This window comes from Scyliorhinus torazame, chromosome 20, assembly GCF_047496885.1.
Source record: "Scyliorhinus torazame isolate Kashiwa2021f chromosome 20, sScyTor2.1, whole genome shotgun sequence".
Taxonomy (NCBI): Eukaryota; Metazoa; Chordata; class Chondrichthyes; order Carcharhiniformes; family Scyliorhinidae; genus Scyliorhinus; species Scyliorhinus torazame.
In genome coordinates this window covers 25,835,285-25,940,060 of record NC_092726.1, presented here as the reverse complement: position 1 = coordinate 25,940,060, position 104,776 = coordinate 25,835,285, and the positions used below count along the sequence as shown (strand labels likewise).

The 104,776-nt window shown below is 51.1% G+C and overlaps 3 protein-coding genes across 10 annotated transcripts in view; all 3 read right to left on the bottom strand.

Moving 5' to 3' along the window:
• Nucleotides 1–7,766: 7,766 nt before the first annotated feature.
• Nucleotides 7,767–19,232, bottom strand: LOC140397000 (5-hydroxytryptamine receptor 7-like). The gene is made up of 2 exons (XM_072486022.1): nt 18,693–19,232; nt 7,767–9,448 (listed from the first exon to the last, which is right to left on the bottom strand). The coding sequence occupies exons 1-2, from the start codon at nt 19,058–19,060 to the stop codon at nt 8,794–8,796; spliced, it is 1,023 nt and encodes a 340-aa protein (XP_072342123.1). The 5' UTR covers nt 19,061–19,232; the 3' UTR covers nt 7,767–8,793.
• A 7,035-nt stretch (nt 19,233–26,267) lies between these two features.
• Nucleotides 26,268–72,950, bottom strand: LOC140396998 (inositol polyphosphate-5-phosphatase A-like). Of its 2 annotated transcripts, none has more exons than XM_072486020.1 (16): nt 72,601–72,950; nt 67,948–67,989; nt 67,000–67,100; nt 58,003–58,090; nt 53,707–53,770; nt 50,923–51,026; nt 50,074–50,126; nt 47,564–47,680; nt 46,396–46,480; nt 45,415–45,510; nt 44,095–44,169; nt 43,929–44,002; nt 38,826–38,937; nt 33,779–33,832; nt 30,956–30,997; nt 26,268–28,556 (listed from the first exon to the last, which is right to left on the bottom strand). In XM_072486020.1, exons 1-15 carry the CDS (start codon nt 72,646–72,648, stop codon nt 30,965–30,967), a joined length of 1,146 nt encoding a protein of 381 aa, XP_072342121.1. In that variant the 5' UTR covers nt 72,649–72,950; the 3' UTR covers nt 26,268–28,556; nt 30,956–30,964. The 2 variants fall into 2 exon arrangements, with proteins under 2 accessions (XP_072342121.1, XP_072342122.1); XM_072486021.1 differs by lacking the exon at nt 26,268–28,556 and adding an exon at nt 28,563–30,115.
• A 10,838-nt stretch (nt 72,951–83,788) lies between these two features.
• Nucleotides 83,789–104,776, bottom strand: part of LOC140396997 (calsenilin-like) — a 64,592-nt gene continuing 43,604 nt past the window's right edge. For 3 of the 7 annotated variants that reach the window (XM_072486014.1, XM_072486013.1, XM_072486016.1), the window contains 7 exons: nt 97,294–97,418; nt 94,717–94,786; nt 92,934–93,004; nt 91,957–92,064; nt 88,854–88,958; nt 88,077–88,139; nt 83,789–84,043 (listed from right to left, as the gene is read on the bottom strand). In XM_072486014.1, coding sequence (XP_072342115.1) covers nt 83,930–84,043; nt 88,077–88,139; nt 88,854–88,958; nt 91,957–92,064; nt 92,934–93,004; nt 94,717–94,786; nt 97,294–97,418 — 656 coding nt within the window. In that variant the 3' untranslated portion in view covers nt 83,789–83,929. Of the gene's footprint in view, nt 84,620–88,076; nt 88,140–88,853; nt 88,959–91,956; nt 92,065–92,933; nt 93,005–94,716; nt 94,787–97,293; nt 97,419–104,776 lie in introns of all 7 variants that reach the window. The other 4 variants (XM_072486015.1, XM_072486018.1, XM_072486019.1 and 1 more) reach the window with 3 other exon arrangements.

Genomic DNA, 104,776 nt, shown 5'->3' with positions numbered 1-104,776 from the left:
AAAGAAGCGGAGGGAGAGACAGAGGCAAAGAGAGAGACAGACAGAGGAGAGACAGAGAGATGGAGAGTGAGACAGAGAAAGTAGAGAGTGTTACAAAGACAAAGAGAGTTACAGAGGAGAGAGAGAGACAGAGTTACAGTGACAGAGAGAGACAGACAGAGAGAGATAGAGAGAGACAAAGAGAGTTACAGAGAGAGAAAAAGTTAGAGAGATAGAGAGAGAGTTACAGAGGAGAGAGGCAGAGAGAGAGAGAGAAAGAGACAGAGACAGAGGCAGAGAGAGACAGAGAGCGTTACAGAGGGAGAGAGTTACAGAGAGGCAGAGAGAAGAGAGAGGTGCAGAGAGAGAGAAAGATTTGCAGTGTGAGAGAAAGAACGAGAGAAAGAGTTACAGAGAGAGAGATTTACAAAGAGAGGAGAGAGAGACAGACAGGGTTACAGAGAGAGGAGAGGGAGAGAGCGTGACAGAGAGGAGAGGGAGAGAGAAAGAAAGCAAGATGGAGAGAGAGAAGCAGAGAGAGATGGAGAGAGTTACAGAGAGAGGAAAGGGAGAGAGAGACAGAAATAGAGAGAGCCGGTGTCAGTATATTTCTTCAGAAATATTACAATGGTAATTGAATGAAAATGTCTGTGCTAGCTGAAAAACTGCACAGTCCTCACACCTCGAGGAGCAGTGATATTGGACTCTGTGTGTGTGTGTGTGTGAAAGAGGATTTAATTCTCCGCTTCGAGCAGTGTATGATTTAGTGGGAGGGCTCTGTTCACAGCGCCTGGGATGATTCCGTAACCAAGGCGACACCCATTTCAAATTCAAGACAGGGCAACGTGTTGAGGGAGGTTTGCGTTTTGGCACTCAGGTCAACACACGAATGCAAAATGTCAGAATCTCAGCTCTCCCTCAGTACTGACCCTCTGACAGTGCGGCACTCCCTCAGTGCTGACCCTCTGACAGTGCAGCACTCCCTCAGTGCTGACCCTCTGACAGTGCAGCACTCCCTCAGTACTGACCCTCTGACAGTGCAGCACTCCCTCAGTGCTGACCCTCTGACAGTGCAGCGCTCCCTCAGTACTGACCCTCTGACAGTGCAGCACTCCCTCAGTGCTGACCCTCTGACAGTGCAGCACTCCCTCAGTACTGACCCTCTGACAATGCAGCACTCACTCAGTACTGACCCTCTGACAGTGCAGCACTCCCTCAGTACTGATCCTCTGACAGTGCGGCACTCCCTCAGTACTGACCCTCTGACAGTGCAGCACTCCCTCAGTACTGACCCTCTGATAGTGCAGCACTCCCTCAGTACTGACTCTCTGACGGTGCAGCGCTCCCTCAGTACTGTCCCTCTGAGAGTGCAGCCCTCCCTCAGTACTGACCCTCTCACAGTGCAGCACTCCCTCAGTGCTGACCCTCTGACAGTGCAGCACTCCCTCAGTACTGACCCACTGACAGTGCAGCACTCCCTCAGTACTGATCCTCTGACAGTGCGGCACTCCCTCAGTACTGACCCTCTGATAGTGCAGCACTCCCTCAGTACTGACCCGCTGACAGTGCAGCACTCCCTCAGTACTGATCCTCTGACAGTGCAGCGCTCCCTCAGTACTGACCCTCTGACAGTGCAGCACTCCCTCAGTAGTGACCCTCTGACAGTGCAGCACTCCCTCAGTACTGACCCTCTGACAGTGTGGCACTCCCTCAGTACTGACCCTCTGACAGTGCAGCGCTCCCTCAGTACTGACCCTCTGACAGTGCAGCACTCCCTCAGTAGTGACCCTCTGACAGTGCAGCACTCCCTCAGTACTGACCCTCTGACAGTGCAGCACTCCCTCAGTACTGACCCTCTGACAGTGCGGCGCTCCCTCAGTACTGACGCTCTGACAGTGCAGCGCTCCCTCAGTACTGACCCTCTGACAGTGCAGCACTCCCTCAGTACTGACCCTCTGACAGTGCGGCGCTCCCTCAGTACTGACCCTCTGACAGTGCAGCACTCCCTCAGTACTGACCCTCTGACAGTGCAGCACACCCTCAGTACTGACCCTCTGACAGTGCAGCACTCCCTCAGACTGACCCTCTGACAGTGCGGCACTCCCTCAGTACTGACTCTCTCTGACAGTGCGGCACTCCCTCAGTACTGACCCTCTGACAGTGCAGCACTCCCTCAGTACTGACCCTCCGACAGACTGTACAATAAAACAGTTCCCGCCGAAGCCATCCGAACCACACCATGCAGGCCTCACCCCCACCCAGTTAATGGTTCTTCTCCTGCCAAGAGTTCGTTCGACCACGGGGGGCATCACAGATCTTGCTCGTCCTGCCTCGCTCCAGTGCTGGGTGTTATTGGGGCAGGGTGCGGAGTTCGAGAGCTGTTATTAATGGAGGCAGTTTTAAACCTCTTCAATGGCTTGACAATAGCTCCTGGCTACGAGGCGATTGTGGAAGACTGTCACAGCTTATCGACTGCAGAGGTGGAATTTGACACTCTCGGCCCTGAAGAGCTTTGAAAAAGCTGTTGCACTTTGCCGCAACCATTCTTTGAAGTCCGTTTTTCAAAGAGTGAACCTCAAACTGGGGAATCGAAGATGTAAATCTCTATTCAAAAGACCGCATGACCTGGGAGAGGCAAGTCGAGGGATGTGATAATACCACGTTTCAAAGAGTGAGATTGAGGAAGCTGTGGTTCTTGTGGTATTGGCAAGGGATTGACGAGGTTAAAATCGAGATGGAGAGAGTGCAGAGGTTCCTCTACAGCTCTGCAATTCTGTATTCTCTCTCTGTCTCTGTGTGCCTCTGTGTGTATCTGTCTCTATGTGTATCTGTGTGTATCTGTGTGTCTCTCTCTGTCTCTGTGTTCTCTCTGTCTCTGTGTGTCTCTCTCTCCCTCTGTGTGTCTCTCTGTCTCCATGTGTCTCTGTGTGTCTCACTCTCTGTGTGTCTATCTCTGTCTCTGTGTGTCTCTCTCTGTCGCTGTGTTCTTGTCTCTGGGTATATGTGTGTCTCTGTCTCTGTGTTCTCCCTGTCTCTGTCTCTGTGTGTCTGTGTTCTCTCTGTCTCTGTGTGTCTCTCTCTGTCTCTGTGTGTCTCTGTCTCTGTGTTCTCTCTGTCTCTGTGTGTCTCTCTCTGTCGCTGTGTGCTTGTCTCTGGGTATATGTGTGTCTCTGTCTCTGTGTTCTCCCTGTCTCTGTCTCTGTGTGTCTGTGTTCTCTCTGTCTCCGTGTGTCTCTCTCTGTCTCTGTGTGTCTCTCTGTCTCTGTGTTCTCTCTGTCTCTGTGTGTCTCTCTGTCTCCGTGTGTCTCTCTCTGTCTCTGTGTGTCTCTGTCTCTGTGTTCTCTCTGTCTCTGTGTGTCTCTCTCTGTCGCTGTGTGCTTGTCTCTGGGTATATGTGTGTCTCTGTCTCTGTGTTCTCCCTGTCTCTGTCTCTGTGTGTCTGTGTTCTCTCTGTCTCTGTGTGTCTCCCTCTGTCTCTGTGTGTCTCTCTGTCTCCGTGTGTCTCTGTGTGTCTCACTCTCTGTGTGTCTATCTCTGTCTCTGTGTGCCTCTGTGTGTCTCTGTCTGTGTGTGTGTCTGTGTGTCTCTATCTCTGTGTATCTCTGTGTCTCTCTCTGTCTTTGTGTGTCTCTCTCTGTCTCTGTGTGTTTGTCTCTGGGTATATGTGTGTCTCTGTCTCTGTGTTCTCCCTGTCTCTGTCTCTGTGTGTCTCTCTCTGTCTCTGTGTTCTCTCTGGCTCTGTGCGTCTAATTTGTGTAATCTCTCCTTGTAAGTCATTCCCTGAAGTCCAGGTATCATCCCTGCTGTGATGAATCGAGGAATTTGAGGTGTATTGTATTATAGGCATTTGGTGCAGTAAGCAAGTGCTTTTCAAACTTTTTTGCCCATACTTATTTTTACCTACCGGCCATATTTCGCGATCCACGCCGGCCGACGATCTTTGTGACCCACACTGGCCGACCTTTGCGACCCAGGCCACCCGATCTTCGCCATCCACCATTTTTCCTTCCCTTTAATGTGACAGGTGAGCCTGCTCGGTCCTCACGATCTCACTCGCTTTGTTCTTCACTGTTACATTTCTGCTTTGGACCAAAAATCGCGAGGTTTGTCCTCCAATGCGCCATGGATAGTCTTTAACTGCCTTTGAACTTTTGAGGGCTTTAATCTTTCACTTGCCAGTACTTCCCTGCTTACAACACACATGGGCTTTGCATCCTGATTTGCATTGGCACAATTAACAAAACCATACCTCAAGTAATCATCTTTATTACTGCTTTGTTACTGTTTTCGACTTCTTCTTCATGGGTTATTGACCAGAGGCCTTGGAGCTCACACCAGCACTGATGGCAATTACAAAATGGATGACTCTCTCTCATGCCTAGAACATGCGATGTGATGAGCGTGATCTGCTCTCTATCGCCGTTCCAGGCGGGAAGAGTCCATCGATTTGCACAAAAACCTCTGTGTTTGTGTTAAAATAAGACTCTGGAGGTGTTCTGCCCGCTGGGCTCCGGGCATGCGCACTGCGCATGCGTGGAACGGCCGGAATTCGCAGAGCCGGTCGCAGCCAGCATTTTTAAAAGCTGGTCGCGGCTGTTGGCAGTACTTCTCGCAATCGGGAACGCCGTGATGCATTGCCCCGTGTCCCTCCTGACACCTGCCCGTGACCCACCCGCGGGTCGCGGCCCTGACTTTGAAAATGACTGCAGCAAGGGTTAAAAGCCAGAGTTAGAGTGTGTTTAACTGCTGCAGTCACGTTTTAAGAGAAGCTTAGTTTGAGAGGCAAGTATATTTTAGAATTCAGTGGTGCAATTAAACCATCGTAAAAAGCTTCAGCTGATGGAATTTTGTTCTGATTCCACCCCCCCCCCCCGAAACTGATGCCTTCAAAGGAGTTCCACCTCAGGGAGAACCCCTCCACCATTCCCCGCAAGGAGAACTTAACCTTTTCTAAGTGCAGGGATTCTCCCAGAATGCTCACCCACCTTCGGCAGCTCTGCCCCAGCTCTGCAGCAAACGTCTTATAGAACTCGGCTAGACACTCATCTAGCCCCGGGGCCTTCCCCGTCTGCGTCGCACCAAGGCAGTCCATCACCTCCCTCAGCCCAATTGGGGCCCCCAACCCCTGCACCTTCTCCCCCTCCACCCTTGGGAATTCCAGCCCATCCAAGAGCCGCCTCCTGCCTTCCTCGCCAGGCCGACAGTTAAAAAGAGATTGACAGTCTTCAAAGCAGTGCAGACTTGTCAGAGGATAGGGGGGGCGGGAATCTGAAACAAGCTAAGAAGCAGCTTCTGAAGACATGCGGCCAGATTTTCTGCATGGGTCTGACAGGAGTCAGATCTTATCTTTAAAGCAGTGTCAAGAGATTACCCTTTCTCAAAGAACATCTCTGAAAAGCAAGTAGTCCACTGTGCCATTGGTAGTTGAGGTGGCTTGAGAGCTGAGATCGTGGGAACAAAGATAGCAGTTAAGGGTAGTGTATTCACTGTATTGATTAGCATTGTTTAAGGGGTAATTGTAAGTTATTTTCTGGTGTGATTTTAAAGATATTAATAATGTGTTAGTAATAAATCCATATTTCTTCATGACATCACTCCTGGAGTGAGGTAGCCTTTCCTCACAGTCTTGCAAATATAAATTAAGTATTTGGGTTTCGGACCAGTACCAGAGCCACTGTTGGGGGCTGGCCCAGGATCGTAATAAAATTGGGGGCTCGTCCTGGATCGTAAGAGTAAGGTACTGGCATGGATAAAGGATTGGCTGACTGGCAGAAGGCAGAAAGTGGGGAATAAAGGGGTCTTTTTCAGGATGGCAGCCGGTGACTAGTGGTGTGCCTCAGGGGTCAGTGCTAGGATCACAACTTTTCACAATTTACATGAATGATCTGGGGGAATGAACTGAGGGCTAGGTTTACAGATGATACAAAAATCCGTAGAGGAACAGGTAGTATTGAGGAAGCAAGGGGGCTGCAGAAGGATTTGGACAAGCTAGGAGAGTGGGCAAAGAAGTGGCAAATGAAATACAATGTGGAAAAGTGTGAGACTTTGGAAGGAAGAATTTAGGCATAGACTATTTTCTAAATGGAGAAATGCTTTGGAAATCACAAGCACAAAGGGACTTGGGAGTACTTGTTCGTGATTCTCTTCAGGTTAACGTGCAGGTTCAGTCGGCAGTTAGGAAGGCAAATGCAATGTTAGCGTTCATGTCGAGAGGGCTAGAATACAAGACCAGGGATGTACTTCTGAGGCTGTATAAGGCTCTGGTCAGACCCCATTTGGAGTACGGTGAGCAGTTTTGAGCCCCGTATTTAAGGAAGGGTGTGCTGGCCTTGGAAAGGGTCCAGAGGAGGTTCACAAGAATGATCCCTGGAATGAAGAGCTTGTCGTATGAGGAACGGTCGAGAACTCTGGGTCTGTGCTCGTTGAAGTTTAGAAGGATGTCGGGGGATCTTTTTGAAACTTACAGGATACTGCGAGGCCTGGATAGAGTGGACGTGGAGAGGATATTTCCGCTTGTAGGAAAAACTAGAATAAGAGGGTACAATCTCAGACTGAAGGGACGATCCTTTAAAACAGAGATGAGGAGGAATTGCTTCAGCCAGAGGGTGGTGAATCTGTGGAACTCTTTGCCGCAGAAGGCTGTGGAGGCCAAATCACTGAGTGTCTTTAAGACAGAGTAGATAGGTTCTTGATTAATAAGGGGATCAGGGGTTATGGGGAGAAGGCAGGAGAATGGGGATGAGAAAATATCAGCCATGATCGAATGGCGGAGCAGACTTGATGGGGCGAGTGGCCTAATTCTGCTCCTATGACGTATGGTCTTATGATAGTGTAAACCTACGTTGCACTCTTTCCAAGGCTGAAATATCCTTCCTAAGGTGTGGACAAGCAGATCTGCTAACAGTACTCCAAGTGGGGTCTAACCCAGGATTTAGTATAGCGACAGGATGTCACGGAAGGAGCGTATGTTACCCAGTATTCTCCAACCACCTTGACAGATGGTGAAATTTGAATTCAATAAAGATCTGGAACTAAAATTCCAATGGTGCAGATGAAACCATTGTTAATTGTCGCAAAAAAAACCGCTCAGGTTCACTAATATCCTTTAGGGAAGGAAATCTGTTGTCCTTACCGGGTCTGGCCCACATTAGGCCCTTAAATGCCCTCTGAAATGGTCAAGCAAGCGTCTCACTTCAAGGGCAATTAGGGATGGGCCTAGCCAGCGATTCTCGCACATCCTGAATCAATTTTGTGAAGAAAGTATATTTACTCTAAATTTACTCTCTCAAACACACACACGTGTGCGGTATACACAACCATACAAAAGCCCTCCCCTCAGGGGAACACAGCCAGTTATCAGCCCAACACGGACTAGTTTGCCCACCCCGGGCCCCTACCTGGCCCGGTTGGCACTCAGCCATCTTTTTTTCTATATTTTCTGCACCTTTTTCGACTTCAGGCCTTATTTGGTACCGATTTGATACGGTAGCACAGTGGCTAGCACTGTTGCTTCACAGCTCCAGGGACCCGGGTTCGATTCCCGGCTGGGGTCATTGTCTGTGCAGAGTCTGCACGTTCTCCCCGTGTCTGCGTGGGTTTCCTCCGGGTGCTCCGGTTTCCTCCCACAAGTCCCAAACATTCTGAATCCTACCCCTGTGTACCCGAACAGGCGCCGGAATGTGGCGACGAGGAGATTTTCACAGTAACGTCATTGCGGTGTTAATGTGAGCCTACTTGAGACAATAAAGATTATTTTTTTTTTTTTTAACAAACATTTTATTCAGGCATTTATGCTTTTGTGATAACAAAATACAAATGTAACATAATTCAGTACGAACCCCCCCCCCGCAACCAACAACCATACCCAGCCAACATAGCTTATACACACAATTCCGAAGTCCCTCAATCTTCTCTCGCTGATCCGCCTAAACTAAAAGATTATTATTATTAAGCGCACCTTGCAATATAAGCTTTTCATGTCGAGGCTGCATATCGTGTGTATGATCATTGAAACTACTGTCGGTGTTATAATTTTGGATTAAATGCTTTGGTTTCATCTCGTTCGGTAACTTTTGATATAAAACGTTAAAAGTCCAATAAAAACTTTTTATCAAAAACTATAAAATAAGACAGGAATTCGGAGTCAATGGTTCAACGGGGAAGGGCGACGGAAAATCTGTGGTCAGTCGATTTCAGAACATTGAGTGACTTCCCGTTCCCGTTTTGATCTGAGAGTGATGTAGCAGCTGTGGGAGTTGGTATGTCCCTTCACCCCCAGCAGCCAATCTTCCAAAGCTAAAAGCAACAAACAGCTTCTCAACGCGGCTTGTCCAAGCGTGGTAATGTCTCCCAGAGCCGTCACCCACCAGGTGACCCTTTTGCAAACAGGAGCCAGTAGTTCCCCCATCTTACTTTTTTTTGAAAAAAAAAAAACCTGCTTAGTTGCCTTTTCCCCGTCAACAGTTGGCGTTTCCAGGGGCAGTCACTGCCGGAATGCCGGTCTGGATCATTCAAGGGACTTTTTAACGAGTACAACTTCATCCAGAATGTTCCCTTGGTCCTTGAGGACGAATTATATTGTTGTGATTGAACTGTTTGTGAGGGACTTGCGGACGCAAAGCTTGAACGTTTGCTGCCCAGAAAACAGGAGTACAAATTGGAGAAGAATTCTATTGTTTTCCAGGGATTTCCCGAAGTGTGGAACCTCGCCACTGCTTGATAGAATGTTGTGTTGCGTCCATTATTATCCGCAGGTGACCGAATATTCCAGTATTGTTCACAATTCGCTGATCGCGCATTCAGGGACTCTTTCTTCTACACTCCCCCCCCCAAGAACCTCCTGTTCATCTTCCGACACCTTCCCCTCAGTAAATCCTTGTACGTTGACCTCAGGTCTTGGCTGAAGAAGGCGTAGATGAAAGGGTTCAGCAGGGAGTTGGCGTAACCCAGCCACAGAAGTGCCCGCTCCAACCCGAGGGGGAAGCAACTACAATCGATGCCGCAGATGAAGGGGCGCGCGGTGGACTGAACGAAAAACGGCAGCCAGCAGACAGTGAAGACCCCCACCAGGGTCCCCAGAGTGGCGGCGGCTTTCTCCTCCCCCTTGAGGGGCCCCGCCCTCCTCGCCGCCCCCCGGCACGGCAGCCGGGCCTCGGGCGCCCTCGACCCGCCCTCTTCTGAGGGAGAGGGCAGGCTGGCGGCGCTCCTCTGGGCTGCCCGGAAGATCTTGTAGTACATGACCAGCATGATGGCGGTGGGGAGGTAGAAGGCGGTGACGGTGGAGTAGACGGTGTAGCCGAAATCCTGGCTGATGAGGCAGACCCGGTTGCCGTTGACGTTGAGGGCCCAGCCGAACAGCGGAGGGAGGGTCACCGAGGCCGAGAAGATCCACACCCCCACGATCATCTTGGCCATCGTTCGGCCATTCTGCCTGGCTGGATAGGTCAGGGGCCTGGTAATCCTCAAATACCTGGGTGGGAAAACGACAAGAGTTACGATTAAATGCACTCGCCCTAGGGAAGGCTGAAGAAATATAAAACCATGCCTAGCATTCCCAATTCCGGGAAGCAGCCTTCTGAGGTGTGGCCATATTGCGCACAGAAAGATCCCACACCAGCGTGATAACGAGCAGTCTGCCTGCGTTTCTCCGTTTGTGTCCATTGAGGGCACCGGGGGGGGGGAAATGGAAAATGGCCGCCGGATCTTTGATGTCCATCCGAGAATGCAGGCGTGGCCTCACTCGTCCGAAGGACAGTACCGCACTCCCTCAGTATGGCACTGGGGGGAGTGTGACACTTATTTTTTTCCCAATTAAGGGGCAATTTAGCGTGGCCAATCCTGCACATCTTTGGGTTGTGGGGCAAAACCCACGCAAACACGGGGAGAATGTGCAAACTCCACACGGACAGTGACCCGGGACCGGGATCGAACCCGTCTCCTCGGCACCGTGAGGCAGCAGTGCTAACCACTGCGCCACCGTGCCGCCCTAGGGGGGAGTGGGAGGCTGATGTCCAGGCCCCTGATGGGACTTGAACCCACGATACTGTGATTCGCAGAGCGGGAGCGCCACCCAGTGGGCATCGATTGATCGAGCAGGTGTGGGTGTTGGGCTGTTGGTTTTCTGCAAAATCTTGCAGGAGGAACCTCTGTAGTTACCCTGGAGGGGACAGGAGGGGAGTGGGGAGAGTTTTAGAGGGAGGAGAGTGTGCAAAGAGTGAGAGAGAAAGAGAGAGAGAGAGAGAGAGTAGGGGCCAACAGGGTAGGGTGAGAGAGAAAGCGAGAGAGAGAAAGCGAGACACCGATTGTTAAGAGACGGAGCGAGTTGGAGAGAGAGAAGGGGAGGGAGAGATCGAGACAGCAAGGAGAGCGAGAGAGGATTGGGAGAGGGAAGGAAAGAGTATGGGGGGGGGGGGGGGTGGGGGGTTGAAGCATTCGCAATAATATTCAGCCAGAAGTGCTGAGTGGATGATCCATCTTGGATCATTCTAGAAGGGGGAGGGTGAACAGCCAGTGGTCGTGGTGCACATCTGTACAAACGACATAGGTTAAGAAAAAGAGTTGGGGTCCTAAAAGCAGAATGTAGGGAGTTGGGAAGAAAGTTGAGAAATCAGACTCTCAGGATTACTAGCAGTGCCACGGGCTAGTCAGAGGGGGAGAGGTGCAGATTCGATGGGCCGAATGGCCTCCTTCTGCACTGTAAATTCTATGATTCCTGGCACACTGGGACCAGTTCTGGAGAGATGGGACCTGTATAAACTGGACGGGTTACACCTGGGCAGGACTGGAACTGATGTCCCAGGGGTGGGGAGTATTTGCTAGAGTGGTTTGGGAGGGTTGAAACTAAAATGGCAGAGGGATGGTAACCTATTCGATGAGTGCAGCGAAGGTTATCATAGACTATCATAGAATTTACAGTGCAGAAGGAGGCCATTCGGCCCATCGAGTCTGCACCGGCTCTTGGAAAGAGCACCCTACCCAAGGTCAACACCTCCACCCTATCCCCATAACCCAGCAACCCCACCCAACACTAAGGGCAATTTTGGACACTACGGGGCAATTTAGCACGGCCAATCCACCTAACCTGCACATCTTTGGACTGTGGGAGGAAACTGGAGCACCCGGAGGAAACAAACGCAGACACGGGGAGGATGTGCAGACTCCGCACAGACAGTGACCCAAGCCGGAATCGAACCTGGGACCCTGGAGCGGTGAAGCAACTGTGCTAACCACTGTGCTACCATGCTGCGCTACCTGGTTTACCAGACTGATTCCAGGGATGGCGGGACTGTCATATGAGGAGAGATTGACTAGGTTGGGATTGTTCTCGCTGGAGTTCAGAAGAATGAGGGGGGAATCTCATAGAGACTTATAAAATTCTAACAGGAATAGACAGGGTAGAGGCAGGGAAGATGTTACCAATGATGGGTGTGTCCAGAACCAGGGGTCACAGCCTAAGGATTCAGGGACATTTCGGACAGAGATAAGGAGACATTTCTTCACACAAAGAGTGGTGAGCCTGTGGAATTCATTCCCACAGGAAGTAGTTGATGCTAAAACTTTGAATGTATTCAAGAGGCGGCTGGAAATAGCACTTGGGGAGAATGGGATCAAAGGCTATGGGGAGAAGCAGGATTAGGCTATTGAGTTGGATGATCAGCCATGATGGTGATGAATGGCGGAGCAGGCTCGAAGGGCCCAAAGGCCTCCTCCTGCGCCTATCTTCTATGTATCTATGAGGAGTTGGAGGAGGGTGTCATGATATTCAAGTGAACATCACAGCACATACACACATACAGAGTGATGGACAGATCAACGGACCAATTAGCACACACAACATGGCAGCCAATCACAGACAAGAGCATACACAGTACAAAACAAAGAACACAACACTTCCTGGGCAGACCAGCAGGAGACGGCTCAGGGCAAGGACCTCCAAGCCAGACACTCAGACAGACACCATGTGCTGAGTACCAGAGTTTGTTATATAAATAGTTAAAAGAAATAAAACTGCGTTGTACCAATCGCAACCGTGTTGGTTTGTCTGTGTCTCAGAGTACCCAACACTTCAGAGGGGGAATCAAAACAAAAGACAGAAAGGGGATTAAGGAAAGTGATAGGCAAAGAGATCAAGGGCCAGGTTCAAAGGAGCACAGTGAAAAATATTGGGAGCAAGACAAACAATGTGAAAAAGACAAACTTAAAGGCTCTGTGCCTTAATGCGTGGAGCATTCGCAATAAAACGGATGAACCAATCGCGCAAATAGATGTGAATGGGTGTGATATAGTCGGGATTACGGAGGCATGGCTGCAGGGTGACCAGGGATGGGAACTGAATATCCAAGGGTATTTAATATTTAGGAAGGACAGACAAAAAGGAAAAGGCAGTGGGGTTGCAGTGCTGGTTTAAGAGGAGGTTACCGCAATAGCGAGAAAGGATATTAGCTCCGACAATGTGGAATCTGTAGGGATAGAGTTGAGAAACATCAAGGGGCAAAAAAACAATACTGAGGGTTGTATATAGACCCCCAAACTGCAGTGGTGATATTGGGAATGGCATTAAACAGGAAATTAGAGATGCATGCGATTGATTGATTTGATTTATTGTCATATGTACCGAAGTGCATGAAAAGTAATTTTCTGCGGCCGGGGGAACGTACACTATACGTACATAGTAGACAAAAAAGAATAATCGACAGAGAACATTGACAAATGGTCCATCGACAAACAGTGATTGGTTACAGTGCGGAACAAGGGGCCAAACAAAGCAAATACAGGAGCAAGAGCAGCATAGGGCGCCGTGAATAGTGTTCTTACAGGGAACAGATCAGCCCGAGGGGGAGTCGTTGAGGAGTCTAGTAGCTGTGGGGAAGAAGCTGTTCCTATGTCTGGATGTGCGGGTCTTCAGACCTCTGTACCTTCTGCCTGATGGAAGGGTCTGGGAGAAGGCGATGCCTGGGTGGGAGGGGTCTCTGATAACGCTGTCAGCCTTCCTGAGGCAGCGGAAGGTGTAGACAGAATCAATGTGAGGGTGGCAAGCTTGTGTGATGCGTTGGGCTGAGTTCACCACACTCTACAGTTTCTTGTGACCTTGGACCGAGCAGTTGCCATACCAAGCTGTGATGCAGCCGGATAAGGTGCTCTCTATCGCTCTCTATCGATAAAGGAACATCTGTAATTATGGGTGGATTTAATCTGCGTATAGATTGGGCAAATCAAATTAGTCACAATACTGTACCAGATGTGATGGGAATGTCACTTTAAGAAATGGTTGTCTGCTCAAGTTACTGCAGTGATGTCAGAGTGTGGGTGGAGCTGAGCTCTGGCTCTGCTTTTTAGCTTCGCTTTGAGGAAAAGCTTGGGTGTGCATGTGTTTTTTGGTTTTGTTTTAGTGTTGGAGCTGAAGCCAGCCAAAGAAGGTGTAATTGTGATCTCTCTGCCATCTAAAGACTATCTCTCGATCATTTGGTGAATTCAGAGTGATAACTGCTCTCAGTAGAAAATTTAAATCTGATGTTCTTCTGTAAAAAGGATTTTTGTCTTATGGATGTTAAAAGGAAAGTTTAAGGATTACTTAGAGTGTTATACTCTTTGGGGGGGGGGGGTTGTATTCGAATTGATGATTGCTAAGATGTTCACTGTATGTTTTAAAAAGGTTAACTAAGTTCAGAGAATAAACATTGTTTTGCTTTAAAAATTACTTTTAAAATTCTGCTGCACCACACCTGTAGAGTGGACCGTGTGTTCCCCATACCACAATCTAGTAAAAGTCGTGGGTGAGGTGAACTCCATGATACACTTTGGGGTTCTCTAAACCCTGGCCCATAACACAGAGGAATTCCTGGAATGTATACGGGGAGGTTTTCTGGACCAATACGTTGGTTGAGGAACCAACAAGAGGACAGGCCATCCTAGACTGTGTACTGCGAGACCCCTTGGGGAAGAGCGATCTTAATATGACGGAATTTTTCACACAAGATGGAGAGTGACGTAGTTGATTCTGAGACTCTGGTCCTGAATCTTAATAAAGGAAACTATGATGATATGGTGCATGAGTTGGCTATGATAGATTGGGAAACATTACTTAAAGGGATGACAGTGGATAGGCAATGGCAAACATTCAAGGAGCACATGGGGGAACTACAGCAACTGTTCATTCCTGTCTGGTGCAAAAGAAAAACAGGAAAGGTGGCCAAACCGTGGCTTACAAGGGAAATTAGAGATAGTATTAGATGCAAGGAAGAAGCATACAAATTGGCCAAGAAAAACAACAGGCCTGAGGATTGGGAGCACTTTAGAATTTAGCGAAGGAGGACGAAGGACGGATCGGAGCAGGGATGTCTTACAGCAATTAGACAGGTCTTTGTGAGGCCACACCTGGAATGTTGCGTGCAGTTTTGGGGTCCTTATCTGAGGAAGGATGTTCTTGCTACGGAGGGAGTGCAGCGAAGGTTTACCAGACTGATTCCTGGGATGGCGGGACTGACGTATGAGGAGAGATTGAGTCGGTTAGGACTGTATTCACTGGAGTACAGAAGAATGAGGGTAAATCTGAAGAAAGCTATAAAATTCTGACAGGACGAGACAGGGTAGATGCAGGAAGGATGTTCCTGGTGACGAGGGTGTCCAGAACCAGGGGTCACAGTCTGAGGATAGGGGTAGACCATTTAGGGCAGAGCTATGGAGAAATGTCTTCACCCAGAGAGTGGCGAGCCTGTGGAATTCGTTACCACAGGAAATAGTTGAGGTCAAAACATCTGGGCCGGGATTCTCCGATCCCGCGGCCAGGTTCTGACGTTGGCGTCAAAAGCGGCGTGAGCGACTCCGGCGTCAACGAGCCTCCAGGCCCAGGCATTCACCCCTACCTAGTGGGCTAGTACGGCGCCGGAGTGGCGTCCGCTGCTCCGGTGCTCGAAAGCCGGCGCGTCACGGCCAGCGCTGGTCCGCGCTGGGTTGCCGTCTCCGCGCTGGCCCCCGGGCAATATGGCGGAGTTATACAGGGGCCCGGCGCGGAGGAACGTAGGTTCCCCCCCCCCCCCAGAATTAGCCCGCCTGCCGATCGGTAGGCCCCGAACTCGGGCCAGGCCACCGTGGAGGCCTCCAACCGGCGCGGCGGCGACCCCGCGAACGCGATTGGCGCCGGAGCTGCGTGGCGCGATTCTTGCGCTTCCCCCGGCGATCCTCCTACCCGGGATCAAACCATAGGGGGGAAGGCGGGAATCAGGGTATTGAGTTGGATGATCAGCCACGCTCATAATGAATGGCGGAGCAGGCTCGAAGGGCCGAATGGCCTATTCCTGCTTCTGTTTTCTATGTTTCTCCTCCGGAGGTCCCCTGTATCACAGATGTCAGTCTTCAGCCAATTCGATTCACTTCACGTGATATCAAGGAACGGCTGAAGACACTGGATACTGCAAAGGCTATGGGCTCTGACAATATCCCGGCAATAGTACTGAAGACTTGTGCTCCAGAACTAGTCACACTCCTAGGCATGCTGTTCCAGTACAGCTACAACACTGGCATCTACCCGGGCAATGTGGAAGATTGCCCAGGTGTGTCCTATACACAAGAAACCGGACAGATCCAACCCAGCCAATTACCGTCCCATCAGTCTACTCTCCATCATCAGCCACGTGATGGAAGGAGTCATCAACAGTGCTATCAATCGGCACTTACTCGGCAATAACCTGCTCACGGACGCTCAGTTTGGGTTCCGCCAGGGTCACTCAGCTCCTGACCTCATTACAGCCTTGGTTCAAACATGGACAAAAGAGCTGAACTCCAGAGGTGAGGTGAGAGTGACTGCCCTGGACATCAAGGCAGCATTTGACCGAATGTGGCATCAAGGAGCCCCAGCTAAACTGTCCTAGGCCCAACCCTCTTCAGCTACTTCATCAATGACCTCCCTTGCATCATAAGGTCAGAAGTGGGGGTGTTCGCTGATGACTGCACAATGTTCAGCACCATTCGCGACTCCTCAGATACTGAAGCAGTCCATGTCCCAATGCAGCAAGACCTGGACAATATCCAGGCTTGGGCTGACAAGTGGCAAGTTACTTTCACAACACACAAGTGCCAGGCAATGACCATCTCCTACAAGAGAGGTTCTAACCATCACCTCTTGACATTCATTGACATTACCATCGCTGAATCCCCCACAATCAACATCCTGGGGGTTACCATTGACCAGAAACTGAACTGGACCCAGCCATATAAATACTGTGGCTACCAGCGCAGGTCAGAGGCTGGGAATCCTGCGGAGAGTAACTCACCTCCTGACTCCCCAAAGCCTGTCCACCATCGACAAGGCACAAGTCAGGAGTGTGATGGAATACTCTCCACTTGCCTCGATGAGTGCAGCTCCAACAACACTCAAGAAGCTCGACCCCATCCAGGACAAAGCAGCCCCGCTTGATCGGCACCCCATCCACAAACATTCACTCCCTCCACCACCGACGCACAGTGGCAGCCGTGTGTACCATCTACAAGATGCACCGCAGCAACTCTCCAAGGCTCCTTCGGCAACATTCCAAACCCGCGACCTCTACCATCTAGAAGGACAAGAGCAGCAGATACCTGGGAACCCCACCACCTGTAGATTCCCCTCCAAGTCACTCACCACCCCAACTTGGAAATATATCGGACGTTCCTTCACTGTCGCTGGGGCAACATCCTGGAACTCCCTCTCTAACAGCACTGTGGGTGTACCTACAGCACAGGGACTGCAGAGGCTCAAGAAGGCGGCTCACCCACCACCTTCTCAAGGGGCAATTAGGGATGGACAATAAATGCCGGTCTAGCCAGCGAAAGCCACGTCCCAAGGATGACGAAATTAAAAGAAAGGTGCCCTTGTTTATGCTACAATTAGTTTGTTCACCCAACGCTGCGATAAATAATACAAACATCACCATTCAGCGCCGTTCTCAAGGTGGATCAAGTCTGGTAACACATTAACAAGCTAAAGCTGCTTTGAAATGCATGGCAGTATGTTTAGCAATTAAGCTATTTGGTTTCTGGGTGTTTCTTGTTGGTACAGAGCAACACTCCGTTTTAAAATCTGTCGCGCCCCAGTGGCCCTGGGCAGGGACGGAGACGTTTACTCGCTGCTGTCTCCCAAACCGCATCCAGCAGCCCGCAGGAGCAGGATAGATCGCAGGGGATTATTTCCAACCGGAACACCCCATCAGGGTTAGGGCTTAGGGTTAGGGTTGTCTAAATACTCATTGAGCAGTCCACCGGACACTCCCTGACAATGAGTCAGTGCGCAGAAGGTCTCTGACATCCTCGAACAAAACTATCGCGGAGATAATCTTTACAGGGTTGGCTCAGAGACAACAGCTCGTCCCGCGCCACTTGTCGAACTCGCGCTGCGCAGATTGCAAAGCATACGAAAGCTAAACGATCAGACGTCTCTCGTGCCTCTCTCGCCCACCTTGTTCCTGAGCGATTTTCCCCCCTTGGTAATCGTGACAGAGAAATACCTCGCCCTCAGATGCCGAGATATATCCCCTTCACGCTTCCTTGTAATAATCTTCATTAGTGTCACAAGTAGGCTTAAATTAACACTGCAATGAAGTTACTGTGAAAATCCCCTCGTCGCCACATTCCGGCGCCTGTTCGGGTACACAGAGGGAGAATTCAGAATGTCCGATTCACCTAACAGAGACTTATGGGATGAAACCAGAGCACCCGAAGGAAACCCACGCACACACGGGGAGAACGTCCGGACTCCGCACAGACAGTGACCCAAGCCAGGAATCGAAGTGGGACCCTGGCGTTGTGAGGCAACAGTGAAGCAACGGTGCTAACCACTGTGCTACCCGTGCCGCCTCCTTCGAGGGAGGGGCGGTGGAACCCCCAGCTTTGATGCCACTACAAGCTTGCGCTGAACAGCGCCCGCTGCCCCTCTCGAACCGTGGAGCAGCATGGTAGCACAGTGGTTAGCACCGTGGCTTCACAGCGCCAGGGTCCCAGGTTCGATTTCCGGCTTGGGTCACTGTCTGTGCGGAGTCTGCACGTCCTCCCCGTGTCTGCGGGTGCTCCGGTTTCCTCCCACAGTCCAAAGATGTGCAGGTTAGGTGGATTGGCCAGGCTAAATTGCCTTTAGTGTCCAAAAATGATAAGGCGGGGTTACGGGGATAGGGTGGAGGTATGGGCTTACGTAAGTTGCACTTTCCAGGGGCCGGTGCAGACTCGATGGGCCGAATGGCCTCCTTCTGCACCGTAAATTCTGTGAGACCTCACAATCAATTGGGCAAGATTTTCCACTGAGGGGAAGCGCATATTAAAAAAAACCCGTCTACTCGCTTGGCGCTGGTTCCACGGTTGGGCAGCACTTTCAGACAAACCCTGAGTGCGCCACACGAAGCAACCAGCGGAAGATAATCAGTGGCTCATTTACACTGGCTGCGCTTGGCGCTCATTCCTACCCGCTCTGTGCAAACAAAAGAAACATGCCCAAGCCTCACTCCTTTTTTGAGTTACCCAGAAGCCTGCAGGTCCCCATTAGCTAACCTGGCACCATTTCCTCACGCGGTACAAGTTGTCGCTCCCTCTGGAATTTTGAATTCTTGCATCTGTCCGAGTCAGTCAAAGCGTCTAGACAGCTCCCCTCTTCCTCCCTCCGCACTCAAATGACGAAATTTATCCTCGGAATATCGCGCAATAAGTACCGCTCCCCACTCAGCGGGGAGAGGGCAAGCTCGAAGCATCCTCACCTATCCACGCTGATCAGGCACAGAGTCATGATGGATGCACTGCAGCAAACGACATCCAGGGCGATGAAGATATCACAGAAGACACTGCCAAAGGGCCACTCCCCGCCCGTCAGATCGGTAGCGATCGCGAAAGGCAGGACAGCCAGGGCCACCGAGAGGTCTGCCCCTGCCAACGACGCCAGCAGGTAGTTGGGGGGCCGCCTCGCCCTCTGCACCACGCACACCGAGACGATGGCCAGCACATTGCCCACCACTGTCCCACCTGCGATCAGGGTCAACGTCAGGCCGATGATCAGCTTGTGAGGGGTGCCCAGAGTCAGGGCCTGCCTCACGCAGTTGGTGCCATTGTGGGGGCTGGCGCTGGTCATGACGGTGAGACCTCCTCGCCAATTTGGGGGCCGCGTGGCGGAGGCAGAGATGGCATACCAACTGGTAACGGTCCAACTCGTCTCCCAGTCGAGCGCCTGACCTCTCCCCTTCACGCCAAGCCCAGAAGGACGTCAGATTGCCAGCAGCGAACACTCTCTAGTCTTGTCAGGAGCTCGAGTCTCTCTCTCTCTCTCTCTCCGGTGACTCACCGTAGGTAACCGAAGGATCACTGTCACGTGATCAACACTTAACCCCATCACTTCCAGTCGTTATCCAAAGGTTTACACCTGCAAATACTCCCTGCCAAACAGTTGACCTTTTGATGTAACGTCACACATGCCACTTAAGGCCAATTTGTCTCTCTTGATCGGTCAATATTTGGCCTGTTCTTGCGAGGCATCGGAAATTCCAGGCTTCCAGAACATTCCAACCATCCCAGTTGGAAACGCGTCCATCTATGCATTCACATAGTGCTGTTTTCTTCGGAGTACAATCTACCCCAGGCACTCCAGGCGAGTATTACATAAACATAGAACATAGAAAATACAGCACAGAACAGGCCCTTCGGCCCACGATGTTGTGCCGAACCTTTGTCCTAGATTAATCATAGATTATCATTGAATTTACAGTGCAGAAGGAGGCCATTCGGCCCTTTGAGTCTGCACCGGCTCTTGGAAAGAGCACCCTACCCAAACTCAACACCTCCACCCAACACCAAGGGCAATTTGGACATTAAGGGCAATTTATCATTGGCCAATTCACCTAACCCGCACATCTTTGGACTGTGGGAGGAAACCGGAGCACCCGGAGGAAACCCACGCAGACACGGGGAGGACATGCAGACTCCGCACAGACAGTGACCCAAGCCGGAATCGAACCTGGGACCCTGGAGCTGTGAAGCAATTGTGCTATCCACAATGCTACCGTGCTGCCCTTGAGAACAAATAAATCTACACTATATCATTTTACCGTAATCCATGTACCTATCCAATAGCTGCTTGAAGGTCCCTAATGTTTCCGACTCAACTACTTCCACAGGCAGTGCATTCCATGCCCCCACTACTCTCTGGGTAAAGAACCTACCTCTGATATCTCTCCTATATCTTCCGCCTTTCACCTTAAATTTATGTCCCCTTGTAATGGTTTGTTCCACCCGGGGAAAAAGTCTCTGACTGTCTACTCTATCTATTCCCCTGATCATCTTATAAACCTCTATCAAGTCGCCCCTCATCCTTCTCCGTTCTAATGAGAAAAGGCCTAGCACTCTCAACCTTTCCTCGTAAGACCTACTCTCCATTCCAGGCAACATCCTGGTAAATCTTCTTTGCACCTTTTCCAAAGCTTCCACATCCTTCCTAAAATGAGGCGACCAAAACTGTACACAATACTCCAAATGTGGCCTTACCAAAGATTTGTACAGCTGCATCATCACCTCACGGCTCTTAAATTCAATCCCTCTGTTAATGAACGCGTGCACACCATAGGCCTTCTTCACAGCTCTATCCACTTGAGTGGCAACTTTCAAAGATGTATGAACATAGACCCAAGATCTCTCTGCTCCTCCACATTGCCAAGAACTCTACCGTTAACCCTGTATTCCGCATTCATATTTGTCCTTCCAAAATGGACAACCTCACACTTTTCAGGGTTAAACTCCATCTGCCACTTCTCAGCCCAGCTCTGCATCCTATCTATGTCTCTTTGCAGCCGACAACAGCCCTCCTTACTATCCACAACTCCACCAATCTTCGTATCGTCTGCAAATTTACTGACCCACCCTTCAACTCCCTCATCCAAGTCATTAATGAAAATCACAAACAGCAGAGGACCCAGAACTGATCCCTGCGGTACGCCACTGGTAACTGGGATCCAGGCTGAATATTTGCCATCCACCACCACTCTCTGACTTCTATCGGTTAGCCAGTTCGTTATCCAACTGGCCAAATTTCCCACTATCCCATGCCTCCTTACTTTCTGCATAAGCCTACCATGGGGAACTTTATCAAATGCCTTACTAAAATCCATGTACACTACATCCACTGCTTTACCTTCATCCACATGCTTGGTCACCTCCTCAAAGAATTCAATAAGATTTGTAAGGCAAGACCTACCCCTCACAAATCCGTGCTGACTATCCCTAATCAAGCAGTGTCTTTCCAGATGCTCAGAAATCCTATCCTCCAGTACCCTTTCCATTACTTTGCCTACCACCGAAGTAAGACTAACTGGCCTGTAATTCCCAGGGTTATCCCTAGTCCCTTTTTTGAACAGGGGCACGACATTCGCCACTCTCCAATCCCCTGGTACCACCCCTGTTGACAGTGAGGACGAAAAGATCATTGCCAACGGCTCTGCAATTTCATCTCTTGCTTCCCATAGAATCCTTGGATATATCCCGTCAGGCCCGGGGGACTTGTCTATCCTCAAGTTTTTCAAAATGCCCAACACATCTTCCTTCCTAACAAGTATTTCCTCGAGCTTACCAGTCTGTTTCACACTGTCCTCTCCAACAATATCGCCCCTCTCATTTGTAAATACAGAAGAAAAGTACTCGTTCAAGACCTCTCCTATCTCTTCAGACTCCATACACAATCTCCCGCTACTGTCCTTGATCGGACCTACCCTCGCTCTAGTCATTCTCATATTTCTCACATATGTGTAAAAGGCCTTGGGGTTTTCCCAGATCCTAGGCCTTTTACACATATGTGAGGAGTTTTGTTGAACAAACTGTCGGACCCAGTTTGTATATATATATATATAAAGGAATCAAACAACTTCAGATGATCAGCTCTACCCCACCTCGACCCCTTTGTTTTCATCCCCTTTTATTTTAACTGTCTTTTACCATCTCTTTCTTTCTTGTCTTTCTTTATATGTATATATTTCCCTCCTCTCTCATTCCCCCTTTCCTTACCCTTTCTCCCCTTTGCTTCCCGCTTCCCCTCCCCCACATCTACATCTGTCACAGTTTACCCTCTGATAGTTTCTCTGCTGTTTGGCCTTTCACATCTTTTGTTCTCTCTGGTGCCATTAGCACTCGTTCCCCAGTGGCCATTAGCACCCCCGTTTCCCAGGGTTTCTGTGGCTATGATTCATCTTTCATTCCCTCACCCCGCAGTATTAATATCTCCCACTTTCTGTGCCTTTTAGCTTTGACAAAGGGTCATCCGGACTCGAAACGTTCGCTCTTTTCTCTCCCTCCAGATGCTGCCAGACCTGCTGAGATTTTCCAGCATTTTCTCTTTGGTTTTCTCTCTCTCTCTCGTTACCTCTCTCTCTCTCCCTACCTCTCTCTATCTATCTCTCCCCTTCCCTCTCTCTCTCCCTACCTCTCTCTATCTCTCCCCCTCCCTCTCTCTCTCTCTCTCCCTCTCTCTCTCTACCTCTCTATCTATCTCTCCCCCTCCCTCTCTCTCCCTTTCCCTCTCTCTACCGCTCTCTATCTATCTCTCCCCCTCCCTCTCTCTCTCTTTCTCCCTCCCTCTGTCTCTCTCCCTCTCTCTCTCTCTACCTCTCTATCTATCTCTCCCCCCTCTCTCTGTTTCTCTCCCCCTCTCTCTCTCTATCTCTCCCCCTCCCGCTCTCTCTCCCCCTCTCTCCCCCTCCCTCTCTCTCTTCCCCTCTCTCTACCTCTCTATCTATCTCTCTCCCTCCCTATCTCTCTCTCGCTCTCTCTCTACCTCTCCATCTATCTCTCCCCTTCCCTCTCTCTCTCTCCCCCTCCCTCTCTCGCTCTCTCTACTCTCTCTATCTCTCCCCTCCCTCTCTCTCTCTCTCTCTACCTCTCTATCTATCTCTCTCCCTCCCTCTCTCTCTCTCTACATCTCTATCTATCTCTCCCCCTCCCTCCCTCCCTCTCTCTCTCTCTCTCCCCCCCTCCCTCTCTATCACTCTCTCTATCTATCTCTCCCCCTCCCTCTCTCGCTCTCTCTATCGCTCCCCCTCCCTCTCTCTCTCTCTCTCTCCCTCTCTCTACCTCTCTCTCTATCTCTCCCCCTCTCTCTCCCCCTCCCTCTCTCTCTCTCCCTCTCTATCCCTCTCTCTGTCTATCTCTCCCCCCCCTCTCTCCATCTCTCCCCCTCTCTCTCCCCCTCCCTCTCTCTCTCTCCCTCTCTCTATCTATCTCTCCCCCTCCCTCTCTCGCTCTCTCTATCTCTCCCCCTCCCTCTCCCTCTCTCTCTATCTAGCTCTCTCCCCCTCCCCCTCTCTCTCTCCCTCTCCCTCTCTCTCTCTATCTAGCTCTCTCCCTCTCTCTCCCCCTCCCTCTCTCTCTCTCCCTCTCTCTATCTATCTCTCCCCCTCCCTCTCTCGCTCTCTCTATCTCTCCCCCTCCCTCTCCCTCTCTCTCTATCTAGCTCTCTCCCCCTCCCCCTCTCTCTCTCCCTCTCCCTCTCTCTCTATCTAGCTCTCTCCCTCTCTCTCCCCCTCCCTCTCTCTCTCTCCCTCTCCCTCTCTCTCTCTGTCTGTGGGTGCAGTGATAGTTACGAGGCTTCCTCAATCAAACAGACAGTAAATTCCTCAGAGAGTCTGTTTAAGGTTGGGACTGCAGTCACTGCCAGCTATTTTATTTGATCAGGACTGAGCTGAGATAAAAAAGCGGATGCATTTATGACACATCTGTCCATCTTCTTTTGCACTCTCGCACCCATTGGTAGCAAGTTGTACTACCGTTCACCACCTCAGGGTGTCTCAGAGAGCGTGGCAGCGAGTGATGCTGTCCTTAAAGTCCGTCTGCCATTGTGTTGGCCACCGCTGAGCATATCCCACAGGTGGAGGGGGGGGTGAGTGACGGCGTTGTCTGTTTTTTACTGACCTGCAAAGGTTTGGGAAAGTCAACCTTTGTGGACAAGGCGTGCCTTGGAAGTATTGGGAATTGAGGAGGGTAGAGATAGACATCAAGGGGAGTGAAATGGGCGGGCAAGAGGCAGATGCTGTTTAACGCGGAGAAGTGTGAAGTGAGGCATTTGGGGAAAAAAACAATGTGGAGAGACAAGATAAAATACAGGGAATAATTCCGAAGGGGATTTAAGAGCAGAGAGACCTGGATGCATATGTTGCAAGGATCGTCTTGTCTATTCCTTTATTTCCTCTTTCTTTTAGTTTTGCCGTTTCATTTTTGATCCATGGTTGATTTATGGACATGTGTCTTTCTGGGAGCTTGTTCCTTTAATTCAAATAGAAGGAAGCCAGTGCTCTGTGCCTTTAATGCAAGCAGAGCAGAGAGATCAGCGATGACTCGGTTGGACTCATTTGGCTGGAGGCCCGATGCATTGGCCTAAAAGGCGGTGCTCTGCCCCGTAACAGGTGGTGATTCGATCCGTTCTCACTGAAATGGTTCAGAGACGTAAAGAACTTTCACTTTCTCTTCGGCAGTGGAGGGAGAAACCCCCTCTGTTTTCCCCCACTGTGTTTTCTCCAGGAATGACCAGCGAATTCTCACCAAAAGGTCACAGTGGGAACCAACTCTCTCTCTGCAGAACAGGCTGATGTGAAGCCAGGGGCCTCTCCTGGAAAAGCTGTGAGTAAGATATTGCTAACTGCCAGGAAGGTCATTACAGGCTGTAAACCAGAGACTTTAATCCACACTCATACTGTGAAGTAAGTGCACCAAAGAACTCATCATCTGAAGCAAGGACTCTTTCCTTTTGACCTTAATCCCTATTATTTTACCCCTTTCCAACCCTCGGTGTTTGTCTGTCCGGCGTGTGGGTAGAGGGTGGGGCAGTTAAAGGGGGAGTCAGGTATATTAGTAATCATAGTAATCCCTACAGTGCAGAAGAAGGTCATTCGGCCCAGCGAGTCTGTACCGACCCTTGGAAAGAGCACCCTACTTAAGCCCAAGTCCCCGCCCTATCCCCGTAACCCCACCTAACGTTTTGGACACTAAGGGACAATTTTAGCAGGGCCAACCCACCTAACCTGCTCATCTTTGGACTGTGGGAGGAAACCGGAGCACCCGGAGGAAACCCACGCAGACACGGAGAGAAGGTGCAGACTCAACACAGACAGTCACCCAAGGCGGGAATTGAACCCGGGTCCCTTGAGCTGTGAGGCAGCAGTGCTAGCCACTGTGCCTACAAGATTATGAGGGGCATGGATAGAGTGGATGGGCAGGCACTCTTTCCCAGGGTGGAGGGGTCACTCACCAGGGGGCATAGGTTTAAGGTCCGTGGGGCAAAGTTTAGAGGAGATGTGCGAGGCAGGTTTTTTACGCAGAGGGTGGTGAGTGCCTGGAACACGTTGCCTTGGGAGGCTGTGGAAACAGATACATTAACGGTGATCAAAAGGCATCTTGACAAACACATGGATAGGACGGGTATAGAGGGAGACGGCACAAGGAAGTGCTGAGGGTTTGGGCCAAGGGTGGGATCAGGACCGGTACAGGCTTGGAGGGCCGAAGGGCCTGGTCCTGTGCTGTATTGTTCTTTGTCCTCGACAGGGTAGAAAGGAAATACCTGTTTCCCTTAGATAAACTACCAGTGGACATAGATTTAAGGTGATTAAGTAGGATAAGAGGGGGCACGAAGGTGGTGAGGGTTTGGAATTCATGCCTAAGTTGATGGTTGAGGATGAAATTCTCAACTCATTTGAAAGATATCTGGATCCGTTTCGGAAGAGCTAGAACCTGCAAGGGTATGGACCAGGTCCTGGAAATTGGGATTAGAGAGGGGCCGTTTGAGCGCTTGGTTTACAATCTGCGTCAACTCCGCCCACTCGCAGTTTTTAAACCTAAAAGGATTTATTCGGTCACAGGTAGGTTCAAACGTTAACAGAGAAGAGCGAGTTATAGAGGTGTCGGGAGGGGATTCCAAAGCTTGGGGGGGTCCCCGGACAGCTGAAGGTATGGACCCTAATGGTGGAGCGATTAAAATGGAGGTAGGGGGGGGAGAGGGTTGTTCGAGAGGCCAGGCCGAAACTAGGCCCGACCCTCTCCCTGACCGTCAACGACATCTCAGCTCTGAAGAGGGAACAGAAATTGAGGGCAAAGTGAAACAGGGAAGAGTCAGCTTGAAGCTTGGTGGCCCGGAGTTGCCCGCTGCGGCCTACCCGAGAGGCTTCGAGCCAAGTTTGACTTGCGCTGCTTCTAATCCACGCTTCACGTCGGGAGAGCCCAGGAGGTGGCCAATGCTGATGTGACGGGATCCTCAAAGTACTGACCAACACCGACAACACACACACACGCAAAGACAAAAATCACTTTGGAAATCAAGAGCGTGGTTTTGAATTTACTTGAACTCTTTAAAAAGCCACACAGCAGAGTATGTACATGATCACAGGTAGTTGTAGAAAACATGCCAAAATGGTAGAAAAACTCATCGTATTGTACAAATCATCAAACGTTTAGAAGGAGCCCCTTCACGCGGTCTTCTGATCAACCTTCCAATCGGGCACTATATGGGGCAGCTAAATAGATCGGCCTGCCAACCGGGCCCTAATGGAGACTAACCGTCAGCGCGAAAGGGCAAAAATGCTCTAACAAGCCACTATGGTGGCTGATATTTTGTCACTAGCTTGTCCTGTGAAACCACCTAACTATACAATATTCTGATTAAGGGTCTTGGGGGCACCCTGACGCCCTATCAGTGGGCATCCGACAAAATTAAAACACCTCAAATCCTGGCCCATAGCACCAAGGTGTCGGAATTTGGGTTATTCCATTGTGTTAACAGGGAGGATAGGAATGGGAGGCCCATCCGGAATGTTCCACCATTCAAACAGTCTGTGGTTGATTTCTATCTTAAACTCCATCTTGGTTCCAATTCTCAATTGGGCCAGAGGAGAAAGTTCTAGATTTGCACGAGCCTTTTTGTGAGGAAGTAGGCCCAAATGCCCCGGCTCTGATCTTAAGGTTGGGAAGTGGCCTTGGAAGCCTCAGGATGAAGCCTAGTACCTGTTTTCCCCCCCCAATAATCACCCTACCCATAATGCATCACAAGGCCAAGGCACTATGGCAACCATGTCCCCTCCCCAGATACAAACGGAAGAATGGCGAAATTGCGGCTCTACAGAACTGGAGTACCGCTGAAAGGAATTAGGCCTTTTTTTGTCAAAGTTTTTCATCTCGCACGCACCAGGGCATCTCGCGAGAACACCAAATGAAATTGTCGCCACCCCCCCCCCCCCCCTTCCCCCCCACCCCAGCCACCCACGCCAACTTCATTCTGCAAGGCACCCTCTACCTCAGGATCCTGATCTTTGTGAGGGGCATTGTGGGCCATTTGCAGACTGGCTGGGTAGTGGGGGAGGGGGAGGTGGGCATCCGGCCGCGTACAGCACAGATGGCGGGAAGTGCGATAGTACAAGAGCGGGAATTCCGACGGAGGAAGGAATGGTCAAAGTCAACCGTTTCGGGGTGATGATTTTTTTGGGGGTCAGAGGTGAGGAGCGGCGACGCGTGTGAGAGTTTCGAAGCGAGGACAGAGGCGGCGGGAGCGGTGAGGAGAGAGGGAAGGTGGGGCAGGAGGAGGGGAGCATTCGGAAATCGGAGGTGCCAACGGTTGGCGAGGAAATGCCCGAAAACGCGGGAGAGGCCAACATGAAGGAAAGGGTGCGCGAGTTATGGGCAAGGGTGAGTGCTCCTGGAATCTTTACTGGAAACCTGGGCGGAGGGTGGCGTAGCGGGAATGTCACTGGCCTAGTTATCCAGAGGCCTAGAGAACGTGGGTTCAAATCCCATCAGGAGTTTAAATTCAATGAATAAATCTGGGATTAAAAGTCTAACGATGACCATCGATTGTCGTAAAAACCCATTCGCTTCACGAACGTCCTTTAGGGAAGGAAATCTGCCGTCCTTGCCCGGTCTGGCCTACACGTGCGGGAAAATTGAAATAGGTGCGGCATCATCCGAGACAGAAACAAAATGTTGGCTGGATTATCACTTGATTTCCATTGGCGCCCAGAGCTGAACTGACTTGTTATTGGCGGCAGGCCCTGTTTGGCCTTTGTGGGCGCTGTCGTGAGGGGTGGCTCCTTAGCAACACCTCGTCATGGCCAAGACGATAAGGAGTCAACGGCTGCAGGTGGGCCCAAGTGCGACCTCAGTCAGTCAACACAGATGCTGTCCAACAGGCTGGACTGCTCCGTCGCAGGCTGGAGTGCAGGTGAGTGCGTCACGCTTGGCGCCCTCTAAGCGGTAATCACTGACAGCGAACCGGAAGCTCGATAAATTTACAGGCCGCATTCCTTATACTGAGCTTCTCATTACTCTACACTGCCTGGAGAGCGAAGGGTTAAAAAGGGATTCATCGAGAGATGCTTGGTGGTGGGGGGAATCAGCCCTGGCTTCCTGAATTACGCTGTCCATTGACCTCACGGTACAGCTCAAGGGGCTCAGGGATGGGGCAGGTAAAGAATGTGTGAGGGCGATCCCGCAATAGTTGCCTCTCGAACGTCTTGAGGCTTGGGTTCCAGCTGGGCAAATGTTGATCGTTTCCGAGTCGCCGATTATTGCTTCTGTTGCTGAGGTGAGCAATGTCACATCGCCTCAGTTGTCACCTGGAGAGAGAAGATTCGACACCTGTAAGGGATCTGAGCACAAGTCAGGAGTGTGATGGAATACTCCCCACTTGCCTGGATGAGTGCGGCTCCCAACAACACTCAAGAAGCTCGACACCATCCAGGACAAAGCAGCCCCGCTTGATCGGCACCCCATCCACAAACGTTCACTCCCTCCCCCACCGACGCACAGTGGCAGCCGTGTGTACCGTCTACAAGATGCACTGCAGCAACTCACCAAGGCTCCTTCGGCAACATTCCAAACCCACAACCTCTACCATCTAGAAGGACAAGGGCAGCAGATACCTGGGAACCCCACCACCTGGAGGTTCCCCTCCAAGTCACTCACCACCCCGACTTGGAAATATATCGGCCGTTCCTTCGCTGTCGCTGGGGCAAAATCCTGGAACTCCCTCTCTAACAGCACTGTGGGTGTACCTACGCCACACGGGCTGCAGCAGCTCAAGAAGGCGGCTCACCCACCACCTTCTGGAGGGGCAATTCGGGATAGGCAACAAATACTGGGCCCGGCCAGCGAAGCCCACATCCCGTGAAGGAATAAAACAATTCTGACGGGTGTTTGCCAGGGTAGAGACACTGAGAGATTGTCTCCATTGGACGGGAAATCTGGAAGACGGGGGAGGGGGGTCATAGCCTCGGGATAAGGGGGCCGACCATTTAGGATTGGGGTGAGGAGAATTTTCGTCACTCAAAGGGCGGTGGAATTCTGTACCCCAGGGAGTGGGTGCGACATCGTTGAATGCATTCCAGGCTGGGATTGAAGGATTTGGGATCTCTCCGGGAATTACGGGATATTGGGACCGGGCATGTAAATGGAGTTGAAGCCAAAGATCGTACAGAATGTTGGCGCAGGATCGAGGGGCTGAATGGCCTTCTCCAATCTCTCATGCCCACAATCGGCCAACTAAAGTTAATTCGTCCCCCCCCAGGACAAGTCAGAACCTTTTTGAACTTACTCAACAGCAACACGCCAGTTGTCCGTGTATGCTGAGATTCCTTCCCAATAAATCTTCAAATATTTCACAGGCATGCTGAAGGGAACTTCCCATGATGCAGTGCAGAGGTGCCATGAGTCCATCCAATTCTCCATCCATTCATGGCGGGAATTGTCCCGAGCTCGGCAGGGAAGTCCCCAGGGATTGTGGCTGAAGTCCTTGAACAAGGTCCGAAAGGACTTAGAGCCAATTCTTTTTTTAAATCTGAATTTAGATCACCCAATTATTTTTTTTCCAATTAAGGGGCAATTTAGCGTGGCCAATCCACCTACCCTGCACTTCTTTTTGGGGTTGTGGGGGTGAGACCCACGCAGACACGAGGAGAATGTGCAAACTCCACACGGACAGTGACCCGGGGCCGGGATCGAACCTGGGACCTCGGCGCCGTGAGGCAGCAGTGCTAACCGCCACACCACCATTCCGTCCGACTTGGCGGCGATTGTACGTGAGGCTTTCCGCAGCTGGGAGTAGGATGGGGGTGAAATAATTCCGTCCGCAATCCTATGCTGCGCGCCGTCCTGTCCTCCGGAGCGAAGCATGTGCCTGAGGAAGGAGTGCAAAATAAGGTAAGCCAGAGAGATGATGGGATTGTTCGAGGAGGGAGAGATCGGATTGGGTCCGTGTGGAATGAGAGGCAATCTCAATGGAACATACTCATGTGGGCAGCACGGTAGCACAAGTGGCTAGCACGGCAGCTTCACAGCGCCAGGGTCCCAGGTTCGATTCCCCGCTGGGTCACTGCCTGTGCGGAGTCTGCACGTTCTCCCCGTGTCTGCGTGGGTTTACTCCGGGTGCTCCGGTTTCCTCCCACAGTCCAGGTTAGGTGGATTGGCCATGATAAATTGCCCTCAGTGACCAAAAAGGCTGGGAGGGGTTATTGGGTTACGGGAATAGGGTGGAGGTGAGGGCTTAAGTGGGTCGGTGCCGGGCTCGATGGGCCGAATGGCCTCCTTCTGCGCTGTATGTTCAGGGGCTTGACAGGGCAGTCAGACGCAGAGAAAACGTTTACCCAGGCTGGAAAATCGGGGGTGCACGGGGTGGGGGCGCTCACGGACTGTTGTCTCAGAGTAGGAGGGCGGCCATTTTGAATCCCGGCGAGGACACATTTCCTCAGTCAGAAAGTGGCCAATCTTTGGAATTTGCGGTCCCAGGGAGGCAACCCAAGTAATTGCCAAATTTCAACGTTAAAGCTTGCTGACATAAGGTTACGAGGGTGGTGGGGAATTCGGCAAGAAAAACGCAAGTGGGACGAGATACAACGGTGGTGGTTTGAGCAATTGGGCGAAGAAATAAAAAATATATCGAAGGCAGGGGGGCAGATGGATTGCCAGTCTGACGATTGGTCGACTGAGGAATACCCAGAATCTCGGCATAGGCACCTACCGTTATTGTTCAATCTGTGAGCTGGAAATACAGGAACACGGGCTGGAGAGAGGGAAGAGGCAGAGAGAGAGAGAGAGAGAAACAAGAGAGTTTAGAGTTCCTTACGGCAGTACAATGTAAACGAACAGTGTCGGCCATGGTCTAGTGGCTGGCCTCGTTCCCACATTTGCTGTTTGTGAGTTCGCACATGGCGCAAATAGGCAGCCATGTTTTTCAGAAGGAATGCGAGGAGATGCACTTCAATGAAAAAAACTAGCAATTAGTTTTCTGGCTAATTAACTCGGCCGCCAACCCAAAGAACACACGGACCAGGTAACGTTGTCCCTGAATGGGCGAGATGTCCGATGATTGTGGATGGGCATGTGTCTGATTCACCCTGTTCTGTACCCGTCCTGGGAGTGTTTGATGGGGACAGTGTAGAGGGAGCTTTACTCTGTATCTAACCCCGTGCTGTACCTGTCCTGGGAGTGTTTGATGGGGACAGTGTAGAGGGAGCTTTACTCTGTATCTAACCCCGTGCTGTACCTGTCCTGGGAGTGTTTGATGGGGACAGTGTAGAGGGAGCTTTACTCTGTATCTAACCCCGTGTTGTACCTGTCCTGGGAGTGTTTGATGGGGACAGTGTAGAGGGAGCTTTACTCTGTATCTAACCCCGTGCTGTACCTGTCCTGGGAATGTTTGATGGGGACAGTGTAGAGGGAGCTTTACTCTGTATCTAACCCCGTGCTGTACCTGTCCTGGGAGTGTTTGATGGGGACAGTGTAGAGGGAGCTTTACTCTGTGTCTAACCCCGTACTGTACCTGTCCTGGGATTGTTTGATGGGACAGTGTAGAGGGAGCTTTACTCTGTATCTAACCCCGTGCTGTACCTGTCCTGGGAGTGTTTGATGGGGACAGTGTAGAGGGAGCTTTACTCTGTATCTAACCCTGTGCTGTACCTGTCCTGGGAGTGTTTGATGGGGACAGTGTAGAGGGAGCTTTACTCTGTATCTAACCCCGTGCTGTACCTGTCCTGGGAGTGTTTGATGGGGACAGTGTAGAGGGAGCTTTACTCTGTATCTAACCCTGTGCTGTACCTGTCCTGGGAGTGTTTGATGGGGACAGTATAGAGGGAAGCTTTACTCTGTATCTAACCCCGTGCTGTACCTGTCCTGGGAGTGTTTGATGGGGACAGTATAGAGGGAGCTTTACTCTGTATCTAACACGGTGCTGTACCTGTCCTGGGAGTGTTTGATGGGGACAGTGTAGAGGGAGCTTTACTCTGTATCTAACCCCGTGCTGTACCTGTCCTGGGCGTGTTTGATGGGGACAGTGCAGAGGGAGCTTTACTCTGTGTCTAACCCCGTACTGTACCTGCCCTGGGATTGTTTGATGGGACAGTGTAGAGGGAGCTTTACTCTGTATCTAACCCCGTGCTGTACCTGTCCTGGGAGTGTTTGATGGGGACAGTGTAGAGGGAGCTTTACTCTGTATCTAACCCTGTGCTGTACCTGTCCTGGGAGTGTTTGATGGGGACAGTGTAGAGGGAGCTTTACTCTGTATCTAACCCCGTGCTGTACCTGTCCTGGGAGTGTTTGATGGGGACAGTGTAGAGGGAGCTTTACTCTGTATCTAACCCTGTGCTGTACCTGTCCTGGGAGTGTTTGATGGGGACAGTGTAGAGGGAGCTTTACTCTGTATCTAACCCCGTGCTGTACCTGTCCTGGGAGTGTTTGATGGAGACAGTGTCGAGGGAGCTTTACTCTGTATCTAACCCCGTGCTGTACCTGTCCTGGGAGTGTTTGATGGGGACAGTGTAGAGGGAGCTTTACTCTGTATCTAACCCCGTGCTGTACCTGTCCTGGGAGTGTTTGATGGGGACAGTGTAGAGGGAGCTTTACTCTGTATCTAACCCTGTGCTGTACCTGTCCTGGGAGTGTTTGATGGGGACAGTGTAGAGGGAGCTTTACTCTGTATCTAACTCCGTGCTGTACCTGTCCTGGGAGTGTTTGATGGGGACAGTGTAGAGGGAGCTTTACTCTGTATCTAACCCCGTGCTGTACCTGTCCTGGGAGTGTTTGATGGGGACAGTGTAGAGGGAGCTTTACTCTGTGTCTAACCCCGTGCTGTACCTGTCCTGGGAGTGTTTGATGGGGACAGTGTAGAGGGAGCTTTACTCTGTATCTAACCCCGTGCTGTACCTGTCCTGGGAGTGTTTGATGGGGACAGTGTGGAGGGAGATTTACTCTGTATCTAACTCTGTGCTGTACCTGTCCTGGGAGTGTTTAATGGAGACAGTGTAGAGGGAGCTTTACTCTGTATCTAACCCCGTGCTGTGCCTGTCCTGGGAGTGTTTGATGGGGACAGTGTAGAGGGAGCTTTACTCTGTATCTAACCCCGTGCTGTACCTGTCCTGGGAGTGTTTGATGGGGACAGTGTAGAGGGAGCTTTACTCTGTATCTCACCCCGTGCTGTACCTGTCCTGGGAGTGTTTGATGGGGACAGTGTAGAGGGAGCTTTACTCTGTATCTCACCCCGTGCTGTACCTGTCCTGGGAGTGTTTGATGGGGACAGTGTGGAGGGAGATTTACTCTGTATCTAACTCTGTGCTGTACCTGTCCTGGAGTGTTTGATGGAGACAGTGTAGAGGGAGCTTTATTCTGTATCTAACCCCATGCTGTACCTGTCCTGGGAGTGTTTAATGGAGACAGTGTAGAGGGAGCTTTACTCTGTATCTAACCCCGTGCTGTGCCTGTCCTGGGAGTGTTTGATGGGGACGGTGTAGAGGGAGCTTTACTTTCTATCTTTAGATTGATTGCAGTCGCTAATACCGATCGTTTTTACCTTATGGTCACCCATGCAGACAGAAAACCCCATCAGGTTGTAAGCATATTTCCCCTGAAATACAATAAATATTAATGATCACAATGCATGTTTACACTCCAGCGCCTACATGGCCAGGACCTCCAGGACTTTGAAGAGTCAGCTGATCTCACAATTGGCGCTCATTGGGCAATTGAAAAGCACCCACAAGGCCCAAATGAATCCACGCTGAGTGTTTCCAGCCACAAGCTCACAATCCTAAGAGCTACCGTACACATTTTCATTCTGTTAAACACAAGGCTGCAATGGAGGCCTTGCATTCCCAGCATTCATAGGGCCAGTGAAAGGCCTCTATCAAGCCCACAGCGCCTCAAAGCTGCCCCCACCAATGGACCTTTCCTGAAGTTTAACACTTCCTCTCAATGTGCAGTTTAATTTGAGGAATAGTGGGCGAAACATTCAATAATGTTGCAGGTTAAGAATATTAGGTCTGGGCTAAATTTAGTTTCAATTATCCCTCCTGCAGTTGGGAATCTGCAGAAGAAATCTTTCCTCTTTCAATTCTGACCTTCAAGTGATCCCATCCCATCTCCTGACCCTCCCCTCTCTCCTCCCCCAGGGCCTGAGACATATTGGCCCCCTCTCCACACCAAATACAGGCCTCCGTCTTTCCCACAGTTCCCTCTGGAAAATCCTCCAATCAGGTTTCTTTCCCCGACACGGCCCTCATCAAGGTCACAGTCGGCCCTCGTCAAGGTCACAGTCGGCCCTCATCGAGGTCACAGTCGGCCCTCATCAAGGTCACAGTTGGCCCTCATCAAGGTCACAATCGGCCCTCATCTAGGTCACAGTTGACCCTCATCAAGGTCACAGTTGACCCTCATCAAGGTCACAGTCGGCCCTCGTCAAGGTCACAGTCGGCCCTCATCAAGGTCATAATCGGCCCTAGTCAAGGTCACAGTCGGCCCTCATCAAGGTCACAGTCGGCCATCATCAAGGTCACAGTCGGCCCTCGTCAAGGTCACAGTCGGCCCTCATCAAGGTCACAGTCGGCCCTCGTCAAGGTCACAATCGACCCTCATCAAGGTCACAGTCGCCCCCCCCCCCCCCATGCGTGGCTGTCTCGTGTTCAAACCTTTGACACAGTCAACAACACCGCCCTCCCTCGCAGGTAGATAGAAGGCTAGAAAGAGAGCAAGATAGCGAGAGGTGGAGTGAGATAGTGAGAGGTGGGGAGAGATAGTGAGACATGGAGGGGAGGCAGTAGTGGGGGATGGTTTGGGAAGAGAGATAGCGAGAGATGGAGAGAGAGATAGTGAGAGATGGAGAGAGGGATAGTGAGAGATGGAGAGAGATAGCGAGATATATTGGGGTAGAGAGATTGCGGGAGACGGAGAGAGGGATAGTGAGAGATGGAGAGAGATAGCGAGATATAGAGGGGTAGAGAGATTGCGGGAGACGGAGAGAGGGATAGTGAGAGATGGAGAGAGAGATAGTGAGAGATGGAGAGGGAGAGATAGTTAGAGATGGCGGGGAGAGAGATAGCGAGAGATGGAGGGTGGAGAGAGATAGCGAGAGGTGGAGAGAGGAAGTGAGAGATGGAGAGGGAGGGAGATAGTGGGGAATGGATGGGAGAGAGATAGCGCGAGATGGAGAGAGAGATAGCAAGCGATGGAGAGAGAGATAGTGAGAGATGGAGAGAGGGATAGTGAGAGATGGAGAGAGATAGCGAGATATAGAGGGGTAGAGAGATTGCGGGAGACGGAGAGAGGGATAGTGAGAGATGGAGAGAGAGATAGTGAGAGATGGAGAGGGAGAGATAGCGAGAGATGGAGGGGAGAGAGATAGTGAGAGATGGAGGGTGGAGAGAGATAGCGAGAGGTGGAGAGAGGGAGTGAGAGATGGAGAGGGAGGGAGATGGTGGGGAATGGATGGGGAGAGAGATAGCGCGAGATGGAGAGAGAGATAGCAAGAGATGGAGAGAGAGATAGCGAAAGATGGAGAGAGGGATAGTGAGAGATAGAGGAAGAGATAGTGAGAGATGGAGAGCGAGATAGCGAGAGATGGAGACGGAGTGAGAGAGAGGGAGAGTGATAGCGAGAGATGGAGAGGGAGAGGTAGTGAGAGACGGAGGGGAGAGAAACAGCGAGAGATGAAGGGTGGAGTGAGATAGCGAGAGATGGAGGGCAGAGATAGAGAGAGGTAGAGAGAGGTAGTGAGAGATGGAGGGGGAGTGAGATTGCGAGAGATGGAGAGAGGGATAGTGAGAGATGGAGAGAGAGATAGTGAGAGATGGAGAGGGAGATATAGCGAGAGATGGAGGGGAGAGAGATAGTGAGAGATGGAGGGTGGAGAGAGATAGCGAGAGGTGGAGAGAGGGAGTGAGAGATGGAGAGGGAGGGAGATGGTGGGGAATGGATGGGGAGAGAGATAGCGCGAGATGGAGAGAGAGATAGCAAGAGATGGAGAGAGAGATAGCGAAAGATGGAGAGAGGGATAGTGAGAGATAGAGGAAGAGATAGTGAGAGATGGAGAGAGAGATAGCGAGAGAAGGAGACGGAGTGAGAGAGAGGGAGAGTGATAGCGAGAGATGGAGAGGGAGAGGTAGTGAGAGACGGAGGGGAGAGAAACAGCGAGAGATGAAGGGTGGAGTGAGATAGCGAGAGATGGAGGGCAGAGATAGAGAGAGGTAGAGAGAGGTAGTGAGAGATGGAGGGGGAGTGAGATTGTGAGAGATGGAGAGAGGGATAGTGAGAGATGGAGAGAGAGATAGTGAGAGATGGAGAGGGAGATATAGCGAGAGATGGAGGGGAGAGAGATAGTGAGAGATGGAGGGTGGAGAGAGATAGCGAGAGGTGGAGAGAGGGAGTGAGAGATGGAGAGGGAGGGAGATGGTGGGGAATGGATGGGGAGAGAGATAGCGTGAGATGGAGAGAGAGAGAGCAAGAGATGGAGAGAGAGATAGCGAAAGATGGAGAGAGGGATAGTGAGAGATAGAGGAAGAGATAGTGAGAGATGGAGAGAGAGATAGCGAGAGATGGAGACGGAGTGAGAGAGAGGGAGAGTGATAGCGAGAGATGGAGAGGGAGAGGTAGTGAGAGACGGAGGGGAGAGAAACAGCGAGAGATGAAGGGTGGAGTGAGATAGCGAGAGATGGAGGGCAGAGATAGAGAGAGGTAGAGAGAGGTAGTGAGAGATGGAGGGGGAGTGAGATTGCGAGAGATGGAGAGAGGGATAGTGAGAGATGGAAGGGGTGTGAGATTGCGAGAGATGGAGAGAGGGATAGTGAGAGATGGAGGGGGTGTGAGATTGCGAGAGATGGAGAGAGGGATAGTGAGAGATGGAGAGAGATAGCGAGACATGGAGGGGGAGATGGAGAGAGATAGCGAGAGATGGAGGGGGAGAGAGATGGAGGGAGAGATATATCGCGAGATGGAGAGAGAGAGATAGTGAGAGATGGAGAGAGAGACAGTGTGAGATAGTGGGGGAGTGAGACAGCGAGAGATGGAGAGAGAGATAGCGCGAGATCGAGAGGGAGCGATATCGCGCGAGATGGAGCGAAGGATAATCAGAGATGGAGGGAGAGAGATAGCAAGACAGAGAGTGATTGTGAGAGATGGACAGTGAGATGATGAGATATGGAGAGAGAGAGAGCGAGAGATGGAGGGGGGAATGAGAGAGCCAGAGGTGGAGAGAGAGAGAGATAGCGAGAGATGGCGATAGAGAGATGAGGGATAGATAGATAGATAAACAGACAGGCAGACAGATAAACAGATGGTAGATAGATAGATAGATAGGTAGATAAATATTCAAGACAATTGATCAGGTTGGGTTCATTAGATTCTCAATCATTTACACCCTATCTATGAGTTTTATAAAGTAGATAATTGGTCTTTGTATTGATTCTATATCTTATTTCTTCAACTTGAGCCTCCACCCATCTTTCCTCATCTACACCTACCTCTATTCCCCTTCTTCCTCATATATTTGTCTAGTTTCCCATTAAGCACATCTACACGATTCACTTCAACTACCCAGTGTGGTAACGACTACCACATTCACCCCACTCGTTGGGTGAAGAGGTTCCTTCTGAATTCCCGATCGGATTTCTCGGTGACTATCTCATATCAACGACCTGTAGTTACGCTCTCCCCCCACAAGGGGAAACATTCTCTCTGCATTCACGCCGTCAAAAAGCTTTCAGAATTTTACAGTGCTCGATTAGGTCACCCCATCAACCGCCCCTTTTCAAGAGAAAAGACTCTTGTGAGTCTCCATTCATTGGTGATCCTAATTTCGCTGCCTATTCCCCATACTCTGGCGTTGCGTCCCCAGGACCCCATTCTCCTCCATTTTGAAACAAAATAAAAGTCCACCTCTTTCCCGCACCGACGCCTTCTTCCCTCATGGTGTACTTAACGTCCACCTACCCACAAGACATCTCGTGACATTTTTTTTGTCGACTGTTCTAAGTTGCTGCAAGCAAGGGATGTTGTATTTGAACCACAGATCAGGAGTAGGCCACTTGGCCCCTCGAGCCTGCTCCGCCCTTCAACACCTTCCTGCCTGTCTCCCCATAACCCTTGACCCCCCCTTGTTGACCCTTCGTTCTGAAACTGCGACCTCCCCGGTCTAGATTTCCCCACCAGGGGGAAACATCCTCCCAGAATCCACCGCACCCTCCTCCCCCTCAACCCCTCACGATCTTATATATTTCTTTTTAAAAAATAAATTCAGAGTGCCCAATTCTTCTTTTTCCAATTAAGGGGCAATTTAGCGTGGCCAATCCACCTACCCTGCACATCTTTGGGTTGTGGGGGCGAAACCCACGCAGACACGGGGAGAATGTGCAAACCCCACACGGACAGTGACCCAGAGCCGGGATCGAACCCGGGACCGCGGCGCTGTGAGGCAGCCGTGCTAACCACTGCGCCACTGTGCAATAAGATGGTCACACGTTCTTCGAAACTCCAATGGATGCAGGCCCAAGCCTGCCCCAATCTTTCCTCTTAAGACAAGCCCCCTACAACCCAGGAATCAGCTGAGCAAATTTAGAGGAAATTGTTACCTTTACTACCACCTCATTGGCAGAGGGCGACATGAGAATACGGTCGCACCAAGCTGGGCAGCGAGTGTTTGCGTACAGTGTTCCCTCAGTGTTGACCTCGCTGTACGGGTAACTGGAAAGGAGGTACAAGATTCTCGCTATTAGACTAAGTGAGCTCCTCCGCGGGGAAGATTTAGATTGTCGCACAGCAGTACCAACAAGATAGACAGAAGGAGGGAGAAGGGGGGGGGGAGGAAAGGTGGCGGTATTGACTAAGGCGGGCATGGCAGCGATGGAGAAAGAGGGCGTCCCAGAGGGGCATTTAGCGGGAGCTGGAGAACAGAAAACGTGACGTTACATTGCTTGCTTGTCTGGTAGGAAGGGTGTGAGGGATAAAGTCAGAATTGAGGGAGCGAAGAAGGGAACAGAGACAGGAACTCAAAAGGAGTTCTCCCAGTGTCAAGAGCAAGTGGGTATAAAAATAGGAGGATGAGTACGCGGCTGGAAATGTGGAGCTGGAGGAAGGGCTTTAGATTCCTGGGATAATAGGATCGGCTCTGGGGGACATGTACGGGCCCCATATAGAGTTGTACCTGAACAGTGCTGGTGCCAATTTGCTGTGCGGTGATTTACTTTAGGGAAGAGCTTAACCTTGCGTGACAGGGGTGCAGGAACCAGGAGACAAACCGAGGACAGTGTCCCAACGTACACGGAATATTGGGAGGGGTAGACAGCCCTGGGTTTAGAGGAAGGGGGAAAGTAAAGCGATCCAAATTGGGGTTGGAGGATTCATGGAGTTTGCACATTCTCCCCTTGTCTGCGTGGGTTTCGCCCCCACAACCCAAAAGATGTGCAGGGTAGGTGGATTGGCCTCTAAATTGCCCCTTCATCGGAACAAATTAATTGGGTACTCTAAATTTATAAACAAAAGAAATTAGGGCTGGGGGGGGGGGGCACTGTGGGTGGGTGGTCTGTGGCAAGCTGGCCAAAGGGGAGGGGGTACTATTTTGCGGGCGGGGTCCGTGGGTGGCCGCAGCTGTGCGAATGCGCGGCCAAGGACCCAGCAATTCTCATGGTGTAGCGGCAACTAGAGCTGGGTGCTCTACGCTGCCGACATGATAGCCCACAGCCAAACGGGGAATCGATGGCCGTTTTGCGCCAGTTTGTCTGCCATGCTGGAGTGAGGACATAGCCCCAGAATCGGAAAATCCAGCCCAGGGTGTCTCGGAGGCGTCTCAAGGGCAGAATCTATTTAGCCAGAATAAAGGAACAAAGAAGATGGAAGTTACATTGCTTGCCTGTCGAATGGGAAGAATGCAGAGGAGTAAATCTTCAAGGCAATTAGAAATACGCGCATGAATTGTAGAGTAGTTACAACGGGGAGACTTTAATTGTCCAAATACAGACTGGGATAGGTGTCGCGTAGAGGGAAGAGGGTTTTCAGATAAATTTCCCTCACCAACTCTAATTGGTGCAGGTTAAGACTCAGGCAGTAGAGTCGTGGATGAGGCTGTGCATGGGGAAAACGGGAAACGCAACACCTATTTAAGGAAGTGCTGAGGGTTTTGGCAAAGGTTGGTATCATGACCGGTACAGGCTTGGAGGGCCTAAGGGCCTGTTCTTGTCCTGTATTGTTCTTTGTTCTATTGGGCACACTACTGCTCAGAAAGCTAGGAACAATAATTTTCAATTCCTCTCTGGCCACAGGAGAGGTGCCGGAGGACTGGAGGATAGCCAATGTGGGACCATTATTCAGGAAGGGGTAAACCAGGGAACTACAGACCAGCCAGTCTAACCTGAGTGGTGGGGAAACTACTGGAAGCAATTCTGAGAGACAATAAATTTGCTTTTGGAGTGGCAGGGATTAATCAAGAGCCGTCAACATGGTTTTGTTAAGGGGAGGTCATGTCTGACCAACTTGATTGAGTTTTCAAAGAGGCGACCAGGTGTGTAGATGTGGGAAATGCATTTGACATCGTCGACTTGGATTTCAGCAAGGCTTTTGATAAGGTTCCACATGGGAGGCTGATAGCGAAGGTTGGAGCCTGTGGGATTCAAGGCAATTTGGCAAATTCGATCCAGAATTATCCGACGAAGCAGAGTGAGATGGTCGAGGGGTGTTTTTCTGACTGGAAGCCTGTATCCAGTGCAGTCCCGCAGGGATCAGTGTTCGGGCCCTTGTGGTTTGTGGTTTATATACACGATTTAGACTTGAATGTAGGAGGGTTGATCAGGAAGTTCACGGATGATATGAATATTGGTGGGGTGGTAAATAGTGAAGAGGATAGCCTTACAGGAGGATATGTGAAAAATGAAATGAAATGAAAATCGCTTATTGTCACATGTAGGCTTCAAATGAAGTAACAGTGAAAAGCCGCTAGTCGCCACATTCCGGCGCCTGTTCGGGGAGGCTGGTACGGGAATTGAACCGTGCTGCTGGCCTGCCTTGGTCTGCTTTCAAAGCCAGCGATTTGACCCTGTGCTAAACGGGCTGGTCAGGTGGATAGCACAATTGCTTCACAGCTCCAGGGTCCCAGGTTCGATTCCGGCTTGGGTCACTGTCTGTGCGGAGTCTGCACATCCTCCCCGTGTGTGCGTGGGTTTCCTCCGGGTGCTCCGGTTTCCTCCCACAGTCCAAAGATGTGCAGGTTAGGTGGATTGGCCATGATAAATTGCCCTTAGTGTCCAAAATTGTCCTTCGTGTTGGGTGGGGTTACTGGGTTATGGGGATAGGGTGGAGGTGTGGACCTTGGGTAGGGTGCTCTTTCCAAGAGCCGGTGCAGACTCGATGGGCCGAATGGCCTCCTTATGCACTGTAAAGTCTATGATTCTATGATTCTATGGGCTGATTAGTGGTAAATGGAATTCAATCCGGATAAGTGTGGGCAGGACAAACAGGGCAAGGGAAAATATGACAATGGTCGGACCCTGGGAATCACCCAGGATTTCCAGAAGGCCTTTGACAAGGTGCCGCATAGGAGAATGTTAAATACGTTAAGAGCCCATGGTGTTAAGGGTAAGATCCTGGCATGGATAGAGGATTGGCTGACTGGCAGAGAGTCAGGATAAAGGGGTCTTTTTCAGGATGGCAACCGGTGACTAGTGGTGTGCCTCAGGGGTCGGTGCTGGGACCACAGCTATTCACAATATACATTAATGATCTGGAAGAAGGAACTGAAGGCATTGTTGCTAAGTTTGCAGATGATAAAAAGATCGGTAGAGGGACAGGTAGTATTGAGGAAGCAAGGGGGCTGCAGGAGGACTTGGACAGGCTAGCAGAGTGGGCAATGAAGTGGCAGATGGAATACAATGTGGAAAAGTGTGAGATTATGCACTTTGGAAGGAGGAATTTAGGCATAGACTATTTTCTAAATGGGGAAATGCTTCGGAAAGCAGAAGCACAAAGGGACTTGGGAGTCCTTGTTCACGATTCTCTTAAGGTTAACGTGCAGGTTAGGAAGGCAAATGCAATGTTAGCATTCATGTCGAGAGGGCTAGAATACGAGACCAGGGATGTACTTCTGAGGCTGTATAAGGCTCTGGTCAGACCCCATTTGGAATATTGTGAACAGTTTTGGGCCCCGTATCTAAGGAAGGATGTGCTGGTCTTGGAAAGGGTCCAGAGGAGGTTCACAAGAATAATCCCTGGAATGAAGAGCTTGTCGTATGAGGAAGGACTCTGGGTCTGTACTCGTTGGCGTTTAGAAGGATGAGGGGGGATCTTATTGAAACTTACAGGATACTGCGAGGCCTGGATAGAGTGGACGTAGAGAGGATGTTTCCACTTGTAGAAAAAAATAGAACCAGAGGACGCCATCTCAGACTAAAGGGGCGATCTTTGAAAACAGAGATGAGGAGGAATTTCCTCAGCCAGAGGGTGGTTAATCCGTAGAACTCTTTGCCGCAGAAGGCTGTGGAGGCCAATTCACTGAGTGCCTTTAAGACAGAGATAGATAGGTTCTTGATTAATAAGGGGATCAGGGGTTATGGGGAGAAGGCAGGAGAATGGGGATGAGAAAATATCGGCCATGATTGAATGGCGGAGCAGACTCGATAGGCCGAGTGGCCTAATTCTGCTCCTATGTATTATGGTCTTATAAGAGGGACCTTGGTGTGCACGCACAGTGGTCCCTTAAGCTGGCAGATCAGGTGGATACGGTGGTTAAGAAGGCACATGGTATACTGGCCTTTATTAGCCAAGGCATAGAGTTTAAGGGCAGGGAGGTTCTGCTGGAAGTGTATAAAACGTTGGTTGGGCCACAGCGAGAGTACTGTGCGCAGTGCTGGAATCCACATTACAGGAGTGAAGTGATAACCCTGGAAAGGGTGCAGAGGAGATTTACCAGGATGTTGCCTGGGCTGGAGAGTTTTAGTGATGAAGAGAGATTGGATAGACTGGGGTTGTTTTCCTTGGAGCAGAGGAGACTGAGGGGGACATGATTGAGATGTATAAAATTATGAGGGGCATTGAGAGAGCAGACAGAAAGAAGCTATTCCCCTCGGTGGAGGGATCAATGACCGGAGGGCAGAGATTTAAGGTCAGGAGCAGGGAGTTTAGTGGGGATTTGAGGAAAAATGTTTTGCCCCAGAGGGTGGTGGGAATCTGGAACTCGCTGCCTGATAGGGCGGTGGAGGCAGAGACCCTCACAACATTTAAGAAATATTTAGATGTGCACTTGCGATGCCAAGGTTGTGGGCCAAGTGCTGGAAAATGGGATTAGAAAAGTTAGGTAGTTGTTTTTGACCGCACAGATGCGCTGGGCCGAAAGGCCTTTTGTGTGTATATGTTACGATGACTCTTTAAAGGGATAAATGAATATTCAACAGATTAACATATTTAATTATCTCTGTGGCAGGGGCATCCCTCGGACACTTTGACCAATTGGGTGTGTGCAACTTTTATCCTTTTAGTACAGAGCTTGATTATTGTTGTGAAAAGACACGTGCGATCAAAACATTTCACCTTGGACTCATCAGAACGGATTTGCAAGAATACAAAATTTCCCTTTGAAATTTGACATTTTTGCATTGATCCTGATGCGGGCAAGAGGAACAGCTTCGACGACATTCCCTCTCTTTTGCTGCCACCCTCAAATTATATTCCCCGTTTTCGTCTTCGCCTACCTCGGAGGGAACTCAATGTCCAGTTCGCAGATTTCGTTGAAGAATGTAGTCAACTCCTGGTCGAATTCTAAAAGCTAATGAGAGAGAGAGGCGGAGGGTTAACGGGAGGTGGGGAAGGTCGGGCATGGGAAAGTCAGGAAAACAAATGGGATTTGGGTTTACGCACAGCTTTTCCGTTGTTGTGTCGGAAGACGCCCTGATCAAAATAGTCAAAGGTTTTTGACTCGATCCTCAACAGCACCTGAACATTGCAGAGAAAGGGACAATTGCTTTAAACTGGTTGACAGGAAGAAATCTGCCCAGTACCTTACCCATGTCAACAATGGAAACTTCCCAAGATGCTCCAGGGAGCATGACGAAATAAAATATGACACCGAGCCACGGAAGGTCAGGTTTGGTCAAGGCTTTGAGGAGCCCGTTGATTGCCTGGCCAGCGGAGACACGCCCTGGGAAAGTCGAGCGATGCCCAGGGCGTGTGGGAAGAGGGCGGGCACCGGGAAAAGGGAGGGCACAGGCTGGCACTGCCACTACGCCCCCTTGGTGGGGAGGACAGTCGCTTGGGGCCATCACAGGGAGCTGCAAAAAGAAAAATAGCGATGGGCAAATGGGCGTGGAGCGTGGAGGCAGCGCATTTGAGCACCAACCTCAGTTCTCGTCGCCAATTTAGCATCCACAAGAGTCCAAGATGAGAAGCGTAGAGAAACGTACATTTTACATTTTATTTCCACCTGGACGGTTTGTCCCTACTCCAGGCCCCACTGCAAACATGGTTGACTTTTAACTGCCCCTCTGAATTGGCCTCGCGAGCCACTCAGTTCAAGGGCAATTAGTGATGGGCAATAAATGTGGGCTTCAGCGGCCGCAGGGGAGTCCAAAACGAGAGGCATAGAGAAAGTTTTTGTATTTACAAAGTGATCAATAAACACCATTGTCTCTAAGTCCCAGCTGGGACTACCCATGCATGGCTCCTATCTGGGCCAGCTAATGGACCCCCACCCCTTAGCAGGGAGGCTCGCATTCCACGAGGCTCATGGGAAGGCTAAATGGTCCCTCCCCATAGGTATAGAGCAGTTGACAACATTCCATCCTCGTCGCCAATTTAGCGTCCACAAAAGAGTCCAAAACGAGAAGCGTAGAGAAATGTACGTATTTACAAAGCAAACTATACACACAGTACTCTCTCGGCCAAGATGTGTCCCAGAGGAGAGAGTGAGTGCTTCAAGCACACTGCAAATCTCCCCTCTGGAATAATGCATGCTAAGTTTGGGCCATACGTAGGGCGGCAGGGTGGCGCAGTGGTTAGCACCAAGGACCAGGGTTCGATCCTGGCCCCAGGTCACTGTCTGTCCCTTGTGGAGCTTGCACATTTTCCCCCGTGTCTGCGTGGGTCTCACTCCCCACAACCCAAAAAAGATGGGCAGGGTGGGTGGATTGGCCATGCTAAATTGCCCCTTAATTGGAAACATTAAAAAAGTCTTGACCATACCTTATGATCATTGCCTCTCTCCTGAAAGATAACTTTCTTGACATCTTCAGGTTCCCCATTTAGTATGGTTTCCACGGATGCCGTGCTACAGAGAGTCTAAGGAACAAAGACAAAGAGAGCGGATTATAACAAGAATACATTCTAAAACAAAATATGTCACATCAAGAGATATTAGGTGAGGTGGTAAAAAGTTTGGCTGAAGAGATAAGAGTTTTAGCGAATGTCTTAAAGCCAGGTTAAGAGGGTTCGGAGAGGTTTAGAGAGGGGATTCCAGCATTGCCGCCTCATGCCACCGAGGACCCAGGTTCGAATCCTGGCCCCGGGTCACTGTCTGTGTGGAGTTTGCACATTCTCCCAAAAATAATTGGGTACGCTAAAGTTTAGGGAAATCAGAGGAACGTAGAGATCTCAGAGGGTGGTGAGGGGCTGGAGGAGATACGGAGAGATGACACCATGGAGGGATTCGAAATCAAGGATGAGAATTTTGAAATTGCTCGATCGGGAGCCAGAATAGGTCAGCGAGCGCAGGGGGTGATAGAGGAAAGGGGTGGGGGGGGGGGGGGGGGGGGGGGGGGGGGCTCAGTGCGAGTTAAGACACCGTAGAGCAGAGTTTTGGTTGAGATTATTACAGAGCGGACAATGTGGGTGACCAGCTGGGAGCACGTCGGAATAATTGAACTCGAGGAGTGTAGACAAAGGTGACATAGTTGATGTGGTGTACATAGACTTTCAAAAGGTGTTGTCAGTGCAGACTTAGATCAAAGTTGAAGCCCATGGACATGAGGGATATGAATGTGAAGTTAGCTCGGTGACAGGAATGAGGGAGGAGTGCACAATTGATGCTTATTGGAATTTTTGGGAAGGGTTTAGTTCAACTGGAATTCTATGCAGTTGGAGTGAGCAGGAATTGCGTTTGTTGCACCGGCGCCCCCTGGGGTCTCCATTGTACAGAATATCGAGCACAGCAATTCAAGAAGTTACCTCAACCACTCTCTGTGTGTCCAGGCGCACATTGAAATCTCCAAAAATTAAGAAGGGCACCTTTTCATAGCGGGCGTCTGTAATCCTGAAAAAAGAATATGGAGTACGTAATCTTCTCTTCTTTTTCCCCATCTCCCTCCCCCTAATTCTCACGGGCTGACTTACTGTGTGACTATTTGGGACATCTTAAACAAACCTTGTAACTAGAAGACAGTGGTTTGCCTGGTTACATGAGTCACACGGGCTTTGTATCCAGGCAGACAAGCTAATCAGCTATCCTCTGGATCCCCAACTCCATTCTCTCTAGGAATTAAGTGGTCAGTTAAATGGACAAGGCGGCACGGTGGCACAGTGGTTAGCACTGCTACCCCACAGTGCCAGGGACCCTGGTTCGACTCCGGCCTTGGGTGACTGTCCGTGTGGATTTTGCGCTTTCTCCTCTTGTGGGTTCCTCCGGGTGCTCCGGTTTCCCACAGTCCAAAGATATGCAGGTTAGAGGGGGTTATGGGGTGGGGCAGGGGAATGGACCTAGGTGGGGTGCTCTTTCAGTAGGTTGGGGCAGACTCGATGGGCCGAATGGCCTCCTTCTCCACTGTAGGAATTCTATAGTTCTATGGGTTGAAGCATAACCATTTATCATAATAATCTTTTTATTGTCACAAGTAGGCTTACATTAACACTGCCATGAAGTTACTGTGAAAAGCCCCTAGTCGCCACATTCCAGCGCCTGTTCGGGTGCACAGAGGGAGAATTCAGAATTCACAGCTGGTACGGGAATTGAATCCGCGCTGCTGACCTTGTTCTGCATCACAAACCAGACACAAACGTTTGTTGCACCGGGCTAGACACGTTTGTGTCTAGCCCACTGAGCTAAACCAGCCTCCATTTATAAAATATAACATTCCTGTTAGACTTGGAGATTCAGTCTGCCCACTGTCAGCTAGTGTGATCTTGCCATTGTCCATAGGTGTGAATATCTTGCATCTTCTTCCCAGTTAAACAACCTGGACTCCCCCTTTAATCTTTAGCCACAAAGCCACCCAAGCTTGTTGTCGGGCAGAATTAAGAACTGGTCACATGACCCCTTTCATTCCTCCATTTTATCGCAAATTAAAGGTACACATCCTAGGCATAAGGACATGGTAAACTTTGTATTTGGAACACCTACCTGCTGAGGACATGTCCCAGTGCCTTGCGCCTATTTCCTGGGAATGTGGATGGACTCTTCCAGGCGATAAGGTTAGAGGCATCATGGAAAAGATGGATGTTCACCAGGTCAAAGATGCTGTCATGGGAAAAATAGGTCAGTCAGTTTTGGGAAGAGAGTACGTGGAAATGGAAAAATTGGGAGAATTGCTAACTAGAGAGTAGCTGCCTGGATACAAGGCCCGGGCAATTCATGTAACCAGGGTTTCGAGTAGGGAAGTGTCCCTCGCAAGCCACTGTTGTATCTGGTTACAGAAGTTTCCAGAAATATCCCTAAAAATCCACCCCCGGTCAGATCACCTGGCCTTTCTTTTAACAATTGTTCAAAATACATTCGACCATGAAAGCATCATGGGATCTTTTACAGTTGCTGACGATGGCAGATGGTGCTTAATGTCTCCATAGAATTGAATCCCTACAGAGCAGATGGAGGACATTCGGCCCATCGAGTCTGCACCGGCCCTCTGTAAGAGCACCCTTACCTAGGCCCACTACCCCACTCCAAACCCCGCCCATTGATCGTGGCCAATCCACCTAACCTGCACATCTTTGGACTGTGGGAGGAAACCGGAGCACCCGGAGGAAATCCGCGCAGACACGGGAAGAACGTGCACACAGACAGTCGCCCAAGGCCGGAATTGAACCCTGGTCCCTGCCACTGTGAGGCAGCAGTGCTAACCACTGTGCCACCCTCATGTATAGGTACCCCCTCGGGGGTTCCTTAGCTTTAGGAAGGATGTGAGGGTATGGGAGAGGTTGCGGAAAATATTTAGGGGAATAGTTCTAGTGATAAGGAACTTCAGTTACGGGGATAGATTGGCGAGGTTCGGAGTGCCTTCCTTGGCGAAGAGAAGATTGAGAGAAAATTGAGGGCAGCACGGTAGCATTGTGGATAGCACAATTGCTTCAAAGCTCCAGGGTCCCAGGTTCGATTCCGGCTTGGGTCACTGTCTGTGCGGAGTCTGCACATCCTCCCCGTGTGTGCGTGGGTTTCCTCCGGGTGCTCCGGTTTCCTCCCACAGTCCAAAGATGTGCAGGTTAGGTGGACTGGCCATGATAAATTGCCCTTAGTGTCCAAAATTGCCCTTAGTGTTGGGTGGGGTTACTGGGCTATGGGGATAGGGTGGAAGTGTTGACCTTGGGTAGGGTGCTCTTTCCAAGAGCCTGTGCAGACTTGATGGGCCGAATGGCCTCCTTCTGCACTGTAAATTCTATGGTAAATTTAATCAAGGTTACAGCACTGTATCGGGCATTGGTGAGGCCACACCTGGAGTAGTGTGCGCAGTTTTGGGGTCCTTATCTGAGGAAGGATGTTCTTGCTACGGAGGGAGTGCAGCGAAAGTTTACCAGACTGATTCCTGGGATGGCGGGACTGTCATATGAGGATAGACTAAGTCGGTTTGGATTATATTCATTGGAGTTTAGAAGAGTGAGAAACTTATAAAATTCTAACAGGATCGGACAGGGTAGATTCAGAAAGAATGTTCCCGATGGTGGGGGAGTCCAGAACTAGGGGCCAGAATTTGAGGATAAGGAGTCAACCTTTTAGGACTGAGGTGAGGAGAAATTTCTTCACCCAGAGAGCGGGGAATCGGTGGAATTCGCTACCACAGAAAGTAGTTGAAGCCGAAATAATAATAATCTTTATTAGTGTCACAAGTAGGCTTACATTAACACTGCAATGAAGTTACTGTGAAAAGCCCCTAGTCGCCACATTCCGGCGCCTGTTCGGGTACACGGAGGGAGAATTCAGAATGTCCGATTCACCTAACAAGCACGTCTTTCGGGACTTGTGGGAGGAAACTGGAGCACCCGGAGGAAACCCACGCAGACACGGGGGAGAACGTGCAGACTCCGCACAGACAGTGACCCAGCGGGGAATCGAACCTGGGACCCTGCCGCTGTGAAGCAGCAGTGCTAACCACTGTGCTACTGTGCCGCCCAAACGTTGTGTGATTTCAAGAAGAAATTCGATTTTGCTCTTGGGGCTAAAGGGATCGAGGGATATGGGAGGAAGGCGGGATCAGGGTATTGAACTTGATGGTCAGCCATGATCATAATGAATGGCGGAGCAGACTCGATGGGCCGAATGGCCTCCTCCTGTTTCTATTTTCTATGTAATGGCGACGTGAGGTAAAACATTTCAACGCAGCGAGTGGTGAGGATCTGGAATGCGCTGCCTGAGAGCGTGGAGGAGGCAAATTCAATTGAGGCCTTCGATAGGGAACTGGAAATTATCCCGAGAGAAATAATGCCGGGCAGGAGGACTGGCATAGCCAGGATGGACTGAGTGGCTTCCAGGAGGTGGAGACTAGCCGACAGCTGTCAGATTGAGGATTTCGCCAGGTTGGGATGGGCCTAGACCTCACGGTTTTCCCGAGCCCGGAGCTGTCTCTCCTCAGGGTAGGAGTTGGATGTGGTTTAACACACAAACAGAAAAACGATCAAAGTTAGAGAAGGAAGACATCATACCGGTTCTGGAGCCTCCACCGGGTTCGAATGTAGCCTTTCCGAGACCATTTAAACTAGGGAAGATAGAGGTGTTATCGGTAAAGGTGTGGCAACATTGTCAACCCACAATCAACATCCTGGGGGTTACCATTGACCAGACACTGAACTGGACCCAGCCATATAAATACTGTGGCTACCAGCGCAGGTCAGAGGCTGGGAATCCTGCGGAGAGTAACTCACCTCCTGACTCCCCAAAGCCTGTCCACCATCGACAAGGCACAAGTCAGGAGTGTGATGGAATACTCCCCACTTGCCTGGATGAGCGCGGCTCCAATAACACTCAAGAAGCTCGACACCACCCAGGACAAAGCAGCCCCGCTTGATCGGCACCCCATCCTCAAACACTCACTCCCTCCACCACCGACGCACAGTGGCAGCCGTGTGTACCATCTACAAGATGCACTGCAGCAACTCGCCAAGGCTCCTTAGGCAGCACCTTCCAAACCCACGACCTCTACCATCTAGAAGGACAAGGCCAGCAGATACCTGGGTACCCCACCACCCGGAGGTTCCCCTCCCAGTCACCCACCACCCCGACTTGGAAATATATCGGCCGTTCCTTCACTGTCGCTGGGGCAAAATCCTGGAGCTCCCTCCCTAACAGCACTGTGGGTGTACCTACACCACACCGGTTCAAGATGGCGGCTCATCACCACCTCCTCGAGGGGCAGTTAGGAATGGGCAATAAATGCTGGCAAAGGGCGATGCCCACATACAGTTTGAGGAGGGTTTCAGCCCTGAAGGGATTCTTGCTGCTTTGTTACCGAGATATCACGCAGATAGACGCCATCTTGGTTGCTCTGTCCTTACCTCAGGCCAGAAGTCCTGGCTGAATCTTTCTTTCTCGATCATACTGTTGTTATGCAGCGACGTAGTGTGCACCTCTTTTCCCTGAACCTCCTTGTAGCTTTGAACTAGATGGAAGGAGGCGAGAGAGAGAGAGAGTTCAGTTCCTTATTCTCTAGAAGGACAGACACGTCACGAGGCTTCATTCTCCAGCTCTCCAGCTCACTCTCAACCACACAGGCAATTCTCACGTCATCCGTAAACCTTTCAACCATTCTCCCGACATTGAAATCAAAATGATTGTCTCCAGAGGGGTCCCAGCGGCGAATGACATTTTCCATTTGTGTCCTTGGAGGAGCATGCTCCTGGTCAGAGGTCTCGCACCATGGTTCCCGTTCGGTTTCAAACCATCTCGCAGTTTTCTCATTGTTACAATTCTAAAGCCTGGGGAGACACTGTAAGTGTGTGTGCGAGAGAGAGAGTGTGTTAGAGAGTGTGTGTGTGTGTGAGAGAGTGTGTGTGAGAGAGAGTATGTTAGAGAGTGTGTGTGTGTGTGTGTGAGAGAGTGTGTGTGTGAGAGAGAGTGTGTTAGAGAGTGTGTTAGAGAGTGTGTGTGTGTGTGAGTGAGAGAGAGTGTGTGTGAGTGAGTGTGTGTGTGAGAGAGAGTGTGTTAGAGAGTGTGTGTGTGTGTGTGCGAGAGTGTGTGTGAGAGTGTGTGTGTGTGTGTGTGAGAGAGTGTGTGTGAGAGTGTGTGTGTGAGTGTGTGAGAGAGTGTGTGTGAGTGTGTGAGAGAGAGTGTGTGTGAGAGAGAGAGTGTGTTAGAGTGTGTGTTAGAGAGTGTGTGTGTGTGTGTGTGTGAGAGAGTGTGTGTGAGTGTGTGTGTGAGAGAGAGTGTGTGTGAGTGTGTGTGAGTGTGTGTGTGAGAGAGAGTGTGTTAGAGAGTGTGTGTGTGTGAGAGAGTGTGTGTGAGTGAGAGTATGTTAGAGAGTGTGTGTGTGTGTGAGAGAGTGTGTGTGTGAGAGAGAGAGTGTGTTAGAGAGTGTGTTAGAGAGTGTGTGTGTGTGTGAGAGAGAGAGTGTGTGTGAGTGTGTGTGTGAGAGAGAGTGTGTTAGAGAGTGTGTGTGTGTGTGTGTGAGAGAGTGTGTGTGAGAGTGTGTGTGTGAGTGTGTGAGAGAGTGCGTGTGTGAGTGTGTGAGTGTGTGTGTGAGAGAGTGTGTGTGTGAGCGAGTGTGTGAGAGAGTGTGTGTGAGTGAGAGAGTGTGTGAGAGAGAGGGGTGTGCGAGAGGGAGTGTGTGAGAGTGTGTGAGAGAGTGTTTGAGAGAGAGTGTGTGTGTAAGAGTGTGTGTGTGTGAGAGTGTGTGTGTGTGTGAGAGAGGGGGCATGCGAGAGAGAGTGTGAGTGTGTGTGAGTGTGTGAGAGAGTGTGTGTGAGAGAGTGTGTGTGTGTGAGTGTGTGAGAGAGTGTGTGTGTGTGAGAGAGTGTGTGTGTGTGTGTGTGTGAGTGTGTGAGAGAGTGTGTGTGAGTGTGTGAGAGAGTGTGTGTGAGTGTGTGTGTGTGAGTGTGCGAGAGAGTGTGTGTGAGTGTGTGAGTGAGTGTGTGTGTGTGAGTGTGTGTGTGTGAGTGTGAGAGAGTGTGTGTGAGAGGGTGTGTGTGAGTGTGAGAGGGTGTGTGTGAGTGTGTGTGTGTGAGAGAGTGTGTGAGTGTGTGAGAGAGTGTGTGTGTGAGTGTGTGTGTGAGAGAGTGTGTGTGAGTGAGAGAGTGTGTGAGAGGGGTGTGCGAGAGGGAGTGTGTGAGAGTGTGTGAGCGAGAGTGTGTGTGTAAGAGTGTGTGTGAGAGAGTGTGTGTGTGAGAGTGTGTGTGTGTGTGAGAGAGAGAGGGGGCATGCGAGAGAGTGTGTGAGAGTGAGAGACAGAAAGAGAGGGAGGGAGAGACAGAGGGAGCAAGACAGAGAGAGAGAGATGGGGAAAGACAGAGAGCAAGAAAGAGAGAGAGAGGTGGGGCTCCTGACAGGGAGAGGGAGCATGAGGGAGAAACCGAGGGGGGGGAAGAGAGAGAGAGACAGAGTGGGTGTGAGCTGGAGAGTGAGGGAGAGAAAGATGGAAGGGAAGAATGAAATGAAAAATCGCTTATTTGCACAAGTAGGCTTCAAATGAAGTTACTGTGAAAAGCCCCTAGTCGCCACCTCCTGTTCGGGGAGGCTGTTACGGGAATCGAACGGGGAGGCTGTTACGGGAATCGAACCGTGCTGCTGATTTAGCCCAGTGTGCTAAACAGCCCCAGTAGAGAGGAGGAGGAGTGACAGAGGCAGCAAGAGATTCTGAGAGAGAGAATGAGATAGCAATAGACCAGAGAAAGAGTCACAGAGAGAGAGAGAGCGAGAGAGAGGGAAAGTGAGAGTGGACAGAGAGCGAGAGAGACACACACAGAGAACGAGAGGGAGACAGAGTGACAGAGAGAGCCAGAGACACAGAGAGTGGGGCCGAGATAGAGGCAGAGACATAGAGAGAGAGGCAGACAGAGCCAGAGAGAGGGCCAGATGCCGAGAACTCCTGCCTCTGCTGTTATGCGTTTTCCGACAACAGATTTGAAGATACGTCCAAAATCCCCCAGCATTCAGTGGGGTGGGAAGATCCCGCCAGCAGGAAGGGAGGGGGGGGGGGCGGTGGGGAGGGGGGGGGGGGCGGTGGGGAGGGCGGTGGGGAGGGGGGGGGGGGAACCCCCCAATGTGGAAACCCCCCCACCAGGGCGTGACAGGAAGTAACAGAGAGACAGAAAGTTTGGAAGCCATAGTAAAACTGTAAAAATTACCTTTAAAGTCAAACTGGTAAATGTCTTGAATCGATTGATGCAGAAAGTACATACTGCCCAGGGCCTGAGGGAATGGACAGGAGCAGGTTTGAAACATGGTAAGCTCAGTGGTACATGCACATTCAACCGGCCCGCTGGCATTTTAAGGATGACGTCAAGTTTGGACAGATAATCTCTCTGAGAATAATCCGTCCCTGTTTCTTCTCTTGGCCCACAAGCAGTGCTGGAAAGCCCTTAAAGAGCCCTCTTTGCCTCTTCCTATGCCCCCCCTCCGCCCCATCTGGGGATTCAGCCCCAGATGTGCCTCCGTGGTACCACCCACTGCCCTGAGGCAGCAGGTCAAGGGTCACTTCACAGACTTGAGGCTCCCAGCGCAGTAATGAGGGAGCGCTGCACTTTGACGAGCCCATATTCGGGCTTTCAGACGCCCGCCATTTGGAGATGGAGGCAGGGAGCGGTGTCTGGAGTTTAACCTCTGGGCAATGCAGGATTGGCCTTCAATTTGGCTCCAATCTCAAATCTCCGGCACCACCTATTAATGGCTCAGCACCACCTCCATCCAGACGCTTTGCCGCATCCCAGATGTTCGAACAGAGAACGATACAGCACAGGAACAGGCCCTTCGGCCCTCCAAGCCTGCGCCGATCTCATGTCCTATCTAGACCGACCACCTGTACCCATCTACTCCCAGTCTGTTCATGTGCCTATCCAGATAAGTCTGAAAGGTCGCTAACGTATCTGCCTCAACCGCCTCACTTGGCAGCGCATTCCAGGCCTCCACCACCCTCTGTGTAAAAAACATCCCCCGCACATCTCCACTGAACCTATCCCCCCCCCTCACCTTGAACTTGTGCCCCCTTGTAATTGTCATTTCCGCCCTGGGAAAAAGCCTTCAACTGTTCACCCTACGTATATGCCTCATAACTTCTATCAGGTCGCTCCTCAGCCTCCGTCTCTCTCGGGAGAACAATCCCAGTTCATTCAATCTCTCCTCATAGCGAATACCCTCCATACCAGGCAACAAACCTTTTCTGTACCCTCTCCAAAGCCTCCATGTCCTTCTGGTAGTGCAGTGACCAGAATTGGACACCGTATTCCAAATGTGGCCTAACCAACGTTCTATATAACTGTAACATAATTTGCGAGCTTTTATACTCGATACCCCGTCCTATGAAGGCAAGCATGCCATACGCTTTCTTTACCACCATTTCCCTCTGTGCTGCCACTTTTAAAGATCTGTGGACCCGCATGCCCAGATCTCTCTGTGTCTCTATGCTCCTGATGGTTTGCCATTTATTTTATACCTCCCACCTGAATTGAATCTCCCAAAATGTTGAAACCCTTCCCTCTTTCCCTCTGGACTCCACTCATAGATTCATAGAATTTACAGTGCAGAAGGAGGCCATTCGGCCCATCGAGTCTGCACCAGCCCTTACAAAGAGCACCCTGCTCAAGCCCACGTATCTACCCTATCCCCGTAACCCAGCAACCCCCACTTAACATTTATTTTGGACACTAAGGGCAATTGATCATGGCCAATCCACCTAACCTGCACGTCGCTGGACTTGTGGGAGGAAACCGGGGCACCCGGAGGAAACCCACGCAGACATGGGGAGGACGTGCAGACTCCGCACAGACAGTGACCCAAGCCGGGAATCGAACCTGGGACCCTGGAGCTGTGAAGCAACTGTGCTAACCATTGTGCTACCGTGTTGCCCAGTGCTAACCACTATGCTACCGTGTTGCGCTCTCTTCCAGTGCCTCCTCCCCTCCCCGCTGTCCGACACACCGTAGCTCGTCCAAGTACCCATTCGCCCATCGTTGTGCTTGCTGACAGGCACTGCCTGCTTGCCCCATCGGAGGTTCAGTTTGCAATACTAATTCATGTCCTGAGATCGCTTGGTATTCTCACAGCCCTACCTCTCCCCAGTCCCTCCCTATCTCCGCAAACACCTCCACGTTGGAATAAGACAGCGACTCATTTTAAAAATAAATTTACAGTATCCAATTCATTTTTTTCCAATGAAGGGGCAATTTATCGCGGCCAATCCACCTACCCTGCACATCTTTGGGTTGTGGGGGCGAAACCCACGCAGACACGGGGAGAATGTGCAAACTCCACACGGACAGTGACCCAGAGCCGGGATCGAACCCGGGACCTCGGCGCCGTGAGGCAGCAATGCTAACCCACTGCGCCACCGTGCTGTCCTTAGCGACTCATTTATAACCCCTAGCCAGCACAGTTAACTTGGATGGTCCCCAACATGATCAGTCACGTCTTGGACGATTTGCCACTGACGTACCCGACAGCACGTATGTTAAAATAAACAACCTCTCCTCCCGTCCAAGTCCCGTGCGGCAAATCGCTCGCCACATGAATCAAACATTCAGAGCGTGCGCAAATTTAATAAAAATTGGTGGGCTAAACAAGCAATAATGGCTCCAAATTACATTCTTATGTGGGGGGCGGGGAGATTGGAATCGGTAAGTGAGGTAAACACCGGCTAACTTGTACCAATCCCCAAAGTAAATGGGGAATCATTCCAAAATGCACACGGGACTCGAAATTAACGGAATATTCTTTCGGGGTACCCAATTTTTAATCGCTCCGAGCTCACCGTCACATCTAGATCGGTCTGCTCGTTGTATTAATGGGTTACACATGAAAGGATCGATAATTTAAATCTCCAGCTCAATTCATTGTGTTGAGAGCCAGATCCCAGAGCCAGGGATATGGGGGCCCTATGGTTTCCTCGGCCCCTATCTATCCCCTGACCCAATGCCGGGGAAGCAGGTTATCTGGCGGGCCCTCTCGTTGTGGGATCTTTGCTGCGTGCTAATTGGCATCTGTGTCACACATCACCTCAGGGAGTCATACAGCAACACGCTCTTTTACGTGCAGTCCGGAGCGACGGACAATGATGAGGGAGGCTCCAACTTGCTTTCCACCTCATGGGTGACCAGGAATCTCTCCTGCCCTCTCCCATCTACGATCGGCGTGCGCGGCGAGGATTTGATCCTCCACCTGTTTGGCCGCCTTTTTAACTAACACACCTTCCCTGGTTGTCGAGGTGGGCCTTGGGCCTCTGCGAGTCAGAATCGCTGTCCCCAAGGCCTCCTCACCGCTGTACGTCCTCCAATGGGTTTTGCCATTTGCCGGGTGGCGTACCCCTACCCAGCATGCAATGCGACACAAAGAGGCCATGATGGTTTCTCCTCAATGTCAAACCGCGATGGCTCCCGCCCGGGTCAAACCAAAACAGAGAGGCTTTGGAAATGACCAGAGGCAAGTCTCTCTCCGGAGTCAACTGAGATCATTGTTTTCCCCCGAAATTTGACAATCCGTTTGTTTGGATGGATCATAATCCTGTCAGCCATATGTTTCCCCAGCTCGCAGCCCTTTCTCTCTCTCTCTCTCCCTCCTCGAGTGCCAGCTCACCTTGGGGGGAATGTTCGCCCTGGGAGTCACCATCCCCAAATTAGCTAACTCCCAAGTTGAATTAGCCAATCATCAGATGGGGAGGAACCGATAGTTCTGAGTCGCTTTCCCCACGACCAATTGGAGGCGACTCCCCAACCAATCAGAGGCCAGTCCTCCTGTTGCTCTGGTCCGAAATTCGGGAATCTCGCTTTTGTCTCTTTCAGGAAAAATCTGCAGCTTGATCAATCTAGCAATCAGCGTGCCCTCTCTCCAACTCTCTTACTCATTTGGGTTTGACTCGTCCCAAAGGTCCCCCTGTAGCGCACAATGACTTACGCGAGACGAGAAGCGATGAAGTCGATCTAGGCTTTATTAAGCGAGACTTGTCCCCAGCAGCTCAGCAACAGAATGAGGCTGCGGGGAGAAGCTCGGGCTCTTATACTCCGCCTTCAGGGCGGAGCCAGAAGTCGGCAGATCCAACCAGGACCCGGGACCTGTCAGCCAATAGCCTCTCGGCTTCACAGGTACCTCATTACCCCTAATACATACCACCACACCCCCACATTACAATGGTGGCTAAGCTCCAGAAGTAAATCCAAGGCGAATAGAGACTTTGAGGCTGATCGGTGTTTGGGAAAAGGCAGCCTTTCTTTCCTCAGCTGGCTTCGAAAGGAAGGAAGTTCAATCGGAAATTGGCGCCTCACAGGCTGACTCCATCGTTACCAGAGGTAGCCAGGAGAAAGCCTGATTGCAATATTTTAAATCACTCTCCAACGATTTAGTTGGGAGCCTGGCAGTTGTGGGAGATGGTTTTGTGTGGGGGAGTGGTGAGATCGCAGAAAGCCCACAGAGTCAGCCATCCCGGGCCTACTCACAGTGAAATGGTCATGAGCGCTGAAATCCTGGTCAATGTATACCCGAACTCGGTTGTACTCTTTCATTTCGTTACTGGAAAGAATGTCGCTGTGGAGGAGAAAGACATAAACAGATCAGGTTGCAATTCAAGGCAACTGCGGGCAGGAGCCAAGGCATCGGGCCTACGACTGAGGCCTTTCAGCAAAGGCCTCACACCAAATAGAGCTCCCAATCCAAACGGCCAGTGTGCAGCATCCACCCCACATGCGGGACTCCCACATTAGGGATCCGCTTGAACCGCACTGACAGACAAAACTGGTTGACTTCGGACTGCTTTTCGTTGCCATGGTGACGCTGGGCCTCCAAGAGCATGTTGGGAGCGCTGAGCGTGACTTGGAGCCACCGCTCACAGACTGATGGAAATATGGGACCCCACACGCATGATCCAGGTCCTCAGGGCAAGAAAAGTGGTTGACAGACAAAACCGTGCTCCAGGAAACAATGAGGAACATGGCAGAGAATTCGCAAACAGTGAAGTTCCACTAACCGCAACATGGACATTCTGATATTGCAGCGCTCCCCCAGTACTGACGCTCTGACAGTGCAGCATTCCCTCAGTACTGACCCTCTGACAGTGCAGCACTCCCTCAGTACTGACCCTCTGACAGTGTGGCACTCCCCCAGTACTGACGCTCTGACAGTGCAGCATTCCCTCAGTACTGACCCTCTGACAGTGCAGCACTCCCTCAGTACTGACCCTCTGACAGTGCAGCACGCCCTCAGTACTGACCCTCTGATAGTGCAGCACTCCCTCAGTACAGACCCTCTGACAGTGCAGCACTCCCTCAGTACTGACCCTCTGACAGTGCAGCGCTACCTCAGTACTGACCCTCTGACAGTGCAGCTCTCCCTCAGTACTGACCCTCTGACAGTGCAGCGCTCCCTCAGTACTGATCCTCTGACAGTGCAGCACTCCCGCAGTACTGACCCTCTGACAGTGCAGCACTCCCTCAGTACTGACCCTCTGACAGTGCAACACTCCCTCAGTACTAATCCTCTGACAGTGCAGCACTCCCTCAGTACTGACCCTCTGACAGTGCAGCACTCCCTCAGTACTGACCCTCTGACAGTGCAACACTCCCTCAGTACTAATCCTCTGACAGTGCAGCACTCCCTCAGTACTGACCCTCTGACAGTGCAGCACTCCCTCAGTACTGACCCTCTGACAGTGCGGCACTCCCTCAGTACTGACCCTCCGACAGTGCGGCACTCTCTCAGTACTGACCCTCTGACAGTGCAGCACTCCCTCAGTACTGACCCTCTGACAGTGCAGCACTCCCTCAGTACTGATCCTCTGACAGTGCAGCACTCCCTCAGTACTGACGCTCTGACAGTGCAGCACTCCCTCAGTACTAATCCTCTGACAGTGCAGCACTCCCTCAGTACTGACCCTCTGACAGTGCAGCACTCCCTCAGTACTGACCCTCTGACAGTGCAGCACTCCCTCAGTACTGACCCTCTGACAGTGCAGCACTCCCTCAGTACTGACCCTCTGACAGTGCAGCACTCCCTCAGTACTGACCCTCTGACAGTGCAGCGCTCCCTCAGTACTGACCCTCTGACAGTGCAGCTCTCCCTCAGTACTGACCCTCTGACAGTGCAGCACTCCCTCAGTACTGACCCTCTGACAGTGCAGCACTCCCTCAGTACTGACCCTCTGACAGTGCAGCACTCCCTCAGTACTGACCCTCTGACAGTGCAGCACTCCCTCAGTACTGACCATCTGACAGTGCAGCATTCCCTCAGTACTGACCCTCTGACAGTGCAGCACTCCCTCAGTACTGACCCTCTGACAGTGCAGCGCTCCCTCAGTACTGACCCTCTGACAGTGCAGCACTCCCTCAGTACTGACCCTCTGACAGTGCAGCGCTCCCTCAGTACTGACCCTCTGACAGTGCAGCACTCCCTCAGTACTGACCCTCTGACAGTGCAGCGCTCCCTCAGTACTGACCCTCTGACAGTGCAGCTCTCCCTCAGTACTGACCCTCTGACAGTGCAGCACTCCCTCAGTACTGACCCTCTGACAGTGCAGCATTCCCTCAGTACTGACCCTCTGACAGTGCAGCACTCCCTCAGTACTGACCCTCTGACAGTGCAGCACTCCCTCAGTACTGACCCTCTGACAGTGCAGCACTCCCTCAGTACTGACCCTCTGACAGTGCAGCACTCCCTCAGTACTGACCCTCTGATAGTGCAGCACTCCCTCAGTACTGACCCTCTGACAGTGCAGCACTCCCTCAGTACTGACCCTCTGACAGTGCAGCACTCCCTCAGTACTGACCCTCTGATAGTGCAGCACTCCCTCAGTACTGACCCTCTGACAGTGCAGCGCTCCCTCAGTACTGACCCTCTGACAGTGCAGCTCTCCCTCAGTACTGACCCTTTGACAGTGCAGCGCTCCCTCAGTACTGACCCTCTGACAGTGCAGCACTCCCTCAGTACTGACCCTCTGACAGTGCAGCACTCCCTCAGTACTGACCCTCTGACAGTGCAGCACTCCCTCAGTACTGACCCTCTGACAGTGCAGCACTCCCTCAGTACTGACCCTCTGACAGTGCAGCACTCCCTCAGTACTGACCCTCTGACAGTGCAGCACTCCCTCAGTACTGACCCTCTCACAGTGCAGCACTCCCTCAGTACTGACCCTCTCACAGTGCAGCACTCCCTCAGTACTGACCCTCTGACAGTGCAGCACTCCCTCAGTACTGACCCTCTCACAGTGCGGCACTCCCTCAGTACTGACCCTCCGACAGTGCGGCACTCCCTCAGTACTGACCCTCTGACAGTGCAGCACTCCCTCAGTACTGACACTCTGACAGTGCAGCACTCCCTCAGTACTGATCCTCTGACAGTGCAGTACTCCCTCAGTACTGATGCTCTGACAGTGCAGCACTCCCTCAGTACTAATCCTCTGACAGTGCAGCACTCCCTCAGTACTGACCCTCTGACAGTGCAGCACTCCCTCAGTACTGACCCTCTGACAGTGCAGCACTCCCTCAGTACTGACCCTCTGACAGTGCAGCACTCCCTCAGTACTGACCCTCTGACAGTGCAGCGCTCCCTCAGTACTGACCTTCTGACAGTGCAGCTCTCCCTCAGTACTGACCCTCTGACAGTGCAGCGCTCCCTCAGTACTAACCCTCTGACAGTGCAGCACTCCCTCAGTACTGACCCTCTGACAGTGCAGCACTCCCTCAGTACTGACCCTCTGACAGTGCAGCACTCCCTCAGTACTGACCCTCTGACAGTGCAGCACTCCCTCAGTACTGACCCTCTGACAGTGCAGCACTCCCTCAGTACTGACCCTCTGACAGTGCAGTGCTCCCTCAGTACTGACCCTCTGACAGTGCAGCTCTCCCTCAGTACTGACCCTCTGACAGTGCAGCGCTCCCTCAGTACTGACCCTCTGACAGTGCAGCACTCCCGCAGTACTGACCCTCTGACAGTGCAGCACTCCCTCAGTACTGACCCTCTGACAGTGCAACACTCCCTCAGTACTAATCCTCTGACAGTGCAGCACTCCCTCAGTACTGACCCTCTGACAGTGCAGCACTCCCTCAGTACTGACCCTCTCACAGTGCGGCACTCCCTCAGTACTGACCCTCCGACAGTGCGGCACTCCCTCAGTACTGACCCTCTGACAGTGCAGCACTCCCTCAGTACTGACCCTCTGACAGTGCAGCACTCCCTCAGTACTGATCCTCTGACAGTGCAGCACTCCCTCAGTACTGACGCTCTGACAGTGCAGCACTCCCTCAGTACGAATCCTCTGACAGTGCAGCACTCCCTCAGTACTGACCCTCTGACAGTGCAGCACTCCCTCAGTACTGACCCTCTGACAGTGCAGCACCCCCTCAGTACTGACCCTCTGACAGTGCAGCACTCCCTCAGTACTGACCCTCTGACAGTGCAGCACTCCCTCAGTACTGACCCTCTGATAGTGCAGCACTCCCTCAGTACTGACCCTCTGACAGTGCGGCACTCCCTCAGTACTGACCCTCTGACAGTGCAGCGCTCCCTCAGTACTGACCCTCTGACAGTGCAGCACTCCCTCAGTACTGACCCTCTGACAGTGCAGCACTCCCTCAGTACTGACCCTCTGATAGTGCAGCGCTCCCTCAGTACTGACCCTCTGGCAGTGCAGCACTCCCTCAGTACTGACCCTCTGACAGTGCAGTGCTCCCTCAGTACTGACCCTCTGACAGTGCAGCTCTCCCTCAGTACTGACCCTCTGACAGTGCAGCACTCCCTCAGTACTGACACTCTGACAGTGCAGCACTCCCTCAGTACTGACCCTCTGACAGTGCAGCTCTCCCTCAGTACTGACCCTCTGACAGTGCAGCACTCCCTCAGTACTGACCCTCTGACAGTGCAGCATTCCCTCAGTACTGACCCTCTGACAGTGCAGCACTCCCTCAGTACAGACCCTCTGACAGTGCAGCGCTCCCTCAGTACTGACCCTCTGACAGTGCAGCACTCCCTCAGTACTGACCCTCTGACAGTGCAGCATTCCCTCAGTACTGACCCTCTGACAGTGCAGCACTCCCTCAGTACTGACCCTCTGACAGTGCAGCACCCCCTCAGTACTGACCCTCTGACAGTGCAGCACTCCCTCAGTACTGACCCTCTGACAGTGCAGCACTCCCTCAGTACTGACCCTCTGATAGTGCAGCACTCCCTCAGTACTGACCCTCTGACAGTGCGGCACTCCCTCAGTACTGACCCTCTGACAGTGCAGCGCTCCCTCAGTACTGACCCTCTGACAGTGCAGCACTCCCTCAGTACTGACCCTCTGACAGTGCAGCACTCCCTCAGTACTGACCCTCTGACAGTGCAACACTCCCTCAGTACTAATCCTCTGACAGTGCAGCACTCCCTCAGTACTGACCCTCTGACAGTGCAGCACTCCCTCAGTACTGACCCTCTGACAGTGCAGCACTCCCTCAGTACTGACCCTCTGACAGTGCAGCACTCCCTCAGTACTGACCCTCTGACAGTGCAGTGCTCCCTCAGTACTGACCCTCTGACAGTGCAGCTCTCCCTCAGTACTGACCCTCTGACAGTGCAGCGCTCCCTCAGTACTGACCCTCTGACAGTGCAGCACTCCCGCAGTACTGACCCTCTGACAGTGCAGCACTCCCTCAGTACTGACCCTCTGACAGTGCAACACTCCCTCAGTACTAATCCTCTGACAGTGCAGCACTCCCTCAGTACTGACCCTCTGACAGTGCAGCACTCCCTCAGTACTGACCCTCTCACAGTGCGGCACTCCCTCAGTACTGACCCTCCGACAGTGCGGCACTCCCTCAGTACTGACCCTCTGACAGTGCAGCACTCCCTCAGTACTGACCCTCTGACAGTGCAGCACTCCCTCAGTACTGATCACTCTGACAGTGCAGCACTCCCTCAGTACTGACGCTCTGACAGTGCAGCACTCCCTCAGTACGAATCCTCTGACAGTGCAGCACTCCCTCAGTACTGACCCTCTGACAGTGCAGCACTCCCTCAGTACTGACCCTCTGACAGTGCAGCACTCCCTCAGTACTGACCCTCTGATAGTGCAGCGCTCCCTCAGTACTGACCCTCTGGCAGTGCAGCACTCCCTCAGTACTGACCCTCTGGCAGTGCAGCGCTCCCTCAGTACTGACCCTCTGACAGTGCAGCTCTCCCTCAGTACTGACCCTCTGACAGTGCAGCACTCCCTCAGTACTGACACTCTGACAGTGCAGCACTCCCTCAGTACTGACCCTCTGACAGTGCAGCTCTCCCTCAGTACTGACCCTCTGACAGTGCAGCACTCCCTCAGTACTGACCCTCTGACAGTGCAGCATTCCCTCAGTACTGACCCTCTGACAGTGCAGCACTCCCTCAGTACAGACCCTCTGACAGTGCAGCGCTCCCTCAGTACTGACCCTCTGACAGTGCAGCACTCCCTCAGTACTGACCCTCTGACAGTGCAGCATTCCCTCAGTACTGACCCTCTGACAGTGCAGCACTCCCTCAGTACTGACCCTCTGACAGTGCAGCACCCCCTCAGTACTGACCCTCTGACAGTGCAGCACTCCCTCAGTACTGACCCTCTGACAGTGCAGCACTCCCTCAGTACTGACCCTCTGATAGTGCAGCACTCCCCCAGTACTGACCCTCTGACAGTGCGGCACTCCCTCAGTACTGACCCTCTGACAGTGCAGCGCTCCCTCAGTACTGACCCTCTGACAGTGCAGCACTCCCTCAGTACTGACCCTCTGACAGTGCAGCACTCCCTCAGTACTGACCCTCTGACAGTGCAACACTCCCTCAGTACTAATCCTCTGACAGTGCAGCACTCCCTCAGTACTGACCCTCTGACAGTGCAGCACTCCCTCAGTACTGACCCTCTCACAGTGCGGCACTCCCTCAGTACTGACCCTCCGACAGTGCGGCACTCCCTCAGTACTGACCCTCTGACAGTGCAGCACTCCCTCAGTACTGACCCTCTGACAGTGCAGCACTCCCTCAGTACTGATCCTCTGACAGTGCAGCACTCCCTCAGTACTGACGCTCTGACAGTGCAGCACTCCCTCAGTACGAATCCTCTGACAGTGCAGCACTCCCTCAGTACTGACCCTCTGACAGTGCAGCACTCCCTCAGTACTGACCCTCTGACAGTGCAGCACTCCCTCAGTACTGACCCTCTGATAGTGCAGCGCTCCCTCAGTACTGACCCTCTGGCAGTGCAGCACTCCCTCAGTACTGACCCTCTGACAGTGCAGCGCTCCCTCAGTACTGACCCTCTGACATTGCAGCTCTCCCTCAGTACTGACCCTCTGACAGTGCAGCACTCCCTCAGTACTGACACTCTGACAGTGCAGCACTCCCTCAGTACTGACCCTCTGACAGTGCAGCTCTCCCTCAGTACTGACCCTCTGACAGTGCAGCACTCCCTCAGTACTGACCCTCTGACAGTGCAGCATTCCCTCAGTACTGACCCTCTGACAGTGCAGCACTCCCTCAGTACAGACCCTCTGACAGTGCAGCGCTCCCTCAGTACTGACCCTCTGACAGTGCAGCACTCCCTCAGTACTGACCCTCTGACAGTGCAGCATTCCCTCAGTACTGACCCTCTGACAGTGCAGCACTCCCTCAGTACTGACCCTCTGACAGTGCAGCACCCCTTCAGTACTGACCCTCTGACAGTGCAGCACTCCCTCAGTACTGACCCTCTGACAGTGCAGCACTCCCTCAGTACTGACCCTCTGATAGTGCAGCACTCCCTCAGTACTGACCCTCTGACAGTGCGGCACTCCCTCAGTACTGACCCTCTGACAGTGCAGCGCTCCCTCAGTACTGACCCTCTGACAGTGCAGCACTCCCTCAGTACTGACCCTCTGACAGTGCAGCACTCCCTCAGTACTAATCCTCTGACAGTGCAGCACTCCCTCAGTACTGACCCTCTGACAGTGCAGCACTCCCTCAGTACTGACCCTCTCACAGTGCGGCACTCCCTCAGTACTGACCCTCCGACAGTGCGGCACTCCCTCAGTACTGACCCTCTGACAGTGCAGCACTCCCTCAGTACTGACCCTCTGACAGTGCAGCACTCCCTCAGTACTGATCCTCTGACAGTGCAGCACTCCCTCAGTACTGATGCTCTGACAGTGCAGCACTCCCTCAGTACTAATCCTCTGACAGTGCGGCACTCCCTCAGTACTGACCCTCTGATAGTGCAGCACTCCCTCAGTACTGACCCTCTGACAGTGCAGCACTCACTCAGTACTGACCCTCTGACAGTGCAGCACTCCCTCAGTACTGATCCACTGACAGTGCGGCACTCCCTCAGTACTAACCCTCTGACAGTGCGGCACTCCCTCAGTACTGACCCTCTGACAGTGCAGCACTCCCTCAGTACTGACCCTCTGACAGTGCAGCATTCCCTCAGTACTGACCCTCTGACAGTGCAGCACTCCCTCAGTACTGACCCTCTGACAGTGCAGCTCTCCCTCAGTACTGACCCTCTGACAGTTCAGCAGTCCTGAAGTGTTGGGTACTCTGCTACACAGACGAACTAACACGGTTGCGAATGGTACAACGCAGTTTTATTTCAAACATCTATTTACACTGTTAAACTGTTTACTGAGGTTCGATCATGACCTTTGATTCTGTGGACCTATTCCTAATTCTATCTTCTAGTGGCACTCAGCATATGGTGGATGTCTGAGTGGCTCGTAATGTGCTCTGTGCCCTGAGCCATCTCCTGCTCGAGTGCCCAGAAAGTGTTGTGTTCCCTGTTTTGTACTGTGAATGCTCTTGCCTGTGATTGGCTGTTGTGTTGTGTGTGTTGATTGGTCCGTTGATCTGTCCATCAGTATGTATGTATGTATGTGCTATGATGTTTACCTGACTATCATGACAACTCCCTCAGTAATGACCCTCTGACAATGCAGTGCTCCCTCAATACTGACTGTGTGTGTGTATGTGTGCGTGTGTGTGCCTGTCACAGGCAATTCCTCTGCCCTGCTAACTGTTTTCTGACCTCAATATCTTTCTCAACAATTGTTAGCGATTAACACAGCTTCCTGCGCGAATTCAGCCGTTAGCAGGGGAGGAACCACCGAGATTGCAACAAGAACCACAAGAGAGAGAGAGAGAGAGAGAGAGTGAGAGAGAGAGAGAGGGGAGGGGTGGGGGAACCAGTGGGGGTGGGGGGGGATTCCGAACCGTCCGATTTCCCCACCCTCTGGCACGTGCCACAGCGTCACATGCACCGCGTGGGACGCAGTGAAGGAGCATGGGATTGAATAGCGCGACATGCGGCCTATTCTGCAGCACCAATGTCAGTTCACGTTTAACCCCCACTTTATTATTTCAACGTTACTCGCCCTGGCAACCGACATCCAGCAATTCCGCCCCCCCCCCCCCCACCCCTCCCCTGCCCCTTCCCTCACCCACCAGGGCAGAGTGAGATGGAATCTACTCACGCTACAAACTTGTTGACGTGTACCATGCCCGTCTCGTAGTCCTTCCCTCCGATCTCCTGGCAATGAAGGGCGATAAAGTGAGGCGTGTACTTTTTCACAACCTGCTGGCACACGAGAGTGAGTGAGAGAGAGAGGGAGAGAGAGAGAGGGAGAGAAAGAGAGGGGGAGAGAGAGCGAGAGAGAGACACATCCATACTCGTTCACTGCAGCTCCTGAAGGATTGGATTTGGATTAATTTATTGTCACGTGTACCGAGGTGCAGTGAAAAGCATTGTTCCGCGTACAGTCCAGGCAGGTGTAAACGCAGACACAGGCATCGGGTGAAGCATACGGAGTATAGTGCTACTCAGCAGAGGTGTGTGGAGAGATCAGTTCAGTCCATAAGAGGCTCATTTAGGAGTCTGCTAACAGCGAGGAAGAAGCTGTTTTTGAATCGTGTTCTCCGACTTTTGTATCTCCTGCCCGCTGGAAGAGTTTGGAAGAGTGAATAAGCCGGGTGGGAGGGGTCTTTGATTATGCTGCCCGCTTTCCCCAGGCAGTGGGAGGTGTAGACAGAGGCAATGGATGGGAGGCGGGTTCATGTGATGGACTGGGCGGTGTTCAGAACTCTCGAGAACAACTAGGCCTCTCCCTTCCCAATCAAGATGGAGGAGTTGATCAAAAATCGCCAATTTTGACCCATATCCCGTTTGTTTCCTCCTCTCCCCCACCCCCCCCCCCCCCCGCCCCCTACTCGATTGAACCTCTTAGCCTCTCTCACCTCCGCGAAGGCACTCTTTATAAAACCGACCCCTTTGACCAACTGGGAAAATTGTTCTCCTTGTGGGGCAGGCAAGTGTGGCGAACGCTCGAGTTAAGACCAGGGGTGTAGGCCCGATTTTGCAGATTTCGTCTTGTGAAGGGGAGGGGGGGGAGGGGGGACACGGAAACCCGGTTTCACTCACTCACCTGGTAAAATTCCTGAAGCCAGATTATTTGCAAACCTTCCAGCTGAGAAAACAAAATAGGGCAAAGAAATCAAACTTATTTCCTGAACGGCCAGTTAGATTCTGTCCAGTCGATGCCAATGAAAAAGCAGCAACTCCACATTTGCACAGTGAGAAATCCCTAGCTGCCAACGGAGGCCGGGGACAGGTAGTGTAGTAGTAGGCTTCCGGCCTAGTCAGCTACTACGACAGTTAGAGAATTTGAATAAAAAAATGTCAGAGGTGAGAAGCCGGTATTATTAAAAGCAATCATCAACAATTGAGGAAACATGCCGTTCTTATCCAATTCGAGCCTACTTCTCCCGCACCAGTCTTACAACTCTTGAATGCTGTCTGAAGTGGCATTGGCAAGCCACTTAGTTAAGAGCAGCTACGGATGGGTAATAAATGTCTAACCTTGCGTGCCTGAGATGCAAAATTTTAAAAATGTTTCGAGGGGCTTGAGCAGCCTCGAGTGCGGCACATCTTGGGTCCAATTCTGGGGGAAAAACACTTTAAGGATGACCCCAAAGCTCTACTGGAGCTTTGATAGAACTCTGAAGAGTAACTATCAGTGACCGGCACAAGAATAGGGGGTCCCGCGAGGAGGTTGGGCGTGGGCCTCCGCCAGTCTGCGGGTAGAGGTGAAAGGTGAAAGTTCACCTGAGGTGTTGGAGCACGGCAACGCTGGCGTCCAGCGGGCAGGAAGCAGCTGCTCTCTTGATATTGCGGCAGGGTTGGCGCAGTGCCAAGTGTGCCCGCCTAGGGGAAAACCCGTCGAGCGGACTCCCAGGAGGGTCAGCGCGAGAGGCATTGTTCATTTTGAACTCCGCCCGTCCAAGCCTTGCCGAGCCTGGTGTCCTCCCCCCCTTCCTCCGCCAAGCATCAAACCCCCCCCCCCCCCCCTCCCAGGCCCAGTGCCCCCGCCAAACCCATCAACCCCAGGGAGGGTTTCGTAAACGTTTTCTTCTCACCCAGGGCATTAAGCTCCATGACCGCCCCCCCCCCCCCCCCCGGGATACCGGCACTGAGTCAGGTGACCAAAGGCGCCGCCAAAGGGGGTAGCTCTACAGATTCACCACCCTCTGGCTGATGAAATTCCTCCTCATCTCTGTTTTAAAGGATCGGCCCTTCAGTCTGAGATGGTATCCTCTGGTTCTAGTTTTTCCTACAAGTGGAAGCATTCGCTCTACATCCACTCTATCCAGGCCTCGCAGTATCCTGTAAGTTTCAATAAGGCCCCCCCTCATCCTTCCAAACTCCAACGTGTACAGGCCCAGAGTCCTCAACCGTTCCTCATATGACAAGCCCTTCATTCCAGGGATCATTCTTGTGAACCTCCTCAGGTCCCTTTCCAAGGCCAGCACATCCTTCCTTAGATACGGGGCCCAAAACTGCTCACAATAACTCCAAATGGGGTCTGACCAGAGCCTTATACAGCCTCAGAAGTACATCCCTGCTCTTGTATTCTAGCCCTCTCGACATGAATGCTAAAAGCAGCCCCCCCCCCCATTTAAATCGCTCCGCCATTGGCGGCTGTGCCTTCAGCTGCCTTAAGGCCTCAAGCTCCAGAATTCCCTCCCTCAACCTCCCTGCCCTCTTGACCTCTCTTTCACCCTTTAAGGCACTCATTAAAACCTATGTCTTTGACGGAGATTTTGGTCACCTGACCTGATATCTCTTTATGTGGGTCGGTGCCATATTTTGTTCTGTACCATCCCTGACGATGGAGTCATTTTCAACGAAGCCAGGAATCAACTTGCAGACAAGGCCGGCTTCAGATTTGCATGTTTCCTGAGCAGGCCTCGATTCAGTAACTAAGGGAGCAAAGCAGACATGGCCACACTCACACACGCCCTTATCACATTACCCAAACACACAGGAAGGTGACAATCTGTATATGTGCACCATCGCTATTGTCAGTCCTGCCATCGCCATGGTTCCTTCCTCTTTTCATAACTTCCTATCAATACTTTACCTGCCTTTTAGCGAATTTACATGCAGGAATTATTTCTATTCACAATCAGAAACAAATGATTAACTGAGGCTGGAGTCCGAGGCCTAAACCTTTTCGGATTCAAAACATTACCACCACACAAATTTACGTACGTTTGAAACACTGATATGTGTCGTAAGCCCCTCGCAATTCTTCCCTTCTGAAAAACTGATCTTAATCTCGCGTCTATATTCGTGAAATTGAACATTTTGTTTACCAATTACTTCACATCCAGGTGCCCCTGCTCACTGGCCTCTCTGCTAAAGGCAGTAGGCCCGTCCCTACCCCCTCCCTCCAGGCCTCTCTATTAAACCTGTCCCCAGCCTCCTCTGATCCAAGGAGGACAACCGCCCCCAGCCTGCCCAATCTTCCCTCGGAGCTGCGTTTTTTTGTTTCCCGATCCTTGGGTGGCAACATAGAATAGAATCATAGAATCGTAGAATTTACAGTGCAGAAGGAGGCCATTTGGCCCATCGAGTCTGCACCGGCCCTTGAAAAGAGCACCCCACTTAAGCCCATACTTCCACCCTATCCCCGTAACCCAGTAACCCCACCTAACCTTTTTTTGGACACTAAAAGGGCAATTTACCATGGCCAATTATTAAATTGACAGAAATCTCGTCTCGGCCCACGGAAGCCTAAGATCTTCCTTCAAAAGCGCCGTCGTTGTCGCTCGCGTGCCGATGCCATTGAGGCTTCTGGGCCTGGACCTGCGTAAGAGGTTAGACTGAGGGATGCCTCGAAGGCCCCCTCAGTCCACTAATGGTCAATGGAACCAACTTTGAGAACCATTGCTCTAAAAGTGTGTGGGGGGTGGGGTGGGGGGGGGGGGTGGTGAGGGATGTGGAAAGGGAGGGGTGAAGGGTCAAGAAGGTATCGTTGGGTACCTCACTCATGGTAAGGCGAAGGCATTGACGCACAGGACGATGGAATGAGCACCCTGTACAAATCCTCTTTTGAACCGATCGTGTAGAGTTGACTGTCTCGCAGATCGCGCAAACCGCAACCGGAGAGTGTGAACAAGCAAAGACATTGGCATCGCCTTTCACACGTCAACCAAGTTCGGAAGGTTCTTTGCGGCCAGCACTGACAGTCCTGACGTCTTGTGGTCAGTCTTCCGAAGTGGGGTGGGGGGAGGGGGGCGGGGTGTTCCCAATACTTTGACCACAGCGACGGCCAAGGGACGGCCGATATATTTGCAAGTCAGGACGGTATGTGGGGCTTGGAGGGGAACCTCCAAGTGTGGGGGGGGTTCCCCATGTGTGTCTGCTGTCCTCGTCCTTCTGGATGGGCGAGGCCGCGGGTTTGGAAGGTGTTTCTCGTAGGTGGCACGCATCTTACTCTGAGTCGGTGGGGGAGGGAGCGTTTAAGGGAGGTGGTGGACGGGGGGGTGCTGGGAAAGTGGGGTTAAGGCGGCAATCAGCGAGAATCTACGGCGACGAGCTAGGAAGAATTGATTTTTATAAAAAAACAGCGACGCCTCACGTAGTCGAATAGTTCGCCGGCGACCTGCGCTGTGGAGAACGGCCATGAGGGCAAGCAGCGGAGGCGGTTTGGGCCTCGGGAATGTGCCCCAATGACTCCACCCCCCCCCCCCCCCCCGCCCAAAAGCCCTCGACGTTCAGGAGTGTGGGTGAGTAAATTCGGGGCAGGCTTTGAGAGCAGAATCGGGCCTGGTTGTGAAATGGCTCAGCTCAGTCCGGCCTGCTTTCGCTCAGAGAGCGAGCAACCAGGAGGAAAGGAGGGTAAGGCAAACCTTAACAAGCTTGTGTTTGTGGAATGTCCCCCCCCCCCCACCCTCTCTACCCCAGGGCTTCCCAGAACATCATTCACAACCAATCAAACACTTTTGAAGCCTTGGGCTCGATCGCGTCCAGTGTTACGACACCCTGCGTTGGTGCGTGATCAATTCCAGTCCCACAGGCCCCGAAGACACCGCACAAGTAAAACAACCAATAATTCTTCGAAGAAATTCCCAAAGTCTTTGACTCTTGGCTGCCCAGCAATTACAGTCACCATCAGCCCAGGAAGACACTCAAACGTCTGCAGTTGGGCTCGAACCGGCAACCTGCGGGAGAGTCCGTGCGTAGGCGGCCCTCCAGCACTGGTTCCAACTCGCCCCAGCAGCACCCCCCCCCCACCCCGCCCATAACCCTGCCAATCCTGCCTGTGCAATGACCTCCGCTGGGAGAGATGCGGTCGGCGTCGCGATGCCCCTGCAGTCGAATAGCGCCACGTATCCCTCCCTTGCCCGCGCAGCATAGCCGTGCCCCCTTTCAGAAGATGAGGGGAGAGAGAGAGGGGTGGAATAATCACCCTACCTGAGGGCATAGCGAGGGCAATTAACCTAAGCCCCCCCCCCCCTCACCACCAAACCTCCCTCTCGATTTTCACCCCACAGAGAAGACGCAGAGGGCTAGTGAGGGTTCGCCCTGGGGGCGCAGGGGGAGGGAAAGATGTGGTAGGTGACAGGTAACTGGTGCAGAGCCTGGCTCTGGGAGGAGAGAGGTGAGAGGGTGGGTTAAATCCCAAGCGCAAGTGTAAGTCGCCCCAACCCCCGCCAACGCTCACACACACACACACACACAAAGTGAAGCAAACAATTCTAGCGTGTTGCCACAGGAGCAATGAGTAACTCACATCATCGAACAGTGAGCCAACGTTGGCTGTAAGCAGTAGGACATCCATTTGCAAAAAGACTTTGAGCTGTTGAGGATTGGAGCTGACCACAGAGATCCCCGGCCTTCATATACAGCCTCCCTCCCCCGCCTCTAATCTCTTTCATGGATCGTCGGAACTCCCTCAGGAATGCAACCTCGCGGACTGTGAAGCAACGGGAATTCCAATCTCTCTCTCTTTCTTTCGCTCTCTCTCTCTCTCTCGTTGTTTTCCGCCCTTTCGATCTCAACCTGCTCCACCGCTCCTCCCTCTTTCTCTCTCTGCCACTGTTTAAAACTCTCGCCGACTTCCTGTGCAACCCTGCCTCGGCCCTGTCGAAGGCCCCTCCCCTCTCACTCGGCCCGCCTTTCTCAAGAGGAAATTGAGGAGCTGTCAAACGCTGGCTGTCTAAAACCCAAGGGGGTATCTCGAGAAAGATCTGCTTTGCACAGGGTCGGGTCGGAAAGAAAAACGTAAATAGATATTTGCAAGGCGTAACTGTAAGGTGAAGCCACCACAGTCGATTAGCACCCCCCCACCCACCCACCCCCTCGACAAGTCTCACGATTGATTTTTTTCAGTCAAGCTAGCAGAAAACGGCAGTATAAAAATAGTTAAGCCTTGCTAAAACTATACAAGGCGCTAGTTAGATCACACCTGGAATACCCTGAACAGTTTTGGCCCCCTCCCGATCTAAGGAAAGATAGACGGGCATTGGAGGCAGTGTGGAGAAGGTTCACTCGGTTGTTCCCGGGTAGGGAGGGATTTTATGAGGAGAGGTTGAGTAGGCCGGGCCTGTTCCCAATGGAGTTTAGAAGACTGAGAGGCGACCTTATTGAGACATAGAGGATTCTGGGAGGGATTGACAGGGTCGATGCTGAGAGGCTGTTTCCCCTTGTGGGAGAGTCTAGGACCAGAGGGCAGAATCTCAGAGTAAGGGGTCGTCCATTTGAGACAGAGATGAGGAGGAATTTCTTCTCTCAGAGGGGAGTGAATCTGTGGAATTCTTTACCGCAGAGAGCTGCAGAGGCTGGGTCGTTATGGTCAAGGCCGAGACAGATTTTTAATCGGTAAGGGGAATCGAGGGGTTAGGATGGGAAAGTGGAGTTGAGGATTATCACATCAGGTTCGTCATGATCGCATTGAATGGCGGAGCAGACTCGATGGGCCGAATGGCTCCTAAGTCTTATGGTCTAATTTTGACCGGGACACTTGACCGTGGGGTGGGGGGAGAGATGTGGTGCGATCACATCTGGAGTGTTGTGTCCAGTTTTGGTCTCCTTATTTGAGGAAGGATGTGGTGGGATTGGCGGCAGTTCAGAGGAGGGTCACCAGATTGATTCCGGGGGTGAAAGGGTTGACGTACGAGGGGAGATTAAACAGTTTGGGCTTCTACTCGCTGGAGTTTAGAAGGATGAGAGGGGATTTGATCGAGGTGTATAAAATACTAAAAGGGATTGATAAAGTAAATGTTGTTATGGGCCAGGGTTTAGAGAACCCCAACGTGTATCATGGAGTTCACCTGACCCACAACTTTTACTAGATTGTGGTGTGGGGAGCACACGGCCCACTCTACAGGTGTGGGACAGCAGAAATGGAAAAGTATTTCTTAAAGCAAAACAATGTTTATTCTATGAACTCAAGTTAATCTTTTTAAAACATACAGTTAACATAAGACCATAAGACCATAAGACATAGGAGCGGAAGTAAGGCCATTCGGCCCATCGAGTCCACTCCACTATTCAATCATGGCTGATTTCAACTCCATTTACCCGCTCTCTCTCCATAGCCCTTAATTCCTCGAGAAATCAAGAATTTATCATCCGTGTGAATCTCCGCTGGACCCGCTCCAGTGCCAGTATGTCCTTCCTGAGGTGTGGGGCCCAAAATTGCTCACAGTATTCTAAATGGGGCCTAACTAATGCTTTATAAAGCTTCAGACGTACACTCCTGCTTTTATATTCCAAGCCTCTTGAGATAAATGACAACATTGCATTTGCTTTCTTAATTACGGACTCAACCTGCAAGTTTACCTTTAGAGAATCCTGGACTAGGACTCCCAAGTCCCTTTGCACTTCAGCATTATGAAATTTGTCACCGTTTAGAAAATAGTCCATGCCTTTATTCTTTTTTCCAAAGTGCAAGACCTCGCACTTGCCCATGTTGAATTTCATCAGCCATTTCTTGGACCACTCTCCTAAACTGTCTAAATCTTTCTGCAGCCTCCCCACCTCCTCCATACTACCTGCCCCTCCACCTATCTTTGTATCATCGGCAAACTTAGCCAGAATGCCCCCAGTCCCGTCATCTAGATCGTTAATATATAAAGAGAACAGCTGTGGCCCCAACACTGAACCCTGCGGGACACCACTCGTCACCGGTTGCCATTCCGAAAAAGAACCTTTTATCCCAACTCTCTGCCTTCTGCCTGACAGCCAATCGTCAATCCATGTTAGTACCTTGCCTCGAATATCATGGGCCCTTATTTTACTCAGCAGTCTCCCGTGAGGCACCTTATCAAAGGCCTTTTGGAAGTCAAGATAGGTAACATCCATTGGCTCTCCTTGGTCTAACCTATTTGTTATCTCTTCAAAGAACTCTAACAGGTTTGTCAGGCACGACCTCCCCTTACTAAATCCATGCTGACTTGTCCTAATCCGACCCTGCACTTCCAAGAATTTAGAAATCTCATCCTTAACAATGGATTCTAGAATCTTGCCAACAACCAAGGTTAGGCTAATTGGCCTATAATTTTCCATCTTTTTCCTTGTTCCCTTCTTGAACAAGGGGGTTACAACAGCGATTTTCCAATCCTCTGGGACTTTCCCTGACTTCAGTGACTTTTGAAAGATCATAACTAACGCCTCCACTATTTCTTCAGCTATCTCCTTTAGAACTCTAGGATGTAGCCCATCTGGGCCCGGAGATTTATCAATTTTTAGACCTCTTAGTTTCTCTAGCACTTTCTCCTTTGTGATGGCTACCATATTCAACTTTGCCTCCTGACTCTCCTGAATTGTTGGGATATTACTCATGTCTTCCACTGTGAAGACTGACGCAAAGTACTTATTCAGTTCCTCGGCTATTTCCTTGTCTCCCATCACAAAATTACCAGCGTCATTTTGGAGCGGCCCAATGTCTACTTTTGCCTCCCGTTTGTTTTTAATGTATTTAAAGAAACTTTTACTATCATTCCTAATGTTACTGGCTAGCCTACCTTCATAATTGATCCTTTCTTTCCTTATTTCTCTCTTTGTTATCCTCTGTTTGTTTTGTAGCCTTCCCAATCTTCTGACTTCCCACTACTCTTTGCCACATTATAGGCTTTCTCTTTTGCTTTGATGCATTCCCTAACTTCCTTTGTCAGCCATGGCTGCCTAATCTCCCCTCTGATAACCTTTCTTTTCTTTGGGATGAACCTCTGTACTGTGTCTTCAATTACTCCCAGAAACTCCTGCCATTGCTGTTCTACTGTCTTTCCCACTAGGCTCTGCTCCCAGTCGATTTTCATCAGTTCCTCCCTCATGCCCCTGTAGTTACCTTTATTTAACTGTAACACCTTTACATCTGATTCTACCTTCTTTCTTTCAAATTGGAGATTGAATTCTACCATATTATGATCACTGCCTCCCAAGTGTTCCCTTACTTTAAGATCTTTAATCAAGTCTGGCTCATTACATAACACTAAGTCCAGAATGGCCTGTCCCCTCGTGGGCTCCATCACAAGCTGTTCCAAAAAGCCCTCCTGTAAACATTCAATGAATTCCCTTTCCTTGGGTCCACTGGCAGCATTATTTACCCAGTCCACCTGCATATTGAAGTCCCCCATGATTACTGTGACCTTGCCTTTCGGACATGCACTTTCTATTTCGTGGTGCATTTTGTGCCCCTGGTCCTGACCACTGTTAGGAGGCCTGTACATAACTCCCATTATGGTTTTTTTGCCTTTGTGGTTCCTCAACTCTACCCACACAGACTCCACATCATCTGACCCTATGTCGTTTAGTGCTATTGATTTTATTTCATTCCTAATTAACAAGGCAACCCCGCCCCCTCTGCCCACCTCTCTGTCTTTTCGATAGGTTGTGAATCCCTGGATGTTTAAATGCCACTCCTGAACCCCCTGCAACCACGTCTCTGTGATGCCTACCACATCATACCTGCCAATCACAATCTGGGCCACAAGCTCATCTACCTTGTTCCGTACACTGCGCGCATTTAAATATAGCACCTTTAATTCTCTATTGGCCGTCCCTTTTTGTTTTTTTAGTGTGGTGGACCTTGGTTTACTGAGCCTTTCCATACACTGTGTCATATTTTGTGGGATGGGGACTATCGTAACCTCTCCTGAGTTCTGTCTTTTCGTGCTTCTTTGTATTCCTAAGCAGCTACGCTTCCCACTGATTACTTCACCTCTTGGTTCCCTGACTTTCCCTTCCCCCCCCCAATCTCTAGTTTAAAGTCCTATTGACCACCCTATTTACTCTTTTCACCAGAACACTGGTCCCAGCTCGGTTCAGGTGGAGACCATCCCAACGGTATAGGCCCCCCCTGTCCCAAAACTGATGCCAGTGTCCCATGAAAAGGAACCCCTCTTTCCCACACCACTCTTTCAGCCACGTGTTAACTTCCCTTATTCTTGCCTCCCTATGCCAATTTGCACGTGGCTCGGGCAGTAATCGGAGATTATGACCCTTGAGGACCTGTTTTTTAATTTGAATCCTAGCTCTTTATAATCTCTAAACAGGTCCTCTTTTCTAGACTTGCCTATGTTGTTGGTACCGACATGGACCACAACAACTGGATCCTTCACCTCCCTCTCCAGTATCCTTTCAAGCCGGTCAGAGATGTCCCGCACCCTAGCACCGGGCAGGCAACATACCATGCGGGACTCTTTATCCTGCTCACAAAGGATACTATCTATCCCCCTGATAATAGAATGCCCTACAACTACAACTCGCCTATTTACTCCCTCCCCTTGAATGGCCTGCTGAACCATGGTGCCTTGGTCAGCTGACTCATCCTTCCTGCAGCCCTGTTCGCCATCCACACAGGGAGCAAGTGCCTCATACCTGTTGGACAGGGTCAAGGGCTGAGGCTCCTGAGTTCCTGACTGCTGGTTCCCTTTACCTGCCTGACTTGCAGTCACACCCTGCTGTCCCTGGCCACTGGCAGGATTTAAACTACTTACTCTGACAGGCGTGACTGCCTCCTGAAACACAGTGTCCAGGTAAGTCTCCCCCTCCCGGATGTGCCTCAGTGTTTGAAGCTCAGACTCCAGCTCATCAACTCTGAGCCGGAGCTCTTCGAGCAGCCAACACTTACTGCAGATGTGGTCGCTGCAGCTCGCAATGGGATCTGCCAGCTCCCACATCAAGCAGCCCAAGCACATCACTTGACCAGCCATCACTAATTAATTAATTAGTTTAATTTAAGTTTATGAATTTAGCTGTGTTTTTTTTTAAATTTGGGGCAGATTTGCTATCAACCGATCAGAACACAGCTTCCCTCTGACGTCACTTTTGGAAGAAAAAAAACTATAAAACAGGAAGTTACCGTTTTTATACTCACAGAGACTGCTTCTCCTCCTCCGAACGGCTCCCAAAATTAGGCCCGTAAGAAAGAGAGAGAACAAAACAGTCGGGAAAAAGCACCTTCTCCCACTCTTTACCGAATTACCTCACTGCACCAAATTACCAAATTCTCACTCTGTCTGTGTCTCACTCACTCAGGCTGTGTCTCCTTGACCAGCGCAGTGCTTACTAAGTGCGCTTTCTGTCTGTCTTTTATACAGACTTTAGGATGACTCACACTAAAACTTCAAAGAGAGGAATACAATGTGTACCTTTGTGCCCCTTAACAGGCCTCAGGTGACTGCCAGACAACTGCCTCTCAGCAATTAGGGTGGGGGCAGCTTCAGCCAATCAGACACTAATCTACACTGCACTTTTAACTGAAAAACAGCATAATTAGATGAACAACTTACCTTTCCTGGTTACCTCACTGCACCAAATTACCAAATTTTCACTCTGTCTGTGTCTCACTCACTCAGGCTGTGTCTCCTTGACCAGCTCAATGCGCTGGTCTCCTTGACCAGCGCAAATGGCTTCAAGAAGGAAATAGATATATTTATGATTTACATCTTAGCAACCATTAATTCAAATACAACCCCCAAAGACTACAACACTAAGTAATACTTTAAGCTTTCCTTTTAACATCCATACGACTTAAAAACAAAACATTTAACAGTAGCACATCAGGTTCAAGTCACTACTGAAAACATTTATAACTCTGAATTCACCAAATGATCAAGAGATGGTCTTTTGATGGCAGAGAGATCAACAGTACACCTGCTTGGCCTGACTTCAGCTCCAACACTGAAAACGAAACTAAAACACACCCTGCAGCAAACAGCCTAAAACGAAAGTAAAAAAACTGACAGACAGCCCAGCTCCACCCACTCTCTGACATCACTGCTGTAATAAACACCCATTTCTTAAAGGCACTCTCACTACAGATATTTATATACACACCCATTTATAAACATCCATTTCGTAAAGGTACTCTCACATGACAACGTTGTCCAAATGTTCCGCCTTGTGGGGTAATCTAGAACGAGAGGTCACGGATATAGATTGAGTGGCGGTAGATTTAAAACTGAGACGAGGAGGAACTACTTCTCGTTGAGGGTGGTGAAGTTGTGGAACTCGCTGCCCCACAGTGCGGTGGAGTCCGAATCAATAAATGGCTTCAAGAAGGAAATAGATATATTTCTGATTTAAAAAACGGGTTAAAGGGATATGGGGAAGAGGTCGGGAGGTGGATTTGAGACCAGGAAGAGGTCAGCCCTGATCTGATTGAATGGTGGAGCAGGCTCGAGGGGCTGAATGGCCGACTTCTGCTCCTAATTCCCATGATCCTATCCCTCTGCCCAGTTTTGAAATCATGTCCTGAGTTCTTTAAAGTTCGACGGGCCAAGGCCTCGGGATGACATCAGATTTAAGGTGGGTCAGGCGTGAGTTAAGAGCGACATGGGAGGGGGGGGCGGGAAGGTGTAGGGAGGGGATTCCTGCGCTTCGGACCTCGGGCAGGTGGAGGCAATGGCTGCGAGGGGTGGAATGATTAAAAATAGAGGGGTGCTCGGAGAGGCCGGATTCGTGGGATTCCGATTTGCCCACCAACACTTTTCTGGCCCCCTCCAGTTTCGGAAAAGCGTCCCATCCGACTTGAGACAGGAATTAGTCACAGAGTTTAAATTTCTTTTAAATTTAGAGTGCCGAATTTATTTTTTCCAATTAAGGGTCAATTTAGCCTGGCCAATCCTGCACATCTTTTTGGGTTGTGGGGTGAGACCCACGCAGACACAGTGAGAATGTGCAAACTCCCCGCGGACGGTGACCCGGGGCCGGGATCGAACCTGTGACCTCGGCGCCGGGAGGCAGCAGTGCTAACAATGCGCCACCGTGCTGCCCAAGAGTGGCGGAGTTTTACCGCACAGAAAGAGCATCTTTGGGCCGTCTCAAAGGTGGACCGGAGAAAGGCTGGGGATATACGGGAGACTTCGATGACCCAGATTTGGGGAACAGCAGGATTTCAGAGAGGCGGACGGAATTTTGACCGTCAGCCGGTCGAACAAGAAGCAAATATTGTTAGATCTGGTCCTGTGGAATGTGATAGGATTGGTGCGGTGTGAACAGGGAAGGGCATTTATATTTGTATTTAACGCAACGCAGCTCACAGGAATGTTACCCAGCATATGTCCCACTGAATGCAATATTAGCGCAAAACGTTGGTCGCAGAGGTAGCTTTCGAGGGGCTTATAGTGAGGTAGAGAGAGGCAGAGAGGTGTGGAGGGAGGGAATAATGGAGGTGTGGGGCGCCAGGCCCCTGAAGCCATGGCCGCCAATGGCGGAGGGATTAAAATCGGTGGATGCCGCCCCCGCCGGCTGCCGAATTTTCCGGCGCCGGGGTTTTGGCGGGGGCGGGAATCGCGGCGCGCCGGTCGGCGGCTGCTGGCAGCGGCCCCCACCCCGGCGATTCTCCGGCCCTCCCCTCTCCTTCTTTGAAACTCCCGGGAGTATAGGCCCAACCTCCTCAACCTTTCCGCACAAGGTAACTTCCAGGTGCGCAAATCTTCTCGGAATTACTTCTAATGTGTTTACGCCCTTCGTTTAGTAAGGGACAGGTAGTGTTGAGGAAGCAAGAGGGCTGCAGAAGGACTTGGACAGGCGAGGAGAATGGGCAAAGAATTGGCAGATGGAATACAATGTGGAAAAGTGTGAGGTTGTGCACTTTGGTGGGAAGAATTTAGACTATTTTCTAAATGGGAAAAGACTTCGGAAAGCAGAAGCTCAAAGGGACTTGGGAGTCCTGGTTTGCGATTCTCTTAAGGTTAACGTGCAGGTTCAGTCGGCAGTTAGGAAGGCAAATGCAATGTTAGCATTCATGTCGAGAGGGCTAGGATACAAGAGCAGGGATGTACTTCTGAGGCTGTACAAGGCTCTGGTCACAGCTAGAGTACTGTGTGCAGTTCTTCGTTTATTAAAGAGGTCTAAACTATTGGCAGTCCTGCAGGCGAGGTCTGAAAATCACCCTGTAGAATGATAGCGAAATATTCCAACTTCTATTTCCCATTCTTCTTGCAGTAAACAACTATTTTCCATTTGCCTGTAGGCTGCAGGGCCTGCTGGTACTCTCAAACCTATTTTCCTTCTTTCCCATCAGGTATATCCCTTGAGGTACATGTCCACAGATCCCTGAAGGCAGCAGGACAGGTAGATAAGGTGGTTAAGAAGGCAGATGGGATACTTGCCTTTATTAGCCGAGGTATAGACTATAAGAGCAGGGAGGTTATGATGGAGCTGTATAAAACGCTGGTTAGGTCACAGCTAGAGTACTGTGTGCAGTTCTCGTCGCCACTCTATAGGAAGGATGTGGTTGCACTAGAGAGGGTGCAGAGGAGATTGACCAGGATGTTGCCTGGGCTGGAGCGTTTCAGCTATGGAGGGAGGCTGGGGTTGTTTTCCTTGGAGCAGAGAAGGCTGAGGGGGGACCTGATTGAGGTGGACAACATTATGAGGGACACAGATAGGGAGGAACTTTTCCCCTTAGTAGAGGGTCAATAACCAGGGGGCACAGATTTAAGGTGAGGGGCAGGAGGTTTAGAGGGGATTTAGGGTGGTGGGAATCTGGAACTCGCTGCCTGAAAGGGCGGGAGAGGCAGGAACTCTCACAACTATTAAAAAGTGTTTAGATGAGCACTTGAAATGCTATAGAATACAAGGCTACGGACCAAGTGCTGTGAGGAATGGGATTCGAATAGTGCTTGATGGCCGACACAGACACAATGGGTTGAATGGCCTCTTTCTGTGCTGTAAAACCCCATGACTCTATGACTCTTGACCCTATTGAATGTAGAACCGGGCCTAAATTAATGATTTGGAAAAAGGAACTGAGGGCAGTGTTGCTACGTTTACGGGCGATACAAAGATCTGGAGAGGGACAGGTAGTGTTGAGGAAGCAATGGGGCTGCAGAAGGACTTGGACAGGCTAGCAGAGTGGGCAAAGAAGTGGCAAATGAAATACAATGTGGAAAAGTGTGAGGTTGTGCACTTTGGTGGGAAGAATTTAGACTATTTTCTAAATGGGAAAAGGCTTCGGAAAGCAGAAGCTCAAAGGGACTTGGGAGTCCTGGTTTGCGATTCTCTTAAGGTTAACGTGCAGGTTCAGTCGGCAGTTAGGAAGGCAAATGCAATGTTAGCATTCATGTCGAGAGGGATAGGATACAAGAGCAGGGATGTACTTCTGAGGCTGTACAAGGCTCTGGTCAGCCCCCATTTGGAGTACTGTGAGCAATTTTGGGCCCTGTATCTAAGGAAGGATGTACTGGCCTTGGAAAGGGTCCAGAGGAGGTTCACAAGAATGACCCCCGGAATGAAGAGCTTGTTGTATGAGGAGCAGTTGAGGACTCTGGGTCTGAACTCGTTGGAGTTTAGAAGGATGAGGGGGGATCTTATTGAAATTTACAGGATACTGCGAGGCCTGGATAGAGTGGACATGGAGAGGATGTTTCCACTTGTAGGAAAAACTAGAAGCAGAGGACAGCATCTCAGACTAAAGGGACGATCCTTTTGATGCGACCATCAAATCACACGAGACGGAGAGTTGAAGTGAACAGTGGTTGCATCAATTTAATCAGCTAGAACTGTGCCTGCCTGTGACTGCTCTGTACTGAGAGCCGCCTGCAGGCAGCAGATCTATATACCTCCCCGAGGGGGTGGAGCCAGGGGCGGAGCCCACAAGGGCATCAAGATGATACAATGTAATGTAATACAGTGGTGAATGGTTGCCGTAATACATTCACCACACCTTTAAAACAGAGATGAGGAGGAATTTCTTCAGCCAGAGGACGGTGAATCTGTGGAACTCTTTGCCGCAGAAGGCTGTGGAGGCCAAATCACTGAGTGTCTTTAAGACAGAGATAGATAGGTTCTTGATTAATAAGGGGATCAGGGGTTATGGGGCGAAGGAAGGAGAATGGGGATGAGAAACATATCAATCATGATTGAATGGCGGAGCAGACTCGATGGGCCGAGTGGCCTAATTCTGCTCCTATGTCTTATGGTCTTAAATGTAAAGGCTTACTTCACCTTACCCAGGACCTCTAACAGAGTAGACCTGGCCATGCCTGTTGCTTTACAGCGAATGAACATCAAAGTTATGTTTTTTTTTTGAGATGCCAGGATGTTTATCCGCGTCTTGGGGACTACTTCGAGAACAGTTAGTGTTCCTTTTCAGGGAAATCTGATAGTGCATTATATTTGAAGTGGTTCTGGGCAGCAACTGTCTAATGTAATATTAGTTCCATTCGCACAGTCGGCGCTGACTGTAAATACAACAAAATGTGACAAGCGATCGGGTTGAAAATATCGCTCGTCTATCCACGTCCCCCTAAATCTGACAGAATGTGAGCTCTCTCCTGAACTTGATAAGTGGCAGAATCCTCTCGGGACTCGATTTGTACCAGAGTGTAGGAAGCCTCTGCAGTAGGCCTCAGCCGGGCCTGATGGACTCGGCGGCTTGATCCACAATGCGGGTGTTGAATAATCAGGTCAATAACCATTAAAGACAGACGATGGCACGTTAACATAGGCTGTACTGTAAACTGTGATGGCTGAGAAGGCTTTAATCAGTGTTTAATGTAGAAACATCGCTGACACTTTTATTTATTTTCTCCCTCTGACGCAAAATTTCCTGTCCCTCGTCAAGAAGCTTGGCTGGAAGTGGCGTTAGATAGCACGGCAATTGGAGGCTAGTATGGGAGAGCAGGAGTCTCGAGTGGGCCGAAGGTTTGCAGAGATTTCTTGCATTTCAGGGTCCTGTGGTTCCCGTTTGCAGAAGCTTCCATCGAGTGTGGGTTTAGTTTCTGTAAAAAGGGGAGCATTTCACAGTTCAGTCACGCGTGGGCGCAGCACGGGAGAGCAGGGCAGCGTGTTGGCAAGAACAGCAATGGATGGGGGGGGGGGACATCGGGGAGGGGGTGGGTTTTGAGGCAGTCCCAAGTGCAAATCCTCACCTCCCGTCTCGCCGAACCCCTGCCCTCCCCCCCCCCCCACCCGCGTTGGAAGGTCGGGCAGCCCTGTGGTCAGAGTCCCACTCCGCGCCCGGGGGTCGCAGCGGGCAGACGTTTGCGAAACGGCCGTGTTTTCCGTCAGAAGAAAAAAAAATCTCCTGCCAGCCGGGAGCTGTGCTCATCCCATTCCGACCTTGGCAGCAAGACGTTGAGGGGTGGAGACTTTTTCCCAGTTGCTTATATTGCTTATATCGAAAACGAAACAGTCTCCTCAATTAAGAGTGCGCTCGTGAACGGACGGGGTCTCGACGAGAGCGAAATGATGGGTGAAGGAGCCTGGCACCGGGTCTCTCTTTCTCTCTCTCCTCGGTGTGACGATGTCTAGATGACATTTTCAAAGAGTTGCATCGACTGCATAATCGTTTCGTCCTGCGTGTGAGACACAGAGAGAGCGAGACAAGAGTTAGTCGGCACTATCGAAGCCCCACGGGCTTTAACAAGGGGTCAGATAAAAGCACAATAATACTGCCGAAGGAGTCCGACGGTAAAAGCTGGAACACCTCAGCAGACCCGGCACACCCGCGGAGAGAGAGAAAACAGAGTTCACGTTTCCGGTCTGCACGACTCCTTTCCAGAGTTAAGGAGAGCGGGAAATGTGATGGAGTTTTGCACGGCGGGTGGTGGAGCAGAATCGAAGGTCACGGGAGAGGTGGGGGTTGGGGAGAGATTTGCCAAAGCTGTCATGGGCGTGAGTCAGAGGGGGGCGGTGTTGAATGGAGGGATTTCAGATCTATTGTGTTATACATACTTGGCACAGTAAGGGTTCAAATCCTGGGTTAGTGTGCGTTTGACTGCTGTGGTCATGTTTTAAAAAGAACTCCTAGTTTCAAAGGTTGGGACAAGGGGTGCAATTAAAGCATCGTAAAAGCTTGGGTGAATGGAATTTTGTTTTGATTAAGGGGATTCCCTGTGGAGTTCATCAAATTTCAGCTTGGAAAGATGATGTTGATGCTGGGTGGAGCTAAGGCATCTAGCATTTTTGTAAAAGAAGTTCTGAGCTGAATACCGCTGTGTCTAGAAGTTAAGTAGCTAGTTCTCCCTGCAGTTCCATTAAAAGAGATAGAATTTACAGTGCAGAAGGAGGCCATTCGGCCCATCGAGTCTGCACCGGCTCTTGGAAAGAGCACCCTACCCAAGGTCCACACCTCCACCCTATCCCCATAACCCAGTAACCCCACCTTACACTAAGGGCAATTTTGGACACTATGGGCAATTTAGCATGGCCAATCCACCTAACCCGCACATCTTTGGACTGTGGGAGGAAACCGGAGCACCCGGAGAAAACCCACGCACACACGGGGAGGATGTGCAGACTCCGCACAGACAGTGACCCAAGCCGGAATCGAACCTGGGACCTTGGAGCTGTGAAGCATTTGTGCTATCCACAAGGCTACCGTGCTGCCCTGTCTTTAAAGCTGTGCAGACTTGTCTGAGGACAAGGGGAGCCGAAACAGGCTGAGAAACAGCTTCTGAAGACATACAGCCAGAATTTCTGCATGGGTCTGGCAGGGGTCAGATCCTATCTTTAAAGCACGGTCGAATGATCTCTTTCAAAGAACACTCTTTACAGCAGATTTCTCTGAGGGCCAATGGTATTGAGCGCTGAGATACTTTTTTCTTGTTGTGTAAGTGGGAATAAAGATAGCAGTTAAGGATGATTGTATTACTGTGTTAACCAGCAATGTTTTTTTGTTATTTCCTTGTGTGATATTAAAGATATTTTAATAATGTGTTGGTAATATAGTTTGTTTTAATATACCATTGGCGGGATTCTCCGCTTCTGAGACTAAGTGTTGGAGCCAAGGCAGGATTTCAGGAGTTGCATGACAGCAAAACTGGTGCCGAACCTGGATCGATTCAGCGACTGTGGAGGGGCTAACACCGGGGCCCCAATCGATTCCAATGGGAAATGGTACGGGATTGGCCGGGTCCGTGATTGACACTCGGGAGGCTGACAAGCTACAGCCGCACATACACATTACACTCCCCACACGCACTCATCCCAGCCAACGAGGTGGCACAGGTCGGCTGGAGTCAGAGGTGGCCTGGGGGGGCCACCCATATGACCTGTGGCCCTAAGTTCACAGTGGACAGTCAGCGGTGTGCGGCCCAGTGGAGGCGGTAGCACAGTGGTTAGCACTGTTGCTTCACAGTGCCAGGGTCCCGGGTTCGATTCCAGCCTTGGGTCACTGTCTGTGCGGAGTCTGCACGTTCTCCCCGTGTCTGCGTGGGTTTCCTCCGGGTGCTCCGGTTTCCTCCCACAAGTCCCGAAAGACGTGCTTGTTAGGTGGACTGGACATTCTGAATTCTCTCTCTGTGACCCGAACAGGCGCCGGAATGTGGCGACGAGGGGATTTTCACAGTCACTTCATTGCAGTGTTAATGTAAGCCTACTTGTGACACTAATAAAGATTATTAATTAATTAAATATGCCAATGCCGTTTACTGTTTACTGTTCGTGCACAGTGGAACGCACTGACGCCGCTGTTGAGGCGACAGAGAATTGCGATTTGGCGCGAAAAATCAAAATGGAGGACAGAGTTCATGGAGTGAAATCGTTCAACTCACTGCTAAATCCGGACGGCTGTAAGGTGCCTAATCGGGTGAATCGGAAGATTGGCCGGAATGGGGGTGGTAGAGGGAAGTCTCCAGCTCTATTCCCGGGAATCTCTGATCTCTGGAACCTCCTCCCACTCTCAGTATTCCTGCAATTGCGGACTCCTCTCGAGTTTAACCCTTCCACCTACTGGGAGCTGAGCTATCGAGTCCCCTCCCCGCTCCTTAATATGAGCCGTCATGGACAGTATCGAGGATATAGCCTGCTGCGAGTGGAAGATACGGTTCCTCCATTTTGAGGCGAAGTGCCGATGCCGGGGAGTTGTACGATGGCAAAATCGGCGCCGAACCCTCAACGATCCTGCGACCTGCAGCTGTGCCAAGTAAAACTCCCGGCTCCCACGAAATAATCGCCTGGAGAACGGCCGGGTCCGCGGCCGCGCATGCGGACGGCGACGACCTGGTCGCGCCGTAAAACATGGCGCCGGCTGTGCGCGGACTTGACCTGCCAAACAGTGTCCCTCTGGCTACCCTCTACCAGTCGCCCCCAGCCCTCGCGGAAGCCCGCCCCACCCCGGCGAGCAGCACGGCTCCCGCCCCGGCTGTGGCGGCCCTGGGCGCAGTCCGCAGCCGCCAGGTCGGGGTTCCCCACCGCTGAGACCACACGTCAACCGCGCGGTCGGGAACTCGGCCCATCGGGGGGGAGGGCCTTCAGGTAATGCGCCAACGCCAGTCCAGTGGCGTGCGCCGCACGACGCGATGATGCCATTTCGGAGGGGGCGGGGGTAGAAAACTGGCGTCAAACCGGCGCCGTCTCCGATTTGGGCGTCAGACGGGATTCTCCGCCCGATCAGCGAGTACAAAACCGGCGTCAGGGAACGGATTATCCCACCCGTTGTTACGTTAAAGATGAAATTCAGATTGTTCTCCTTATAGTGTATGGAAGATGATAGGAGGATTGGATAGAAGCATTTAAACTTACGAAGGGAGACAGGTTTCAGAGAATTGATGAGATTATCAAGGGGAGCGCGGAGAAAGCTTTAACGCCCAGAGGTATTGTCATTCGGAAGGTTGTGAGGCTATCGGGATAGTGAGTCGAATTGGAGGCCTCCCTCGAAAAGGTGCCACGAACAACATGGGCTCAATGCGCTCCTTCTGTGTTGCATGGAATGAAGTCCTCTAATTCCACCCAAGGATGAACAAGGATGCCTCCTTCGAACGGGTGTACGTTCCTCCATTCGGAGTGACCCTGGGCTAAAGCGCCACTCACCTTCTGGCAGGTCTGAATGAATTCATCAATCGTCACCACTCCGTCCTGGTTCCTGTCCATCTTCTGAGGTGGGGTGGGGGGGGAGCGGGGTGGAAGAGGAAGGCAACAATTAGTTTCCAGCGGTGTAGCATATTGAAAATTGCGCTGTGCTTTTTGCCTGCTTGTGGCTACCACACACACGCACACACACACACATGTACCAGCAGAGGGAGTCTGCTCGGAAGATATAACAAAAGATCTATGTTTAACAGTTCGTGCAGGTGTCTGGCTGACCATCGACCTTTACGAGACCTAGCATCCTTGTGCATATCTATGACCACCTTTCGCATTGCCGCCTTTGGTGTCACAACGTTGGGAGTTCAACTCCCACTCCAGGACTTGAGCACAATTAGGGTCAAGGCTGACACTCTGGCGCAGTGCTGAGGGAGTGCTGCAGAGTTGGAGGTGCCACCTTTGAGAGGAGGCTTTAAAACAGAGGGCTTGAGTTTGTTTGTGGGTGGAATGAAAATATCTCATGGCATTCTTTTAGAGGAGAGCTGGGTGGGCAGGGTTGGGGCTGAGGTTTGGTTAACCCAGGGTTCTTGCCTATCTTTGTCCTTCGATAAACGTCACAAACAAAAACAGAAGATCTTGCGTTTATCGTGCCGTTGTTGGCGGGGGGTTGAGGTGCGCAAATTGGCATAAAAGCAGTTGGATGTATAACGAATCCCATTGGCCGCATCGAGGAGGACGCAACGGGCGCTACATCAATGCAAAGTCCCCCATCTCTGCCCGTACCTGGAAGAACTTTTCCATGTGTTCGATCGGCGCGTCTTGGTGTAGGATGGGGTATGTGTACCTGCCCATCATATCGTAGATTGATTGAATGATCGCCAACATTTCCTGGGGGAAAGAGTCATGGAGTCATAGATTTTTAAGCACGGAAGGAGACCCTTCGGCCCATCGTGTTTGTGTGGGCCATCAAGCACCGATCTATTCTAATCCCATTTCCCAGCACTTGCTCCATAGCCTTGTTCGCTACAACGTTTCCAAGAGCTCATCTAAACACTTTTTAATAGTTGTGAGAGTTGCTGCCTCTACCACCCTTTCAGGCAGCGAGTCCCAGATTCCCAACACCCTCTGGGTGAAAACGTTTCTCCTCAAATCCCCTCAATCTCCTGCCCCTTACCTTAAATCTGTGCCCCCTGGTTACTGACCCTCTACTAAGGGGAAAAGTTCCTCCCTATCCACCCTATCTGTGACCCTCATAATGTTGTCCACCTCAATCAGGTCCCCCCTCAGCCTTCTCTGCTCCAAGGAAAACAACCCCAGCGTAACCAGCCTCTCTCCATAGCTGAAACGCTCCAGCCCAGGCAGCATCCTGGTGAATCCCCTCTGCACCCTCTCTAGTGCAACCACATCCTTCCGATAGAGTGGCGACGAGAACTGCACACAGTACTCTAGCTGTGACCTAACCAGCGTTTTATACAGCTCCGTCATAACCTCCCCGCTCTTATAGTCTATACCTCGGCTAATAAAGGCAAGTATCCCATCTGCCTTCTTAACCACCTTATATACCTGTCCTGCTGTCTTCAGGGATCTGTGGACATGTACCCCAAGGTCCCTCTGCTCCTCTGTACGTCCGACCGTTCATTGTGCATTCCCTTGTCTTGTGAACCCCAACACTGACTTAAGAAGCCATTTGAACTCTGCATCTTACAATTGCATGTGCATTGATTAGTGCACCTGGGCAAGGTACAATCATAATTAATCCGGTAGTTATGTTTCGGCTGGAATTTAAACTTCATGGGCGAAATTCTCTCCCCCCCCATGCCAGGTGGGAGAATCGCCGGGGCCCCGCCCTGTTTGCAATGGGCGAGCGGCGATGCTCCGGCCCGGATGGGCCGAACGACCTGCCCAAAATGGCGGGTTCCCCCCCCGGCGCCGTCCACACCTGGTCGCTGCCGGCGGGAGCGCTTGGGGGGGGGCGGCCTGTGGGGGGGGAGGGGGGTTCCTGCACCGGGGGGGGCTCAAATGGGGTCTGGCCCGCGATCGGTGCCCACCGATCGGCGGGCTGGCCTCTCTGAAGGACGACCTCCTTTCCTCCGCCGCCCCGCGAGATCCGTCAGACATCTTCTTGCGGGGCGGCCTCGGGGAGGGCGGCAACCGCGCAGGCGCGGGCGACGTCATTTACGCAGTGCCGCTGTTAAGCGCGCCGAGGCCCGGCGCGCGTAAATGACGCGACACCGATCCTAGCCCCCCCGGGGGGGGTGGGAGAATAGGGGGCTGGGAGCGGGCTCCGACGCCGGAGTGAAACACTCCGGTTTTCACTCCGGCTTCGGCACTTAGACTCCTGATGGGAGAATTGCGCCCCATAAGTTGGAATACTAGCTTGAACTGGTTTTAGATCAGGCATTGTCAAACTCGGGGGCGCGACCCGCGGGCGGATTTCGGAAGGGTCGCGGAGCTATCCGTCACGGCGCTCCCGATCGCGCAAATCTGCACGTAACAGCCGGCGGTTAATACCGCCGGCTGCAAATGGCCTTCAAAATGGCCGCGAACATGTAAATAAAATGCGGCCTCACTGAGCATGCGTGCCCGATTATCGCAGCTTTTTGTTTTACAAGTTCGGGGCGGTTTTACTCATTTTATTCATTTATTTTATTCATTTTTATTTTACAAGTTTGGGAGGGGTTTTTTTGGATAAAATTATATAGGAAAAAAATGCAGAACTTTGGGCAGAAGGAGCCACCATACTTTCCGACACCGGAAGGCTTCACCTTCATCCAACAGGTTCCATTGGAGGAGCGTGTACGAGGGCCAAAGGGACCCAAACCCATGTCCTCTATTTTTGTCAACCGCAAATAAGGTAAGAGAAAATGGTGGGTCACGCAGGTCGGCTGACGTGGGTCGCGAAGGTCGGCTGGCGTGGGCCGCGAAGGTCGGCCGGCGTGGGCCGCGAAGGTCGGTCGGCATGGGTCGCGAAGGTCGGCCGGCGTGGGTTGCGAAGGTCGGCAGGCGTGGGTTGCGAAGGTCGGCCGGCGTGGGCCGCGAAGGTCGGCCGGCATGGGCCGCGAAGGTCGGCTGGCGTGGGTCGCGAAGGTCGGCCGGCGTGGGCCGCGAAGGTCGGTCAGCATGGGTCGCGAAGGTCGGCCGGCGTGGGCCGCGAAGGTCGGTCGGCATGGGTCGCGAAGGTCGGACGGCATGGGTCGCGAAGGTCGGCAGGCGTGGGTTGCGAAGGTCGGCCGGCGTGGGTCGCGAAGGTCGGCCGCTATGGATCGCAAAAGTTGGCCGGTTGGTAAAAATGGTTGCCCGGAGAAAAAGTTTGAACAACACTGCTTTAGATGACTTATCGGTTAGATATGTTCAATGTGAGCAAATGTTCAATAGACAATTTAGATACCAAAGGAAACGTGGTCCATTGGAGACGTTGAGGTGCGTAGATCGTCAAACTTCAATTGAACAGAAATAACCAACAATGAAACTACATAGACATGGCCTGAGGTGTGGCAACACATTTGCATCTTTCCCGTAGATGAGGAGGCTGATACTGTACACAATATTCCAAATATGATGTCACCAATGCCCCGTGCAACTGAAGCATAACCTCCCTACTTTTGTGATCAATTGCCCTCACAATAAACGATTAAATTGCATTTGCTTTCCGAATGCGTTGCTGTGCCTGCAAACTAACCTTTTGTGATGCACTGGGACACCAAGATCCCTCTGCATCTCTGAGCTAAATTGATTTGCTTGGGTTAATCCGAAGTCCGATAATTGCCTAATTAAGGATTATGGCAAATTAAAATGGCTTTCTTTTTTCAAAGATCTACAGGATGTTCCCGGGATACATTTCAGGCCGAACGTAGCTCTGACATTTCATGAGGTGCGTGTTTCGTACCTCCTTGGTGATGTAGCCATCCTTGTTGATGTCATAGAGGTTGAATGCCCAGTTGAGTTTCTCGTGCACAGTCCCACGCAATAACACGGAGAGGCCGATCACAAAATCCTGAGGGTCAGAGGGGAAAAGAGTAGCGCCAAATTCATTAAAATGGCTGCCCGTTCGATTCCCCCGCCAAGCTTCCACGGTCTACGAGCCCATCTCCGAGACACCCGTCGCTTCGCAGTCTCTCTCCTCAGCGTGGATAGAATCATAGAAACGTATCATAGAATTTATAGCGCAGAAGGAGGCCATTTGGCCCATCGAGTCTACACCGGCCCTTGGAAAGAGCATCCTTCCTAAGCCCACGCCTCCACCCTATCCCCGTAACCCAGTAACCACTCCCAACCTTTTTGGATTCACCTGCACCATTTGGGAGGACAGTGAGAACAGGAGAGAGATTCTGAATGATTGGAAATCTCTCCCATTACTATCCATCTCCCTGGACTGCAACACACGTGTAAAAGGTCATACACTGCGAACTGGACCCGCTGAGCGGACTGGATCACCCCACTGCCAGCCATGTTTGACCGGAGGTTTTCCATATTAATCCAGCCCTCTGGAGACTCGAGTTCGAACCTCGCCATGGCATTTGGTGAACTTTGAATTCACCTTTTTAAAAAAAATCTGGAATTAAAAGTCTGATGTCGACCATTGTCGACTGTCGTAAAAACCCATCGGGTTCGCGAATGTTCTTGAGGGAAGGAAATCTGCCGTCCTCACCTGGTCTGCCCTACACGCAACTCCAGACCCACCAGCAATGTGGTTGACTCTTGAAATGCTACTCAGTTTGAGGGCAATTAGGGATGGGCAAGAAATACTGCCCGCATCCCAAGAGCGAAAGAACGAATGAAGAAAAAAAAAAAGAGGTTCTTGCAAAGCGGCAGAGCAGGACTGATGGGTTCAAGGCTACTTCCCAAAGTTCATCGGTGACTCACCTCGAATTGGATGGCCCCACGGCGGTCCATGTCGAAGGCATTAAACAGGAAATGTGCGTAGGTCGAGGCATCTGGAACCAGAAGGACAAAAGGTTTACTTCAGTTCAAGGCCTGGACTTGTAACCATGAACTCGAAATAAGGCACACTCTATTACAGCGTCTGCAACTTTCTACAAATGGGACGAAGGCCGACACTGCTGACTTCGAATTTTCTTCCGCTGTGTATTAACTGTCTGCATATTTCAGTAGCCAATGGTGTATTTTTCCAATTAATTTATAGGATGCGAGCGTCACTGACTAGGCCCAGAATTCCTAATTGCCCCCTGAGAAGGGGGGGTGAGCCGCCGTTTTGAGCCGCTGCAGTCGGGTGCAGTAGGTACACCCACAGTGCTGTTAGGGAGGGAGTTCCAGGATTTTGACCCAGCGACAGGGAAGGAACGGCCAATATATTTCCAAGTCGGGATGGTGAGTGACTTGGAGGGGAACCTCCAGGTGGTGGGGTTCCCAGGTATCTGCTGCCCTTGTCCTTCTAGATGGTAGAGTTGGCGTGTTTGGAAGGTGCTGCCTAAGGAGCCTTGGTGAGTTGCTGCAGTGCATCTTGTAGATGGTACACACGGCTGCCACTGTGCGGCGGTGGTGGAGGGAGTGAATATTTGTGGATGGGGTGCCGATCAAGCGGGGCTGCTTTGTCCTGGGTGGTGTGGAGCTTCTTGAGTGTTGTTGGGAGCTGCATTCATCCAGGCAAGTGGAGAGTATTCCATCACACTCCTGACTTGTGCCTTGTAGATGGTGGACAGACTTTGGGGAGTCAGGAGGTGAGTTACTCTCCGCAGGATTCCCAGCCTTTGACCTGCTCTGGTAGCCACAGTGTTTATATGGCTGGGTCTAGTTCAGTTTCTGATCAATGGTAACCCCCAGGATGTGGGGGATTCGGCGATGGTAATGCCATTGAATGTCAAGGGGTGATGGTTAGATCCTCTCTTGTAGGAGATGGTTATTGCCTGGCACTTGTGTAGCGCGAATGTAACTTGCCACTTGTCAGCCCCAAGCCTGGATGTTGTCCAGGTCTTGCTGCATTTGGACATGGACTACTTCAGTATCTGAGGAGTCGCGAATGGTGCTGAACATTGTGCATCAGCGAACACCCCCACTTCTGACCTTCTGATGGAGGGACGGTCATTGATGAAGCAGCTGAAGATGGTTGGGACTAGGACACTACCCTGAGGAACTCCCGCAGTGATGTCCTGGAGCTGAGATGATTAACCTCAAACAACCACAACCATCTTCCTTTGTGCCAGGTAGTGACTCCAACCAGCGGAGAGTTTTCCCTCTGATTCCCATTGACTCCAGTTTAGCTCGGGCTCCTTGATGCCATACTCGGTCAAACGCTGCCTTGATGTCGAGGACAGCCACTCTCATCTCACCTCTGGAATTGAAACCAAGGTTGTAATGTGGTCAGGTGGCTGGGAACCCAAACTGAACATGAGTAAACATCTGGAAAATCCCGGTGGGGATTAATGGAGCCGGAATTCCAGGACAAATGTCATCCACTTAGATTTTGGACTTTGTTGCTGTTTTAATGTTAAGTATGTAATGATTTTCCAATTCCCTATCAAATGATTAACCATGGCTTATATAAAGTTATATTTTTCACTGATAAACTGTGCCAGTTATATATCTGACAACACTTTGAAAAGTTCTTTATTGGCGTAGAACGTTTTGATGTCCTGAAAGATGTTAAGGAAATTTTAATATGCGCTGCTGGGTGAGTTAAATTCCTTACCTCCCTGCGGGAAGAACTGAGAATAAATTGCTTTGAAAGTATCCTCGTCCACCATCCCACTGGGACATTCCTGTGAACAAACAAGGCCCCTGGTTACATGCTGCCTTTCGCATCCCTGAGTTTCACAATCCCTGTCTTCCGAGATTGCGGAGAGAGAGAGAGAGAGAGCGCACAAAAGGTGAGGTAGGAAGCCAACTCGCAAATCGTCCGCCCCGCCGCTTGTCCCGTAATTTGAGACAATCCCTCATTCCGACTGACTCGGCCTTGAACATGTTCAGTGACCCCCGGACCCCTCTGGGGAGTGAATTCCACAGACTAATGGTCACCTGAGAGATGAAACCCCCCGCCCCCCCCATCTCTGTCTTCGATGGCAGACCCCTCATTCTGAAATAGCGCCCGCCCGTTCTAGAACATTCTAGAAGTTGGAATAAATTGGTCTTTTTCTGATTGGCAGGCAGTGGGCTACCTCAGGGATCTGTGCTAGGACCCCAACTGTTCCACATTAGATATGAATGATTTGGACGAGGCAACTAAATGTATTATCTCCAATTTGCAGATGATATTAGGTTGGGTGGGAGGGGGAGCTGTGAGGAGGATGTGGAGATGCTTCAACGGGATTTGGTCAGGCTGAGTGAGTGGGCACATGAATGGCAGATTCAGTATAACGTGGAGAAATGTGAGGTTATTCACTTTGGCAGCAAAAATAGGAAGGCAGGTTATTATTGGAACGGGTGTAAATTGAGAGAGGTGGATACGCAGCGAGACCTTGGTGTCCTCGAGTATCAGTCGCTGAAAGTAAGCGCGCAGGTACAGCAGGCAGTAAAGAAGGCAAATGGTATGTTGGCCTTCATAGCGAGAGGATTTGAGTATCGGAATCGGGATGTTTCACTGCAATTGTATCGGGCATTGGTGGGGCCACACCTGGAGTATTGTGTGCAGTTTTGGGGTCCTTAGCTGAGGAAGGATGTTCTTGCTCTCGAGGGAGTGCAGAGAAGGTTTACCAGACTGATTCCAGGGATGGCGGGACTGTCATATGAGAGACTAAGTCGGTTAGGATTGTATTCATTGGGGTTCAGAAGAGTGAGAGAGGACATAGAAACTTATAAAATTCTAACACGATTAGACAGGATAGATTCAGAAAGAATGTTCCCGATGGTGGGGGAGTCCAGAACTAGGGGTCAGAGTTTGAGGATAAGGGGTAAACCTTTTAGGACTGAGGTGAGGAGAAATTTCTTCACCCAGAGAGCGGTGAATCTGTGGAATTCGCTACCACAGAAGGTAGTTGAGGCCAAAACAGGGATCTGTGCTGGGGCCTCTGTTGTTTGTAGTATACGTAAACGATTTGGAGGAAAATGTAGCTGGCCTGATTAGGAAGTTCGCGGATGATACGAAGGTTGGTAGGTAGTGGCAGATAGTGCTGAGGATTGTCAGAGGATAGAGCGGGACATAGGTAGGTTGGCGACTTGGGCAGAGAAATGGCAAATGGAGTTTAATCCAGACAGTGAGGTCATGCATTTTGGTAGGACTAACATAGAGGGAAATATAGAATAAATGGCCAAACTCTGAGGAATATAGAAAGTCAGAGAGATCTGGGCGTGCAAGTCCACAGATCTTTGAAGGTGGCAACACAAGTGGACAAGGTACTCAAGAAAGCACACAGAATGCTCACCTTCATTGGACGGGGCATCGAGTATAAAAACTGGCAAGTCGTGCCGCAGTTGTGAATAACCTTGGTACGGCCGCACTTGGAATATTGCGCACAATTCTGGTCGCCACACTACCAGAAGGATGTGGAGGCTTTGGAGAGGGTGCAGAGGAGGTTTACCAGGATGTTGACTGGTCTGGAGGGTGTTCGCTATGTGGAGAGGCTGAATAGACTCGGACTGTTTTCATTAGAAAGACGGAGGTTGAGGGGTGACCTGACAGAGGTCTACAAGATTATGAGGGACATGGATAGAGTGGATGGGCAGGCACTCTTTCCCAGGGTGGAGGGGTCAGTCACCAGGGGGCATAGGTTTAAGGTCCGTGGGGCAAAGTTTAGAGGAGATGTGTGAGGCAGGTTTTTTACACAGAGGGTGGTGAGTGCCTGGAACGCGTTGCCAGGGGAGGTTGTGGAAGCAGATACATTAACGGTGATCAAAAGGCATCTTGACAAACACATGGATAGGACGGGTATAGAGGGACACGGCACAAGGAAGTGCTGAGGGTTTTGGACAAGGTTGGTATCATGACCGGTACAGGCTTGGAGGGCCGAAGGGCCTGTTCCTGTGCTGTATTGTTCTTTGTTCTTTGTTGTGTAATTTCAAGAAGGAATTAGATTTTGCTCTTGGGGCTGAAGGGATCGAGGGATATGGGGGGCCGGCGGGATCAGGGTATTGAACTTGATGGTCAGCGATAATCATAATGAATGGCGGAGCAGGCTCGAAGGGCCGAATGGCCTCCTCCTGCTTCTATTTTCTATGTTTTGATGTTTCTATTCCCCCCCCCCCACCACACGAGGGAAAACACCCTTTCATCATCTCACCCCACCCCCTCAGAATTGTATTCCCTGCAGAGGCCTCAGGTAATCTTACGTACGTTTTTGAAACCCCGATAGAGTGATTGAATCTCCTTCTTTGTAAATTTAGTCCTCCCCTGCAGTTCATCGAGGCCCTCGGGCTGGTGTCGCACCATCGACAGGTCCTCGTCAATTTCATCGCCGTCTGTGAAGGGAATTATGGAGTGAAGTGAATCGAGGGCAGGGGTGTCGAAGCGACCTTGCCCGCTCGCGCACCGACACACCCTCTCTGCCTGCGACGGTTCCTTAACCATCAGTCCAACAGTGGTATGGTACCGGCTGATAAACTGTGAGGAAGGATTCTTTGACAGTTTAAACGTTCTTACAAAAAATTAAAGAAAGGCCATTGAGCTGACCTTCTCATCTACTTCTAACATTTCAACGAAGCAACCTCCACACACGCACACACAGATCAAATGCCACTTATTAATAAAGTTAGCACTTAGTGGCTTACAGGTTTATTCACAAAGTCCTAGGGAGAAAAGCCTTCAGATGGCAGTAACACGACTCCTTTCCTCAGAACACAGAGCAGAAGTCTAAAAATGAAACTAAAAATAGGAGACACAGGGCAGGGCTGAAAACGAAACTGAGAAACAGCAGACACGGGGCAGGGCTGAAAACGAAACTAAAAACAACAGACACAGGGCAGGGCTGAAAACGAAACTAAATAAAACAGCCCCAGACCCTCCCATGAGTGACATCACAGCCTGCTTAGCTGTCAACCCCTTCATCACGCTCAGTGGGCTAGACAGCTGGGTTTATGAACAAGGCCAGCAGCGCGGGTTCAATTCCCGTACCAGCTTACCCGAACAGGTGCCGAGATGTGGTGACTAGGGGCTTTTCACAGTAACTTCATACTTGCGACAATAAAAGATTATTATTATTACAGCTTCAGCAGAGAGATAATCGGCACACTTTAACCCAAATTATTTGAATAACACCAGGCGGTACGACACTGCACACATGACACTGAAAATCTGGAGGTTGTCACTGAATGGCATCTTCGGAGCCAACCATCGTAGTGTGGGTGACCCACCAGCCCATTTTGGCTCAGCAAGGTCCTACAAACCCCCAATGAGCTGCACGCCCAGATGTAGGCCCCATTTACTTGTTTCTTTCAGAAGCTGGGTGAGGGGCAAATGTCAATCAGCGCAGCTCGGAAGTCATTCTTTCCCAATCCCTCATTTATTGTTTTTTGTACAGGGGGTGATGTAGTAAACCCCACCCGTCTTGTTTTGAGTGTGCTTGAATAAACTAACCCTCTGAGTTCGTCCAATCTCGAATGGGGTTATTAATAGAAGATTGGAGTTGGGAAATACACCATTGTTTATAAAGGGGAAAGCAAATCAAAAATGACCTTTCTGTTTCTCTGGTATTGTCTCTCTAGAGGGTCAGTTTCTCTGACTCTGAATAGTGGTGAAATCAGGCTTGTTTAAATTCACACCCTCCTGCTGGCCACAGCACTGATGATATTAGCTCTGCAATTGAGTTGCTGAGGTGATTCGAGGATTCTTGCTCATTGACTTTTGACAGAATTTCTTCTTCAATTCCCGTCTGCTCAAATATCACTGCCAACTCAGCCAGTCTATTTTTATTCTGCGTCTTACTCAAAATAGATGGGAGAGGAATCTCATCTGCCAACCTGGTCAAGAGCTGTGCTATAAATAAGGCAGAATCACGATTGCCTCAGATACTACGCACGCTGAGTAAATCGGGCGGACGTCGCTCGCGTTTGAGAGGCTCCGACGGGAAAGCCTCGCGACGTGCCTGGCGTCGGCGTGCGTCCTCTCCCTGAGCTGGTGGCGCAGCCTTGGGGGCGCAGGGCAGCCTGGCACGGAAGTGAGGGGCCCTTCCCACGATTGTGTGGGGGAGGCAGAGGGCGGGAAATTGTCTGTCCCGTCCGCTCTCTGCTGCTGCTGTTCATGGACTCTTTCTGTGCATTGGCCTGCTGCCCGTTGGCCCTCTGAGGCAAACAAGATTTTGCGGCGTGGGCATTTTGGGGTCCTGGTCGCCAATATATCGGTCCGTCAGCCTAACAGACGTACAAGCCTTAGATACATGCAACTTCACCCGAGGTGTACCTCCTCTCTGGCTTAGTCTTATCTTAAAGCTCATTGTGGTAAACCACTGCTGCACCTATATTAGGTGATGTACGGTAGGACCTGTGCTACATGTACGACGGTAATCCCTGCCTGCTGGCTCCGCCCAGTAGGCGGAGTATAAATATGTGTGTCCTCCGTGCAGCAGCCATTTCGCCAGCTGGTGTGGGAGGCCACACATCTTAGAACAATAAAGCCTCAGCTGTATTCAACTCTCGTCTCTGTGCAATGGATCATGCATCACTCATGGCTTCGTTTTCTCTTGCCTTGACTATTCTGACACGCTCCTGATTGGTTTCCCAAATCGCGCCCCCACCTTGAGGTCATCCAAGCGTCTGCACCCCACAGCACAACGCAGTCCCCTATTCCCCCCCCCCCCCCCTCACCCCGGTGCTCGCTGACCTACACTGGCCCCCGTTTAAGCAACGCTTCAATTCTCAATGTTCTGATCCTTGTTTTGAGCCTCTCTGTGCGCAGGAGGAGAGAGAAATGACAGTTGTTGTTTGTAAAGAGCTTAGGAACTAACTGAGGTGATGTACATCCGGGGTGCCGCTTTCACTGCTGCACTGCGCCAAGCAACGGTATCTCAGGCTTTCGGCCTACCAGCCTAGGAAAGGAACCTTCTCGACGAAACTCCAGTACTGGGTTATTCATGAGGTTAAAATGCTTACCTCACCAACACAAAAGGTTCTCACGGAGAGAGAGAGAGAGGGACAGAGAGAGACAGACTTTAGGCATGGGGAAATCAGCATAGCGGTTCATTGAGAAGCTATTCGTAATGAGAGGTTACACTTTCCCCCAAACCCCCCGAGGCTCGCTCCACAATCCCAGGATGAGGAAATTGTAGTGGAAGATATCAGGTAGACTATCCATAGAATCTCTAGAGGGCAGTAGAAAGGCCATCAGCCTATCTGCACCGACCCTCCGAAAGAGCACCCAATCTAGGCCCACTCCCCCAGCCGTATCCCCGTAATCCCACCTAATCCTTGGACACTAAGTGCCAAATTAGCTTGGCCAATCCACCTGACCTGCACATCTTTGGACTGTGGGGGGAAACCGGAGCACCCGGAGGAAACCCACGCAGACACGGGGAAAGCTCCACACAGACAGCCACCCAAGGCCGGGATCGAACCCGGGTCCCTGGCGCTGTGAGGCAGCAGAGATAACCGCTGTGCTAAAGCGTCGGCCCTTGGAGTTTGGAAGAATGTGAGGCGACCTCAGCGAAACAGATCAAATTCCTGAGAGGCCTGGTGAGGGGGATGCTGGGGTGCAGTCTCAGAATAAGAGGTCGGCCAATTTGGACTGAGGTGAGGAGGAATGTCTTCCCTCAGAGAGCTGTGAAGCCTTGGAATACGCTACTCGCATAGGCTGTGGAAGCTCAGTCATCCAAGGAAGAGATCGCTAGCTTTTTTGGACTTCAATGGAATTAAGGGTTGTCGCAATTATCTGAGGGAGACCAGCCATCTTGGTATTGAATGGTGGAGCAGGCCCAACGTCTAATGGCCGCCCATCTCCCATTTCGTACATTCGTTGAAAGGTTAGCAAAATTAAAGATTCTTTTTCTGACTCACTGGAATATCTGGGTTAAGGGGAGAAATTTTGAACTGAACCAGACAACAAATAACGAAAGGCTTTGTGGTGAATTGGTCAGAACGGGTTTCAATGCTTTACCACAAATGGTTGCTAAAAGTGAGGCGCCGTCAATTATCCTGAAGCAACGTCACTTGATATTTGAGGCGGAGAGAGAGAGACAAGTCATGAAGGCGGAGTTGGGACGAGGTCGTTTCAGTTGAAGGATAAGGGCCAGGCCAAGGAGGCAGGGCTGAATGGCCACGATCGCGGCGGGGCCTAGTTCGCCTCCTCGGGCCTATTACTTTATTCTGTAAAGCAAACTGGCAGAATGGACAAATTATTGCCGGCATTCTGCATAACTACACCCACAAAGACTTCAAACTCATCCAGAAAACCAGGTGCCTTCTTCCAGTCAACTACTAAAAGCCCTTTAATATCTTATAGAGAGACAGTGCCAGAGAAACTGCACCCTATAGCGAGACAGTGCCAGACAAACTGTATCCTATAGAGAGACAGTGCCAGACAAACTGTACCCTATAGAGAGACAGTGCCAGAGAAACTGTACCCTATAGAGAGACAGTGCCAGAGAAACCGTGCCCTATAGAGAGACAGTGCCAGAGAAACTGTACCCTATAGAGAGACAGTGCCAGAGAAACTGCACCCTACAGAGAGACAGTGCCAGATAAACTGTACCCTATAGAGAGACAGTGCCAGAGAAACTGTGCCCTATAGAGAGACAGTGCCAGAGAAACTGTGCCCTATAGAGAGAGACAGTGCCAGAGAAACTGTACCCTATAGAGAGACAGTGCCAGAGAAACTGCACCCTATAGAGAGACAGTGCCAGAGAAACTGTACCCCATAGAGAGACAGTGCCAGATAAACTGTACCCTATAGAGAGACAGTGCCAGAGAAACTGTACCCCATAGAGAGACAGTGCCAGAGAAACTGCACCCTATAGAGAGACAGTGCCAGAGAAACTGCACCCTATAGAGAGACAGTGCCAGAGAAACTGTACCCCATAGAGAGACAGTGCCAGAGAAACTGTACCCTATAGAGAGACAGTGCCAGAGAAACTGTACCCTATAGAGAGACAGTGCCAGAGAAACTGTACCCTATAGAGAGACAGTGCCAGAGAAACTGTACCCTATAGAGAGACAGTGCCAGAGAAACTGTACCCTATAGAGAGACAGTGCCAGAGAAACTGTACCCTATAGAGAGACAGTGCCAGAGAAACTGTACCCTATAGAGAGACAGTGCCAGAGAAACTGTACCCTATAGAGAGACAGTGCCAGAGAAACTGTACCCTATAGAGAGACAGTGCCAGAGAAACTGCACCATATAGAGAGACAGTGCCAGAGAAACTGCACCCTATAGAGAGACAGTGCCAGAGAAACTGTACCCTATAGAGAGACAGTGCCAGAGAAACTGCACCCTATAGAGAGACAGTGCCAGAGAAACTGTACCCTATAGAGAGACAGTGCCAGAGAAACTGTACCCTATAGAGAGACAGTGCCATAGAAACTGTGCCCTATAGAGAGACAGTGCCAGAGAAACTGTGCCCTATAGCGAGACAGTGCCAGAGAAACTGTACCCTATAGAGAGACAGTGCCAGAGAAACTGTACCCTATAGAGAGACAGTGCCAGAGAAACTGTACCCTATAGAGAGACAGTGCCAGAGAAACTGTACCCTATAGAGAGACAGTGCCAGAGAAACTGCACCATATAGAGAGACAGTGCCAGAGAAACTGCACCCTATAGAGAGACAGTGCCAGAGAAACTGTACCCTATAGAGAGACAGTGCCAGAGAAACTGCACCCTATAGAGAGACAGTGCCAGAGAAACTGTACCCTATAGAGAGACAGTGCCAGAGAAACTGTACCCTATAGAGAGACAGTGCCATAGAAACTGTGCCCTATAGAGAGACAGTGCCAGAGAAACTGTGCCCTATAGCGAGACAGTGCCAGAGAAACTGTACCCTATAGAGAGACAGTGCCAGAGAAACTTCACCCTATAGAGAGACAGTGCCAGAGAAACTGCACCCTATAGAGAGACAGTGCCAGAGAAACTGTGCCCTATAGAGAGACAGTGCCAGAGAAACTGTACCCTATAGCGAGACAGTGCCAGAGAAACTGTACCCTATAGAGAGACAGTGCCAGATAAACTGTACCCTATAGCGAGACAGTGCCAGAGAAACTGTGCCCTATAGCGAGACAGTGCCAGAGAAACTGTACCCTATCGAGAGACAGTGCCAGAGAAACTTCACCCTATAGAGAGACAGTGCCAGAGAAACTGCACCTCATAGAGAGACAGTGCCAGAGAAACTGTGCCCTATAGAGAGACAGTGCCAGAGAAACTGCACCCTATAGAGAGACAGTGCCAGAGAAACTGTACCCCATAGAGAGACAGTGCCAGATAAACTGTACCCTATAGAGAGACAGTGCCAGAGAAACTGCACCCTATAGAGAGACAGTGCCAGATAAACTGTACCCTATAGCGAGACAGTGCCAGAGAAACTGTGCCCTATAGCGAGACAGTGCCAGAGAAACTGTACCCTATAGAGAGACAGTGCCAGAGAAACTTCACCCTATAGAGAGACAGTGCCAGAGAAACTGCACCTCATAGAGAGACAGTGCCAGAGAAACTGCACCCTATAGAGAGACAGTGCCAGAGAAACTGCACCTCATAGAGAGACAGTGCCAGAGAAACTGTGCCCTATAGCGAGACAGTGCCAGAGAAACTGTACCCTATAGAGAGACAGTGCCAGAGAAACTTCACCCTATAGAGAGACAGTGCCAGAGAAACTGCACCTCATAGAGAGACAGTGCCAGAGAAACTGTGCCCTATAGCGAGACAGTGCCAGAGAAACTGTACCCTATAGAGAGACAGTGCCAGAGAAACTGCACCCTATAGAGAGACAGTGCCAGAGAAACTGCACCTCATAGAGAGACAGTGCCAGAGAAACTGTGCCCTATAGAGAGACAGTGCCAGAGAAACTGCACCCTATAGAGAGACAGTGCCAGAGAAACTGTACCCCATAGAGAGACAGTGCCAGATAAACTGTACCCTATAGAGAGACAGTGCCAGAGAAACTGCACCCTATAGAGAGACAGTGCCAGATAAACTGTACCCTATAGCGAGACAGTGCCAGAGAAACTGTGCCCTATAGCGAGACAGTGCCAGAGAAACTGTACCCTATAGAGAGACAGTGCCAGAGAAACTTCACCCGATAGAGAGACAGTGCCAGAGAAACTGCACCTCATAGAGAGACAGTGCCAGAGAGCTGCACCCTATAGAGAGACAGTGCCAGAGAAACTGCACCTCATAGAGAGACAGTGCCAGAGAAACTGTGCCCTATAGCGAGACAGTGCCAGAGAAACTGTACCCTATAGAGAGACAGTGCCAGAGAAACTTCACCCTATAGAGAGACAGTGCCAGAGAAACTGCACCCTACAGAGAGACAGTGCCAGAGAAACTGCACCTCATAGAGAGACAGTGCCAGAGAAACTGTGCCCTATAGCGAGACAGTGCCAGAGAAACTGTACCCTATAGAGAGACAGTGCCAGAGAAACTGTACCCTATAGAGAGACAGTGCCAGAGAAACTGTACCCTATAGAGAGACAGTGCCAGAGAAACTGTACCCTATAGAGAGACAGTGCCAGAGAAACTGTACCCTATAGAGAGACAGTGCCAGAGAAACTGTACCCTATAGAGAGACAGTGCCAGAGAAACTGCACCTCATAGAGAGACAGTGCCAGAGAAACTGTACCCTATAGAGAGACAGTGCCAGAGAAACTGTACCCTATAGAGAGACAGTGCCAGAGAAACTGCACCT

Bases quoted from the DNA above. Each gene is read 5' to 3' on its own strand.
- LOC140397000 (XM_072486022.1), bottom strand. From the start codon at position 19,060: ATGACCAGCGCCAGCCCCCACAATGGCACCAACTGCGTGAGGCAGGCC. The intron at 9,449-18,692 runs GTGAGGATGCTT...TTTCCCACCCAG, and splicing joins TGCCTGATCAGCGTGGATAG to GTATTTGAGGATTACCAGGC.
- LOC140396998 (XM_072486020.1), bottom strand. From the start codon at position 72,648: ATGGATGTCCTACTGCTTACAGCCAACGTTGGCTCACTGTTCGATGAT. The intron at 51,027-53,706 runs GTAATTTTTACA...CCTTCCATCTAG, and splicing joins TTACCAGTTTGACTTTAAAG to TTCAAAGCTACAAGGAGGTT. The intron at 45,511-46,395 runs GTAACTTCTTGA...TTTGTTCCTTAG, and splicing joins ACACACAGAGAGTGGTTGAG to ACTCTCTGTAGCACGGCATC.